The sequence below is a fragment of the Pseudonaja textilis genome, chromosome 3, assembly GCF_049901715.1.
Source record: "Pseudonaja textilis isolate UNSWEBS1 chromosome 3, rPseTex1.2, whole genome shotgun sequence".
Lineage (NCBI taxonomy): Eukaryota > Metazoa > Chordata > Lepidosauria > Squamata > Elapidae > Pseudonaja > Pseudonaja textilis.
This window is the reverse complement of record NC_141992.1, coordinates 115,742,592-115,886,770: the sequence shown is the minus strand read 5'-3', so window position 1 is coordinate 115,886,770 and position 144,179 is coordinate 115,742,592. Positions and strand designations below refer to the sequence as shown.

Below are 144,179 nucleotides of genomic sequence, written 5' to 3'. Positions count from 1 at the left end.
AGGTATACATATGGTAGTTCTTGACTAATGACCACAACTGAGTATGAAATTTTGGGTTTAAATTGTTGCAGTTTTACAATGTTGCTAAGCAAGTCACTGTGGTTAAGGGAATCACTTGCTCACTAAGTGAATTGCTCAGTGAATAACTTAGCGATTCACTAAGTTAGTTATTACCTGTATAACTGAATGGCTTGACTCCAAATGTTGTGGGTGCTGCATCACTAGAGGTTTTTAAGAAGAGCTTGTATAGCCATTTGACTATAATGGTATAGGGTTTCCCTCTTGAGTAGGTGGTTAGAAGACTTCCAAGGACCCTTCCAACATTGTTCCTAAGTCTAATGGGTCTTTTTTGCTCAAAAATGACAAAGAGCCATTTGACAAAATCAAATGACTATGGATTTTGCAACTGCTCATAAATCTAATCCAGTTGACAAGAGCCCAAAATGCAACAACTGGACTGCAGGGGTGGCGCAGCAGTCGTAATTTTTGAGGATGAATGTAAGAAACTTTGTTCAAGTCTATCATAACTTTGAACAGTCATTTTGCAACTGGTTGTAAGTCAAGGACTATCAGATACATCACAGCACGCGAAGATCTTTTCCAAGATCTTCATGGCTGCTTTACCAAGTGCTAGTTTATGGCACATTTCTTGACTGCTTGTTCCGTTATAGTTCATTACTGATCCTAAAAGGCAGAAGATATCCACCACCTTGATATCTTTATTGCCAATTCTAAGGCTTGCTGTTCTATCTGTTGCCATGAGTTTGGTCTATATCAGGGGTGTCAAACTCATGTTGTCACATGATGTATTGGGACTTTCCCCCCATTCACTAAAACGTGGGCGTGGCCAGTGCATGACAGCCCTGGTATAAATGTTTATAATTTTATTCCCTTTTTTTCATGGTGCACCTCGATTTTTAGAGCTTGTAAATCCTTTGCATTTTCAAATTTAATTTCAAAAGACACCCATGATAAAGTTTTGGATTAGGAGCAGGAGGCCCAGGTTTTAATTCTTCCTTGGGTACCAAAGTTAGTTGCGACACCTTGGCCTTAAAGTATGATTTAAAAAAACGCCTATCTACCTATCTGCCTTGGATCAGTGTGCCGATTATAGTTTATAATTTTCAAAAAAAGGCCTTCATCTTGCAGTGGTTTGATTTGGAGTGATAATAATAAAAATACATATGCATATACTTTTATTGCAGGGAAGATGCCAGTCATGGTACAGATAACATCTCCTAGTTAAAGAAGAAATATCTAGACAACATTCTTCAGATTATAAAAATCTCCTTATTGTACCAACATTCCGTTCATAAATTAAACTCAGGACAGAGTTCTCTGTATGCTCGCTAAAAGAAAAATACAATTTTCTTAACAATTTATACTAATTACCACAGTAACTAGGATTAATTTGAGATCGGTTTACATTTTTAATTGAAAATTAAAGTTAGAAAATAATGCTTTTGTATATTGATAACAGGTTACAGTGTTTCTCACAAAATAAGGCTGGGCCTTTTTTTTTTTTGACCCCCCCCCCAAAAAAATGGCTAGGCTGTCTTTTGGGGGGTGACTTAATTCCCCCCCCTTGCATCCTCGGGCGGGTGGATGGGCAGCAACGACTTGGATGTTGACCTCGGCGTTGGTGGGGCACTTCGTATCAGGAAACTTTCCGCCACCGTTGCTTTCCTTTCTCCCTGTGCTGCTGCGGCGTTTAGAGCAATGTCGCGGTGCTTGGTGCAGCCATGTGCGGCCAGCCAGGGCTCCTCCCTACAACCGGAGCCCGGCGGAGACACTCGGCTCCAGGCGCTCCTGTCGCCGCCTTCCCTTCACCTTCGAAGGCAAAGCCAATTCTTTTAAAAACGACACCCTACTACCGGTACGACAAAGATTCCCCTGCCTGAGAGGGCAGCCCAACCCCACGTGGGGAGGCGAATCTCCCAGGATCTCAGCGCAGGATTGGCCCACCCCAGGAGAAGTGCCCAGCCGCCATCCCTGCCTGGTGCTGGGCAGAGCGCGAAGAGCTTCACCTGGGATGCCCAGCGCAGCAGACAGGCGAGCCCTCCTGCCTGGCGGTGGAGCTCTCGCAAAGGCAGCGAGTGCCTTCCCGCCGGACCCTCTCCTCATCTTGCCAGAGCCATGCAGGCTGGGTAGAGCCAGGAAAGTGAGCCGCAGGTGCGCGCCCACCTGCCAAGCAAAAGAGCCGGGCCGACCCGAGCTTGGTTTCCTTCCCAAGTCCCTCCAGAAGAGGGAGCCCGAACCCGAAGAGGCCACCAGGAGAGGTCGCCCAAGGCAGTTATAGCGCCCACCCATCCGTGGACAGAGAGGCAAGGTGACGGCCTGCGCTGCGTTCTCCTCTGAGCTGAACCCCACGTGTGCCTACGCCAAACACCATGGCGTTGCTTTAAACACCATGGCAGCACGGGGAGAAGGGAAAGCAACGGCAGAAGGTCTCCCGATACGAAGTGCCCCACCAACTCTGAGGTCAACGCAGGCAGCACCATATCTGGGTATGCAACAAAAGTACTTCCTAACGGCAAGCCCCCCCCCACCATTCCCCCCATTTGGCATGTTTAATATAGGTCTTAATTTGGGGGGAGGGGCTTAATTTGATTTTATGCCTATAAAGCATGCTGGGACTTCCTATTGGGGGAGGCTGTATTGTTGGAGAAAGACGGTATTTGTTAAAGAGTCATGTATAATGCTATACTATTATATCAAAAGCACAATTGGACATAGAGATAATACTTTGAGAACACAGTAGCAGTTGATGAACATTACACTGCTTATATAGACTCTACTGAGGCGGACGGATACATTTACTGATATGCACAAGCAAATATAATACTTATTTCAGCCCAGCAGCTGTTAGTAGCAACCTGTTACTTGCAGCTGAAGCTAGACTGAGGCTGACCACTATGTCCACTATGTTGGCCAGACAATCTACCGAGGAATGGTTGTCACAGTTGTCACTGCTAGACTGTGAAGTTCAGTGGGGTAAGCTGAGAAGCTAATTCTAGTCTCCCTCCTCAAATGACGTGGAAAGAAGAATAATTATATCTGACAGGGCTTACAGAAAGATGTATCTAAGGTCCACAATCACAACACTAACCATCACATTGTACATACAATGTATTCACGCTCTATGCATTCACTTAAAAACATCTAAAAAGTATGAAAGACATCAAAGGACACGAATACTTACACTGTCTGAGAGGTTCAAGAAGACACTTGTAAATCACCCTGTGATTTGCCAATTTAGTGCTGAAGGCATGGTAGGAGAGCCACTGAACTGCTTTGTAAGAAAGTGGAACTGAACTACCTGTTACAAAAGACAGAAAGAAATCCCCTAAGCTTATAAATGCATTTTGCGATTCTGTATGATCGCTTTTCTATAAAACATCACTACTTTGGCACTCTTATTGCAGCAAATGAAGGGACCAACCAGACTTGACATTTGAATGTACTACCAGTTATTTCATTTTACTTCAAACCATGCTGTTGTCACCCCGATGGGAGAATGATTACACACAGCAGATTTAACCCCTCACTGATGTCCCCTTATTTTGCTAATGTCAAAATAAATGGTTGTACCCAGCACTAACCAGTGAGATCTTCCTTTCCAAGCCAAAGAACACCTCACAGAGGAAGCAATCAATTCAAAGGGGCTTAATTGTTCTTTGATAATGTTATCTAGCTGGGTATTGAAATGTCTGCAAGCAACCGAGCTAAGAGAACACTCCACAGTTAACTGCACTTCTCTTAATGCTACTGTAGTCTCTGTATTCTTAGAGGCTATTTGAAGGGAAAAGGGAATAGGAACTTCCAATAATGCAACTTCCAGGTTAATGTGCTTTTTAAGAAATGCAAAAAGAGCCATTTTGCTGTAGTCGTTAAGATATTGGTTTAGAAATCAGGAGACTATAAGTTCTAGTCCTGCTTCAGGCACAAAGTTAGCTAGATGACCTTGGGCTAGTCAGTCACTCTCAGCCCAGGAAGAGGCCATAACAAACCAGTTCAGAAATCTTGCCAGTATTACTACAGGGACTGTCCAGGTAACAGAAGGCATACAAAAAAAAAAAAAGTCAGCCTGGGGCAGCCATTTTAAAGGTGGTATTGGGTTTCAAATATTTTTATTTTACCTACCTGCATTTTTAGCTTTTAGAGCAGAGAAGCAGTATGAAGCATTATCAGAGATGACCATCAGAAAGAAACGTGGGTTGTTTTTGATATGGTGATGAAATGGGAGCTGGAGAACACAGGCATGAAATCTGGTATGAAAAAAGCCAGAGATATTCCTTGCTTACAAGGGTTTCAGATGTACCGGGATTTAATGTCACTGAATTAAGAATTCTGAGGCGGAGTTTGTACTGGATCAAGTCAAAGAATTGCATGTGAGGGGATGGCTTTAAGGCCGGCACATATATGGACTCTTAAGGGACTCCCTACTGCTTGAGAACTTTAACTGTTCTCCATTAACTCTTGAACCGAATAGTGACACAACACAGAAGAAAGCACCAAACTTCTCCTTCCATTTGGCCTTGACCAAAGGGCATGTTCTATAATTCTGATAAGCAAATGTTTGCAGAGGGGGGGGGGGGGAGAGGGAGGAAAAAATAAACTCTTGCAAGAGAAAAGATTTGTTCAATTGTAAAGTTGTTAAAGAATTATCAGTACTTAAGAAAGTGAAGATGGGAATTCTAACACAGCAAGCAAGGGCAAGGCAGGAAGATGCAGGTCAAAGCCCAGAAAGATTTTATCCAGACACAATGTTCCAGAGGCTAAACTGGTTAATAAATTACATGCTTACCCTCTGCTTTTTGACAACAGAAGGCATCAGGGGTGGAAAGCAACTGCATATTCACAGTTGTTTGAACTGACATAAACTGACATTTTGATCTAAGAATGATGCAGATGCATTCCTAGTAACATTTACTTAACTGAGAAAGCTACAAATGACCACAATGAAGTGCAGCCAAACTTGCACAATTGCAGTTCTGAGGAGGACTTCTATATATTCGCCATCATTGGGCATGCTGCTATGCCTTTCTAACTGCCCCTTCAATTTTTTCCAACTAAACTAATCTCTTTAGACTCAAAGATTTCCCAGGTAATGAAACCAAACCCATGTCCCCTTAGTTTCATTTTAAAACAGTTCACTTTTTTGCACCGGCTGATTTCTTGGTGAAGATTTCTTGTGCTATTTTACTAGAATATTGGGAGGGGCGGGGAGAACTGTTACCACAGGCATAGAAGGAAAAGCATTTTCCAGTAAAACTCTGGAACAGAGGAATAAGGGACAGCTCAAACGTTTTCCAGAGAACAGATTACCACGATTTGGTAATTCGGTCTAAAGGAAATTGTAAAGTTAAATCTCTTATCTGTAGGTGGCCAGATTAAAGGAAAAACTTTGGGGAAGAAGGAGACACTATGAAAGCTGTTCTGCTGGTGATTTATTTGTGTGAGGTGGGGGATAAATTGACAAAGGAAAATGGTTGTAGGAAACAGGTGTGTACTTTAAAGAGCATATACCTTGAGGAAACATAGGAAGTAATTTCAAGTAATTGGGAGTTTTGGAACTAAAGGCAGTTCATCCCTTTTAGAAAAATCACTATGTAAAATTATCTTAGGCAAGTATTATTTGTGGGACTCATAAATCATTAAAGCATCTTCCCAAATCCCCAACTGAATGGACAACAGTATAAGTAATTACCATTTTTTAGAAAAATCTGAGAACTGCGAATTCTATCTGTATTACAACTGCAGCATTAGAAAGCATTATCAGGAGGAATATGGGTTAATACTGGAAGTTAATAATGAAGGCTGCCCAGATAATGTTTATTACGCTAGATGTATTCAAAACACCACATTAAAGGGCCAAAGCCCAGCACATTCAAAAGCAACTTTGAGAAAGTGTAGTGTGACATTTTCCTATCCCACATCATATTCCAATGGCAATTAACAGGGCTTTAAAGTTACCATGCTTACCTGTAAGCCTGCAGAAGCAGTATCTTGTAAATATTAATGCATACTGTCTTAAGGCAATTGATCTAAATTAAGAGCAGGGAAAATAGAAAAAGATATGTTTCTTCAGTGCAAACAAACATCCATTAAATCAAATTAAATCAAAATGGCAGGTTGAGGGATATAGTAAGTATCTTATGTGTCAACATAGTAAGTATCTTATATAGTGATGCCAAGAGAACTAGAATGACATCAGTTTCTAGTTCAAGTTGATTGTGGTGGCACTAAATACCTAGATTTGATGGTAGATTTGAGATCACTGTGCATATAATGCACTTTTCAAGCATCCCTTTTGAATTGTGCATTCTCTTACCTGTAAATCTATAAATAAAGAATGACATTTTAGCTGCAGGACTGCAAGCAATTTGTTTCTCATGTTCACACCAGCTTTTCTAGTAGAGTTGAAAGACAGGCTAGACCTGATAGATGTATAAGCATAACTGCAGTGAAAGATAAGTGGAGAAGGAGATCAACATTATTTAGGCATCATTATAGTTAATCAGAGTTTTTTTTTCCTACTACAAGAATATATTTGGCTTTTACAAAATTCAAAACACGGATATTTGACATAATGGCTATGTAGAGAAACATTAGACACCCATTAAAATTAGAAGGTAATAATACCTTAAGCATTTTGATAGCAAGCTGTAACTTTAAAAGAGCTGACTAATTATTTGCAAGTTTATAGAAATGATTCTGGACTTATGAAGATCACTTGGAGTTTCCCGGAATTTAGGATTATTGTTGGGTTATCTACCTCGTCCTCTTATCACATGAGTTGCTAGACATGGTTCCTGGTCCCTCTTTCAACTGTTACTGCTCCAACAAGTTTCCTATCAGTGCTGTCATCTTGATGATGCAATTCAGGTTGAAAAATATAAAATATTGAAACCTGCTGAATGGTCAACTCTATTCATTCTAATTATTCCTTCACAGAAATCCGAAATACCCCATTATTAGTTTTCCACAAATTATCAAATTATCAATGCATTTATCAAAAAATGCATTCTTACTGACTGTGTGGTAGGGCATTTTTTGTGCCAGCCAGATTTAATCTGCAAACAGCAAGGATTTAAGTTTTATATTAGTCAGAATGGATTGATTTCAGGTTATAGAAGAGGTTCGAAAGCTTACTTTTTGTTCCTAATAATGTATATTACTTACGCTATCAAGTTATTTTAGTTGATTCATCTATTTCTTAATTTATATAATCTTTGTGTTATTAAACAGATACTTTGGGGAGACAATATGGTCTACTGCACTATTAACCATTTTCACTATGATTTTATATTTCATATTCTAACTAAATTGCCACAACCAGCCTTTGAGAATAAGGAAATATGCCCTTCATCTGTGCACATTATTTAATTTAACTTTGCCCACTAAATTCAGTCTCACTGATTCATCCATTAAATCTTTGGTTTATCAACTCACTGATTAAAGCATCCAGCCTTAATGTTAAAGCAATAACTATTCCTGAATAGTACATACCTGGAGTAATCACAGTAAATTTCAAGAGTCTGTGTATTAATTAATAATCCACACCATGGGATAACACAGTAAGTTGGTAATTGTTTGAACTCCAAGCAACCTGGAACATTTTCATCCATTGGAAAATTCACTACAGTCTTAGACGGATTTATAACAAAGCCATACTCTGGAATGCCTTTGGCTAGAGTCCTATATGAATGAAAATACACGTTCCGAATTGCTACCTGAAAATATATGCATCATGTATTCCATCACAATAACTAACTGCACAGATACATATGATAAATTCCTCCAAATAAGTTGTAAACTGTAGAGTCTCTCAAAAAATGGCATCTTCCTGTTATATTGAAAATGCATCCCCTAAATTTTAATATTGTTAACAGTTGATAGCAGCGAAAAGCCACTGTAGGTAAGAGTTACACCTGATAAGTTAGGTTTCGATGTCAAATATTAGAATTGCTAATTTAAGCAATATAGGAATAACCTAAAATACAAGAACTTTATAAACTCTCCTGTCCCCCAATTGGCTTTTCTTCAGTTATGTGAATTTAACCACTTCTACTTAATTTCCCCCCTTATTTTATGAAGCCTGTTTTGGTTTTGCTAACCATACAAGGAGCAAGTATTGATCATTATATTTAAAATAAGTGTACCAGCAGGGTTATAGCCCATTCTTTTCAAGGAAATCATTGCTAGTTCAATGGGAAAGTTTATTGAAAGTTTCAGTTTATCTCCTCTTGCATATATTCTAAAGAAAGAATATATTTAAAAGAAAGCATTTTAATTACATTTTTATGGAATACCATATCTGCGCATGGGTAGAAAAATGTGGAAGAAGAGTAGAACAGGAGAAGGTAGGAATGTTTTCATTCCTTTGTGTACAAAAAAATAAAATTCAGCGATATTTTATTAAAGCACTCATTAAAAATTCATTGTCCTACCTCAGAAATGTTTTTGCTTGTTCTAAATGAGGTGTAACAAGCAGAAAATCATCTGTTAAACGCATCAGTACTCTGTAATGTTAAAAAAAGTAAATATCTTGGTCTTGGGTACAGTTATATTTTAAAGCATGAATACATTGCTCATAGTCTTCATTTTTCAATTACTTGAGGTAAATGTAATATACACATTACTACTACTATTCTATTATCCAAATCTGCAACACAATTTTTTTTTACCAGTGCTATAAATTAAGCTTTCACCCATAAATAAAATTGGCGCACACACACAAAACCAGGACTATGATTTCTGATCATCACAATGACGGATGAATCCAATTGCTGTGTTTAATTCCCATATGATGAGAAGCTGATTGGACTTGAATATGGGCAAAGGAATACTTTGGGGGGGGGGACCTAACTCAAGCTTTTCTGACAACTTAAGTAAGGATAATAGGATATGCTTGGGTTTTTGCGGACCTTCTCCATACCATCTGCCAGGCCTCAGCGTCAAGCAGAAGATAAAAACAAAGACTTCCTTGGATCAAATGTAGCTTAAATTGTATGTGTCCACATAACCTTCCTGGCAGTAGAAATGCTTTGTCACGGACTTTTTCCTAGATGGTTTTCAGACTTTTTAATTCAGGATATGCCTTCAGAATTTCTGGTAACCTCTCATCCAAGCACTAACCAGCAGTATAATAATCATTACTGATAATTAAAAAATCCCCAAATATCTTGCTAACGCTATAATTTTGCCAGAAATCCTGATGCATTGCAAGCAAATCAAATTTACTCTACATACATTTAAGAAAGATTGTATTAAGAATGCTTATCCCAGCACCACCTGCACAGAAGGGACTTCCCCAAAGTCACAAAATAATTTAGTTTTGAGTCAAAGTGGGAGAAGGTTATAAATTCATTGTTGGCTCTTGCACACCTTTATACAGGGGTTATATAGGCAAAAGTAGGCTCCCTTGATGTGTTTTAATGGCCTGGAATAACATGCCAATATTTACTTGTAAGAAAGACACATGCTTATTGCTTGATCCAGAAAGTCTTGACAAAGTGCTGGTCTTTTATTTCATTTCATGCTGCACTTTTGAAGAAAGAAACTCTGCATTCTTAGGTGTATAACCAGAGAATCTGTTTGGCATCGCTTATAGCAAAAGATGACAACCTTTTCTTCTTTTGTATTCCGAAATGGATTCTGGAAGGAGTATTTTGCCAGAAATGCCACTATTTTTATGAAGTGCTAGCAAGAGACTTTTGTCAGATTCCTGGAGACAATCAAAGAGCTAAAATTCCCAGGTCTGTTTCAAACGCAGCTCTGAAAATAGTTTACATTCTGATGCAGATACATATGGGTATTGGAGAGGTGGTAATAGTGGCATGTGTCCTTGCATCACACAAGTGTGGCAAATTAGTGACATCATGCAATTCACACAATATAATTTGCATAAATTTGATTTCACAGTGACACATGAAACATTATAGCTTCAACCTATATATATAGTCTTCCTATATTTCAAGTTGGCTAGTTTGTCTTACTGTTTCTCAACATACATCTGTTGGATTATAATTTGATAGACAGAATTGGAGCAGGGATAGGCTCTGATCTCCAATATGCTTGGCAGACATGCAGGAGGGAAATAATTCCGGGTAATCCCTCCATCTCCTTTTGTCCTTAATTGGAAGAGTTTATGCTGGGCTTTGTTATTATATATAGTAATGAATGATACTTAACTTTTCTAAAGATTCTACACAACAGAGTTTGGTCCTTTGGGAATGGCTAATATGCCAAACAGCAAAATAACACCTTACCCGTCCTTTTGCACATCGCACAGTAACTTATTCTCCATGTCTCCATAGCAAAGGTTGCAAAGCAGAGTTGATAAAATGGAGCCCTGGGGAATTCCACAGCGCTGCACATAGTACCTGAAAAATGCCAAAAGTCCACTGTCATTAAGAACTTAAATCTGATAGCAAAACAAGGTTAGTTGTAATAAGGCTGATCATTTCACTGCAATAAGGAAGTATTTTCTGATCGGCAAATTGTGTATAATATGAGAAACATATGACATTGACAATGATTTCCCTGTAAATAGAGTGAGTAAATGGGACTTGAGCTAGAAACTTGGTGTAGGGAGGAGAAAATAGGCTTTTCTGTTCTGTTGGAGAGCAAAACTCAGAATTCTGAACCAGTGTATTGATTCATCTGCTCAGCATTCCCTCAATTAAACACCTATTTGTCTCCCCCACACCTTGCAATAAAGATTCACACTGGTATATCATGGGCTTCTCCCTAACTACTTCCTCTCTTTACCTTGAACTACGCATGCAGCAGCATGAAATGGAACATTTCTGACATAGTTGAACTTACCGAACTATATTTTTAAGTTTGTGGATCATGAAAATATTGTTAAAATCTTCTCCTGCAGTAGAACACAATGCATTCAAAACTCTGGAGAAGGCTAACTATCTGATGGATTTGGTCTATTTGTGTTTAAAATAAACCTTACTATATGGGACAACAGTAAATATTTCACTTCCCACTTGCAGGTACATTCCACACACCAATCAGGATCCCGTTCACTATGATTTTCCTAGGAAGAGCATAGGATGTGGGCAGGATGCATGGCCCTCCCAAGCTCCGTTTTCGCTGGCAGACGTACTGTGGGCTGGTCCTTTGCCATTTCCAGGGAACCCTGCAGGCCAGATCTAAGTACCCTGCGGGCCAGATTCAGCATGCCTTGAGTTAGACACCCCTGCTCTAGGTCTTTGCAAGATTTTTGATGGTTTAACAACAGTCAGTCACTAACTAATACTAGGCAAAGATGGGTGATGGAAGGGGTGATGGTGGAAGGTAATTGAAGAAAAGATTCTGAAAAGGTATTTTCAGAAGACTTCGCTTACATAAATGTTTCCAAGTTTTCTAAGCAAAAACATCATGCACTGCTTAATTGCTTTCAGAAGATGATACTATTTCATATAATTCAATAAATTACATATGCCCTAAGTCCATAACTTTTTTGGGAAAGCCTTTGAAGCACTACATGGGAGCTGCAGAAAAAAACAAAGAGAGCACTTCATGGATATAAGAACAGATATAATTGACATTAGTATATCAAGAAGAAAACGGAGATAAGCCAATGGTAGGTTTGGAAGCATTTCTTCTTTCACGTTTGTAAATTGATTTCCCAATCCAACGTCTGCCACCATTTGAATAAGCAGATTCATCCCCAGTTCTTAGATGCTCGTCTTGGTCCACAGTTTACGTAAAGTTCATTCCTGCCCTCTAATGTCTCCTGTTCATCTCCTAAATGCTCTGTTTGCCCTCTACTATATCCTAATCTATGTTTTAGATAAATTGGTCCCGTTTCAATCAACTCTTTAAAAAATAGTAATAGAATGAATACATAAATGGATGACATTTCAGGAGATATCTGAACAAATTCAAGAGGAAAGGCTGGCTGGCGAAGCACAGAGTGTTTTGAGGTTAGAATCAGTTTAAATCCTGGCTGATGTTCTGCCTTTTACCCTCAAGAGGGTTAAGGATGATCTTTAGAAGAAAGGATTATTTGAAAATCGCACAGCAATGACTGTAACTGAATGAACTGAAAATGAAAAGCCTTGTGAAAAAAACACAACATGAACAGCAAAATAATAAAAAGCCTGTGTGTCACCAAGAGAAATGATCATTGTCACTTTACATGCCATCAAAAGTGGCAAGAATAGTAATTGCTTAAATCTGCCCCCCCCAAGCAACAACAGCCTAAATAGTTCTGTTAATCTCCAAAAAAGAAGACCTCAAAGCCTTTAGTTTGTGTTTGAACTTCATAGGCCACTGACAGTTTTGCAGCCTTTGACAATAGCTTCATTCCCTCAATTACACAATGGGAATATCTGACAAGAGATAGGCAGATCAAGAAGATAAATGCTGCCAATTCAGCTTCTGCACACAGCCTAGTGAAGAAATCCAAGGTTCCTTAAGGTCAATAAATCCTCCAATTTGGGGGATTGTAGAGTTCTTAGTTTAGAGAAGTGTGAGTTAGAAGCATAGAATTTGCCATTTAAAAAGTGCTAGCACAAATTCATGGCAAATCAATGGCTCCTCTCCAAGATGATTATACAATATTTCTTGTAATAAAGGCAGCGGGGCTTTCAGTAATAATTGCTACAGAATATGGGTAGGATATTCAGATGTTCAGCCTGTGGCTCTCAGGGGCCATCTAGTGGTCCATTGTGGAAAAGAGTGAAAGGGTTTGAGGCCCTTACCCAATTGGGTTCTCTTTACACTCCTGTCCCAATTAAAACCCAATCAAAAGCAAGTTGCCATGTGAAACATTCCTATAAAGCTTAGAAGAAACATGTACCTGTCCTCAATCTTCAGGATATTATTATGGATCAACTGCAAGAAAAACTCACGGAGGCTAGAACAGCTTTCCTTCAGAGAAACTCTCTGCAGTAACAAAAGGAAAAGCAACTATAAAAACAGCCCAGATAAAATATTCTTAAATGAGACTTGTGCATTTTGGGGTTGCCAAATCAGTAAATTAAGTGAAGAAATCCCCCCCTACTTTGCAGTTAATGACTGTCCCTTGATAATTATCACCTACTTTATTAGGAAGGAAGGGGGAGGGGAATGTAATTGCAAAAGGCATAAATCATCTTCTGATGTGATATTAAGAAGCAAATTAAATTAGGCAAAACAACCTATACACATCCATGTAACCCAGGATCATGGTATTAGCTCAACTATAGTTTTCAACATGGATTATTTGCAATGTATATGGCCAAACTTCTAAGAACCTCTTCTATATTTAAAAGTCCAGTATGTGGTGGTATTACATGAAAGAAAAAAAGTTGTTCAAAAATTGAAAATATTTATAATCATGATCCATAATAAAATAAGGATAATGTATAATAAAATAAAGATATCCATCCAAAAGACACTGAATGTTACTTCCATCTAGTGGCAGTAAGTGGTAATAATATCCAATCAGCTATACTCAAATATTCCAATAAACATATGTGTACAGTCAATTGAAAGGCAATTGATAGAACACTTGAATGGGCCCCATTTGAGACTATATAAATGTCCAATTCAAAAGGTATACATTTTACATATGCAAATATTAAGGTTTCTTATAAATTTTCCTTTGAAATATGAAGTTATTTGGAATAGCTATCTTGACACCCATTAAAATATATTGAAGCATTAAAGTAAGACAGAAACCAGGAGGAAAAAATGAAGTGAGTTGAACTTTGAGCCAGGTTTGTAAATGTTTAACATTTCAAGATACAGTGAGAGGCAGATTTCAGACTTGCAAACCAAGTCTTCTCAGAGAGTTTAGACTGAAAAGCAGCTCTCTGAAAGCTTGCTGAAAATATGCAGACGTTTGTAAATTCTTCTTTCCAGAAATATAAATTCTAGCTGTTAAATTACCTGTTCAACAATTACAGCATTTCTCAGCGAAGTGCTCTGTTGAAGATGAGATACAAACTCTTTCATTCCATATATAAACTCATTGTAAGTTGAGACCTGTAAAAACATTCAAATTAAATTATTTCTAACTTCAGAAAAGACTATAACATATAATGTAAAACAGGAAAGGGTAAGATATCTGAGTAAAAAATTACCAATAATTTTCAGATATAGAAATTAAAATTCAAAAGACTTCTTATAATGCCCAGGATAAAAAACATAATTGGGGTGAAATGGGACTGGCCATTTATATCAAACAGAATGAAAAAAGCTCTCTTTGAAATTTAAAACCTATTTTAAAAAGTATAATGAACACCATTGGATTGGCCTGAGAATCACTTTTGGCCTGTTAATTTATGTTAATTTATATATAGCTACTTATGTAAAGTATAAATTCAATGAAGATATTAGAATGCATAGGACTGCAGATTGTCAGATATATTTTAATATAAACATTACAGTTTGGAGCCCATAAATGGCTATACTGTTCTTATAGCCCCGTGATGGTGAACCTATGACACGCGTGCCACAGGTGGAACGCAGAGCCATTTGTGCGGGCACGCAAGCCCCAGCCAAACTTACCTGCACTGAGCATGAGCGTGCCTCCCAGCTGATTTTCAGCCCATTTTCGCCCTCCCGGAGGTTCAAGGAAAGCCTCTGCAGCCTCGGGAGGCCGAAAAATGGGCCTTCCAGAAATACCGGAAGTGCTGAAACAGGCCTGTTTTCAGCCTCCCAAGGCTTCCCTTGAGCCTTTGGGAGAGTGAAAACATCCTCCCCAGGGCTCCAGAGGCCCTCCAGAGGCTGAAAATGGTTACTTTTGGTATTTCCAGACATGCATAGTGCAGGTAAGAGGGCGGGGCAGGGGTGCTGCGCACGCATGCGCAGGATGGGCACATTGCATTGTGGGTGCCGGCACACGCGCACGCTTTCAGCACACACAACAAAAAGGTTTGCCATCACTGTTATAGCTCATAAAATGTCTGCGCTCTTCCAGAGATTGTACTGTACACCTTTACTCATTTAATTGCTTTAATGTTAATTTGTATGGCTATTTGAGGTGTGTGTCTGTTTTAATTGTAAACTGCCCAATCATGAATGTATAAATTGAAATATATAACATGAATAAATGAGCAAATAAATAAACAAACCAAAAGCCATTCTGTATGAATGCCATGATAGAAATTACATTTATTTTCAAATATAAAATTAAAAAGGAAAACATTAAAATGTTAAACAATTGCAAAAATCATAGTTAATGCCCATATCCAGGAATCAATTATTTAGCCTAATTGATGCTTCTACTTGTAGAAATTAGGAGATATATCACTTCTGGTGGCAAAATACTATTTTAAGTCCTAAAAGCGAACATAACTTTAAATATAAATAAGAGCATATATAAAAATCCATGTGACCTAGCACATTTAAAGAACCCAACTTTATTCTTTTAGTAATAGTGGGGAACGCTCGTGTCTCTCTTACATGTCTTTTATAATGTTTTTTAATATATCCATTTCCAGTCCTCATGATTGCTGCATAGCGTCGTATGCTGTAAGTGGTATTCCTGGCTGGTTCAAGAACCTGTAAAACCACTTCTACCAGTTTATCATGGGGAAGAGTGTCGTAGGCGCCTGTGACATCAGCCTGGAAAAGAAACGGAGGCAATTTCTTAACTTTCAAATGTCACTCAAAATAAATGTGACCACAATAGAAGAGTATTCACTCACAAAAAGTTGTGCAGTTGTCATGGTTTTCAAATAACATCAGTGTGGATAGTGGCCAAACACTTATAATTCTCCATAAAAAAAAGGAAAGTAAAAGGAGGTAAAATTTCATTTTATTTATTCAATTTCTATGGCACCCCAACTCAACCAAGTGATTCTGGGCAGCTTTGGTTTGGTTATATGTAATTATGCTCACTTTCAGTAAAGTATGGGGATTACTCTTCCCTTCAAAAACCTCTTCATTAAGGTATTTTGTTTTCAGGAAGACTGAACAAAGGTCCAAGACAAGTACAGGGAGAGGAACTATATATCCTGGTTGTAACTGATCTCTGATTCCAACCAAAACTATTTGTCTGACTGTTTATCTGCCTATAAGTGCCCTGACTTTGAAAGAGACAGAATGTAAAGCTTTCAAGCATTTTTGTGGAATTTGTACAAAACAGATATATTTGCTAGATGATGTGGAGAAGTGCAGGGCAAATTTTAGGCTGTAGGACCTTTCCTTTTTCTGGAATCCTGAAGAACAGTTAAAACTAGAGGTAAATTATCATCTAAGGAACAAGAATATAGTCTAGAAATTGGATAACACAATTTTTGTGAACTAGGAAGACTGATTTTTCCTTAGGGATGAAGAGGGAATGTGTTTGATTTCATTGCTGTCTCAATGAAAATCCACGTTTGCCTGAGAATGTCCGTAATTCTACACTCCTGCGTACGTCTAAGGTCATCAAGACCATTTTCCATCAAAAGGTCCTGATACATCTGAAAAGTACAGATGTTAATGGCAAACTATTATTAGAGCCCATGTTGACACGGATTCTTTGAGGAATCAATGTGTTTGGCAGGATGAGAATTGGTTTCCAATCTATATATATAAAAACAAAATACCACTCACGCATCATCACAAAATCTCCAGAACCATAAAGCCTACAAACTTGAAATTTGGCACATATGTTCCTCTTGGCTTCTAGGTGCTTACTAAAAAAGGATTTTTCAAAACGACCATCAAAGCATTAGTATTTTGTATATTATTAACAGGCTCTAATGCTAAGGAGTTCTACCCCCCCTCCCCACCTGAAAAGAAATCTGTTCCAAATGCAAAACACAAACAGTGGAGTTTCTGTTTCAGAGCACCAAGCAGCTTTAGTACAGAACAGTTGAGCTAAGCCATGCCCAGGCTCCTTGCTATCTCCTTGCTCACACAGCAAATACTCTTTCCGTTTCCAAACAGCTCTCAACTCTCTCACACACCAGCAGGATGCTAGCCAGATGATTACCGATGGATGCTGGTAGGCATATTTTCCCCCTTATTTTCCTTCCCCAAAACTAAGCCCGATCACATAGTTTTGTAGTGAAGCACGGGTATCCAGCTAGTTATCCATATGTATGAAGTTCAACATATTGCCTTTATCCACAGAATGTTAGCTGCCCATCCTTTGTCCAACTGTAGCACTGCTCGATGCAGCCTTGTTGTTCTTTGCTTTGTTCTTCTTTCTAAGCTTCCTGGTTTGTCTGGACTATGACCCTGCAATTGCTCCATTATCTCCTATGTTGATTCACTTCAGATAAGCAGCTCCAGAGCTATTCGTCATGAAGCCTCAAGGAGTTGGGAAGGAGGTTCTTTTTGACTTGTCTTTTCACCTTAACAGGAGATGAACTTTTCTGATCAATTCTATTGTTCTAGTGATAAAGAATAAAATACTCCAGACTTCCAAGAAATGAGACTGCATCCTTAACAAAAGAAAAATGCTGAATCTTATTAGAAAGGAGGCCCATTCACAAAGAGAACGGCAGCTCCTGTTTTTTGAACATACCTTCACAAAGTAGAATTTAGGCATTTCAGCATATAGTTCCAAAACCTTTGAAACAAACTTCTTCCATATTATATAAATGTCATCCTTTCCAAACACAGTTGAGCCAAGTATAGCAGGGTTCTTCAGTCGTTCATAATTAAGAACACTAAATACATTTTTAAGTTGCACATTGAAATGTGGACCCTAAAAAAAGAGTTAAAAGAAAAACAATGAATTTCCGCAATATTAAGTGCTTCTCTCATATGAGAGCATAAATTATTCAATATTAGAAAAGAAGGAAAGAGGCTTCAAAAAAATTTCTTAATGAGCTGTTGGAAAGGGCACAGGAAGAAAGAAAAAGTTGCAAGCATGTGATTAAGGAGCAAATGTGATGGGTACATGAAGAAGCTGAGGTCTATGTGAAAAAGAAACCACCTGGGTCACAAGAAATCACTCTTAACTAATACAACATTGAACCTACTTTTAAAAGATAAAAAGGAGAATTATTGTTCAGGGATATTTATTAAATACTTCCTGCATGAAGAGGTATACACTTCCTGTATGAAGAGGTATACACTGATGGTATTTGGATAATGCTCTACCGAAAGGTGTCTCAACAGCACCTGGTTAAGCTTGTCTAAGGATGGAAGCTAAGCAGGGTTGGTCTAGTTAGTAGCTGGATAAAAGTCCTCCACGGAATAACCAAATCTGCAGGTGAAACTAGAAAATTAAAAATAAAAATCTCTCAGAAAGGATTGGTGGCAACCTACTTCTGTATTTTTGAAAGAAAAAAAGACGAGCAATTATAGGTGTATCATTAAATCACCAGTTGAGTTTGATTTCGAAAAAACAAACAAACCCTATCCCAATCTTTTATTGAAAGATTATACAGGAATTTAGAAATGATGCGGGGCGGGGGGGTGGAATTTATTAAGAAACTTTTAAGGAGTGGCTTGCTGGAATAATTACATTGTCCATGGATTGAAAGAAGAGACGAAATCATCAAAACAATCCCATCTTGATTTTTGTTTAGTATAAGATTGGAGAGTAAGAAACTTGGATTGATTTTTCAAGATTTTATTATCATACATTAACCCAACATTAAAATAGGAAATTTGCAATGCCTTTCTTGGCCTGGGCTTTTTAAAAGCTGAGAACAAGAAAGAGATTTGTAGAACCAAAGAGTTAATTCATGAGCTGGATAAAATGTATGGATCTATGCATTAATAGACAGATTGACAACAACATGTATCGAACTATGATCTTTACCTGTTTCTGTTTTCATATATGTATGAATGCACTATCACTAGGCTAGAAAGTATCATATCTTGTTAAATTAGATTGGGAGAAATGGAAAGATCTGCAATTGTCATTAACAGGAAGAATAACTACTATAAAAATGAATATTTTACCAAAACTATTATATTTATTCCAAACAATTCCAATAAAATTGGAAAAAAATATTTTGAAGAACTAAATAAAATAATATTAAGATATATTTGGTTAGGGAAAAAAGGAAGAATAGATTTGAAAATGTTGCAAGACTCTAAAAAGAGGGGGCTTTGGGCTGCCAGATTGGGAACTGTACTACCAGGCCTCGGTACTTACATGGGTGAAAGAATGGATCAATTTGAGGCATAAAAGACTATTAACTTTAGAAGGACATGACCTTCAGCTAGGTTGGCATACTTTTTTATAGTATGGGAAGAATAAAATAGTTACTTTCACATTATATTAGAAATGCATTGTCATCAGTATGGCTTAAAATTAAAGAACAACATTACATAAAAATATCAGTCTGGCTTTCCACAATGGCAGCATTGATACATCCTAGTGTTATTAATATGGAAAAAAAATTGTAGGAAATAGATATTTTGAATGAAAAGGGGGAATTAAAAACCAAGCAGGAACTTAGTACTCAAGGGATGGACATTGTATGGTGGCCAAAAATGCACATACAATCTCAATATGAGAAAGATGCTAAAATGTATGATTTCAATAAAGAATTAACAGAATTGGACCAGATATTAACTGGAATGGATGAAAAACTGATGAAAAAAATATACTGATACTTATTAGGTATTAAACTTGAAAGCGAGCAGGTAAAGGAGATAATAATTGCTTGGGCTAAATTTTTTTGGATATGCAGTAGAATTAGACAAATGACAGAAATTGTGCGGTAGAAATGTTAAATTGATTATGTCAACTGCATATAAAGAAAATTTGTATAAAATATTCTATAGATGGCATTTTGCACCAACAAGACTGGCAAAAATGCATAAGGATAGATCTGTTAAATGTTAGAAATGCAATCAAATACCCGGTTCATATTACCGTATGTGGTGGACATGTCCGAAAGCTAAAAAATATTGGATGAAAATACATACTTGGTTGAAAAAATGATATAACAGCATATAGACATGAAACCAGAAATATTTTTATTGGGCATTCTGCCGGAAAAATATGACAAAAGGACTATATACTGCACTTGATTTTACATGTATTAACTGCAGCTAGAACTGTATATATACGCAACAATGGAAGTGTGACAAGATCCAGCAGACGACAGTGTAATTAAGAAATTAGAATCAGCAGAAATGGATAGCCTTTTGTGGCCTGCCAGCAGAGATGGCAATAGATTCGGACAGTGAGGAGGTTGGGGAGGAATATGGGCCAGTCCTGGAGTCTGGGGAAGGCTCTGATGAATGCTCTGTGTCGGAGACAGAGATGGGGCCAGGGCCATCTTACAGTTATCAGCTGCCTTCAGAGTCAGACATCAGTGAGGTAGAAAGACAGCTGGAGCCGGTTCCCAGTGTACACATGCGCAGACCTGCCAGAAAAAGGGAACAGCTATGGAACAAGGGCCAACTTGGGAGTAAAGCCACAGGTGGACGGTGAATGGTTCCTCCCATAGGGAATAAAAGAAGAGCGAAAGGAGAGTGGGATTTTGCAGAAGACAATTAGTTCATCTGAAGATCTGTTTCTGCATTCTTGCCTAGTACTGGCTGCTATAGTGATGCCTCTGAAAGGTATCAACCTGGCACCTCTCCAAGTCTGATAAAGGTCTGTAATTGTGAAATATCTTGAAAGACTGTTGGCCAGGACTTTGCTGGAGAGGAATTCACTGTAAACTAAATAAAGGGGGTTTATCGGGACAAGGAGTCAGTTTCGTGCTGTTGGGGAAGCCGAGGTCAGAACAAGACTAACACTATTAAGGACAAAGAAGAAACTGAACACGTTTTGACATTGGACTTATTTTATCAATGGTTAAGACAATAAAAACAGAAGTTAGAAATGCAGGGACATAAAAAGGATAAATGTTAAAATGGAAATGTATTAAAATAAACAAGCTAAATATTATTGTTATTCCAGTATTGTTATTGTGATGCTATTGTAAACATTTTGATTATGATTGTACAATTGTACCCAGACAACACAGTTTGATTAAAATGGAATTTTTATATGTTATACAAATAAAGTAAATAAAACGTGGGGGGAAGAGAACTGGGCTGCGGAACCATGGGTGAACATACATCCCCACTCGTGCGGGCAGTGGGGAAGAGTTTGTGTGTGTACTCGCTGGCCCTTTGCATAGAACCATCCTCTTTCTCTCTCCCCATTGGTCCTCACAGCCGGAAAGGTTGGAGAACTTTGTCCTATGCCACTCACAGAGATGAGGGACATGGTTTTATAATGGTGCTCTGTGCTAGTTGATAGTGATGGGGAACTTCTGGCTGCTGATATAGGGTGCTCCTAAGCTTAATCCTCTTCCTATCTTGTTTAATATCTATCTGAAATCACCAGAAGACATCATTAGACAGTTAAATGCTGATGGTACTGAATTGGTCCTCTCAATCTTGGGCCAAACAGAAGATGCTTCCCTGGAAGGAGCAGATTGATGACTGTAAGTCTTCTTAGATTTCCTGTTGGTAGACATGGCCAGAAGTATGCCATCTGCAACTGTTCTTGGAACCAGATGATTTGCCTTCTGTCATTTTTGGATCATAACCTGTTTGTGGGGGTGGGTGGATTGTTGCCTTGTATTTTACTGGTTAGTTGTAACATTATTCTTTGAAAGCATTAAATGGGCTTGTTTCAAATTATTTTAAGCCACTAGTGTTGGGCAAGTACAGAATGATTGTCAAATTAATAAATTCTTTACCTCATAAAAATTAAGGGTGTGAATAGCAGAGAACATACATCTTGGATGAAAAACATATTTTAATCAATCAATGAAGTCACAAAGAATCTGAGGGCAAGATGAATGAGCAAAGAAGTCCAAGATATCTAAAATCAACTGAATGAATAAAAGGGAACACAAGGTCACTCAAGACAAATAAAGCGGAGTACTCAGATCTATAAACAGCACAACAAAAGCCACAAGTTGCCAGGTGAAGTTGACAAACAATGCAAGGATCAAGTTGGGCTTAAAGGAAAAACAAAGGAAACAATAGACATCTTAGTTGAGATGACATAAAGTTAACAAGCTGTCAGCTCCCCAATGCAATAATTTAAAAATAGGACTGGGTTGGATAAGGATTTCATTTCAGAACTGAGAAGCATTTCATAAGAAATATGTTATCTCAAGTAAAGGCTGCATAAATTGCACTTTAAGTGCCTAAGGTATTTTTAGAGATATTCTAACCTAATATTTCAGTTGCCCTATTATTTCAGTTAGCACACTGCCAATATCCTGGATAGATGTCAAATCAAATGGCTTCATAATTGAAAGGTGTACACTTGGAATGCTCATCTCTTAATACCTCATTAGAACAAAAGATTTCGATAAGAATACCGATTTGATTTGGCTGAGATCTACCTTGCATTTTTAATCATTTTGGGAATAAGATAGAATAGACAAGATAGAATATATAGACATGAAACTGGGAGAAGTAACAAATAACGTTCAAAGTTATCTTGGTGGACAGAACACTGGGCTTAAATTAAAAACGTTATTCAAAAAAGAAAAATATTAAATCCAGGATTTAAGCAAAACAATAAAGGCTAAATGCAAAAGAAATGCATAGAGAATGTATACAAAACGGATGTTTAGATTGTGCTTGATCATAAGCGGAATAGAAATCAGCAACCTGAAGATTCTGCTACAAAATAAAATAAAAAACTGGCAATTGTAAGCTGTATTAATATAAGGATACTTAATACAAAGTAGTAGTTTGATCACTTTATAAAAATGATATCCTAACAGGAACAGTGTTTAATTCTGAATAATATATTTTGAAGATTTAAATGAATTGAAAAAGATTTAGAGAAGAGAAACTGCAACAATCAAAGTGTACAAACATATATCTCAGGCCCCTGCCCCCCAAATACATGAATTTGGCCGATGTAATGTTGAATTAACTCAATAAATTAAGGACCTTTTTGTCTCCACTGTTTTTGCAAAATGTTTCTGTTCCAACCACACCATGCTGTTTGACCACAGGCCTCAACCCATTTGGTTTGGGGATGAATCGGAGTTTTGATGCCACAGGAACGTATTTTCTCTGCTGCAAAAGTTCAATATCTTTCTCTAATAAAGGCTGAAGCTGCACTTTGGCCAGATGGTTCCTAAAAGGGAAGTTGGCAGTATTTTAAAATGTACACACGGCAGACTGTCATTTACTTATAAGATTTAGCGGCCAGTCAACTTCAAAGCACCTTCAGGTGGTCTACACTAAAAATAGGATACAGTAGAATTCTATCCTTAAATGACATCTAAATGTTTATTTTGAGGTATAATGTTCTAACTACTACGTTGTCATCCAACAAAAAGTTCCAGAAAGTGGCACCATCCGACTGACCTCCTCTTGGTTTAGAATACAGGCAGTCTCAGACCTGGTTAATACATGGATCAGTAAGTCTTAACTGGAAACGGAAAATAACCCAGAAGAAGGAAATGGCAGAATGTTCCCAAGGAAACTAAGTGGATATGTCTATAATCATCTCAAGTCAAGTTCTGGCTTCAAGGCAACTTCACATTTACATTCCACAAGAAATGTGGAATCCAACTCCAAAAAATGCATGATACTGTTCATAAGGCTCTGGAAACTAATCAGATGAAGAGAATTACAACCTGAGGAAAATTCCTCTGATGGAGGAGGAGAGCCCTGATGGCATAAGGTCCTTCCCACCACCCCTAATAGTCTTCAATGACAGAAGACAGCCGGGAGGTACATGGTTAGCAAAAGTAGCTTTTCCCTTCAGGGATTCTAAGCTCCTGGCAGCATTTTTTTCAAAGCACATACAGATGAGCTGAACTTCCTCTGCATTCTAATCCCAGATCAGGCAAGTTGTCTAAGATGTGAAGACAGACTTCAAGCCAGAATTAACAATGGAACAGCAACTGTCAAGTTTTAGCGCCAAGAGCATCCCACCATAGGTGCTGAAAAAAGTAGGGGTAAGAAATCTGATTTAATATCCTACCTGCTTGGGTGCTTTAGATCAGAGGTTTCTAACCTTGGCAACTTTAAGCCTGGTGGACTTCAACTCCCAGAATTCCCCAGCCAGCTTTGCTAGAATTCTAGGAGTTCAAGTCCACCAGGCTTAAAGTTGCCAAGGTTGGAGACTCCTGATTTATATCAGTGGTGGCCAACTGGTGGGATGCTGTGGGCTGCGAGAAAATTTTGGTGGGCAGCAGAGAAATCTCACCCCCAGAACACCCCCACAAAGCAATTAATCCAGGTTGCACAGAAACACAAGGCTGTGCCGCCCACATGGCCCGCAGGAACACTCCCCACCCAGTCACTCCTTACCCGGCAAACTTGCCTGCTAAATTGCTATTTTTCCTTTTTTCGACCATCAGCTGTTCTGCTCTGCTTGGAGATTTAGATTAGCTAGGAAGCAGGAAATGGTTGGATTTCTTGCTTTCTAGCTAGTCTTTAGATCTTTGCCTCTGCTTTTAAGCACAGCCAAACCTCCCTTAGGAATGAAGGTTCTATTATTCACTGCAGACTGACGGGAAGCAAATTTTATGTGACAGACTGAGCTAGCCGATGGCAGATAGATAGAACACTGAATGATTCTGTGAGCAACTGCCTGCTTTGCCTGATTTTGGGCAAAAGTTGCTTTTTTTGATAAAAAAAAATCAATATTTATATCAATATTTATAATATTTACATACAAGCCATGCCCAGCCAGTCACACGACCAAGCCACACCCACAAATTAGGCCAAGCCCACAGAACCGGCTAATGGTCCCTGGGATTTAAAATTATGAGTTTGGTGGTCCCTGAGGTCCAAAAGGTTGGCGACCCCTGCTTTAGATGACATCCCATATAAGGGAAGGCAGCTTAGGCTTTGAAAAATACCCCAAATAACCATGCTCCATTTGAGGTGAAATGAAGAGTAGCCTTGGATCGGGCTCCTTTACCCAGGCAGCGAGACACATGAGGACTTCCAGATCTCTATGGAAAGTCAATTTATGCAGTACAGAGCTGGGCTACCTATTTCCTACCTTGCCTAGCACCAGTCACCTTTAGCAGTCCAGCATCCCCCCACCCTGAAGGAAGCAGGGAGCAACTACAGCATAGCTACTCTGTACAAGATAGATGGGCTGACCTGGTGACTTAGATTAGGTCTGTAAGGCAGAATCCCCCACCCTTAGCGTAAAGGGAATAGCTTTCTTTGCACTTTTGAACTTCTGGTTTCCTAATAATACCTGATTCCAATGATCTGTAGTTTGCTCCAAACAGCTTTTCGGAAGAAAAAAAGTAAATTTTTTTGAAATGCTGTCTCTGTGATATAGAAGAAAGACCGGAGCAGCTCTGAAACATAGCAGTCCATCAGCCAGTACAGGAATTTAGACATCAGCTCCTCCCGAAAGCGATGTTCAGAGGCAGGAACAGAATGGCCACTTTCTACAGGGACAATCCAGATTTAGTGACAATCAATAAGATTTCTGTTCTTGCTAGAAGCATCTATTCACATTATCTTCACAACCAACTTAAAGGTTAAGTTAAGGAAATTCCAGATAAAATTATGCAAACCATTAAGTAATCACTGTGAAATGTCTAATGTGAATGTTTTTAGAGTGGGTAACAATGCTGCATTATAAATCAAAGATGTAATTGTATGTACACTTCTCTCCAATGCATGCACTAAATCTTATAGTAGGAACATCAACTTATTCTGCCAAAGAAGTCAGAATCTGGAAAAAAAAACACGCCCTTTTCAAACAAGCAGGCACTCTAATAAAATGTCTCTTATTTACAAGACTAATTTACACGTATAATTAAGAATGTGAAAGTAACATTTGAAAGTTTTTTCAAAAATAAAAGTGATATCCTGAGGATATCCCTGTTAATACCTTTGGTGAGACGAAGCCAAGCACAATCATTGACTCTCATTTTCCATGTCAATTCCTCCAAAGAAAACGCGGCAAATTTCCCCAAGGAGATAAACTTCTTCACATTTCTGTAGAAGCGGCACTTGTTGTGGTTTGAACCCCAAAGCGCAGGAGGCACCACTCTCTCTAAGCATCCCCTCACAAAAGTATATACTTGCCAGTGACTGCTATACTGCTTCAACAACGCTATGAAATCAGAACTGGAGGAATCTTGTTCCTTATCTTTTTTTTCAAACAACTCCATTCTTTCAGAGCTTCTGCTTGAAGCACCGGTTTCTGAAAATGGGTTCAAGGCACCTGAGCTGCTTGCCATGCAACCTTTTACTGGATTACCCTGCTGCCTCTCTGGTGAAATTTCTCCTTGGGGACCATTTTGTTTGAAACGCTGCTCTCCTAGGCTTATCTTGTCTGGTTCAGAAACTGAAATGGGACAATTCCTTTTTAATATTGCTTGATAGGGACACTTTGCATGGTTCCGTAAGAGTTCTTGGAACACCCTTCTCATCTGCCAATAGCGTTTCGGAACCCTCTTCTTTTTCTTGGGACCATTTTGAACGCTGGGACTGCCAGGCTGCTTCAGAATCTTACTGCTAAAGAATACTTGTTCTACTAAGCATTGTCCTCCTCTTGGATTGCCCTTCAAGTGGTTTAATACAAACGACTTAGGTAAACACTCTTTCAAACGCTGGTAGGAATATAAGAGAGAATGTCTCTCAATGTGCGCTACAGGAATGCTACTGTAAGACTTCTTGACAGATTTAGATGAGCAAATTCCAAGGTCTTTTTTTGGTAAAACCGTTTTTGCAAGCCCCAGTCGGACTGAACTAATATCAGAGGTTCCAGTTACCAGCTTTGGCAGTTTAGCATTGCATGTTGGCTGCAGATTGGATTCACTGAGTGTTTTACTTATACTATCTTGCTTTCCACATATCAAAGCCCTTTGATTGTCATTAGTTGCACTAGGTTCCCCAGATATTTGTACCCCACCATTCTGAGGAACAGAGTTCATAAGAGTTAATCCTTTTGAACATGATTGTATACATTCCGTAGAAGTCTCAGGTTTATCACAATCTAAAATCAGCTGATTTTGTTCTTTTCTAGAATCTGGGTTTCTTGTTTTTTTTCCTACATTGTCCTCATTTATCATGGTTTTTATTTTCTTGACATTAATTGTATCACACTGGCCTGTCCGCTTTCTTTTTAAACACTGTGTTCTTAATGATGGGCTAAGAGAGGGCTTTTGTTGCTTTTCTATGTGTTCACTGGTTGTCATAATTTGCTTTTTCTTTGTAGGATTTTGGCCAGGAGCACTCTGAGCTACCGAAGACGATTGATTGTTGTGTTGTTGCGTTTTGTTCCATTTCTCCCTTTCAGAATTCGATTTCTTCCGCTCTGTTTTTCTGGGATACCACCTACAAGACTGAAACCTTTTGTGGAGATAAGTTGTTAGGATACAAGGTGAAGGCCCATGAATCTTCTGTCTAAGAAACTTTGGAGGCCGTGTTGCATATCTTGAAGGAAGGTCATAGATGGGCTCTCCACAAATTTGGTAACAGCAGCTAGGAGGCACAACGAGAAAGAGAGCACAGTGCTCTAATAAATACATCATGACATCATCCCCAACTCTGTTTAGAATGATCTCCCAGAGCACATTCTGTCGAATAGTTTCTGTTGAACAATTAAGCATGTAGCTATGGATATTTGGTATATAATTACTTTCATTCAATAGGCTATAACCAAATGCCAACACATTCTTTTTCTTCTTTTGACAAATTCTATGAATGATTCGTGCAAGGACATCATCCTGACAGGAAACCTGCAAAATAACAAAAAAGCACCTTTCTAGCAAAATTTTGAATAAAATCACAAATGTCATTAATTATGTAGAATTGAATAGAAATGCAAGGAAAAAATCCTACTTTATTCAACAGTGGATAGCTGTTATGTGCTCATTGACTGTATCACTTTATTAAGAATCACCTTATGATTCTTGATGAATGTATCTTTTCTTTTTATGTACACTGAGAGCATATGCACCAAAGACAAATTCCTTGCGTGTCCAATCACACTTGACCAATAAAGAATTCTATTCTATTCTATTCTATTCTATTCTATTCTATTCTATTCTGTTGAATACCCACATGTAATGAAAAAATATTTCCACCACACGTCTCAATGTAACTTGAGCATTTCCTAATAACTGCATATACAACACTTTTTTCATTTAAAGCAGGAAGGAATATCTCAGTCAGATAAGGTTAGCTATAGAGCTGGATACTGGCATGGTAATCTTGAACTCTACAAGCATACATTGAAGTCTGTGGTACTTCTGGTAGCAAATAAAAATGGGCAAGAGCTCCTTACAACATTTCTAATCATAATTGTATCTAGAGTCTAGTAAAAACTGAGAAAAGTCACTCATTTATACTAATAAAAATGTAGGATTACAATACCTGCACGGCTTTGGACCTACTGTCCAAGACTGGAAAAACTGCAAGAAATTATAAGAAGTCCATGTTAAATTAATTAAAAAGGGGGTAACCTCCAGCTATTACCTCCCTCCTGAAAGGCCGTGCACCTCACAGGCATATCCAGAGATAGTCTATTCAAGATACAGAAAGATTAGCCATTAGAGGCTTTCCTAAAACCAACTTTCCTAAAATAAAAATGGGAAATGCCACTACTTCTCATTGATAAAAGGAACATTGGAAAACCAAAGGAGGCCTTGGGATGTCTGAAAGAAACTAAGAAATAGGTATGACCCTGAAACAAGACCATCAAGTAGAAAACCAGACACTAATCAAGGAACTACAACTCCCCCACCCACCCCCAACACTGGCAGGGCAAGCCATTGTATATAAACAGAGAGCAAACCACACACTCACTAAAAATGATGACATTATGTCGTTGGGTGAAGAAGCATCTACAAGCAAATAACCAATCTCAGAGAGTGCCAAGGTGCAGTTCCTCCCTGAGCTACATATATTCTCCAACTGGAACGATTACTTATATATTATCTCACCAGATTTTTCTTTCTTTCCATTAAATGGCTGCTTTCATTAGCTAGCCATGGCCACTACACCACAAACAGTCTTAGGTTCCCAAAGCCCACCTTTTACTCTTTAGCATTTTTAAGCAGATCTGTATATAACTTCACATAACTCTATTGGTTAAAAACAGTGCACCACGGACCCCTCATTTCAACCCTAGCTACAAATATTCTCCTTTATTGGTAAAACAGTGCAGTCTACAATAGGCAGAAGGAGAAAGCCCAATTCAAGCAGCGGGGAGGAATGGAAAGAGCAAATTGTGCAGGAACCAGAACACATATTAGGAATTTCTCGAGGGAAGAAGCCCTTTCTGCATTTTCCCGCAGACAATACTTGGCTGACTCTTGAAACACAGCGGGTACCAAGTGGCGAAATAAGTTATCGTCCCCCAAATGCAGGCTGCTTTTGGGGGGAGGAAAGGAGGGCCGGTGGGACCGAAAGTAATCCGGGTCAAACGTAAAACCAGCTCAATTACCTGCTGGACGCCGAAGTAGGTAGGGAGGGCCTTGCACTCAGCCAGCCGCCCCACCAGGCACTGGGCGACCAGGCTACAGTAACTCCCGGGATCCCCGTCCTGCACGAGAGGCTGCGGCTGGCCCTGTGCAAGAGTGTGCATCTGCAAGCGCCGCACAAAGACTTCCAGCGGCAGCACTTCCGCGTAAAAGCTGCACAGCAGCTCCCGCACAGCTCTCCATCGCCGGGATCGGTCCATGCAGGCGTCGAGAGAAGCGATGCACGGAGGCTGAGAGAGTGAGCGCCGGGACCAGCGCGTTTTCCGTAGTCCCCTGAAACCCGACTCGCCTCCCTTATTGGCTCTTCAAGGTGCCAGAAGCCACGCCCTTTAAGGCAAGCCCGGGAAAAGTTTCCGCTGGGTTTGTGTGTTTATGTGCAACCGTTTCTCTAACGCGAGCTGAAGTCCTTCAGGCTTAAACCTGCCAAGGTTGGAGACCGCTGCTCTAACGCAGTGGTGGGTGACGGGGGAGGGAGGGGAAGGGGTGCATGTACACTCCGAATGCCAGCATTTGAGAGCTCCTGCTGTGTAACACTATAGAAAACCTACAACAGATAGGAATGTAGAGACTGATGACCAAGGGCACCGAATTAGGGAAAGGGCGAGTGGGCAGTCATAGATGAGGTGGAATGGGCTGCTCCTGGTACAGTTAGTCCTCGGCTGACAGGTACTCATTGAGTGACTGTTTGAAGTTACATCACTGAAAAAAGTGGCTTAAGACTTGTTTTTCCACAATAACCCTAACCGTTGCAACAACCCCATGGTCATGTGATCAAAATTGGGATACTTGGCAACTGGTACATATTTATGATGATATTTATGGTATATATTTATGATATTTATGTTGCAGTGTCCCAGGCAACCTTGTGACAAGCAAAGCCAATGGACAGATTCATTTAATAACTGCAGTGATTCACATAACCACTATGGCAAGAAAAGTCGTAAAATGAGGCAAATTCACAACAGTCTCGCTTAGTAACATAAAGGTTGGGCTCAATTGTGGTCATAAGTCAAGGACTACCTGTAGTGAAATATTCTTAGTGAGGTTTTAAGTTTGTTCAAAGCAACCTGGAGGACGAGATAAGCAGATTTGCTGAGCACATGCCAAATAGGACCAGCAAGCAGATACCTGGCGAAGTTTTTGTCTGAAATATGATATTCATTGACCATTGTTGAGAAGATAAAGGTAGTGGAGGCTACACAATGTGAGTGGTTATAAGATGGCTGCTTAGATTCAAAAGAAAGCAAAATAAATAATGTCACGATTCATATTTAGTGATAATTCAGAAATGACCCAATGTCCAACAAATTTCTTTCTGGGAATCTGGGTAAGGAGTCTAATCTCTTAATTGTACTTTTCCAGGACTGGGGAGTAATAGTGAATGAATCAAGATTGTGTTATATTTTCTGCTTATTTAAAACAATTATTTGTTTCTAGGCAGGTAAGTTTCAATCAAATTTAACTGGCTATAAAATGTAGGTGCGTGTAAAACATCAGATCTTTCTTGATTCTTTTTTACACTGTGACCTAGCTGAATTGCAGCTTTCCTTAACTTCAAGGAATTAGGAACTTTCTTCAAAGAACACCAAACACTAAGGGATACTGCCTTAGTTTTTCTTTCACTGCTCTTTTAAGCAGTGACTTTGCAAGCTTAAGTAGCTTTCAGTGCCTTTTTATAAAAAACAAAAACCATATTCTACCCTCAGCTGCTGTGCAGAAGTACTGAAGCACTTTTCTTCCTTTTTGAGAGCTAGTGGGGTGGTTTAGACCCATATTTCCTCTTCTTGGTCCTAAGGCCATCTCAATACTATTCTTTCAGCTTTGATTTCTTCTATTTGTCAGGTGAGAGTATTAGTAATATATTCTCTAGGATGCCCAATGAATATTTGAGTGTGTATGTGTGAATTCTCTAATAGTTCATACAAGTGAACTGCCTCACATCTCTGCAGCCAGATTTTAGTATACATATTAAGCAAGTGGACCCATATTATAAGTGCCATAATGGAAAAGTAGCATCTTGCCTCTTCAATTTGGGCAATGCTATTTATAATTCTCCCATCCTTGACACATTATTTGCAAATCAGGACTGTCTAGAGGCTGCTACTTCCTATCTTGTAAGAAAGTCCAACTTTCAACTGTTCCCTGAAATGCATTTCCAAATCAAAGGTAAAGTGTGAAATTTCCACTAAATTGATTCTTCGCAGCAATATAATCAGAATCTGAGGTTGAGAAATACCATAGTGTGGATGTATGTGTTCATATATATGTGTGTGTGTGTGTGTGTATGTATGTATGTATGTATGGTTTGGTTATTCGGGTTTTCTCCCACGTAAAATTGGAAGTATCTAGGCGGCGTTTCAATGAAGTCTCATTCATCATCTTCAGGCTTGTGTCTTCGACTTTGTGCTTCTCCGAGTAATGTGAGCTTGCAGCTGCTTCTTCCTTTTAACTGCTAGTGGGGGTGTGACTTGATTGGGTGGGGGCTTGGCTGTGTTCTGATTGGATGGGGGTGTGTTCTCATTGGTTGGGGGTTTGGCTGTGTTCTGATTGGTTGGGGGGTTGGCTGTGTTCTGATTGGCTGGGGGTGTGTTCCACGTAAAAAGCAGACTCACACCCACACAGAAGATGAGACACGACCATGGACCAGAAACCGTACCACAGCTGCATCCCTACCCACTTCAAACCCCTCCGACCCATACATGAAGCGAACTGACACCCACCATGAAGATGTGGCACGACCACGAACCCAAACAACAGGATCACAGCTCACCAGCTCAAATCCCCCAGCAACTAAGACTAACCTGAGCACAACCAAGCCCCCACCTGAACAGAACACACCCCCAGCCAATCAGAACACAGACAACTCCCAACCAATGAGAACATCCCCCCACCCAATCAGAACACAGCCAAGCCCCCACCCAATCAAGTCACATCCCCACTAGCAGTTAAAAGGAAGAAGCAGCTGCAAGCTCACATTACTCCGAGAAGCACAAAGCCGAAGACACAAGCCTGAAGATGATGAATGAGACTTCATCGAAATGTCGCCTAGATACTTCCAATTATACGCAGGAGAAAACCCGAATAAGCAAAGATCCATACACACACACATATTAACATTTATTTCTATACAGTGTGGAGGAAACAAACATAATTGACAGGATTAAAAGGTAACCAGATCTTTCTCATATTACCAATTACATTTCTAATTAAAATTTAAAACAAACTATTTTCATGTAAATCACATAGCATTTGCATTGCGAGTCATTTAACCAAGTAATTATATTTTGTAGTTTCCAACATTAGTCAAATAAATTTGTAATATTAATAATTCTCTCAAGATAGTTTTTATAGTGGAATCTTTAAAAAGTGCATATGGTTACATCATAACAATATTTCTCCCATTTAGTAATTTAAATGCTGCTGTTTATAAATAAATAAAAGTAAAATGAAACCTTGGGAGTGACCCAAAACTGCCAATTAAAGTTAGATTCAGGCAAAATTAGTGATACTTTAGTCCCATAATCAATGTTAAATTAGTCATTATTTATTTATTAATCTGAGTGGGATTGAATCAGGGTTGGGTTTCTACCGGTTCTGTCCACCTCTGTAGAACCGGTAGCTCTGAAGAGCAGCAGACATGTCTGCCGATGTTTTTGCCCACTCACCCACCCGGGCTCTTACCTGATCTTTATTTCCTGATTTTTCAACTTCAGCTGCCAAAGGAGGCAAAGCTGCAGTTAGAAAAGCAAGAAAAGAGGGCTGTTTCAAAGGCTGCTTCTCTGCAGACAGCTGCTGCTGACGATTTACAGGCGTGTGGTTCGCAGCCTGCAGGGAAGCTCGTAAATCCCGAACCGATAGTTAACCCTGTCATATCCCACCCCTGGATTGAATATAACTACTTTAGACTGGAAATCATTTTCAGCAAACAATCCTAATAATCTAAAACCTGATATTTGAGAATTAAGTGCCAGTAGATTTCTGGAATTCTAATAGGGGAAAATACACATGCATGTTCAGCACTATTGAAAGCAAAACCTTTTGGCAATAAAGTCACTACAGTATTAAACATATTCAAATCTCATTCAAGTCAGTGGCCTTAAGCATGCATAGCTAGGCACAAAATGGCAGCCCTGCCTCCTCTTCCCCCCATTTCTTCATGTGGGACACATGACCCCACAGGAATTCTTATGACTGTTTTCCAATGTTCTGTGTTTGAGAAGTAAAAGGCAATTTCATAGATTAGATGTAACTATTTTATGGGAGTCAATGGGGATTGGTCTTGAAAAGAACATGTAGCACAGCAGTTCATGCCACAATCTAAATGGTTTTTTAAACTTGCATTTTGAACATGCTTAAAATATATTTCACATGAAATATAAACATTATTTAATAAACACAGCATCCCAATTTATAAAAAGGCTCATTATAAAAAAATTAAGCCCCTGCACCAAAACAAAACATGGTAATTGGGCAGTTACAATTTCCTTACCAGTAGAGTTCAAACTGATCTTCCTTTATGAATCTTTGAGATCTTTATTTTTTGCCTGTCTTTTGCTTTAGACCACTCTTCATTAGGGTTTATATTGTTATACAGTGAAAAAGATCTACAGTCTCCCTGCCGAAGTATCATTGGCACAATAGTGTGTCATGCAACTATGTATTTACATTCTTCTAAAAACATGTTTTTGACTGAAAATGTAATGACTTTTCATCTTAGAAAAAAGATCCTGTTTAGTGGAATCAAGAAATTCCAACTATAGGATTGAACAAAAGCATTTTGCTGTGTGTGTACCAAAAAAATCCATTCCCCAAACTACAGAATACTATTTGCTGCATGTACTTAGTTGATTTATGCTAATAGTTTTTTTTAAAGTTACACGCTTTGCATCCAGGACCAGCTTAGAATGGTTTTAAATGTACCATTGAGAGTACATGTCTTCATATGGTTGCTGCCACAATTAGGTTCATATAAGAAGCATAGCTGACATTGTTAAAAAAATGAAATGCTCACATCAGGAAATACAGTACAAAATAAGGAACACAACCCAGCCAACCAAATATTTTTAATCCTTATGATTTCAAAGAGTGAGTGAGGAATGTACTCTCTCTAAAATCATAAAAAGGCTGGAACACGCCAAGGATTGGTCCAAAACCTTTTTACAGAAAGGTTTGAAAGTGAAGGGCAGGTCCCTGTCAATTTATAACCTTTTCATAATCGTTCACAGTATGTTCCTCTTGTTCATAAACCGAAGAGCAGAATTTAAATGCACACTCCTTAATGTCGGCTATTGGAGAGTTCAAGACATTAAGCATCATGGACACAAATATTTATGCAGAAATTGTCAAAGCAATTTAAAATGTTAACCACCTAGCAGAAATATTGGCAGCCTTGTTGAACCCCAAATAATAATTAAAAAAAAAAATCCAAAGGTAATCATAACATATTTTGGCAATGCAGATGGTAAAATGTCCATGACATTCTGTCCCAAGCTCTGAAGAATACTCTTTTGCTTCAACTCTTTTTAAAAGTCAAACAGCATAGGCAGCCAGCATCAATCCAAAGAATTTCTTAGTAATATCTTAAATTATTCTTTGTGGGGTTTTCTTTTCAGCTTCTCTTCATAGGATTCTCCATATTCATTCACTCTGCTCTTATCCACAGGATAAAGCCTTAGGGTTAAAAAGAAATTGTGACATTTTCTTAATCAAAGTCTTTTCATGCTTCTATTTTTTGCTGTGGTTAATGCATATATACTTATATGTCTAAGATAAATATACTTATATATCTTAAAGTAAACAAAGTGCTTTGTTAACACTTGTTGTGATCTAGCTAAAGTGTGCTGCAAATGACCAGTGCTATGTTGCTACTGTAAGCAAAGAATGTTGCATGTGAAGGAAGTATGATTAAAGTTAGTATAGGTAATCCTTGAGTTACGAATGTAATGGAGCCTGCCAATTACATTCATAACTCGAGGATTTGTAGGAGTGAATCACGCAGTTTGAATGTGATCACTTCCTGCTTTTGCCCATGCATTCACTAATAAATGCACGGGTCATTAAGTGCATGAGGTATCTCAGGGTGGGAAAGGCCATGGGGATAGCCTAAGGATGGAACAGGCCACCCAAGGCCTCCCCAACCCACTGAGATACCTCATGCTTACCCCCTCCCAACCTGCCATGCCAGATTCGCTTACCTTGCACAAATCTGTCTCCTTTGTGCTGTGGTTTCTTTGCCTTGGAGGAAGAGGAGAGCAGGACGATTTCCCTTCCAGCATCCAATCGGTTTGCAAATTGTTTTTCGCACTGAGAGTGAAAGGTTCTGGGGGCTCTGATCTCACACAACTTCAGGCACTCATTTTCTGCCAAAGTGGATGGGTGCCTGAAGTCACATGAGATCATAGTCCCCACAACCTTTCACTCTCAGTGCGAAAAGCATTTGCAAGCTGATCCGACACTGGAAGCAACGTGATTTTGCTTACATTATCTGATCATCTTGCAAATGGTTTTCGCGCCAGGAGTGAAATGTTCTAAGGGGTGTGATCTAGTGTGACTTCTCTGCAAAAGCGAATGGGTGCCTGAAGTTGTGCAAGATCATGGCCCCCAGATTTTTCACTCTCGGCTCAAAAAGTATTCGCAAGCTGACTGGATACTGGAAGGGAAATCATCCTGCTCTCCTCTCTCTTAAAGGTAAAGAAACCGTGGTAGACAGGAGACACACCTTTGCAAGGTGAGTCTGACATGGCAGGATGGAAGGGGGAAGCAGTTGTGGGGAGCAGGGCAGGGGAAATGTGACAGGGAGAATATGGGAGGGAACCTTCACTGCATATAGTAGATGATGACTTAGAATGCAAGAGAAGCATTTGGCATACAACATGAATTAATGAATGAAGTGAAAGAAAAATGGTTAAGCTATGACTCTAACATTATTCTCTAAAGAGAGCAAGGTAATATATTTAAATGATGGTGCCTAAAGTGGAATTGATTCAATGAAAACAACAGTGGCAATGAAGGTGTTTATTATGAATAAAAAAAAATCTAAAAGTATATTTCAGAAGGCTAAGCATCAGCTAGACTGTTCAGAACATATATGAAAATAGGAATTCATAAGTTGATAGCTGTATGTTACACTTTGCTGAATGGTGATAATGAACAGGGAAAATTGTGTAAAATTCTGAATGAATAATTATTTGATAGCGTCAAAAGCTCTTGTGAAAAATGGATATGAAAATAAAGAGTGAGAGAAAGAGATGAAAGAATACAATGCATGTCTAACACTAACCATCTAACTAATGAGAAGAAATTTAAAGAAAAAAACCCATACCATCTTTGGTAAAGGTACACCAAGAACACCACGTCATCTCTAAAGCAAGCCAGCCGATGAGATGTTGGCATTGTAATAATAAATGCAAAAATATCATCAATGAATGTGTTGAATGCCTGTTAAGTAATAGACAAGAGGATGCAGCTTGTTTAATGGCATGTAAATTACGTGTTATTTAAAATAACAACATTTTCAAGCAAATCAACTGTTTTTGATGACACAATATTTAAACAGAAGAGCTGAAGCGAAGGTAAAAAGAATGTCATGTTAAGGTTATAGATAGAGGGTCCTTCTCTCGGATAATGAAAATGTAAGTTAAATATAGAACAAGCAAAACCCATTTGCAACATCCAAATGATTTTGTAATTTTTTAAAAATATCCTTAGTATGACAGGCTTACCCACCTCATAACTCAAGCTGACTGTAGCAGTTAATAGACTCATTCAACTTAAGAGCCATAAGGTAGGTAGCCAGCTTCTCCCAACTTTACCAAGGCAGCTCCAAGAAAGGTCTACACTGAACTTTCACTGACTTTATGGGCTAAATAATGTTGCCATTATTATAAATGCTAATTCCATTATTAATTATGCATGGTTAATGCACTATGCTTACAAGTCATGTAAATACCACCTTGAGATTCCTGTGCATATCGCCAAAGGCTCCTCCAAGTGTAGCTTTTCATTATATTCTAAATCTAAGCTGATCTTCCTAGGAGTCTTAAAATCTAAAAGTAAGTTATTAGGGAACCTGAGAAATAAAAGTGCCCCAAATATTCGTTTCAAATTAGATTACAGACCTTACAATGAATATAAGACTTGATGGTTCTCTACAAACTATACTATTAGAATTATTACCTAATAATGCAGTTGAATATTTTTTTAGGTAATACTAGATTGGCAAATAAAATTCCAACTGTAGCTTGATTTTCAAGTAATAATTAATGGCTCAGGAGCATAAGTCTTAAGTTGCAAAATTAACTTACTTTGTATGTGAATGCTTTCCATGGCAAATGTGCAACAGATTTCATCTGAAAAGCAAGCAAGCAAGAGGTCATAAAATATATTATTTTTAAACAGTTGAAGGTTGGATTAAATAACATGTTACAATATTGGATTCAATTGTTAATTACCTTATAATTTACAAAAAGTTGTGGCAACATAAATAGAAATCCAAAAGCATACACTCCTGTTGGAGGGAAAAAAAATCACATTGTTGGTATGGTAGAACAATAACAGATATCCATTTTTATTTACTCTTGCTTTTAAACATCAGGATAGACTTAGTGTGATGCAATTTAATATTGAGCTTTTATTTCAATTTAGGCTCTCACCCTCCCTTATATTCATATTCTTTTGTAGAAATGAAGAAGACCCCTATAAAAATTTAATTACAAATATGTTACATTAATATTTGAAAAAATAAGGCATAGGTTGGAGTGGGAAATCAATGAAACAGACAATTCCCAGAAAAAGTAAATGACAAATTCTTTTTGTGTGTCCCATGTATGTATGTGTGTATGTGAGAGAGGGAGATGTATTTATAGAGCCATCCATGCCATGTACATCATACATCAGAAATTCATCTTGATATGAAATTTATTTTACAATAAATTAGCATAAAAGTATGGCTAAGAAATAGAAAAATTAGTCCACTTTGTTCTACAGGTTGCAAACTTAAAACTGAAATTACAGGAGCAGCATATCAGCTTTATTTTACCTCTTGCAATCTGATCATACTACCAGCCTAATATATTAACTTCTAGACAGTTAATGCAAATGAATGAAATGGCTTGTTTTAGCATACATACCATATGTGGATACTTCCTTTTTTTAGATCTATCTCAGCCACTAGACCATCCCAGGACCTAATACTTTAATTGATCTAAATCAAGCTGGATTATAGCTGTGGTTTTTCTCCTCCCCCCAAATATGCTCTGAAGCAATGTACAACAGCAAGTATAGCTATTCATACACCTACCCACTTCCAAAAATACTATGCCTCAGTAACTTCTTTTGGAAATAGTTTTAAAGAACTAGATTTCAAGAAAAGCAGTAAAAACTTACACTTACCATTGACAAAACTATTAATTAACCATGAATACCAGCTTATGAAAAAGAAAAGGAGAGAATTATTTTCATTACTGATCATTTAAAAAAACACAACAATTAACACGTAAACATGTTTCCTTGCTCTAGTTTTTCTGTGGACTTCATATAAAGCACATGCAAACCAAGTCATGTATACACATAGACACAGATGTATTCCATACTGTATATGGCATAAAACTGAAAGTCAAGTACAATATTTATAATATATAAAAGTATGATATATTACAACCTCCCACCACTTTAGCCAAAGTATTTACATAAGCAAGACAAATCAAAGAAAAAGAGAACATAAAGTAAAAATAAATTAAAATTAAAAATTATTTATGTTGATATTTATATATTGGCAACCTCTGTCATCTGCATTAATGGTAGATAGTATCTGAGAAAGAAAAAAAAGCATCTCATTTTTTTTTAAAAAAAGCCCCTCCATGTTTTTTAACATTTGCAAAGGTTAGTCGCTTAGATATAATTAGTTTAAGAAATTCCCATGACTGGTTGAATTTGGCTATAAACCAGAAAAGTCTTTAAAAGTTGCACTGTGTTGCAGGCTTTATGTTTATTAGCATTACATCTATGCTTATTCCTGTAATGATCATTTTCTGATTTGGCAACTTCAGAAGACAAACTGTAGGATTTGCTATCAATTTTTGATAGAAAGATAGATGGAAGGCTTTGATTAGATAAGGCAGTGGAGAGAATCTATATAATTCTGAGGAAGAAGCATGATATTTATAAGAGGACAGTTGTTGGAAATACACATTTTTTGAAACATTTTAGCACCTTTTATTTATACTACCAAAAAGGTAATGTATTATTATACCTTATATTTTTAAAATAATGTATATCAGCTTACCTTTTGTACTTGATATTCAACAAAGAATAAATTGCACCTCCAATACACAATGGATATAGCAAATATGACAAATATTTCATAGCCTGAGAGAGAGAGAAAAAACAAACAAACATAAATATTTTCATCCTCTTTTCAAATGGCCTCATGGATTACTCCATCATTATAACACCCTTGTACAAAATAATTTGCTAACCTGAGAGGTAAGGCTGATGCGCCTTTGGATTCCATGATCCAACATTCAGTGAACTACAGCAAATTCATATATATTGGTAAGTAAAAGCTGGGCAAGAAGACACCTCATTGGAATAAAATCTGACCATTTCAGCCAGCGCTGCCATCTCAGTATAATAAAATGGAAGTTTTGTAAACTTCAATATAAAAGACCCAGAAGGCAGAATAACATTAGATTTTTTTTTTAAAAAAAAAAAACGATTTCTAAGCAGTACTAAATATTTAAATGCATCAATGGCTCTGCCTACAGAAGCAAAATTAGAAGGAAGAGACCATCATTTTTAAAGCATGTATATTTTTTATAAAGAAATAACATCAATCAAATTTAGTTTCTGTGCTGGTCTTAACCACAATTTTTAAAGTTTAGCCCTGAATTGGCAACTGATCCTAGGACTAGAAAAATGTTTGTCCACCTGCTTTAATTAATGTCCTTGGGGTGTGGTCATGTGATTTAGCTAATTAATGTATATGATCACTTTCAATTAATAGTATTTAAACGATTAGGTAAAATTATACCTAGACCACAACCAGCCAAGAACTGCTAAAAGCTATTGTTATTAGTAGTCTTTAACTTATCTTTTTTGACGTTTGGATTGGTTCGGAATAGTAACTGCCTGGCACTTTGTGTAAATATTAATACTGGATCATAATCCTCTTGAAAATTAATCATTAAGATATGAATCTTCCTTTACGAATTAGTACAGATACTTCTCAACAGGAATTCATATTATTAAAAAACTGACCTTGGAATTTTGTCTGGAAAAGGCAAATTATTTTTGTAGATATCACTATTGATTTTTCATCACCACAGAATTCTTTCCACACAGCAATTTCCAATTTATTATTCTGCCTTCTATGATGACAATTTAATTTTTTTGCCCAATAGAGTATGTTAGACTATTCATATGTTCGAGAGCAATAGAAGAAAACGCCATCTTTACGGATAATCCTCAACTTACACCATCCGTTTAACGGCTGTTTCAAGTTACAATGGTATTGAAAAAAGTGACATGATCATTTTTTACACTTAAAACCATTACAACATCCCCATGGTCATGTGATCAAAATTCAGTTGCTTGGCAACCAAGCATGTATTTTTGATAGTTGTGGTGCCCCGGGATCATGTGAAGCTCTACTGTGACCTTCTGACAAGAAAAGTTAATGGGGAAACTAAATTCATTTAACAACCGTGTTACTAATGTAACAACTGCAGTGATACATTTAACAACTATGGGGGGAAAAAAGGTGGGGCAAGACCCGGGGTGGGATTCTACAGGTTCGCACCTATTCACTAGAACCGGTTGTTAACATTCTAAACAGTTTGGAGAACTGGTTGTTAGAAGAAATTACTTGCCTAATCCTGAAAGGAAGGCAGGAAGGAAACATTCTGGTGTTGCTTACAGAAACTGCCTCTCCGTTAACTCTTTTTACATACTTGGCAAGACTAGACTTCCTGTCTCTGGAACTTCTCTAGAGTTTTTTTCCCTTCCTTTGCTGGTACTTTGCTTGTGTGGAGTGACCATTCAAAGTTACAATGGCACTGAAAAAGTGACTTATAATCATTTTTCACACTTACGACTATTGCATTATCCCCACAGTCATGAGAGGCCAGGCGAGGAGATGCGTGCCTTGATGTGAGTGATGTTGAGTTGACCACGCTCAGCCAGTCATATTACCACCAAGCCACGCCCACCAATTAAACCATGCCCACAGAACTGGTTGTTAAAAAAATTGAATCCCACCCCTGGGCGAGACTCATTTAAAAACTGTCTTGCTTAGCAAAGAAATGTTGGACTCAATTGTGGTCATAAGTAAGGACTACCTGTATAGTAAGAAAGCATGCTTTACTGCTTCCCAGTTTGATTTTGTAGTCAACTCAGTATTGGTCTTCACCATAAAAAATTCACAAATCAGTAAACTAAAACTAATACTAAACAGAGAGTTATTTTACCTGAGTATCATACTCCTCAGTTTTCTTCTCAGACTCAGTAAATGCTCCAAACTATACAAAATATAATAATTAATCAGTATAAATTATTTTATTTATACCAGAAAAGAATAAACAGTCCTAAAATAGTCAAAAATCTATCCAGCTTCTGCAAGCCAGAACTAGAAATTGCTAGAAATTTGGCAATCTTTACAGTGGTTATTTAAGTTAGGTCTTACAGAAGACATACTGTTAGTTCTTGATCGGAAAGATAATTAAGATTTCTTGTCGATGTATACTATGATGAAAAAAGGGACTTGATATAACCAGTATGGTGACGTTGTAAAATTGGAACTGTTATGAATAATAATGAAAAATGTACAATAAAAATATTTTTAAAGATTTCCTGTCATTGGATTTATGAGTGCCAGACGCCATGGGTGGTACAATGGTTAATGTAACAATACATGGATTATTAACTCAATCTCTATATTTGAACAGAAACATATATCCTTATTTACAGGAGACTTGTATATTTGCCTGCAGACTCCATAATAGGCAGTGTGTCAATTTGAGGTTCATTAAGTCTTTAGTTGGGCAATCAATATAAAGATTTAATTCCAAAGTGCTAGGTGGTCTAATTACAGATCTTACTTTGTACAGATTAAACACACTATCACACACAATCTCTGGAGAGATAAATTTTGCACATATACACTTTGGATTTTCATCTGGTTGAATTTAAGAATACTGTGATAGATAGATAGATTGATAGATAGATAGATAGAGATATATAGATATAGACAAGGGTGGGATTCAACCGGTGTTACTACCGGTTCGGTGACTATATTTTGCATGCGCATGTAAACAATACATCAGCTGTGCCACCCGATAGCTGAAAATGAGCCGTTTGAAAAGGCTCATTTTCCCTGCTTTTTCAACCTCAGCTGTGCCGCGCAAAGCAGCTGAGGTTGAAAAAGCAGGAAATAAAGGACAGATAAGAGCCTGGACGGGTGGGTGGGCCAAACAGCAGCAGATACAGAACCGGTTCAGTGTCTGCTGCTCTTCGGAGCTACCAGTTCTATAGGACTTGGCAGAACCGGTAGCATTCCCCCCCTGGATATAGATAGATAGTTATAGATAGTAGCAGTAGTCTAACACTATACAGCCTGCAGTATACTTAAATCCAACCAGATGAAAACCAAAAGTTGTGAATAGTTTGAGTAATTCACATAACATTTTAAAAAATGAAATACCTTTATTGCTGGTATCAGACCATTCCATTCAATTGTCATTTTCAATGCTTTCTTCACTTTCCAAAGCTAGAGGATAAAATATGATTTTAAAGTTTTAATGTACTGTATATTACAAATTTACTTGTCTCACTATATAACCTGATTATTATATTTAATTATAATTATACCTGAATTCTTTGGCATTGGTATTTAATTCTAACATTTCTTAAGTATCTTTTCGAAAGAACATGAATTGTCATGATTGTTTAACAATGACTGCATAACAGAGAAATGATATACTCAGCTCTGTTTCTATATACATGGTTCTACAATTAAACGGAATGTATGATGTTCAACCTTTAACAGGTGTACTACGGTATTGCTTAGGACTTCACTCACCTCAAAAGCAAAAACTACATATCAACTCAGTTATATTTAACTAACATATGCTGAAATAAATATTTTCTTCTGATCTTATGGTCAAACCATGAATATAAAAATCTTAATTTCTCAAATGATTCTTATAAAGCCATTCCACACTTGTTTTTTCTCTTATATGAGATCTATTGTGCAATAAGGTTATTGTATGGCTAGAACATGTAGTTGCAGTTACCTTTGTAAGTCCAAAGTATAGCTAATATGAACACACACACTATATATAGCTCTAAAGTTCATTTAAGAAGGCAAGCCTCAAGAGAAGGGGCAAAAAATATCAAATAAATGAATCAGTCTTTCAGATAACTAATACTGAAGACTCAGGGGAAAAAAAATCTAGCATAGAATATGCCTCAATTGTACCTTTAATTTAAAAAAGCTCTTAAGAAAGTGAAGATACTCCTAACAGTTTTGAGTAATGGATGCTGGGAATCCCAATAATGAAACAATAGCACCTCTTTGCTCCTGCATTGCTCTTCCTTTCTCTACATGACCAGGAAGACGTAATTATGCAGAAGAGCAGAAATGACAGTACATACTATACCAAATAGGGATAAATATGCAAATAGAAGTCCTGCATCCCATCAAACAAATCAAGTAACTGATCTCAGCCAATTTTTTTTCAAATCTCAGGATGGAATAGTTGACATATTGTTCAACTAATTTCCATCATCATTAGTTCATTATGAATCAATTTAGAATACAAATCACTTGTAACTAAGCTGGTTCTGACCTATTAAAAGAAATTTAATCATGACAGTTTAAATCCTTGCATTCTTACTAAGCTGCTTTGAGAACTCATCTGTCTGTGCTTGTATACGTATGTATCACATGCAGAGATAAATAGCAGCTCACCTCAATCACTGCTCCAATACCAGCTGGAATCAGCACCAATAAGCTGGTTTGTTCATCCAACAGAAAAAGAAATATGATCACAGTGCTGAAACATCGCCAGAGCACTGCATGAAAAGAATTCACATTAGTGCACTGTGGATTTTTTAAAAACTACATTGTACAATTTTTTAAAAAAATCTGGATGCATTTGAAAAAAATATCTTATTTTTGAAAAATAATTTAAATTGGAATCACAAATACAAACCATTTTGTTAAACTATGATTCTCTAAATAAAACCTAACCACATTGCACAACATACTAAGCTAGTTTGCAAACTCTAATAGCTAGCTTTAAACAACGTGCCAAACTAAAACATAGTTTGGCTTGCACAATCAAACCTAAGTTTGAATAATTATAGTTCTACATATCCACACAGAACCAACTAATAATTATAGTTCTACATATCCACACAGAATCAACTAACAGCATTATAGCATTCTTTAAAATAGAATAATAACAAGCACTGAACAGAATGTTAAAATTTGGACCACATCTTAAAACTTTTTTTTTTTTTTGCCCATTGTATTTTTTGTTCTAGACATGTTGGCTAACCCAGACGTTAAAGATATATTCCTCTAGCACATTTTCCCCTTCCTCGAAGCAACACAAAGCAGTGCTGCAGGGACTAGTAGCAGGGAGGATGGCTACAATGAGGGCAATGCAGTGGAGATGAACCAATGATTCCCACATAAATAATGATGGGATTTGATGGCTTACCTGATAATTTGCCTGATTTGTGCTGAATCTCTCATCTTCTACTATTTAGGAATAACAACGATGAAAAACACAATCCTGATGAACAGGATTTGTCAGTCCCATAGTGGAGTGTGTTATAGTTTTAGAAGCAGTGTAAATTTTTGCTTTCAATAAGTATGTATAACATTGAAAGCCTACACAAGGGAAATATGTCTTTAGGGAAAATAAAACAATGGAGGGGGACTCTTCACAATAATCGTTCAGTATATTCTTTGAGACAGCACAATGAAAGTAGATCAGGACCACAGCATGATATTTTCTGTGGGGGCCCTGCTATTTTAGAACATTCTAGTCTCTGAAGCCTATTCAGTGATATCTGAAAGTACTAGAAAAATCAAATTAAGACAAAATTGTTTCAACAAGTTTTTAATTAATAGGATTGGTGGAATATTATCTAACCATTGCTATATTCCTTCATATGGGGCTCTTATTTTACAGCAACCATTTAACATTTTGTTTAAAATTTCCATAGTTATATTTTCTTGTAGTAAATGGCTGTGTGCATTGCTAGGCCTGGAAAATATCAAGAAAACATGTAAGTAAATATGCTACGTACCTGCTTTTGTAGACATGCCAATCATACTCTTCTTTTTCTTCCAGAAGCTGATGTCATTTTTGAATGCAAGGAAATCAAAGAGAAGCTGCAAATGCAAAATATCACCATACCATTAACACTTAAAAAAAAAACTGATGTAACAACATCAGTTTAGGGCTGGCACAACCTTGCACTTTACTAGTTTTACACATGCTCAGATATAGTTGACAATATTTCAGGATGCCGAAAGAAGGAAAACATTTAAAAGTTTCTGTTTACTGTGTCCCATAGAGTTGTCCAACTCTTAATGCTAATACACACACACACATACACACACTTACTGTAACATAAGGGGGGGGAGTGTTTTTCAACCTGAGTCCTTTGGATGTAAAGGACTAGCTGTTCATTAAACTATATAGCAAGAAACATGTTCATGAACCATTTTAAATAGGAGCCTAATATACAGTATATATGAGGCAGTATCTTGTTATACATCAATATAATTTTATATTACATATATGCATATCAGTATTGTTATTAATGTCTGAAAGATATGATCTGCTTACATGGAAAGCTGCAACAAAAAATGTCAATGCAAGAAAATAGAGGTTTGTATCCACAAATATTCCCTTTACTTCATCAGCATCTTTTTCTGAAAAACCTAGAAGAATAAACAGAATACATATCTGCTCATTAAGATAAAACAGATGTTCTTAGAAACTTAAGTTAAATTTAAAATATTAAATATTTATTATTTTGTAAATACTGAAATAATTCTTGCAAAGCTTTATTAAACACAGGGAGCATGTTAACATACAGTTTTAAGCAAAAAAAATAAAGCTTCAACAGCCTTTCCCATGTGCAGATTGACATTGTCCAGACAGGAATAGTCTCACCGTGCATGTAAGTAGGTGAAAGAAAGCTGGGATGCTTTGTAGAGCTTCTCGACTTCCAATTAATTTTCATAATATTGAATCATAAATCCAACATACAAGTAGTCGATGGGTTACAACAGCAACTGGGATTGGGATTGCTGTTGCTAAGCAAAATGATGGTCAAGCACAATGTTGTATGACTGCATTGCCTAGCAATGGCAAGCTGGACAATCCTGGTTGCTGTAACCTCAACATACATGGGTCATTAAATGGGAAGCAGCAGGAGCCCCAAGTAAGGAAAGCATGTGTGTCATGGGAGGAGAGAGGGGTGCCAAAGCGGGTTTGGGGAGGCACTGGGGAAGCTAGTACAGACTGCATGTGAGTCATTGAGGGCTTGGGACATCAGGTGCAGACTGAATGCAAGTCAAGGGAGGTTGGGGGAAGGTTTGGGAGGCCCATCACATGCTATGTACAAGTTGAAGGAGGCCTGGGAGGGTGAAGACTATCCCTGGGGATGGTGCTGCAGGTGGGCATGACTTACTGGAGCAACTTGCAATTTCCCTGCCCGCTTTTCTATTGATTTGGCTTGTGAGAAGCCAACTGGAAATGTTGCAGATAGTGATATTGTTATTGCTAGATGGGCACCTAAATGCCTGGATCATGATCACATGACTGCAGGGATGCTGTGATGGCTGGAACTTCAGGGACTGGTTGTATGTCTATTTTTTCAGCACCATCTTAACTTTGAATGGTTACTGAATGAATGGATAGAACCTGAGGACAACCTGTAATAATTCAATTTTTTTAAAAAAATCATGTGGAATTCCTAATCAAAACCCTTATCAAAGAGTCCACTGTATTTCCATGAATAATCCAGAAATAGAGGCTTACCAAATTGCTGTAGAGAGTAAACAGCATCTTGCATATGAATCCAAAACCGCAGTTTTCCCAATGATATTTTATCATATGACACTGTAAGTGGAAGTTCTGTTGTTGAACGGTTTATAATCTGCATTAGGTTAAAATATTTCACCAAGATTAATAACAAACTGGATATTACTGAAATATTTTACCAGTATTAGCAGTTGATAAAAATCGCTAAGTTCTAATTATACATTCTTTTCAAAATATTCAAAAGAAAAACAATACTGTTCAGAAATGTTCCTCGATAATACTTATGAAATCAGTATCGCCTAAATGTTATTTTGCAAATTATTATCGTATCATTTGTGGTAGAAATTATATTTAAATTATGTAAACTTCACCAAAAAAATAAGATAACAATTAAATATAAAGAGCAATTCAATGTATTTTGAAAAAAACTCTTCCATCTATTCCTTCAGCTGCCAATCCACGCATAGCTTACAGGGATTAAAACAATTTAAAATAACACACACATGGCCATGCCATTGGGGGGAAAAAAATCCACAAAAAAGTAAGAATGTGCTCAGATTCAATAATAAGCTCATATGTATAAGCCCTTGCCCAGTTCCTTAGAAGAGAGATAATTTGGGAGTGTTCTTTTGAAGGACAGCAGAACCAGGGATGCACAGAGCTTCGATTTCAGAGGAGGCAGGTAATAGAGAAGATGAGAACTCTAATTCACTAAAGTGCTGTTTTAAATTTATACATTTGTTATTTTAACTTGTACTATATATTTAAAAATAAACACATCACTGAAACAACTTTCCCATGAAGAAAACGTATGTTTTGAACTTTTTCACTTAGAAAATGGGCAGATACTGAGAGGAGGAGGAGACCATGAAATTAACATAGGGATAGTCTTTTTTATCTCCCTCTCATATAAACTACTGCACAAGCCAAGACTAATCAAAGTTTGACACAAGGTGTATAAATACATTATGGAATTCAATGCCAAATGTTTATTGGTCTGGGACCACAAAGAAATATTTTCATTTGCATACCAGTGTTGTGGTACTTGTCAACTCAAACTCTAATGGCAATAAGGTACCAATAGTGGTTAGCTTTCCTATATAAAATGCTAGAGAAAATTAGAACAAATCCTGTTACACTCATATGCTGCTGCGGAATTTTCACTTAACATTTACGAGTTGTGATATGGTAGTAGCACACTTAGTTAGGCTCATATTTTATAAGTTTATAAGTTTCCACTTATAAAGTTTCTCTTACACGTATTCTGCTGTACAAAAGAAACATCATTAATTCTGAAATATTTTCACTGACATAGGAAATATGTTCAGTGTGAGAAGCAGACTATTATTGGGGCTTGTGGATACTGAATTAGAAGAGATTCTTTAAAACATTAATTTTGTACATGGTAACAGCAGCAAGATTATTATATGAACAAAATGAAACAGAATTGAAATTCTTGAAGGAAGGTATAGTAAAGTTGTCAGGATTAGCAGAAATAATAGAAGCGCCCTGTTAAATCAGGGAGAAAACAAGTGCTTTTTTTAAAAAAAAATGGAACCCTTTTATTGGTTTTTTGTTAAAAGAAGAAAAAAGTGAAATGATTTATGAATTTAATGATTGCAAAATATGAGAATTAAATATTGGCTGAAGGGATTTCTGAAGGAGATAAAAAGAGAAGAGACAATGGATTTATCAATATATATTGAAGAAAAGATCAGATGTTTTTTCATAACTTTTATTTTCTTTCTTTGCACTCCTTTTTAGATTTGTCATTTACTTTCTATAACATTCTCAGTAAAGATAAAGACTATTTAATTAAAAAAAAAAGTTACTTACCATTAAATCTTTTACTCTGTTACTCAGCTGATCAATAAATAATATTGGAAGATAATTCACTGTCTTGCCCAATTGTATCCTGCATTTAAAAAAAAATTATTATAAATACATCAGTTTTGATACAAAGATTTCCATCCTAAATAATTAATTTTACAATATGTGTCTTTCAGAAACAGGTGTCCTAGTATATCCGATATTGTGTAAGTCAGGGATGTCAAACTCAAAGCCTAGGGCGGGTCCAGATCTGGCCTGTGAGGTGTTTAGATCTGGCCTGGAGGGCCGACCCAGAAATAGTGAAGGACTGTCCCATGGTGCCTCTGCCAGCAAAAATGGAGCTTGTGAGGGCCACACATGGCCTTCCTGAGCTCCATTTTTGCTGGCAGAGGGTTGCAGGAGGTTGTCCCATCCAAAAACAGACCTCGCAAGGGCCATACATGGGCCCCCAATCTCTGTTTTCACTAGCACAGGGTTGCAGGAGGCTGTTGCAGTAGAAAATAGAGCTCAGGAGCCCATTTTCACTGGTAGAGCGCAAGAGCCACCAACACAAGTGAGGTCATGCTAGTCATGCCCATCCTGGCCATGCCCTCCCCCCGACCGAGGTAAAACACAAACCTAATGCGGCCCTCAATGAAATTGAGTTTGACACCCTGGTGTAAGACAAGTCTTAGATTGAACATATACAGATAGCCCTCATATACTGATCATTTGTTCAAGTTCAAAGTTACAACAGTGCTGAATAAGCAGATTGACAACTAGTCCCTGAAGATGCAAGTGTTATAGCATCCTTACAACCATGTGACTGTGATTTGAGCACTTGGCAACCAGCACATTTACAAAGGCACAATGTTCAGCAGCCAAGTGATTGTCATTTGCAACCTTCACAGTGGTTTCTGATAAGCAAAATCTGCAGGAAGTTGCAAGTTGTGGGCACATGATGTCTTATTGACCTGTTGTGATTTGCTTAATGACTGCAGTGGAATTGAGCCATGGTCATGTGATTTTTCATTTTATGACAAAGTTGCCGGTCCCACTTGTAGTTAATGAGTGCCACCTGTACATAGTTGTTTATTTTTGGACCAAAAAGGAATTTTCTATTTGGATCAGTATATATGGAATGTAGGCATCTCCTATACACCCTAAATTTATATCTCAGAACTGCAAAATAGGTAAATGTCATTGGGCCCTCAAAACAAAAGAACAGTCGGATAGGCTTCTGATACTAGAGGTAAAACCCTGTTATGAATATGGCAATGAGGTCTGAGAGATAGCTGTTTTCTTAAGAGATCTGATTTTAAGTTCCTTGTTAAACATATCATCTTGCAAGCAAATAATGAAAGCTTCACATAGTTTAGTATGGAATAAACTCTCAGTTTACATTAAGTTATGCAATCAATTTTTATACATCTCCCAACTTCTTTCAAGTTGCTCAAGGCCCCCAAGAAGTGACTTTTCTTTTTTTTTTTTATCAGCAACATCTGAAGTAGTTTAGAGGAAGAAATATGTCATGCTCAAGGTTGTTTGAAATCTGGAAAGCTTAATAACTAATCAAAGGTTTGAATATCAATCTTTATGGCTGAATAAATATATAATAATTATCTTACTACTATGCTAGGCAGCAGTCGTTTGGGTTAGCTTCAAAGCCCCCAAATGCAATTCAATTGCTTTCAAAGATTAAGTCATTTGTTAAAAGCAATCTGAAAATGAAAAATGTGTTGCAATAGCAGCATTTCCCAACTTTGGCAACTTCTGGGTTCACATATCTGGAAACTGTCCAAGTTAGGAAAACTGCATTGTTTTCTTTTGATTGCTACTTTGCACACAGGTTACAATGAGACAGGATCTTGGAGTCTGGAGAAACAAAAATATGGTCCTCAATAGCAAAATATTGTTTGCCCCTGTTGAAAGCCATGCTATTAAAGGCAATTCTTTATCCTATGTGGACTTTTAACAAAAGCAAAATAAATTAGTAGCTTACATTTTCATATATCTGTGTACATCAGCTGGGAGAGAGGATCCATCGAAGACAAAGTCTTCCACCATAACATTTAAGGTCAGCCTAGACCTCCAATGTGACACGGGTTCATCTAGGGCATAGTTCTGCTTTTTTTCTGTTTCAATTTGCTATTTAATTAAGAAAAAAATGTAAACAAGATTTAGTATGACTTCGCAAACATACATACTTGCAACAACAGAATAAAACTATCATTTAGTCATGACTTAAACACTAAAATCACTCATCACTAAATATCTCCTTGCATCGTCTCTCTAGACCAGGGATGTCAAGTTCACATCGTCACAGCAGCGTCATGTAACATATTGGAATATTTTCCCCCTTCACTAAACAGGGTGTGGGCGTGGCCAGCACGTGATGCATCCATCCCGAGGGCCAGGAGTTTAGCAGCCCTGCTCTAGACAAATATTACATTTGAGGGGAAAACTCAAAATCACAGTAACAGAGGAATCACTTTACAAACTTCTACAAAGAGAGAAAAAAGCTCAAAATACATTTTAAAAAAAATCAAAATAAAGCAGATATAGAATTGGCCGGTTCAGGACAGATGCGAGAAAGAATTAACTTCATTTGACTATATTTGTTACTATCAAGGAAAGCATGTATTTTCTAAATTGAATACAGAAGGGAAATGATAGAAACCACTGTGGTATTTCACAGAAAAGCAAGCATCTCTGCCCTGTTCATGATTTAAGCAAGGCCATTTCTAGCTTTTTAATTAAAATTTTTAAAAAACCATCCACATTCCTATGAACAATACATCATTTTATTTCATTCGTTAGCCCTTTAGATTTCAGAACCCACCCAACCTCAAACAGGGGAAAATAATCTCACCTGGGTGATAGGTTCTCCTGTAAGAAGATTTATTTCCTCTGGTTTAGGTACCATATATGTAGTGAGAGGGCTTACTATATGCACTTGCTTGCCATCATGCCAAGGCAGAATTCCAGCATGATGAAGAAATATGTAGGCATACAATGTCCCATTATTTCTTGTTTTCTTTGGTACAGAAACATTAACTGTTCTAAAAAAATAAAACATAGTTTATAAGAATGCTTAAACTTGGTCATAGAGATAGGGTAAATACATATCTGTTTCATTCCAAAGGTGAATTACTAGCATTTTAATTGTCACCAATAAACTGTTCTTCATTATTTGAGAACTTTCATAATTAAGGTTGAAGTATTTTACAGATGATGCTAAAATAACAATCAAAATCTAGTTTAGATTTAAATTAAGCATCAGTGGAAGCTGGGCAGCATATACATTTAATAAATAATAATAATGTCACATAACACCCCAGATTTAATTGTCTATCAGAAAGATAAAAAAAGTTTAGATAGAGGATGTGGCAATACCTGGAGACAGCAGAATAAAAGAGAACGAACTAGAGAAAAATCACAAAATACAAAGACCTGCAAGTAGACTAATAGACTATGACAAAAGAAAGGAAAGGTAGTACTAAGTACACCTTTACTACACCTAGTAATAGGTGCCTGGGTGCAATCCCAAAACAACTGGGCACAATTTGACCATTATTGGCATTGACAAAATCACAGTCAGTTTGCAAAAGACAGCTTTACTTGGAACAGTTCACATCCTGCGACAATGTCTTTAACACCATCAAAGAACAACACCTGACTATTCCAGGTCCTTGGGAAGGGCTCAATAAGTGGATAAAAATTCCACATCCACACCAAATATATGGCTGACTGTGCAACAAACCATAATAAATTGGAATATTTTGAAATCACTAGAATTTCAATTAGGTGAATTTCAAATGGGTGACTTTGGGCCAGTCATGCTCTCATCTTACCTCACAGGGTTGTTATTGTGGAGAAAATATAAGGTGGAAGTAGATATAATTGCCACCTTGAGTTATTTTTAAAAATAATAACAGCAAGATTAAAAATGGTTTTTTAAAAATACATTTGTAAGTACCACATTTGATAAAAGCACAAAACCATTTACAATTCATACAGAAGCAACTTTATGCCTTCTAATAAACTGAGCAGGGTTCCCAAAAGCTTATGCCTTCTAATAATACGTGTAAATTGGAAAAAGTGCTACTAGACTTTTTGCCATCACAGGTTAATATGGCTCTCTTCCTACATCATCTACATTTTTTGCAGTCCAATAAACACTCTGCTCATGGGCTATGACTGTCATCTCCATTTTATGTAAGTCTCTACAGGTCTAACAAAAAATAAAACTGGTTTTTACATAAATAAATGAGAAAAGAATAGATAGTAGTTGAGAGCTGGAAAAAAAAGCTACTTTCACTTTTGCAAGAGACAACAGCAATACGCTTCTGAGATTTCTGTCAAAGTCTACACTGCATAAGAAGCACTACTTCTTATTTTGTTTCTTGCCAAAGGAACAGTAGCGAAAAAAAATTCTATCCATCCCATCTGATACAGAATTGCAGTACAGCAAAGTAGGAGTTTGCAATAATACAAATAATCTTTGTTATAAATTATATAAAGTTTATGGAAAGTTTAAGCAAAATACATTATGTGTAAATCCAGAAAAACATATAGATAAGCTTAGAATTACACTTTAAACACACTTACCTTGAAGTAAACCTTATTAACATCATTAGTCTTACTTCTCATAAATGTGATTAAAACTGAAAGGTCAGATTGGTCTGATATCTTGTAAGCTTGTTAATTTTTTTTGTAATAAAAAGAAAAAAAGCAATATATGACTTGGATTTTTTTCTTGAAAAATATTGTCCAATGAGTAATAGGTATTTCTATAGTGATTTCAACATATGTTAATACAGACACTAATATAATATAATATATAGGGATCAAATATAATTTACTAAAATTTCATTTCAGATGGGTACAAAAGAGATCTTTTGAAAAAAACTGAACACATAAATTCAAATTACCTTTCAAATTTAGTTTCAACATCAAAATTGTCCACATTCAAAACCAAGTCGATGTTATTTTCAGTGCCTATGTTTGAGCGTGTAGTTGTATAAACACTTAGCTGAAACAGAAGAAAGACCATTAATAATTGCTGTTTTGCTGGGTGGCTTAAAGATTCCTGCCTTAATTGTTCTTTTTTTTTTAAATCTTGGATGACATGTTTCCCCACTCTTCTCTCTCCTTCTTTAAAAATGGTTTGGTCAAACTGAAAAAAAAACAAGATTTAAGAAATGCATGCAACTTCCTTCTCCCTACTCATTTGAGTCAATTTGTATGCCTCATCAAGATGAAAGGAACTCATTTTAGTAGTCAATTCCCTGTAGTTTGGCAAGGACATAATGAGTTTCCTGTGTGTTCCTACTGCAGATTCAGGGTGATTGACAAGTAAATCATAATATATGTACCATCTGTAACAATCTTCTTGGAAGGGTGCAAGTTGTACACCCCGTTCAAATCAAAGATATCTCTCCATCCTTCTTCTAAAAGGTGGGAAAAGAATAAAGCATAAAATATGGAAAAGGAGAAAAAAAAAACAATTCGTGAATTAGTGCTTACCAAAATTTGGTGTTCCCTCCAGATTTGATAGAGAAGCAGCTGATATAGATTGGAAGCTAATATATTTAGTATGCCAATACATGCCTACTTTTTGTTTACTAAACATATGTAGTTCGTATTAATGGACCAATAAAGAGCAGGGAACAACACTGCTGTTTCTTGACTTACGACCACAATTAAGTCCAAAATTTCTGTTGTTAAGCGTGACAGTAAAGTGAATATTGTCCCATTTTATAAAGGTTCTCGTCACAGTTAAGTAAATCACTGCAGTTGTTAATTTAGTAACGTGGTTGCTCAGTGAATCACCTTCCTCACTGACTTTGCTTGTCAGAAAGGTGCAAAAGGTGATCACATGACCCCAGGATACTACAACTGTCATAAATATGAGATAGTTGCCACATTGATCACGTGACCTTGGGGGCTGCAAGGGTCAGAAGTGTGAAAAACGGTCATAAGTCACTTTTTTCAGTACTGTTGTAACTTCAAACAGTCACTCAATGACCTGTCGTTAAGTCGAGGACTATCTCTACTCCTGAAGGCTACAAATTTATATAAAAGAGGCACTACTGTTGTTTCTTATCCTTCTACTCCTTGCAGAAGTTGTCAGAAAAATCCTAGCAACATAATATGTAGAAAGAACTGGGCAAAATAGAAAAAACAGTATTGCCATATTGGAAAAAGGAAGGGAAAAAGGCAACACTGTAGACTGCCCTATGGCAAATACAGGTAGGCACAACTCCCCCTCCCCTATAGGAGGCTAAGGAAAAATAAAAATATGCTATTTTCAGGGCTAGAGTGGTAGGACTCTGTAGAGCAGTACATCCCACAACAAAGTGCTGACATTAAGCTATGAGATAATCTGCCTACTTAATGCCTCCCTGGATCAGGGGAAATGACACTGGGTTAAATAATCTGTAAAATATACTCTGATGAGGCCCTTCCAATTGCAATGAAAGGGGCTTCTGCTTTAGAAATTTCAGGTGCAGCATTGATCTTCCATGTTCACTACGGCAATAAATAAATAAATAAATAAATAAAAACCCAACCTGTCAAAGTTCACCTGTCAAAGTTCACCTGTATCCAGTCGGGGGGGGGGAGAGCAATTCCGCCGCTCCGCCCCACCCCATTCAGGAAGCGCTACTGCATCGCTGCCAACCATCACCGCTCCTCTGCACTTAGGACTCAGGTGGGGAGAAGGAAAAAAGGGGAACGGGAGTGCTCACCTGGAGCTTGGGCCGCCGCGCCAGGTAAGGCCGGATGCAGCCGTCGTTGCCTTCGCCTTCGTGGATGGCAGCGAGGCAGGGCCGGGTATGGACGATGCCGTACATCACCCAGCAGGTGTGTGCCACGTAGACGGCAAAGAGCCCCACCGCCAGCCCCGTCAGCGAGCTGCGCCTCGGCAGCATCGCCCCCCAAGACCAGCGCCGCGGCCGCCACCGGCATCGACCACCCACCACAGGGAGCAGCGCACGACACCGAGCGCTCTAACTCCGGGCCGTTGCCCGAGGCGAGCGCGGTCAGCTCCCCAGCCGCTTCTCTTCTTCGGATCTCCCGTCTTTCGACAACGGAAACGGAGCGGCCCGCGCGGAGAGTGCTGGGAAACGTAGTCTCTTAAGAGGACAATGGAATCCCGGGCGAGCGTTTGCTGGAGTCTGCCTGCAATGCGCGATAGCCTGAAAGTTATAAAATATTCGACCGCTTGTAAAATCGACTCTGCTTTAAACAAGTCACCCCCCAAGCCATTAGATGTTGCTGCTCCGTATAGTACAGGGAACTTTTTTTTTCCAGGTTAGGTCTGGTAGCTCTAGCTAAAAGGGTATTTCCAACTTTCTTGTGGGAAGCATTTCAAAAAGATCTGCCCGTTTAGTTTCAGTTTTCTATGGTGTGCTGTGTATTCATACATCTGAACTCAAAGCTGAGTCAGAAAGAAGGGTTTTAGTATGAGCTGAAGATGCGGCCTCGCAAGGCGTTTTCAAAAGCAGTTAATGTGTATTGTGTTTCAGGTAGCACGCATTTCAGTCACGCTTTGTAGTTTTACCATGTTATCCTAACAGAATCCTCTGGAGCTTACCATAAAATTGGTGTAGTGGTACCATAAATTGGTATACGTTAATAGTATACCACTATTGGACATGCTAATATCATAAACCTTAAGCTTCTTCATAAACCTTAAGCAGACACAACTCAAAGATAGTAGAGTTAGCTGTCCAGAGGTGAGCAGTCATTGTAGGAATAGTTCCAGTTAAGTTTTTTAAAGGTTCTCTTTAGCAATTGTTGGTTCAGCCTCACCATGAGCATGTAGTGGCATATCTTATTTCTAAATCCAATTGGTGACTTGTGTTTAAATATAATATGTTTTCACTTATGTGTAAACTTATTTAGTTATTTAGTTATATCAGTTATTAGTCTTTGATATGTTTAGCTGTGTATACACAAGGCTGAGTCAGAAACCCTCATTAAGGAGTACACATTTTCCATTTTGCAACTCCTTGGTTATGTACTATGCTTTCAGGTGATCTGCAGCAACTATTATTTTGGGATTGTGCAAAAAAAAATTGAAATAATTTAACTTGTGACAAGTACAGGTTACAAGGTCCACTGATGGCAAGTGAGGTGTACAAAGGTGGTACATGTTTTTAATAACAGTTACTTTGGTTCTGTATATTTTGTAAATGCTGCTTTTAAGACAACCAAACATGAGAAATGTGTCAGGATTCCCAACTTGTAATACATGCCAATAATAAGAGATTACTTCAAGATTACAACCAACCCACTTACCCACCCCATCTGTTGTAATGCTGAAATCAGACAGCTGTTACTTGCATTTTAAAGGAATCTTAATTGAGATGTGAAAATCCCAAAATGTAGTTTGGGCTTAGATAAGATTTCAACAAGCACCCAATTTATGTAATTTCTTGGCTTTTTGGATTGGTTTTCAGTTTAGATTTGCAATTGAAACAACATTGAAAATTAGTTGAATAATCATTTAACCAATTAATAGTTTATTGATCACAACTGTGTAAAATAACCTCTCCTTTCAATATCTCATTTAAGCTTATTTGTTTTTTTCTTGTACTATTTATGTGGAACATCAGCCATTTTACAGAAATGAAAGATTTTCCTTTATTTTATAATCTGGTGGTTCAAATTTCAAAATTATGAATTTTATAGTATTAAGAAATACACAAAAACTATAAAGTATTTTCCCCATTCTTTTAATTTGTATTCACATTCAAAATTAAGTTTACCAGAATCCAGTCAAATTAAAAAATATCCAACCAGGATACAATGCCCAGTGATGCCACAATGCATAATTAAAATCTTGAAGAGACTTAGTTCTTATAAAACAAACACAAAATTTATTTTAAGGAAATTAGTGTCTCACAATGGTAAACCATAAAAGCCACGATTATTTTGTTCCTTGGCATGGTTCAGTTTACAGCATTATACAATTAAAAACAAAGACACATAATTCTACTCACTTGACAGTTACAAAAAAAATTGCTCAAAGTGAGGTATTTCCTTTAGGAAATCACTGAAGAGTGCTGATACCAGATATAGTCAGACTGTATAAACTTAAAAGACACTGTACAAAAAAGAGGAATTATTTGAAAGGTTATTTCAGTAAAGACAATGAAGTGAAATATTTGACTTTGAAACTTGACTATACTTGTAATTCTGGATTGCACTGCGATGCCAACATGACATCATTAGCAACAGCTGATACATGGTCCTCATCCCAAACATTTGCTAACATAGCAAGTTCAGGGACATATATTCCTATTTGGACTGTAGTTAATGATGTTTCTTATATAATAAAAACAATATCTATATACATGTGCAAACCAGAAACTCAGCAAAAAAACCCATTTGTATCAGAAATGCATTGATCAGGATTCTTCATTTAATCATACAATGGATGCAAAGATACTGCACTGAAAAACTATCCTCCAAATCATTTTCTTTTTAAATAAAGGACTTCAGCAGTATTGACTGTCATACAGCATTTAACTAATGTTTGATTCTAACCTGTTAGATCTCCAGTCAATAGTTAATAGCTACTGCCATAACAGCAAAGGTTCTTGGTCCAAATATAATTGTACAGAAAAATTCTAAACATACCAATTCATGAAACTTATGAGGACTTAAGTGGATATTGGACCGAATCATTACTTGCCTTCAAGCAGTGATCCAAATTAGGTACAGCTATAACAAAGTAATCTCGAAGTGTTTAGAGAGAAAGTACTGATTTTAATTTTTTAAAAAGTCTATAAATATGGTTATTCTAGATGTAAATAGCCACTACATATTGATCTTGTCACAATTTTAAAAGGGCCTATAATCCTGTAACAAATCAATGTTTTATGCTGCTCTCAACAACATTTCTCTCTATAATGAATATCATATGCATTATACAAAAACATGTAAAATATTCCCTTTAAAACGAACTGAGCTGCTTTAATTTGGAAGTTATAAAGGATTGTAAACAAATCTAGAAGATGTTTGGGGTACAAAAAAAGTTGCCTATGTATAGCTCCTAAATTATAAATTCCAAGATAAAATTGTTACAAGTTTTATTGTGTAATAATTACTTACAGTAATGAGCCTTATTCTCCTAAAGGTGTCATAGTCATAGAAAAAATTAGTCAATAGAAGACATTTTTAATGAATTATAAGATTAAACATATTGTAGCCCATTACTTGGGTAATCCCATCAATATAAGACAATTTTGTTGTTTGAATTGGAAAATTGAAAAGGTGCTGACTTCTTTTATATCTATGAAATTGCCACAAAGTTTTTTTACAATGATATTTATAACTTTATAGAATGGAATATAATTCTTTATTGGCGAAGTGTGATTGGACACCCAAGGAATTTGTCTTGGTGTAATAGAAGAGGAGCTACAAAGAAATTATATGGATAATCCATAGTGAACAACAAATTTGTACAAGTAGATTTATTTGAACTCTGACCTGGAGAAGAAATAACTCAAGAGTTAGTAGAGTTTACATTAAGAAAAAGACTGGTTCTAGATGATGAATAATCCTGTGAGTGTTTTTGTATTACACCACGTGAATGAACTGCAGCTCACAAGATAGGATTGAGTAGTTAACACTCAGAAGACAAACCCCCCACCATTCAATAGGGGATTGAGTTAGATTTAACTATCACTTAAATTGTGATAATCTTTCCAACAAGGGCTCCTAATAGCAATAACATCAATGTTTTGCAATAAACTGAGTATGTACTAATACAGTGTCTTACATTCTAATTGGTGAGATGCAAAAAACTATCAACTAGAAATCTAACTGCAGACTGGTGTGAGAGAGTTTAGGGACACTTGTTTTCTTGGCAGTGTCAAGAGATCTTGGGGAGAAAATGGATATGAAAGGAAAGAAGTGAAAGAATTAAAGATACACGTACAGTGATGCAGGAAAAAAGGTATGAAAAATAATTAGAAAATAAATTAATCTCCAACAGAATTATTTGAAATACATTTCAGGAAAGTGGAAACTGCTTGGAACTGAATGAATTGGCTTATGGAATGCCACAAGTGTGTGGAGTTATAACAGTGGGAAATATGTAAAAGAATATTTGGTCCAATGATACAGTGAGAGGTAGCTATGACCTAATTTTATTGAACAAATTCTTTAGTAGAATTAGGGGTGTATTTTCTTGTAACTACCTCACAAGGCTACTACCATTAGAATTAAGGTTTTTTTAAAAAAAAACAAAGTGAGCTCGTTCATTTATCAGAATTATCTGATACTTATCATTTAACAAGTAGGCTGGTAGGAAACTCCTCCTATAAAAATGTGGCATTTCACCATACAGATGATTTGCAACGCAGAGTATCTCTGAGGATAATAATTTGTGTTCAATACCTTCTTCCTTATCCATGCCTTGGGCTTTGCTGAGAGTGACAACTGGAGTAAGATACCTCCAACACAACAGAATTGTGAGATGGGTAATTTTAATCAAATTTGGTAATCCCCTTCAAATCTATATAAAACTCCAGAGCTGAGGAACATATGAAAATGTAATTCCAGTCTGTGAGTATAAGTTAGTTACACTCAAGATAAAGCCATGGAAAATTAAATCTGAGATGTCAGTTCTGTTTTTAAGGAGTCATATCCTAAGAACATAAAACCACTGCATGAGGGAAACTGCTGGTTACAGCATTCAAAGGTGATAATAATCGTATTTAAAAATTAGTACTTTTAACAAGATTAGAAGAGTGATCAAAATCAAAGCAAAGCTGATGCCATAAGACAAAATTTTAATTTCTGGAACATGCTAGACATGGAACTTATAGAAAGATATTCCACCCACCCACCCCCCACCCCAAAAACATGTTTGCAGCTTTGATCTTGACTATGCTGAAGTAGGAGAGGGTCTTCATCCCCAACTTTTCTGTTCTAAAAGAGTAATCTGAAGAGCTATTAATAAACTCTCCCTCTGATACTTAGCCTTAAAATCGAGGAAAACCAGGAAGCATTTATGTGGCTCAGACAGCTAAATCTAGCAATGGTAGAAACAAGCAAGCATAGAAAAGAACTCAAAGTGGAAACTCTACAACACCCTGATTTTTTTTCTTTCTAGTTTTGTCCTGTTTAGTCTTGAGTGGGCCAGGATTTTGGGAAGGCTTTGTCAATTTAATGAGCAATTCCTCTGTTACAAGTAGCAATACAATAGAAGCTTGGTATTTCCTATGAAAGAGAGGCTGCAATCAAAAAGGGAAAGGGGGTACAGTAGGCTTTAAATGGAGGAAGAATGCCAGAATCTGCCATCCATATGCTTGTTCTCAAGGAAAATTCACAACCAAGACAAATGATTATGCTGATCCTGTCTGTTTAGCAATATTTACAAGAGATTACTGCATCACCTTTCCCAAGATAGAAAATAATCAATCTGAAGAATGAACATTCCTTCTACAACAATGGCACTTGTGGAATAGTATCTTCAGGACCAAAAACAGATACTGGAAAGTCTGTCCATGAGGGGGGGACAGTAACATTTTGCACATGCTCCTTGCAAGGTAAAATAGAAATGGGAGTAATAAATGGATACAGAAAAGTATTTTGGGTTCAGAGAAAAATCTGGGAGAGAAGTTAATTACTGTGGTTACAAAAACGTAATAAGAGGGTTTAAATGTGATCTGATCTAGTCATGTGCAATGATACATAGAGAAAATGGCATTCCTCCTTGAAATTTTGTATCTTTTGGCTGCATGGATAGCATCTGCATGGATACCTAAGCCATACATATAAATCATAGAGAGAATGCAATAAAACATCCCATATGGTAGGAAGCTTTCTGTGGCTTAATAGGAATCAGTGGGAGGAGGAAGCAGAATGCAACCTTGATATACAGTATATCTGTTAGTTGATGATAGTTGATGAAGCAGATGACAGTTGTTCTTTAAATTTCTCTTCAGATAATTGAGCTAGCACAAGTCCTGGGCCTTGGCATATTTGTTTTGTTTTTTCAAGGCCTTTAGTAAAATAGAGAAACAAGAATAATACAAAATTTAGCAAGGGGATATCCTTTCTATCATCCTTTTTGTTTTTCTACCATGGAACCTGACTGGGTAAATAAAACATTATGATAAACTTTGTAGCTTTCTCTACTGGAAATTCCTCTACCAAAACTTTCCTACATAATGCCTTCCCACTGATTCTGCATACTAAGGATTTTAAAAATGTAACAGTTCCTCACTCTAAAAGGGGCTGCATTTCCCATTCAACTGTATTACTGTAGAATTCTTTCTTACATATAAAGAAGTGATACCAGTAATAAATGTGGTGGTCTTCATGAATTACAAATACGGCCTTTGATAAGATGTTATTAAGTTATGGCTTCTTATCTTATAGGTCAGCTAGCTATGCCCAATTATTAGACAATAATTCTGTCTTATTTGTCCCACCTAATAGCATTAATCTATACCAAAGTATTTCTTTATCTTTTCTTGAAACTGGATCACACTGCTTTGGCAAGAATCAACAATCAGAGAATATTCATTATTAAGAGAAATGACTGATAATGAATTACCACTTTTCAAAATGAATGGAATTCTGAGACTGAAGTTTCTTTAAAATCAGTATTTTGGTTTTAAGGAAAAATAGCACTATCAATTACTGATACTTTGCAGAATCTAGTTTAACTCACTGAACAGAAGGGAGGGAGGACCAGACTTATAGATGTATTAGATTACTTCAGCTAAGAATCATTTATGCAAACAATCATCCACATCATCACAAAACCGTATATGTAATTTGGCAAAGTGGGTAAAACAAAAGGATAAGCATCATTTTGTGGCTAAATCCATAGTAATACCATTGAACATAGCCTTGATCTGCATTATCCTTATCCCATTTTACCCAAATAATTTTAAAATAGAAGATATTATATATTTTAAATTCTAAATAGATTTCAGCTTTGAAAATTTCTGAGGAGGACTTGGTTTTTTAAAAACCTCCTTCTCCATATGCTCTTAAAAAAAAGCATTATTAGCAAAATAAAAGCAACTTGATAGCAAGAGATCCATTCCTGCTACTATATGTAAAAACCTTTATGTTTTGAAACATTATGAAAACAAGCCACCCCTACATTAACATAGAAATGATAGCAGGACTTATAAAAATGTTGTGGCAATTACTTGCACAGTAGGACTCTATATTAATATAGTCATTATCCCACAGTCAGTCTAAAATCTATCAAAAGCTGCTCCCACTAAAAGTAGAAAGCCTGAAGTGATCACAGCAGCTCTATCAACCTAAAAGGGGAAAAAATCTTTGGTCCCAAACTTGAAATACACTATTCTACTAGTTTCAAAAAAGCTCTTTGCACAGATTTAAACAGGCAGTATTTTTATGCCAATTAATGGAATATTACGACTAAACAGAACAGGCATGTAAATAAAGCAGCAATCTCATTTCTTTAGAATATTTAGTTAGTTACTTGGAAAGAAATAGCTGCTTTTGAATTATGAAAAAAGAGAGCATCTCATATGGTTTCTGTGACTGCAAAATTGAAAGGCCAAGGACACAAGGTACTTCTAATCACCAGGATTTAAAATTGATAAGGGCTTTCTGTGTATACATTCTACGTGCAATGTCAACTTGCAGCCACCACACTGCCAGAATGGCTGTAATAAAACATGTCTCAAAACAGAATTAGTTTTTTTAACAAAATATTTTTATTCTCCTTTATCTATGTGTGAGATATACTGTAAATTGGTATTTTTAAAATTCAATTGGTCTATGATTATATTAAAATCTAAGTTTAGTCATTGCACCAAATTAGATGCTTGCATTAAAATATTTTTGTGGATGTACATTTACAGAATAGTAATTTATAATGGAAGCATCCAGAGTAGAGGCAAAGTATTGTGTGGCTTAGAGATTAGAGAATTGCCTTGGTAAATGATTGTAACCAAATTCCTGAGAAATAAACTGAATTAGTGGGAAGAATGAATAGTGATAAGCATATCCAATAGACTAAATTAAAAGGGAAGGAAAATACATTTTTAAGACTAGATGAAAGCAATGTATATGTATTTTTCAGGATTTCATAAACATATGCACATTAAAAATATTTATAATCTAAAAAGTTATTCAAAAGTATATGATCCCATTGGTTATGGAAAGAAAGAGATTCATACACAAAATGTAATAAGCCAGTAAGAAAGCTTTTATGTAAAGTTGTAGTAAACAGCACTAACATCAGTGTCTTGTGAGAACCAGCACACGAGGTTTTCACGAGAGGTAACTAGTGCAAAGTAACTTGAATTTGAAATCTTTTTAGTTTAAAATGCTTTATTTTGAGTTTGAAACAGTTGTTCTGACTCTGAAATAGGACATTCTGATATTATCACACTTCCATTTTGAGACTGAAATTCATTTCTAGAATAGCTGAACATCCCACTTCGAAACTGAAACAACTGCTTTGTATTAAAACATTTTGCAAACCTGCAATTTTTCAGTGAAAAGTAATTACAAAGTCAGGAATTATATAAAAAAACAGATATAGTACCAAAAAAATCTTTTCACTCAAAATCATATAGCTAAAACTTGTGACCTGTAAGAAACTGTATGATAATTATTAGGATTTATAATACAGCAACTTTATTTTATGCCCGTTCAATCTAATAGAAAATTTCATTCTGTGCAAAAAGCTACTGAAACTTTTAAAATGACCCTTGTTTAAATATCATTGCCTAGAACATCAAATGCAGCAGTGACAGAGAAGACAGGGAAATAAGCAAGGCTGTGTGTATTCCATGATCCCCCCAGAAATACGGAACTTCTACTGTAAGTGCAGATTTTGCTATCCTGAGAATTTTAAACTTTAAAAAGGCATGTTTCTAGATCTTAAGGCTGAGAACGATCTGAATTTCCAATTGTCAGAGGCAGTGTTTCTTAGGTCTGCATCCATTTTTTTTGCAATTGTTCACCTTCCTTTACCCATAAGCCAATCAACATGAAATACAGAAATATACCTAATTCATAGCATTGAGAGACAGACTTTGGAATTCAGCTTTTCTGAAGTATAAAATCTGCTTTTCTGTGCTAAAATCTGGGTTGTTAGCACAAAATGCACACAATCCTGTTAACTTCCCTTATTCTTTTTGATATCAAGATGGATTGAAAAGTTCAAAAAAGGTCATTGTACAAGGAAACACAATAAAAACAATTCCCTAGGTAAAAATATTTTTGCATACTTTCCCCCCTTTAGCTACCTACTAGATTACAATGAAAAAGGTGAAACTGAGCTTGCCTTGCTCTGAAGGCCATTGACAATAGCGGTCAATGTTGCCTTATAAAAAAGGAAAGCAGAATCTGGCCCACAAAGAATTCCCTAAATAGGGATAACACTAATCACCGAAGTGCACTTGACACCATAGGAGCTACAGTATTTTTTTCACATGCACACTTTGTAGGACAGTTTGTACATGAAATCAAACAATGAATATAAATATGCAAGCATCTTGTTTTTAAGTATACAAATTAAAGTTTGTTTACATTCTTTACTTTCCAAGTTGCTGATGGAAAAAGTGATCTTTCCAATAGGAAGCCAAAGATGCTCATTAATGCAGTAAAATATTCATACACACCTTTCTTTCTTTCTTTCTTTCTTTCTTTCTTTCTTTCTTTCTTTCTTTCTTTCTTTCTTTCTTTCTTTCTTTCTCTTTTTCTTTCTTTCTTTCTCTCTCTCTTTCTTTCTTTCTCTCTTTCTTTCCTTCCTTCCTTCCTTTTTCACACATCCACACATACAGCCTTCTCACATACTTCAGGTTATATAGCTGTGTGACTATGAAAAGCCCTAGATAGGACATACTCCTCTCACCACAAGAGGATGACAGAATTATTAATATCAATTCATTTTTTTCTGTAGGGAATTTCTTCTATTTTCAGTAATTTGTGGGCTGAAATCTGCACAGAATCCATTAGGAGCAGGAGTTTTCAAATAATTTTTCGACTCCATTTGATCAGGATATAGGTACTCTTCAGCAAAGTTTGGGAACGTTTCAGTAAAATAATGGAAATCATCTAGAAATGGAAAAAAGACAGTTTCAATAATCATTTCAATTACTATCATAGGTGTTTTTGCTGTATTATAAGTCATATTAAAAGTATTGTATATAATTATCTAAATGAAAATTTATGCTTTAGGTCTACTCAAATCAATGGAAACTAAGTTTATGGTGAATGAACTGATTTCAATAGGTTTTGCCTAAGAATGCTAAGTTATGGTTTATCTATCTTTAGGAACATGTTTAAGGTTAGGATTGTTAACTTAATAATTGTTTAGTATTATGGAATATTTGGAGCAATACATTATAGAGTGCATAATTATAACAGGGCTTTGTAGACATCAACATCAACATCAACATCATCCTGTAAGAACCAAAGTTAAAGAACAACAGTATTAGAGTGTTTTTCAAACTATGTTTGTTTTCCCTGGTTTCATGTTTCTCAATATTTATCTACAATATCCTCTGACAGAAACAGCATTATGTTTCATCAAAGGCAATTACCATTTCTATTGCTTATCAAATTTCAAATTTTCTCTTCTCAGACTACTGCCTATCTCAATTCAGATTTGGTACCCTAAGATTCCATTATATTTCCATAACTGCATGCTGCAGAGAAATGTGAAAAAAATTATTAACAAATGTTCAGCAATCTTTCTAGGAAAAAAATCCCAAGATACTTCAGAATTCCTTAGAATGCAATTCAAAATCCCAATGTCTGCATTTCACCGCTATCATGCTTAAGGGTAATTTTCAAAATCAGAGAGAAGATAAAAGAAGTGGTAAAAGAAATTAAAATATTTTAATTAAGAACAGAAAAGAGAAATACTACCGTGTTTCTCACAAAATAAGGCCAGGCCTTATTTTTTTTTGACCCCTGAAAAAACGGGTAGGCGGTCTTTTCGGGGGTGACTTAATTTCCTCCCCCACCTAGAGCGGCCCATACGCACGTACCTCGCCGCGAGGCCGCTTCTATCGGCCAACGAAAGCTCCCCGAAGGCAGAGTCCCCAGCTGCTTCAGGGCGTGGCGTAGCTGCCCGTGTCCTCTCGCCTTTAAGCAGTCTCTTTCGGGCAATGGAAGCTTCCCAAATGCAGTCACCAGCCACTTCGATCAGCCGGTAGAAGCGGCCTTGGGGCGAGCGCGCGCACACACACACACACTCTGGGGACTCTGCCTTCAAGGGAGCTTTCGTCTGCCGATAGAAGCGGCCTCGTGGCGAGGGAAGTGTGTGTGTGTGTGTGCGCACACGCTCGCCCCGAGGCTGCTTCTACCGGCCAATCGAAGTGGCTGGTGACTGCATTTGGGGAGTTTCCATTGCTCGAAAGAGACTGCCTAAAGGCGAGGGGACATGACAGCAGCCACACCTCGCCCTGAAGCGGCTGGGCACTCTGCCTTCAAGGGAGCTTTCATCTGCTGATAGAAGCGGCCTCGCGCCGAGGGGAGTGTGTGTGTGCACTCGCCCCGAGGCCGCTTCTACTGGCCGATCGAAGCTCCCTTGAAGGCAGAGTCCCCAGCCGCTTTGGGGCGAGGCATGGCACACACACACTCCCCTTGCTGCGATGCCGCTTCTACCGGTTGACTGAAGTAGCTGGTGACTGCATTTGGGGAACTTCCATCACCCAAAAGAGACTGCCCTAAAGGCGAGGGGACACGGGTAGCCATGCCATGTCCTGAAGCGGTTGGGGACTCTGCCTTCAGGGAGCTTCTATCGGCTATTGGGATATTCTAGCCTAGGCTTCCTGCAGGGCACTCCTAAAGGCAAGTTTTCTCCCCATCCCCCGCCCTTCCCCCGCCCATTTCTCTTCACCTCGTGTAGTTCTAACAAACGATGTGAGAAATGGTGGGGAAGAGCATGGTTTGAATAGGCCTACATTTTGGGGGCGGGGCTTAATTTCACCTCATGCCTAGAAATCATGCTGGGCCTTCCTATTGGTGGAGGCCGTATTGTTGGAGAAACACGGTATATACTTTTTCTGTACTAAATTGAAGACCAGTGTAGGATTTTTTTATTTTTGTATAGATAGCGTAGATTTCTGTACAGTCCATTTAAGAAACTAGTATCAAAGAAGCATGGATATATGTTAATTTTACTAGTAAGGACTAGAAGAACTTGCAACTAAGGGAGATACAGAACAACCTAGGAAATGTGGTAGGACTGACCAGGAGTCACAGTACTGGTTTTGCAGTATTAATTGTAGATTACCTTGCAGGACTGCCCTAAACGATTCTCTTTCAAGAACACCTCTTTATTTCATTGATATGAAATGTGGGCAATTAAAAGCAATGGGTAACACTGTCAAGTAGTTGCATTCCATCTTTTAATGTGAGTCAAAATGTTGTAAGGCTTCAATATGATTATACCACACAGCATGTAGTGCGCTGTATTTTGTGTGTTATCTATTTATTTACATGTGTGGCATGGGCATAAATAAGCAACCCATAGTCTATATAAACAAACAAGCAACTGCAGGCTCCAAATGCAATTATTACAAAAGAAGGAAGTGCACAGTAGCTTTAAAGTTTGATCCTTCCCTTTCTAGTATTGAGCCTCAATATCTGTTCAGGTACCACTAGAAGAGTATAGCTCAGAGTTCAAGAACTGTGGAGTTCTTGTTGCTGTCTGACCTTAGTTGTTTGTTTGCAGACCTTTTATTACTTGACTAGGTAACATCATCATTGTGAATGAGTATGGCGTTTGCTGCCAGTCTATAGTTAGCAGAATGCCTTGCCTGCTTTGATGGAGGCTGTTTCCTGTGTTTGGATAGATTTTGTTTCCAGATCCCTTTCTGATTTCCATACACAAAAATCTATAAAAGACCTGTTTCATAGACTTACCATAAGCAATTTCCCCTTTTTCTTTGTCATCTATAGCTTTAAATAGACTTGACACATTAAGGTCTGAAACACCCATGGCACTCTTCAGGATGGAAGTTAACTCTTGTTCTGTTATACCACCAGTTTCTGATTGATACATCTGTAAAATATAGACACCTATTATTTGAGCTTCCAGAAAAGAACCATATTTATTATTAAATATGAGACACGAAATAAAATATTAGGTTTAGTACCAGAAAACTATATAAGCTTCACTTCATTTCCAAATACACCTCTTTCTGCCCCTAGATAGTGTGATTTTTTTCCCCTACCAATCAATATAAACTGTGATTCTGCCTAGGTTCACCTGCTGCTTCCTGTCTGTTAGGAAGCTTACGATCCACTTACAAGTGTGTTCAGGTACCGCTAGCTGGTTTAGTTAGTTAGAAGAATGTCTGGAATGATGGTATTGAATGCTGAACTGATGTCTACAAAGAGGACCCTTGCGTAGGTATTTGGAGATTCAAGGTGTCATAGGATGTAGTGCAGAACCATATTAACAGCATCATTTGTCGATCTATTTGTTCGGTATGTAAACTGCATGGGATCTAACAGCATGAAAGATCCGTGATGGTTTTTAGGTGGGACAGTACACTAGCCTTTCAAAGGTTTTCATAACTACAGATGTCAGAGCAACTGGTTTGTGGTCATTCAGTTTCCTGATGGAAGACTTCTTTGGCATTGGGATGATTGTAGAGTGTTTGAAGCAAGAAGGAACATAGCACATCTCTAGTGATTTATTGAATGTAAGGCACTAGAGTTTATAAGCCAATATCCTAATTAATGGGGCTGCAAAGCACTGGAATCACAGAAATTCAAGCAGGAGCTACAGAACAGAAATGAGCTATGGAAATGAAAAAAGAGCTGGGTCTGTAGCTAAGGTATAAAAATGGTAACTACAGATACAATATGAAGGATGGAACAACAGTATTGAGGGAAGGGAGTCAATGGGATGGATAAGCGGTACTGAAGGAACTGAACAGTTTTAGCATTTGGAGACCGCAGAAACTTGAGCTTTATGAGTTAAGCTTGAGACGGTTTTAGTGATCAATATGGATAATTGAACACAGAACACATAGCCATGAAGACTGGAACCAAAGAGAGTCTACATATGAAGGGATAGGATCTATGTTAATATTATGAATCCTAAACATAGTGTTGATATTGGATGGATATATGGAATATGTGGTAACTTCCCACTAAGAAATGGTAGCACTATGCATATTCAAACAGTAGTTGTGGTAAAGTTGATTGTGGAACATTTAGGAATCTTGGCCTCAGAGAAGAAATCATCAGGTTTTGTAAAGATCTACAGAATCATGCCTGAGGAGCCTTGAAAAGTAGGGTGATGGAGTTGGACATTTCAAAGATGGTATCAATGGCATAGTGCCAGTCACTGGAGATGAAGGAGAAGGAACAGAGGTCAAAATTGGTGATCTGTTGCAATCAGCCACTTCGATGAATCAAAATATTGAATTATGTAAGACATAATGTATTCAAATCTATTTATTTATTTTATTTTATTTTTATTTATTTATTTATTTGATTTGTCAATTGTTTACAAGATAATAAGTATAAGTGTATACATAGTTATGAATACATGAAATGGGTACATATAAGAAAAATAAAAGAAAAATAAAAGAAACAATAGGACAGGGACAGTAGGCACGTTGGTGCGCTTATGCATGCCCTCTAGAGACCTCTTAGGAAAGGGGTGAGGTCAATAGTAGACAGTCTAAGGTTAAAGTTTTTGGGGTAGAAACTACAGAGTCAGGTAGAGTATTCCAGACATTGACCACTCTGTTGCTGAAGCTGTATTTCCTACAATCAAGTTTGGTGCGGTTAGCCTTGAGTTTGTATCTATTGTGTGCTCTTGTGTTGTTATGGTTGAAGCTGAAGTATTCATTGACAGGTAAAATATTGCATTGTATGATTTTATATACCATACATAGATCAGACCGAAGACGGCGTAATTCAAGGTTTTCTAGTTCTAGAATTTCAAGTCTGGTGGCATAAGGTATTCTACAACGAGTAGAGGAGTGGAGAACTCTTCTTGTGAAATATTTATTAGCAGTGTTTAAATTCATAACTGATTTTCCTGGTGTCAAGAACTCTCCAGAAATCATTGGCAGTACCAGTGTATTTGGCTTGGAATGAGAGGGAGGAGATATACTACAATAGAGTATCAATGTTAAACTTCCATCAGCAATACAGCAAAACTACCCATGCTAGAGTTTAGCAAGGAAGCATATCGAACTAGCACTGCTTGATCAGCCTAAAGTCTGAAAATATAGTTTTGTAATGAGTCAGAGCATGAAACACTTTGTGGTCTTTGAAACTTTAAGATGCGCAGCTCTGCCAATGAACACAAAATCCAATGGAAGTGGCACAAAGAATGTTCTAGTGATAGGAAGCTTACATTTACAATGTATGTATTGTCCCCCTCCCTTTCAAAAGATGGGACTTGAAGCCATTCACTAAGAGAACTTTGGCAAAATATACCATATTAAAGTAAAAATGTTAGGGGAAAAAAAGATGCAATAATAGTAGAAAGAAAGAGCGGACTAAAACAAGATAGAAATTAATAAGCAGGAAAGCATGATCAATATGGCCAAAAGGAAATTGAGATGGGGATTATTTCTCATTATGTCTTACTACAGAAACAAAAAAGGGAACTAATTTGATAAGTCTCTTGATATAGATATGCACGTTAGGGAGAGCAATTCAAAGCTCAGCTCTAAAATATTGTGGACTAAAGGTCTTCCAGATACAAAGCCATGTGTGTCATGCAAAGGAAAAAAAACCCCTGGCCCTTCTCATTTTGTATGTACAGACAAAAGTGGCATCATGTTTCTACAGTCCAGATTGCTGCTAAGATTTGTAGCAGATGGTAACACTTAGGAACAGTTGTAAAGTCAGTAGTGAGTTTCAGATATAATGAAGTTGTAGCTAGCATTTGACCTACCTATTAAAAAAAACTTGGTTTTAAATAGCCATTAATTGAGCACATTAAATAAAAATTGTTACTTGCCTTAAAAGCCAACTGCATTGTTTGCAATGTTTTAGAAGGTCTACAGACTACCGACAAAGCTGTTACATATTCTCGTATGTCAATCAGGCCATCTTCCTTCTGTTGAAAAAGTAAAGGAACATGCAGAAATTCATATGTAGAGACTATATGAAAATTTCTGAAGTTACAGACACAAATTTTCTAAAACTGGGATTAATGCAACTACTATTTAGATGGGGCAAATCCTTGTGAATTTCTGAAAATCTTATGTAAACTTCAGTTTTCTTTATCAGAATGGGACTTAGAAAGTTTGAAGTATGTATTTATTTATGGTTTCATTTTTCAGCAACCTATCCCCTAAAAATATGATTATGTAAAGAAATATAGGCAATTTGATTAGCAATTTTTTACTGCAGAGTGAAAAATTTAGCAGTGGAGGGATGCAATTGTCCCCACAAAATATATGTAACAGGACTAGTACTGGTAGGTGGAGTCAAATCATATCCACAGCCATTTCTTGTTTCCAAATACAGGTAGTCCTCAACTTACAACCACAATTGAGCCCAAAATTTGTTAAGTGAGTTTTGCCCCACTTTATGACTTTTCTTGCCACATTTGTTAAGGGAATCACTGTAGTTATTAAATTAGTAACATGGTTGTTGAGTGACTCTTCTTTCCTCTTTGACTTTGCTTGTCAGAAGGTTGCAAAAGGTGATCAAATGATCCGAGGACATTGCAACCATCATACATGTGAGTTAATTGTCAAGCATCCAAATGTAAATCATATGACCAAGGGGATGCTGCAATGGAGATATGTGTGAAAAATGGTCATAAGTCACTTTTTTCAGTACTGTTATAACTTTGAACAGTCACTAAAACTGTTGTATTTTGAGGACTATATGTACAGTTTCTCTCACATGCATATACAGGTAAGTCCTCAACTTACAACTAATCACTTAACAACTGTTTGAAGTTATACTGGACTACCTACCACTCATCCTCAAACTTATAACTGCTGCACCTCCCCATGTTTTCACAATCGTATTTCGGGTTATTTATAACTGGTTGCAGTGATTTGCAATGATTTTGCTGTTTTCCAGCAGAAAATGGCAAAAAATGTCCATTGTGTATGCTAGATTCACTTAATAACCAGGTAGTTCACTTAACAACCTTGATATCTTGCTTTATGAACCAATCACAAAAACTGGTTGTAAAACTAGGCTAGTCATGTGATCCTTTGACTTACAAATCCAACAGTTCATTATCAGAATCCTGGGCACCATTGTGGTCATAAATCAATCTGTAGATTCACTTTCACTCATTAACTAAATCATATACAGATCACTAGGGTGCGGGGGGAGGAAGAGGCTTCAATCTTGCCACTGAAGAAGGAAGATGGTTATTTCTAACTGTTGTTAGTGACAATAAACATTTTCTCTATTAATGAACTGATTGCTGATCAACTGAACACTGTGGAAAAATTAGTATAGCTTCAAGTGTGTGGATAAAATGATCATGGGTGACAAATTGCATTTTTGTGCAGTGGCAAAGCAAAGCTATTTCCTCCTCCAGCAACTTGTGTGACACTATTCCTTCCCATTCTTTTGGCACATGGACACAAGTGGATTTCACCCACAGTAACATTTTCTACTGTACAATAACTCTGGTGATAATGAATTCTTACCTCTTCAAAAAGTGCAAACATATTTTCTAACATATCTGAAACTTGGATTTTCAAATACTCTGCAAATTCCTTAAGAGTGATTTTTTTGTTTTTCAATTTCCTAGCTCTTTCTGAGTATGCATCAAGTTCTTTTTCAAGTTTTTCTGGCTTTAACCTTAAAATAGCAAGGAAAACAAAGTATTACTTTTTGAAAACAATCACTTAAGGAAAAAAAAGAGGACTCATCTCTATTTTTTAAATTAGTTCAAAAAAACTTGGTTTTAATTGAAACCGATTAGGGAAAAAACTTGATTTCAGTCAAAATTTATTTTCAATTGAGCAATTTATGTTCTGTTTTACAAAATACCACTATCAAGGCTATACATTCTTTTCTTCCTGCAATATACCCCTACATTTTTTTGTTCTCAATAGAAGGGCTTTACAAATTCTGTATCCTGAATTGTATCTGAATAAAAACTTTGGCTATAAAAAAAATAGAGTATTTCAACAGAACTCTCACTTTGTAAAATACATTAAATACTTCTAGCAGGGAAAATGTTATAGGTGAAAATTTGGCTATTACACCTGAGAATCTGAAGAGCCGAACTGAAGCCATTTTGTGTTCACAGTCTGAACTTTTAAAGCTCAGAACATTATGTAATGTGTTTTCTGCCTAGAAATAATACAAGATTGCAAAACTATGCACCTGGCATAAGTTAGAGGTATGTGCTGGGGTGCTCTGACATTAGATGTCACATTAAAAGACATTAATGGTTTTCTTATGGAATTTGAATAACAGGAAATCTGACTATAATGGGAATATTGGGAGTTGTCCATGGAAGGTTGGAACTTTCTTATGAAACTGTTGCATAACGTCCATATATGGGAAACAGGAAGTGTTACATAACCATGTGATTTGATAAACCTATACAAGCTGTATTCACTAAATGGGAGTGTCTCCTTTTCTCCTAAACATGGTTTTGGAGTCAAGGGTTCCATACTGCAGTATTTTCCCTAATAAAGCCTCCCATGGATCAGATTTTCAAAAGTCTGTTGATTCATTTTTATGTACTTCTCACAGAAAATAATTTTTCCCAACATAAATTCTTACGTTTATAGTAAGTGATGTATATCTATACAGCCATATAAAATCTCCATAATGATACACTAAATCTGCCACTTTTTTCAAATCACACTTCAAATCACTTTTTCTTTGCATCTAAGAGCATGAAGAAAATAAGGCTGATCTCTCCTTTCTGTCTAAACCAAAAGCTACCTGAAGAACTCAGAAAAGTAGAGACATGCATTTTATAATCAGTTTGTTACACAATTCTGAACAGTTAAAAGCTTTCTTTTTGCTATATATTGATAATTTTCTTACCCAAGATTTCTTACAAGTTTTGCAAATTCCAAGAGACAGGTATTTGATGGGAGATAGAGTTGTCCTTCAGCCAAAGCCAGCTGGCAATCTTCAAAGGTATAGTCTGTTACTGAAATTCCTAAAGCCCTTAAATAGACAAAAATATGTACACATATACAAATATACTCACACACACCATTTCATAAAGTTCAATCATGGCATAGCATGGTAGTACACATGAGAGAAGTTTCTTGTTTTACAAACCTTTCAGATATTAGAAGTGGAAAGTACGAATTGAAGTGAGGGTAATGACTAGAGGATACTATGTTGAATTTGTCTTGAAGAGACTAGAACCCAATCCTATTCAGCATATCCATTTCTTGCAATCTCCAAGTTGCACCTTAATTTATAACCCCAGCACAGTAGTTTGCATATTTGGTTATTTTGTAATTTTTGTCCTCTATGTCCAATCAGATCCAAGAAATAGTTAATCAGGGTACTGCCTTAGCACCTTGCATGTATAAATTTCCACAGGATTCAATACTGGGACCATTCCAATTTAACATTTGAGTCAGGATTTGGCAGCTTGGTTTTTTGATCCCATCAAATCCATGCAACGAGTACTGTAAAACCATTTCCCCATTACAAGATTTTGGTTACTTCTTAAAGTATATTAGTTACCCATAGAGGTAGTTAGGAGTTAGGTGTCCTGAAGCGTCTGACAATACTCATTTCTATATTTATCAAACATTCAGGTGATGTATCTATACTCAGTCAGTGCTTGGAAATTATAATCAGATGGATAAGGATTAACAGATTGAAACTAAATCCACTGCAAGTGAGATTTGAGAGTAAAATATTTTCAAGTTCTAGAAGTCATGCAGGTCTTCCTACAACTGAAGGAAGTTGTGTCTATTATTTCCCTAACATAATGGGTTTAAAAAGATTTTAAATATAGAATTGCAATTTTATAAAGTAACTGTAATCCATAGAATTCTTTTTGAGCCATGCACAATAGCAATAACAATAGCACTTCAACTTATATACCACTCCATAGTGTCTTACAGCACTCTCTGAGCAATTTACAATGTCAGCATTTTGCCCCCAACAATCTGGGTCCTCATTTTACCGAACTCGGAAGAATAAAAGCCTTGAATCAACCTTGAGCCTGTCAGGATGAAACTCCTGGCTGTGGAAAGAATCATCCTGCAATACTGCTTTCTAACCATTGCATCACCAGGGCTCATGATGTAGTTTCTATTTTTTGTTGAATAGAATTGCTAATTTTACATTGCTAATTTTCATTTCTAGAAACATCTAATGTTCAACTATTAAAATATATTCTCTTCAGTAGGGACCAAAGATTCTGACATTTCAGTTACTGTAAAAACTTATCTACAAGTATTTAGACAGTTTTACTCTTAATGTATTACTGGTATCTAGTAAAATGTCTCTGAATTAGTATTATAAAAACATTTTACTCCTAGATATGTGCTTGAGAAGCATCTCTTTTTACTGGACTTCCTTTATCAGCCCTCTTCTTCTCATCTTCTGGTTTGAACATGATGTTTACACGAAATATAAACTGCCAATGAGACAGAGGATCTTAACAATAAGAACTCTGACACTGTGGGGGAAATAACCCTTATCTGCAGTTTTTCCCAATGATTTAATTTTAGTAATATAGCATAATTACTCATATTTCCTCTCTTTCTCTGTTACAATCATGCAAATATTTAGTTAGGTCTTTGGTTGCCTCTACAATGTTCCTATTTTGTTTTTGTTTATTTGAAACATAGCAGTAAGTATTTCCTATCAGTTAATATTTTCCCTCTATCTTTTGACATCATGGCATAGAAAAAATATTTTTCTTGAAATATTTCATATATAAGCAAAAATGTTGCTACTGTTTGAAACTATGCAGTCATGGTGCTATTTGAAACCTTAGTTTACTCACTCTGCCATTACACGCCTCACATTGTTCGCATATAAAGACGGATTTTTCTTTTCCTCTTCAGAAGGTATATATACAGGTAGGAACTATACACAGGAAAATAAATTGTAATGTACAGTAATTATCACATTATACAAACACATTATACTGATGTTTTGAAGATGAAAAAATGTTATGCAAACAAGTATTTAAAATCAGGAATAAAACACCTAACAACCTGAAGCCTGAATAGTTATCATTGAGAAGAAATACCAGCATGACAAGTATTAGGTTTTCATTTCCTCTATTAGCATGTTCTAAGAACAAATGTAACCCTTCAGAAAGCAAATTACTATTTTTGCTCAAATTATGGCTCTATCTTTGTATTAAGATTTTCTGTCACTGCAATCATTCAATTTTTCCCATCATTCAAGCCTTTAAACTGGGAAAACTCTTTTTATTTAAAAGAGCACTCAAATGTGAAATGAATTTTTTTCCTGCCTCTGGGTACAGTATAACACTTTAAGATACACACATACAAAAAAAAAACCACATTGTAATAAAATAGGGAAAAAACCCAAAACATTCCCTAAAAGCAAGCCAAAATAATATCATCTTGTTTGCAATAGTGGTGAATATCTGTAACTCGGCTGTAGGATAAGGGTAGAGGTTCGTTCTCCAAGCTTGTGGGTTGGTTTCCCAAAATTTTGTTATCAGACTAGTAACATCTTCAGCAGAATTTGGGGATGTCTGTGGTTGTATGTTCTTCTGCTTATAGGGGCTTCCGGCGCTCCACCAACCCCTTTAATCAGTACTTCTCCTACCAATGACTCTCACCTGACATGACCTCCCCATCACAAAACCCATTGACCACACAAAACAGAACACTGACATTGACAAACGAACCTCCACCCTCAACATTATCATGTATCAAATCCCTGACAAACTAATTTATTTTTGTATATCTAAAGCCAATAAGAGTTGATACCCCAAGATAAATACAGCATCTAAGAACAAGAGACATCATACAATAAAGACTCAAATCCAATATCAGTTAAACATTTCAGATTACTTTGCTATTGCTTAAATTGAACTTAAGACTGGAAAGCTTTCAAATCCTTAGTAAGCCTTAGAAAGACCACACCTAGAGTACTGCATCCAGTTCTGCTCACCACATTATAAAAAAGATGTTGAGACTAGAAAAAGTACAGAGAAGAGCAACCAGGATGACTGAAGGCTAAAACATACAATGAACAGTTGCAGGAACTGGGCTTGGCTAGTCTAGTAAAGAGAAGGACCAGAGGTGACATGATAGTGATCTTCCAATATTTGAGGGGCTGCCACAGAGAGGAAGGGGTCAAGCTATTTTCTAAAGCACCTGTAGGCCAGACAAGAATAATGGATGGAAACTGAACAAGAAGAGATTTAACCTGGAAATAAGGAGAAACTTTCTGACAGTGAGAACAATTAACCAATGGAACAGCTTGCCCTCGGAAGTTGTGGGAGTGCCATCACTTGAGACTTTCAAGAAGAGATTGGACTGCCATTTGTCAGAAATGGCGTAGGGTCTCCTGCTTGGGCAGGGGGTTGGACTAGATGACCTACAAGGTCCCTTCCAACTCTGATTATCTGTTATCTGTTATCTGTTATCAGAGGTGGTATTCAGCAGGTTCTGAAGAACTAGTAGCGGAAATTTTGAGTAGTTCAGAGAACCAGCAAATACCACTTCTGACTGGCCCCACCTCCATCTATTCTCTGCCTCCCAAGTCCCAGCTGATTGGCTGGGTCTTTTGTTGCCCTGCACAGGAGAACAGAGCAGGAAAGGTTAGTGGGGTGGGGAGGAAATGGGACTTTACAGTAAACTTCCCCCAGGAGTGGGGAGGGAATGGAGATTTTACAGTATCCTTCCCCTGCCATGCCCACCAAGCCACGCCCACAGAACCAGTAGTAAAAAATTTTTGAATCCCACCACTGTTTCAAAAGATAAATTTCATCCAAAATCATCATAATCAAGAAAGCCACTATTTTCACTACTCCTTCTAAGATCTTATTTATAAGCAAAGATGAGAAAATTAGCTGAGCAGTAGTTTTCAAGAGGGCTCCTTTGACAGCGGTCTTAAAAATATTACTTCAGAAAGGTTGGAACAGTCTTTTTTAAAAAAAGCTATTACAAAACTCATTTCCCCAGCAGCCTTTTCTTGTCAGCCAGAAAGATTATATAAGTATGAAACATTTGCTGGCCTCATTCCTTTAAACACCTTGTCCTCCTCTAAATAGTTTATTTATTAGAATTAGCTAAATGATTGCTTCAGTTGCCTTTCCAATATCTACCCAAAATGTAGAGACGAAGTTGAAGAAATTCGAAGTAATTTCCTTAACAATATTCTTTAAAAATTATAATAGTGATTTTTTTCCTTACTATCTTGGATTCAAAATATACCGTATATACTCAAGTATAAGCCGAGTTTTTCAGCACATTTTTTGTGCTGAAAAAACCCCTCGGCTTATACTCAAGTGAGATTCCCTCTGAAAAAAAAAAAAAAAAATGGTGTGGAGCTCCAGAGCTGGGCATATCTCAGAAAACAACGCGAGCCGCTGCCACCATCTCCTCCTCCTCCCCCTCCTCCTCCCGAGCGGATTGAAAGCAGCTAGGGCTGAGGAAACAAAGCCACCTCGGCTCGCGTTGTTTTCTGAGATCGCGAGCCTAGAGCTCAGAAAATAACGCGAGCTGCTGCCACCCCCTCCTCCTCCCCTCCTCCCCCTGAGCGGACTGAAAGCAGCTAGGGCTGAGGAAACAAAGCCACCTCGGCTCGCGTTGTTTTCTGAGCCTAGAGCCAGGGCGCTTTCATTGCACGGCGGAGCTTCTTGTTTCAGGAAACACCGGGCGTCATTGCTGCTCCCTGAGAGGAGGGTGATTCTGGGCTGCGTGATTGGGGGACTTTGTGGCTTTGGGTGGGTGGGTGGGAGCGAGGACGGACAGAGTCCGCGAAGCAGGGCTTGCCTGCCCTTGCTGGCTGCCTCTGCTTCCTTAGGGGCGGGGAAGGGGGCTCATCTGGACCAAGGGTGAGTCTCCCCCTCAGTTTTTCCTGAAGGATCTCCCGTCACTTTTGCCTTCTCCCTATGTCTTCCCTCTGTTAAAATCACCCCCCGCACACACACACTTATTTTCAGGCGGATAGATTTCCTGTCTGAGCATTCTCACATGACGATGGGACTTTCCCCGCCCCCTAAAAACAGTTAAATAAAGAAAAAACAATACATCCTTATGCAAGAACTTTTCTGCTTCCGATTACCCCCATGTTACAAGTTGCAAAGAAAACACGGAAGCAGGGAAGCGGCTGCCCAGCTCCGGAGCTCCACACCATTTTTTTTTTTCAGAGGGAATCTCACTTGAGTATAAGCTGAGGGGGGTTTTTTCAGCACAAAAAATGTGCTGAAAAACTTGGTTTATACTTGAGCCAATAAGTTTTCCCAGTTTTTTGTGGCAAAATTAGGTGCCTCGGCTTATATTCGGGTCGACTTATACTCGAGTATATACGGTAATAGACATCTGAAATAACTCGAGTGAACAATGTTTGCAGATACATTGGAGACACAGAAGAATATCTCCACTACCTTGTTATCAATCTAAATTGTCGCATAAGCTAAGAAATAGCTACACAAAAACAAAAATTGCTAATTTGCTTCAAAATACAATGTAATTTTTTATGAATTAAGTGAAGCACTACCAATATTTAATGCAGAATAGTTAACTATTTTAAAAACTATACTCTAACACACACAATTTTTCTTTAGAAAAATATGCACATTGTAGGGACTGTACTATAATAAAAAAATAAAACAGAACATAAGGATTTTTTCTTTGAGAAAAATCAAAAGTTCTTTGTGAGAAAGTTGTATCATGAAATTGCAGTAAAAGAAAGTCAAACAAAGTTCACTACTTTTATATGTTGGTCTTAAGAATTTTAAACAATTCAGGGATAAAAGAATAATTAAAATCCCATTAGTTAAAGGTGTAAGGACAAAATGACATTAATAAAAAAGTTATCTGCAGATAAGACAATAATCTTAGCTACAAATACAGTTTCACCAAGAATATGGTTTAGATTCCATTAGCATGGGAAGTATGTTAATTTATAATATATATGACCATGTTTCAATTTGTTATTTCTTAATGTTATTAATGAAATTACATCCTAAACAGATATGAACGATTAGTATTTAAATTCTGTTAAAGATCTCATACCCTCTTGTACTTTTCATACAGGCCAGTAAAAGTTAGGCATCTTTATTATTAAGAAATTTGTATTGTACTGAATAAGAGTATATTAATAGAGATGCTTTATATTTTGATAGAAAAAATATTTGTTTTGATTTTCATGAAAGAAAATATTGCTCGAAAATAACTCTATTGGATATTGAAGAAGACACATGTCCCAGGAAAGTCTGATAGATGAATGCTAAATGTTAAATGTAAAGCTTGGCTTAGCTAAAATTATGCTAACTTTATTAAGTAGGAATTCATCTCTGCCAACAAAACTCCTCAGTTGCCTACTCCATCCATAGATCAGTTTCATATCTGATTATTTGGGTTGGTTTAATTACTTCTTTGAAGTTGAATAAAAATACTTATTATACAAAAAAGTCATAAATCTCCATTATTATGTTCTGCACATAAATGCAGAAATAACACCACTAAAAGTGAGTTGTGGTTGTTTTTTTTAAATTTCTCTCTTCCAATATCAGCAATATCTATGCAGTAAAGTGCAGATTAATTACACTTATTATTATACTTACCTCTATTTCCACAAAATTATGAAACTGACATAAGGTAAGCCACAGAATCGTCAACCTTAGGAATAAAATAGAAGAACAGCATGGATTAAAGCTATAATATCACTTTAAATGTGAACTAATCAGGATTCATTAAAATGAAATTTTGTTGTATTCAGCTCTCAAAAGATAATTATGCATATACAGACCCACACATGACACAGAAATATCAGTCTAGTTTGAATGTATATATATACATGGTAAAAAAAGAATCTTGCAAATATACATGATGAATAGCATAAAGAGCAATGTTGTTACAGAATTTAGTAGTCCCGCTATTGATACTACAAAATCTCTTTTCAGAGAGCAACAGAAACAGACCGTGGATGTATGGGGTCTCTAACAATACTTCGAGCTCCAAGCACATAGCGCTTATAAGCAGTATCTTGAATAATGGGAAGCAAGCTTCCTATAATCTTCTCAGCTGTCCTTATCACTCTCTGTATGGACCTTCTATCTGAGGCACTGCTGCCTCCAAACCAAACAGTGATGAAGTTTGTCAAAACGCTCTCAATCGTGCCTCTGTAAAAAGTGGCAGGGCAGAAGGAGAAGATGTGCTCTCCTCATCCGATGCAGGAAATGCATGCACACTTCACTAAAGATGAAAAAAATCTTGTCATTTGACAAGTTCATATACTATGATCAGTTCTGTTGTTAACATTAACATTTTTGAGCTTGACACAACTAATGTTCCAATGTTTTTGTCTATTCTTGAAACAAAACTCAGGACCTTTCAAACATATGGGCTCTTTTATATCTCACAATTGGTACATTTTGTGACTCATTATTAGGTTACTTTTTTTCTACCCTAGCAAATACACCAATCGGCACTGTCACGCACCTAATGCTACTGTTTAGGCCAGGGGTGTCAAACTTGATTTCACTGAGGGCCACATCAAAGTTGTGTTTGACCTTAGAGGATGATAGGAGGCGTGGCCAGCATGATGACAGTCATGTCAGGGGGCGCCTGTGATGGCCCAAGTGTTTTGCCAGCGAAAACGGACTCTGAGCTCTGTTTTCAGCTGCAATGGCTTCCTGCCACCCTCTGCCAGTGAAAACAGAGCTCAGGAGGGCCACACACAGCCCTCGCAAGCTCTATTTTCACTGGCAAAGGCACTGTGGGCTGGTCCTTCGCTGTTTCCAGGGCAGCCTCGTGGGCCAGATCTAAGCACCCCACAGGCCGGATATGGCTCCCGGACCCTGGTTTAGGCTAATGGTATGTAGGCTAGAGGTGTGTCATGAGCTGGCATGCTAGAGAAACTAACCACATGGTTTAGCATGTGAAAAGTCATGTTGGATTCTATTCTGTTGGAGAAAAAATTACTACAAATAATTTATTTTGACTGGAATAGACTGCTACTTCAGCTTTGCAGAAAAGTATTCTGATATCTGACTTAGGCAACCTTGTCTATTCCCTTGCATTCCATTCTAGTATTGTGGTTTCATTTTAGTTCTAAATTAAAAATTAAATTTAAATCTTTAAAAATTCTCCCATTAAAGATAAGAACATCTCTCCTTAAACTCCCTCAACCTTTGTACCATGAAAGGAGAAATCATTTCAGCTGGATGCATAATAATATTGCTATCTCTGCTATGCTGCTTGACAAGCTATATACACTTTAAAGAGAGCCTTTCACACAGAGATGCATAAAGTTCATGTAATAGCTTTGTATTTCAGTCTCAAACAGCATTAGTGACTCTTATTAAAAATTATTATCATAGCCAATTCTAATGAAAACGGTGTGGCAAATAGCAGTTAGTACTGAATATCACCCTCCTCCCCCATTTGCAACATTAGAATAAGAAGTGAGGGAGCAAGGATCATGTTCCAAGCTCCCATTTCTTCCTATGGTTGGGATATTTGAAATATTTCAATGTAATATAGCCAGTTCAGGAAATTGGGATATGATTTTCAAGTTGCACTTTTTGCTCTGAGGTTAAAACAAAACACATTTTTCATTTCATACACAATCCTACAGGTATTAACAATGCATCCTATTTGTTTTAAAAGTTGTTTCATAGAGAACATGCCTCAAACAACAACATTAACAATCCTCAGAATAATCAGATCAGTTTGGGTCGCAATTGTCAGTTTTTATTTTAGAAATATTAAGTGACTGCTATTTACATCTGAGCAAAAACTAATTTGGAGGGTGAATGTCACACTAAATCTTAGAGTAATAAATAAGTCAAATAGTATGTCACTGACTTACGCTCCTGGACCTTGCCATGTCCATGTAATTGTATCCTGCAAACAAAATAATTGTTTTAAATATAGGTGTCACAGCTTCTTGCTGCGCTACTATTAACAGGCTTCATCAGAAAAACAGCATCGCTTTAACAGTAGATAGATATGATACATTAATCACAATATCATTTCAAAGATTTTGAAAATTATTCATGTTTTTATAATTAGAAATATAAAGCCAGGTGTTAAACTTTACATACAAATTTTATGTCTTCCACAAGTAACATTTCTATTACTGTATTAGAAATAAAATTTTAATTTACACTCTCAAAAATAAGAATTCAAGGCAGATAAAATAATGAAGCATTACAATGGATATCTATTCCAAGAAATATGGGACACAAGTCTAGGACCCATGGAATGGAAGACCCTCAGAAAGTGCCACAGGCAGTAATGGCATGTCAGCATATTATCTAATAGAAAATTGCACTTATTGGATTGATTCTGCAGTCATGGGCTATTTTAATCTGAAGTATTTTTTTCCACCGTGGAAGACTGGCAGCACTGGTGTATGGTGCTAGCATAATATAGGCTACTTCCATCACTGCTACTATGTTCTTATTGGGCCTTCCTTCCCAGGCTGGAATGAATATTTCAAGGAAAAGTCTTTTCATGATATGTAATTGTCCACAACTTAAAGCCAAAATGTTGAATGGGCTAGCAAAGGATTAGAGAAGGAAGGGAAGTAAAAAGGAAATTGAGAGGTGAGAGTGAAAAATGGACGTCAACAGCAATGAAAGAAAGTGCTCAATAAGAAAATGAAACTGAAGAGTCAGCCAGAGTTATATAATAAGACACCTTGTCTAGTCCGTTCAAAGGCATTCTACCCCTCTACAATTCTGATTACTACTGGAAACATTCCCCTACCAATTTTTTTCTACTCAGTTTAGAAAAGTGTGAAGAAATTCTGTCCAATTTACAATCCCATTTTTAATTTTGCCCGTTCTATGCTTGACTGCTGTTCTTGGAATATGAAATGAACATCCCTTAATTTGGAGCTTAAAATATCAGCTGTACTCATACCAAAACAATTCTTTCTAACCAGCACAATAAATGTTATCCCCTACCCAATCTGATTTCCCTAAGAAAGACTATTGCTTAGAAAGAAGAGCTAAACTGATATGAATAGGACTTCTGTTCACCCATCACAGATAAAAGCTAAAATTTTGTTACACTTATTTCTTACAAAAGTCCCAATCTTAGAAAGGTTTTTACTTGTTGTTGTAGTGTTCTCCCTTTAGCTGTCTTACAACAATCGTTTTTCAGAAATGATTGTGCTTTTATAACATTAGGCAAGTTGAAAACATTTCGCTTTCTGTTTACTGTAATATTTCTCTACCTTAGCAACTTTAAGACATGTGGACCAAGTTGTAGAATTCCCTAGCCATGAGTAGAAATCTAAATATTTTTAAGTTATCAAGGATGAAAAAAACTGGTCGACATTACTTATTTTATAGAGATGTTCAAAATGCTCTTCTTTTTCCATTATCTTCTAGGCTGCTTGACTATATAAGCAGTTACAAGTACATGAAGGTAATTTTCTTATATAATACAGCTAAACGTTGTGTAGCCAAATGCAAAATTAACTGAGATCTAATTGCTCAGATTATACTCACACTTAATCTATAGTACTACAGGGTTTGCTATTAGTTTGCTTAGATACCATCAAGTGCTATTTTATGTTACTATTACACAAGTTTTCTTTAAATCTTATTATAATTAAACTGATCATGTCCAAAAGATTTTAGCTTTCCGGTATTTTTTTAATTTTGCATCACTATTTTTTAAATTTATAGTTACCGTTTTCAAACTTTGCAGGCAGAGATTGTTTGTAATGGTATGATTATAAATGAATTATAATTATATAGTTATATAACTATAACTGAAATTGATTAATGACCAAAACTATTACTGTTAACTTTGGAAAATGCCTGATTTGCTCTCTCACACTAAAGAATTAAGCCAGTTCATGCTGTACGAGAGAGTATTCGTCTTGCAATAGAACATTTAAAAAATCAACAGTTATCTAGTATTGGTCCTTTGTTTTTCAAGAAATAAATTTGAGAATATACTTTCAATTCTTAATATTTCCTCTAATAGACAATATTAATTCAGATATTAATATACACAATCAGTACAATACATACCAGCTTGTTTGGATAACGTAAGATCACTGGTTGCACAGGTACTCCAGGGATAAACGCTCCTACAATATTCATGGGATACATATTTAATTACAACAATCTCTCACTGTACGCTATTGCAGCCTTAAAGAAAACTGACTAGATCTAAATTCAAGGAGAACCCACTAAAATCAATGACCATTAAATTAGTTACATCTAACTTAAGTACTGCTGATTCCAGTAACTCTGTTCTAAGCCTGATTAAGCCTGTACTTTGGATTGCGTGAGCAATGGAGTATCTGTGCTAATACTTTAGCAGTGTTTATTTTCTAGACAACGTAAACAATTGTCTACGAACAGCAATATTCTCCTGCCAGTATAATTCCTTGATGCTGATACTTGTCTGTGGAGCTTCTCAGTCCCTCAGGTCATGGTTGTTCCAAAAGTGCTTTTTTTTCCTCCAAAAGGCAACTGGACTTTATTTTTTTCTTGAAGACAATTTTTCTTGATGTTGATATATATTTTCCAGAATGGACCAAGCAGGTTCTATTACAATTTTGTTCATTAGAATATACATAGTGCTTTGAGTAAGAAACATTACAAGATGAAACAGGTGGTTCTGCTCTTTTTATACGAGTTTTGAATTTTAAAGAATTCTGATTTGAGTCTAAAATAAACATTTTGGACTCAAATTAGGGCCATTTCAATCCGAGAATACTTCCAGAATGGAATAACCAGATGAAATAACCCATTTTATACTCAACTGAATTTGAAACGTATTGCATATCTTTATATTTGTTTTCCAATGACACATTTTTTTTAAAAAAAGAAAACAAATCTGTTTTATATAGGTTTTCCACATAGATTTTAAGTTTATGGCTTATAAATATTTATTTGAATGTAATTGACATTATTATTGATAATCTCAATGGAACAGATAACAGATGGAAGAAAAATGCATGATAAATCAATTGGAAAATTAAGAAGAAATCACGTGAACAAATCAAGACTGTTTTATGTGTTTTTCAGTTTCTGCAATGCAGATATTAACATCATATTTGGAAGATTGCTAGCACCCTTCTAGATATGCATTATTAATATTCCTATTTTGGTTCATCATTTTATATTTCTCTAGAGTTCAGTAATTTACCCATAGAAGTACAAAACTCTTTGAAGTCCTCTGTCAAAGTTCCAACGAAAGAGGACTTAGGACAGTGGTGGCTAACCTTTTTGGGCTCCCATGCCGAAAATTGCACTCATGTGCCAGTACCCCCCACACACACACCCTGTGCGCATGCACGAGGCCCTCCGCATGCCATTCATCTCTGCGCATGTGTGTGCAATCCCCCCGGACACACCCAGCCCCCCACACCAGATACTTGACAATCAGCTAGCGGGCAGTGCGCGCACATGCACAATGGAGCTCTTCCGGGCAACCTCTCACGTGCCAGCAGAAGTGGCTCTGCATGCCACTTCTGGCACGCATGCCATAGGTTCACCATCATGGACTTAGGGTATTTATTTAAAGTCTTTTACAGTCATCTCTAACTTCATCTGTATATTATCCAGTTATTGAAACTGTTATTGAAATCTGTTAAACCAAACATTTCTCCTTAATTAAGAAGTTTCCAAATTTTAATTTTAGTTTTCTTTTTCTGTCTGTGAGAGCTTTAGGTCATGCCATTGGGGAAGGGATCAGAAATTGGTAGTATTAAGAAAGATTAGTACAATGCAGTCGATTATTGACAATACGCAATAACAAAAACCTAGATTATACTGTACATTCAAATTCAAATATATCCACATATTTCACAAGTTAAGTAGTCTGAATATTTTCAAGACATTTTTCTTGAATGTTATAACAGTAAGTAAACACAAAAGCACATACATCAAGAACAACATTTGCATTTTGCCAGGGAATAGTCATTTTTTTCAAAGTTGTATGAATATTTGAATTTTTTAAACAGGCTAAGCATTTCTGGTCAATTAAATTCTGCAAAGCATAAAATTTACATGTGTATAAATGTTACAGAAATATTCAGTAGTTACCCCACAAAGGAAGCAAACAGAAAAGGGCATATTTGCTGTAATGTAGGAAGTGAAACTAACCAATAATGAACACTGAACTGCATGTTGAAAAATCCAAAATTATTAAAGGGAAGTTGTACAAAATACTTACCAGGTTTGAATGTAATTAGGCAGGATCGATTAGTACAGGTTCCTTCTGGGAATATCATTATCTTAAAAAAATTAAAATGTCTGGTTAATATTTTTAGGCATCCAGTACTTTCTTTTAGGAAACACGTTTCAAATGCAGAATTTAGTCTTCAATTTGCTACTCGAGGCACTTGTAAAGGGAAAGAAAGTAGTAATCTCTGAAAGAATTAATGAAGTCTAGTGTCCATATAAGCACTCTCATTTTGGCCTTTTTGTAAAAGGCAGGAAGTACAATGAAATGTTTTCTCTCCATACACCCATTCCTTCTTATCTAAGAAGATAGCGCTTTACTGCTTAAGAAAAAATGCACTGTGAAAGCAGCCACAAATCTATCTCCTTAGAGTTTAGAGCCCATGTTTGGAATTCCTGAAACTGCTTCCAATTCAGGGAGCTCACTTCCAGGAATGGCCAAACCACCCTTGCAATTTGTGGTAATAAGTTGGGGACTATCTGTATTAAATTGGAGAATTGGAGAATGCTGAGAAAAAGGGAACACAATGATCACTATATCTATAAAAATGCTAAATTGCTGCGTTCAATTCAGAGAAAATGACAGTTGATTAAGAGACATAATTGTATGAATCAGTAAGGAAATTCTCAGGGAAAGAATACTCATATTTTCTAAGCTTACTTTACTCAGAAATGAATAACTGCTGAGACTTTTCCCTTCTGAAGCACACAATTATTGCTCTAAAATCATTCAAATGTTCCCTATGTTTCTGTTCATAGGAGTCTATTTTTTGTTTTCAGAACTTACTCATTTCTTTATTTTTAGTGGACTCCAATTTAACAATCCTATTATTTTAAAGACCTTCAACACTTTTAATGGATTTCTACTCTTTTATTTCAGCATATCATCCTAGAAACTCAACCAATGACAATGCTTTTCTGTTCAGCACCATGCTGGATACTTTTTTTTGCTCTATTTTCTTCCTCTTTCTTTTCTAAAAAGAAAAAAAAAAGTACCCAGCACTAAATCCTCTCAATTAAAGCCTATACCTGACCACACCAACTGGATACTCCACATTCTTTTTCTTCTCCAATAAAAAGCAAAATAAACATATGCTAATTAAGTCCCTTAAAATGGTTCCTACTAGATTCTTTCCTTTCCCTTTCTTATAAAATAGCCACACAGTAAAAAAAAAAAAAAGTCCTCCTCCTCAGCAATTCTCCTCTGAGTGCTTATGTTGTGTACTCTGAAGACTGCTGTGGCTGTCATCCACTTAAGGCAATAACATGAAGAAGAAAATGTGGTTGGGGATGATACATAGAGCCGAAAGTAGCGTGAGAAAAGAAGGCCAAGCACAAGTCCCACAATGTACTGGGAAACATCTAAAGAAGAAGACTGAGTGAAGATGAAGAAAATCTGATGAAGGTACAGGACTGTAACTCAGACTTCCTGGTCAGCTCAATATGCCGGGCACACATGTTCTTTGCTCATCTGCCTGTGGGGATTTTTTTTCCTGTATTGCTAATCCTAGATTAGTAGATGAGCACAATTCCTAAGCCAAGGAGGCAGCTGCGTAAAAATACAGGTTTTAAAATAAAAAGATCATTCATCTCTCACAACTATGTGTATGCATATTGAAAAAATAACCGAAAGTTCCAGAATTGCTCAAGAAAAGAAAAAAAAGCTCAAATGTTCTACCATAACCTAAAAACTCTCTCACCACTATGTGTATTATACTAAATTGAAATTCCGATCACTGTAAATAGTAAAATGAACAACCACCACTAAGGCAGGACATAAAAATATATTAATTTTAGAGAAATAATGATACAAATTTTATAGATAGTGAAATATGTAGCATTAGGAAGAGAAAGAACAAGGAAGTGTGAAAAGCCAAACCACAAGGATCATCTATCGATCACAAACTCATATTTGTGACATCCAGCCATCCTAGCCTAGCAACAGGGGAGGGGGAAAGCTGTGTTTCAAGTAACCAATGAATGACTGACAAGTTATATTTCAATGTTTTGCCCCTTCTGAAGAAGTATACAGGCATGTGCTGTTCTATAAGAAATTTGTTCAGAAGTGACTCTCACTAAAATACTCTGAACCTGTTTGCGCAAATAAAACCAACTTATTTTTGGATTCCAAGGTCTGAGTCTCGTAATTTCCTGCAAAACCATAGAAGAGAGCTCTCTGATATCTATTAAACAAAAGAACTAGAATGCTAATGAATCACAAATTTCATTCAAATGAATTATCATTTTTTTCAAATTTTTTATTATAGCATAATAAATCTATATGAAATCAGAACTATAAACAAAAGCAATATTTTCTTTGCCTGCCAGCATTCAGAGAAGATGGCTTCGCATCTTCCTTCATAAACATTCATGGGCAAATCACCCATGTTTAGAAATAGAAATATGGACTAAATATTCCTAAGTATTATTTAAAAAGGCAATTTTTCTGTTCTTATAGGAAGGTTTACCACTTTAAATCAAGTTATGTATAAGAGAGAAGTAAGAAAATGCTAATTCAACAAGGCAATGAAAAATTCTGAATTCAAACTGAAATTTGTGTTAGCCACTGTTGGGATTCCAAGTGGGGATGACAATTATGTTGAACAAGCAAGAAATACAATTAAATTAAGATGCTTTATCAATACCTGTGGCCATTTGCCATTAGACTGAGCACGCCGTCTTATTTCCTCAACTGTTTTTCTGCGGGAATCCTGATCCGATCGAGAAACAAATACAGGTCGAATATATTTAATTAAAGCTAGAAAGAAACACAAAAAGATCAACATTCCCAAGTTTGTTCCTTTGGTATTGTTTAAGTTATATAAAATGTATCAAAAGTAGAAGCAAATAAAATATAATTGATAAATACATTCTAGAAAAAAGGACAATGTAACTGCAAAATCTTCTTTTATACTTTGATAACAAGAACCACTTGTAGCCTGTTGAGTGCTACAATAGTACCAATACATTAAAAATAAACTAAAACAAACCAGTTAGTTATTACTCTGCGTATTAAACCCTTAAATTGAAAGCACTTTTTAAAATCCAATTTTACATACCCATTTTGTCTTTCTTTCTTTTTGAAATTACCTTACTGAAATAAGTACAATTTGAAGCTTCAAACACTTGAGACAATTACTTGTTCTAGATGAGATGAAAACCTAACTAAAAAACCAAAGCATAGCAGCCTAAGGAAAAATGTATAAATGCAATGCCATGCAATTTTAAAATTATGTTATTTTGGTTTGTGACTGCTGTTATATCACATTTATGTTTATGACTTACATTGGAGTTATTAAGTAGCTCCAGCTTAGAGCTGCCAGAGTCCTAGGCAAACAGGTCATACTAACTGCATTCTTTTTGATGTATTCCCTATTGTGTATCTGCTTATTCGCTGGTAATCTCTTTTTCTCCAATTAATGACAAAGAAAATTATTAATTCTTCCTAATCATCCAAGCACTGGGATGAGCATTCCCAAGGTTGGAGGAAAAAAACCTGTAAGATTTGCCCTTTTACTCAACTTCCTTATGAGTCGGGTTACAGAAACCTTCCCTGCTATTTAGGCTCATCCATTTGTTTTGGGCCATATCCTTCTAATATTGTAAAGGAAAGGAAAATCATAGTAAAATCATAAGCTTAATCACGGTCACATGATTTTTCATTTAGTGACTGAGTTGCCAGTCCCAATTGTAGTTGCTAAATAACTACCTGTATCCACAGAATTATCAGGAATCAAATAAGTCAGGTTTTACTTATGTACAGACAGCTTCTTTTCCTCTCCTCATCCTCCCTATTGCCTATGAAATATATTCTCAAATTTACATACTATACACTATGACTCATTTGCTAGACTATTTTACTGTACTTATTTATAACATCATGGATCTGCATGGTATTGTGTTACTTGTGAAGCAAAAGAAAAAAAGTTGTCTAGGAAAGTTTCCTGTGCTTTCAAGAGAAGGGTAGGAAAGCAGGCAATAGATTTTCTGAAAAAGGGGTGGGGTGAAAAAGGAGCAGGGGTGTCAAACTGGCGGCCTGCAGGCCAGATGTCATGTGCAGGCCACTCCCACCCCAGCTCCACGAGGGGAAAAACCATCACGATACATTACATGACATGGCAAGTTTGACACCTATGAGCTAGAAGAATAAGGAAGGATGGTTGCCACCTGTAAACTAGAATAAGGAAGGTCTTTCACCTGAAGCTCACCTTAAAATGTTGTTTACAAGAATAGAATTGAACAACTTCTTAGATGTCATCTTTAGAATACAGAGATAAGGAAATGCAAGAGTCTTGGCGGGTTGATAATATTGTAGGTTATTTTTCAAAACAGAAATGTCAGCTTAAAAATAGGACTGGGCTACATCTCATCACATTTCAAACTTCCTATCATCTTTGTTTAGGATGCAAATTGACTTTCCTTATCTGCTTCTCTCAGGTAAGTAATCCAGAGCTACTTGCTCAGCAGATACCTTTTCCAACTGATTGCTTGTAGCATTACTATTGCTACAGTTTGGCTAAAGAACTGAGTCCAAGGCAGAATTTCTATTGTTAAATGTATTCCAAAAATGCTAGCAAAAAATCCCCCCAAAACATTTATTTTTGTATCAGTCTCCTCCTCTTCCAGATATTCCTCACCCATGCCAACACATGAATATCAATGTGTTGCCAATAACTTTCCTCAATTTAGTTAAACATGTTAAAGCTTTTGGAGTCAGTTAAGGTATTATTAAGAAATGAAATTCCATTCGTATCTTAAGAATGCTTTTTAAATTATCCTTTATGTTTACAGAGGCGTAGGCAGGAGCCTAATTTTGAGAAGAAAAAAACAACAATAAAAATGTATTTTCCATTTCCACAATAGGCAAATAAGTAATTTGCCTATTGCGGAAATAGAAAATAGACCTCAGCAATATTCAGCAAGCTTTTGGGGGCAGCTATCTTAACAATTTTCAGAGTTCACCATGAGCAATGTGTAACAATTGCCTTTCTGATAATTTGATTCCAGTTGTAACTACAAATGTTGCAAGCAAGCTACCTGAAAGAAAATTACATAGCAATTTTAAATTAAGAAGTGTAGTTGACTCCTCTGTTTATGGAATCACTTAAAAACGCCAACAACTGTCATTAACCAAAGTAATTATCTGAATTCACAATCTAAGACAAACATTGATCAAGAAACAAACAGAAAACATACACACATTCAACAAAATACCTTTTAACTAATATACTACTAACTGGAAAATCTCTTATAGGTAACCTGGATTCCATGTGGCTCATTGGAAAAGATAGTAAGCCAAACGCTGTCAAACAATTTTTGTCCAGGAAGGGCAAGAACATTCTGATGCCAATTAAAAGCTTTTTCCTATTTGTGGTTTAAGGTAAGGCAAGGGAACTTCTGCAAAAAAAAGCTATGCTGAAAGCCTAGATAGAAATAATTCATGCAAAAAATATGGATCATCTATTATATGTGGTTATTGTAGAAGGTATGGATGATAATTATGGATTACCACTGGTTCCAAGATCTCTCTGCAACCATATGTTTTCAACTTTATCTAAAACAAACCTTTGGTCTGAATCAACAGATGCTCCTTTATGAGATATATTTTCTCCCATCTAATTGCCATATTAGTGGTGGTATTCTACTGGTTTGGCCCGGTTCTGCTGAACCAGTAGTGGTGATGAGCAGCGGAGACCGAACCGGTTCTCTCTGCCATGCTGCTGTTGAGCACACCCACCTGCCCGGTCTCCCATACTCACCTCTGAATTTGAAGTGCAGCTTTGCAATGCACAGCAGAGTGCTGCGTGGCAGCTGCTGAAGTGACCGGGAGAGTACAGGCTTGCAGGAGGTGAGTTGGAAAACCTCTGTGCCTGTGCAAACGCCTCTGCGCCTGCGCAAAGTGCGTGTTTGGCACACACATGCAGATGCGCAAAGCGTGCCCACCAAGCCATGCCCACTGAACCGGTGGTAAAAATATTTGAATTCCACCACTGTGCTATATAGTAGGCAAGCTAAGATAAAAACTGAAATAATTATGGAATTCCCTGCATGAACTCCTAATGCTTGCTGAAGCACTATAACCTTCAGTCAGTAGAGATGTTTACCATCTCATGAAGCCAACTGCACTCTAGGAAAGCCATAAAAACGAAGTATATACAGTGTTTCTCACATAATAAGGCTCGGCCTTATTTTTTTGACCCCCAAAAAACGGCTAGGCTGTGCTTTCGGGGGTGACTTAATTCCCGCCCCTTGCATCCTCGGGTGGGCGGGCAGCGACAGCTTGGATGTTCGGGAGACCTTTGGCCACCGTTGCTTTCCCTTCTCCCTTGCTGCTGCGGCGTTAGAACAACACCGCGGCATTTGGCGCAGCCACGTGCGGCCAGTCAGGGCTCTTACCTGCAACCGGAGCCCTGAGGAGACACTTGGCTTCAGGTGCTCGTGTCGCCGCCTTCCCTTTGCCTTTGAAGATAAAGCGAATTATTTTAAAAACGACACCCTACTACAACAAAGTCTCCCCTGCCCAAGAGGGCAGCCCAACCCCACATGGCGAGGCGACTCTCCCGGGGCCGCAGCGCAGGATCAGCCCACCTTGGGAGAAGCGCCCAGCCGCTATCCCTGCCTGGCGCTGGGCAGAGTGCGAAGAGCTCCGCCTGGGGCACCCAGCGCAGCTGATAGGCAGGCCCTCCTTCCCGGCGGCAGAGCTCTCATCAAGGCAGCGAGCACCTCCCCGCTGGGCCCTCCACTCATCCCGCCAGGGCCGCGCCAGAGCCATGTGGGCTGGGCAGAGCCGGGAAACACCCACAGCTCACTTTCCCAGCTCTGCCCAGCCTGCACGGCTCCGGCGCAGCCCTGGCGGGATGAGCCGAATGCCCTGTGGGGAGGCGCTCGCTGCCTTGGTGAGAGCTCTGCCGCCGGGAAGGAGGGCCCGCCTGTCAGCTGCACTGGGAGCCCCAGGCGGAGCTCTTCACACCCTGCCCGGCGCCAGGCAGGGATGGCGGCTGGGCGCTTCTCCCAAGGTGGGCCGATCCTGCACTGCAGCCCCGGGAGATTCGCCTCCCCATGTGGGGTTGGGCTGCCCTCTCGGGCAGGGGAGGCTTTGTTGTAGTAGGGTGTCGTTTTCAAAATAATTTGCTTTACCTTCGAAGGCAAAGGGAAGGCGGCGACAGGAGCCAAGTGTCTCCTCAGGGCTCTGGTTGCAGGGAGGAGCCCTGACTGGCCGCACGTGGCTGCGCCAAATGCCGCGGCATTGCTCTAACGCCACGGCAGCAAGGGAGAAGGGAAAGCAACGGCGGCGGAAGGTCTCCCGATATGAAGTGCCCCACCTATGCAGGCAGCACCACAGCCAGGCATGCAACAAAGTACTTCTTAACGGCAAGCCCCCCCACCATTTCTCCCCCATTTCGCATTTTTAATATGGACCTTAATTTGGGTGGAGGTGCTTAATTTGATTTTAAGCCTAGAAAACATGCTGGGTCTTCCTATTGGTGGAGGCCGTATTGTTGGAGAAACACGGTAGGTATAAATTGAAGTTGTCTAGAGAGGACTATTTTTCCTAGCCTTAGTATTAAGCATGGCACCATTTGCAGTTTAAAGTATTACAGTTTCATCAAGAACTGGTGCAATAATATACAATCCCGTGAAAAAATAAGAATTGAAATGTTTTGACTTTATCAATGTAGAGATATTTGAACACTATTGATAAAGGGGATGTAACTTATGCACTACTTACATTTTGTAACACATTGTGTATGTTAACATAACTCAAATTTCACATGTGAAAAGAGTAAGCACACAACTGTATTTATTACCTCAAATATTTAAGATTACAATCAGGTGCACAAGATCAGGCGCAAATGATTAGAAAATCATCACACAGGATCTAGTAGGAATCTTTATAATTAAAACCTCAGATATTTAGTTTAATTTGCTCTGTTTTGAAGTATGTGGTATCACAGTACCTAGCTCTAAAGAGCCCTCTGAGGTCTGAAGAGATGATAGATGCCTATATGTCTGAAAAGGAATTTAAAAGAGGTTGCCAAACAATTCAACATCAGTTATTCTACTGTTCTTTACATCTAGAAGTGGAGAACATTTTAAACAATTGCCAACCTGCTCAGCCTGGGAAAAGGAATATACAAGGTGCTGAATGAGGTTGCTAACTCAAATTTTATTATGTGACTTTCCATACTAGTCTTGCTACTGCTGATATCTAAGTACGTGAGTGTACCATAAGAAAGAAGCTTCATACATTAGATCTTACATGGGAGCTGTGCCAAATGGAAACATTTGCTGCCCAGAAGGAACACCAGAACAAGACAAATGTTTACACATGAACGCCTAGACAAACTTTTAGAATAAAATGAACTGAATAAATAAGACAAACATAAGAGTTATTTGTCCATAATATTAAAGACTTGTTTGTAGAAAACTAAAGACAGCATTTCACTAGAAGAACCTAACACCAACTATAATGCATACTGGTGGCAATGTTATGGTTTCAGGCTGCTTTGCTGCATCAGGGGCTGAGCAACTCACTTAACACAGGATCTAGTATGAATTCTTCATAGTATTAGAGGATGCTTGAAAATAATATGAAACAATCTGTCAGAAGGCTGAAGCACAACCGAAAATGTATCTTGCAAGATTGCAATGACCTGAAGCATTCCAGTAAATTCATCAAGAGATGAATCATCAAAAGATGGTTGCAAACAAATAAAAGGAAATGGAAGGTAATGAAAAGGCCAAGTCAAAACCCAGATCTAAATTTCATTGATATGAAGGGATGTGAAAGTGATTTGAAACAAGCTTTGTAAGAAACCCCTCAGACAAAAGTTCTTCATGGAAGAGTGGGAAAATTTCCCCAGCTGATGTCAAAGATTGATAGACAGTGATGCCTAACATGATGTTGTTTCTGCCAAAAGGAATATATAAGATATTAGAACTTTTTGTATAGAAGGACATGGCATATACCATATACATATTAATTTTTGTTGAACAAATGATTGCAAAGTCATTTTTCAGAACTTTTCTATTCAGTTTTATCACCTTTATTTTTATATACTGTTTGAAATGACAAAATGCTGTATCCAAATAGGAAATAGAAATAGGAAAAGTAGTTTACATGGGGTGTATTTGCTTTGTCACTTAACTGTAGTTACAAAGAGATCTTGGAATCAATGGTAATCCATAAAATATTATAAGTAACTTCAACACATGCTGTATAATTGAACCATATTTTTCAGTAGTTTTTTCAGCCCTATGGCATTCTAAATCTACTTGAGTAGAATCGTGGTCCTTGAAGTGATTTGATAACACAGTCTTTGCTTGATTAATAATACATATCCCAACATTTTGAAGCTGGCAACTAAGAGGCTAGTTGATAGATTCTCAAAATCCAAATATGACCCTGTGAGAATGACTCATATAGCAACGTATTAAAAATATGAAGCATTTTGCAGGAGGGCCCAAAGATTTTCTTTAAAATTCTGTTCTTTACATTCAACAGGTAATCAATTTGTTGGTATTATATTTAGAAGTTTTTTCCAAAACTAAATGCAATCAATCATCTGAATATTACTTGGAAGATAGTATTTCTACTTACTTCCCCACACAGGAATATCTTTGCTTTCAGCTTTCATAACAATGGAAGCCATAGTCATTGTCACTGGTATTGCATCAAAATACGACGAATGTGGAGCCAGGGTCAGAATTGCTGCTTCAGTGGGCAATGCCTGTCTGCCCTTCACATTTATCCAATGAAATCCACCAGCAAGCCACATTGTCCTCATAATTGCCTTCAGCAAGATATCAACAATTCTGAAAACAAGTGGATACAACAGATGCAAAAGCAACCTTGTTATTTTAAAATAACATGCTAAGCCTTCCTAGTTGACCAAATTTTTTAAATATATTAAAAAACATAAAGGTCTTGTTTCTTGATAATGTTTTTAATTTTAAAGCATCATGCAGTTATGTCAGATAATTAAAAAATACTTAAACAGTAAAAGGTGACCTATGTGCCCAGTGATTCCTCTGACTGATTTTATTATATATATTTCCAAAGGCAGATGGTTACAGTAGATCACGATAAAATAAAAATTACTACCACTTAAGGTAAATTGATGGTATGTAAATTTGGGGACCAACAACCATGCTTGGCATTTAAGTAGCATGCCAAGGTATCCAGCTGAAAAAAATAAAGGTCAGGTCACAGAAATGGGTGGAGTTATGACAAAACAACTGATTTAAATTCAATGAAAATTAAGTTAAAATCTTATTACCTGTGTTCAAATTTGGTGGCCTTGTAGCAAAAAGTTCCACTGTCCTCATATTTTCTCTCAGAATGTGCTGATTTGGGGATAGTTTACTGCTTTTTAGAAATGATTATTCCAGAAGAGGAATAGTTCTAAAGTTTTTAGGACTACAGGCAGTCTTAAGTTATCCAGACTGCCATAAATAACTGCTAAATCAATCCTGCTTTCCTCTGATTTTACTATTCATGTTACCACCTCCTTATGTACATTTCTAGAAAACATAATCAAGTCTCCTCCGCATCTGAACAAAATGACTGGAAGAGTCAGGAAAATAAAAAAACCAAGTTTCACAATTAGATCAGTTTTATGAAGGCCATTAAATAAGAAGTGAATGCATTTGAGCCTCTCCCAGTCAGTATCCATCATGGATGTTCAATCAAAACAGGCAAAATGTATCCATTCTACGATATAAATTATATTACTATGGAACCTCTTTCTTAATTTGTCAGCTGAAACAACAATATTGTTGAATTCCTTCCCTCTCAAAGCAAAACTTTCATTAAAGAAAAAAGAGAAGTTACATTTTTATGCATAAGGTGCTTGGCCACAAAGCATTCTCTAAAGGTGAAGGAGTGGGCATCTCTACTTTAAAATATATTTCAATGTGCATATGTCAGAACTAGGCATTTGAACCTCTTTTTGTTTTTAAGATAATGTGATGAAACACTCGGCCAACAGAAGGTTATTTTCTACATTATTTCTCGTATGACTAAATGTGAAAAGTATGAATGAGGAGAGGCTAAATTGCTCAGCAACTCTTAGATTTTGATCCAATCAGATGTACCCTATGTTAATCCTGGTATTAACATTGCATAGCAGAGCACACACAGAAATACTTCCAGAAACAGAAGCTCTCAGAAGCTTATCAACATTTTCAGCAACTCATCTTCAAGTTTAAAAAGAAAAGTAATACATACCAATGCAATTTAAGTAAGTGAGGAAGATTCTACACTAAAAAATAAGTAGCATTGTAGGATGAAGCTATTCACTGTAAGCAAACTCTGCTGCCTGATTTATGTATTGAAAATCACCATTTGGAAGGGGGAAAATCTTTAGCACACAATCTGAGAAACACCGATATTGAACAATGAAAACTTTTGCATTTTATGTGAACTTATTACTCCAGAAGCAGTATTTTAGAGCACAGCATAGTACAGTTATTCCAGCATTATGTCTTTAAGCAATTATCTGAGACAAGTTAAGAAAGAAGAGTGGGCACCCAAGAACATTCTGTGAATTGAATTCTTACCATATTGTTTACACACACACACACACACACACACACACACACACACACGTGCATGCATGCAAATTATAATGCCTTATTATGGAAGTGTACTTTCTCTGCAGCAAATTCATTTTAGCATCATCATAAAAATATTTGGAGGCTGGAGACCACAATTCAGTTTCTCATGTATCATGCGGGCTACATAACTTCATGCTTTGGGAAATAAACCTCTCCCATCCTGACCCTAATGCTAGTTCCACTGAAATAACATCACGGGAAATAATAATTGCCATATTCTGGGGCCGAGCTACTGCGAGGGTGAATAAGTGGGGTCCTGGGAAGCTGAATGGGCCCCACTTTGCTCATTGGTATCTTATACCATACCAGTTGAGATATGGCAAGGGATACTGGCAAGTATAATGGACATTAACAACTTACTTTCGCCACCACGATAGAGGCTTTTCTAGGTGTTTTTCAGCAGATCCTATTGAGGCAATGAAGGCAAAAGGCCAAGCCAGCAACATCATAAACGCAGCAAAAAACAGCCGGATGGGGAACAGAGTCAAGGTCATGAAGACTATCTGCAAAATTAAAAGGATTCATTTCAAAGGATTTGATTTGGACACAAGCCAAACAATATTGATTGATGAGCACATAAAACAATTAACAAACCTTTTTCTCTCTCTGATAATGAATTAATTTCTGCTGCTTTAATTTGTGGTTCTAAAGCTTCATTTTGTACAGGTGGGAAAATGTTAAAGTGACTAAAATGGGCAAAAAATTATTTACAATTCTAGACAAATCCCCAGTGATTGTTGAATGAAAATCTTTCATATTCTTATAATTTAATTAGCATGGAATTGCATTTATAATTAAACACTGAGTTGGAATAGTTAGATATTTTCTATATTTGTTTAAAATCTAAATTTTGCATAGTACTTTAAAGTAAAATTGGTTGCAGAAATTAACAAAGATATGCAACAGCTTTGCATATACCATATAGCTTTCATAGCACAGATAACTATAATTGTTTTATCTAGGCCCAAACCACATCATCCATGAATTGTCTATTTTGGCAATGGTAAAGCACTCCTAAACTGCTATGTTGAAATCTTGTATCAGCAGTGGCACATTTCACACTAATTTTATGAAAGAACACCCATTTGGTCCTAAACCCTCCTCTTCCAGGTTTCAAAAGGGGGCGGGGAGGCTTAAACACATCTTTAACTCCTGACATGTCAAATTTGGAAAAGTCTCATGGCTATAATACTGCAGCTGAATATTAAGTGAAACATATTGTTTTTATAAGAACTGAACCATGGGAAACCATAAACTTTCACCCTGTTCTCAAAATTTCTGTAAATTAGTTCCAATGTATCAGAACCTGTGTCCTGCTTTGCAAGTGAACTCATAGCAAAGGGATGTATACATCATCTCAACTGTCCAATTCTTTGCTTCATTTTTTTATTCTGATCTTCTACCAAGAAACTCAGAAGAACCACAATGAGTATTACTTAATAGCTCACATATTTCATTTATTTCAATGTCTTCTATCAGTATCAAATGCAATTTTGATCTAATTTGCCACAAATTTCTCTTCATTTTAATGTAAAGAAAGCGTTTTTTGCCATCAAAGCTGTAATTTATTATATTTTTATTTATTTATTTATTTGATATTTTTGGAAAGGAATTGGTTTTAGTAGAAAATACCATTACAATAATTGATAATTGAACAATTATGTGAATATATATATATACTCATATTAGGGATGTCCAACTATACAGATTTTATGTTCAAGATATCTTACCAACTATCAGAAATACTGTTAACAATATAGAATTTATTATAATTCAACTTCTACCATTTCATTTATTCATTCACTTAAAAATCATTTGATTTTATATATAATGTGCTAACCATACACTTTGCTTACATATTGTTTGAACAAAAAAATTAATGAGATAGTGATAATTAAGGCAGGTTATACTTTCCAAAATGGATTAGGATTAAGAATCATGTTACTTTAATGAACAGGATAAATGAGTCTGTTAGATAAGAACCTATTTTACTTTTTATGCTTGGAAACTAAAAAAACAACAACAGTTTGTTAAAATAGAAGAACATACAAATGATGACAACAACAAAGGATGTGTGAAATATGTAATTTATCACAAGTAAAATAAATAAGTTCTAAAGGCAGATATTAGTTTAAATATGAATACTCTAATTGATTTTTTTATATTGCAGAAAATATTCTAATCATTTTCACCATGCAGATAAACAGATATATAAGATTAGGTTTTCATTACAAATGATAATGTAACATTTTGAAGTAAGTCTGAGTGGCAGACAGAAAATCAGAAAATACAATTATATTAAAATATCTTTCATTCAAGTATTTTTCATTCTGAGGCACCAATGATATCTATCTGATATATATTGTATGGAGAGCTACCTTTAAAACTACTCATATTCTACCTAAATATTAGCATCTAATGCTATTATATAATTATTTTTGAGCCAAATCAAAGCCTTCTGGATTGCTCAAAAAGATTCTACTCAAAGCTGGAACTAGAAGACAAGAATATCAAAGACTATTTTCAAATCCCCATGAAAAGAAAATTTGCTTGAATCTGACAGTATTAGCTCAAACAAAAAGGTGTAGCTTTCTGATTAATAAACAAAATTTTACTCCTAAGAATTTCATTCACCCTTCCTCTTTTAATTCTTCCATGACCAACACTTTCTTCTTTATTTCTCCTTTTAGTTATTAATCATAAAAATTTTCTGTTGGATGAAAAAATGGCTGGCAGGGCATTTTTATACTTAATATTCAAAGAGATTCCCCACATACTAACTTAATATGGTGATTCTTCAAAATATATCCACATTTTATATGGATATACTATGCACATCCATGCATATATACACTGTTTCCACCTATGCTATTAGATACTAGTGAAAGAGAACTGTCTGAATTCACATATCATAGCACAGTGATGGCTAACCTTTTGCACACTGTATGCCAAAAGTGTGCTTGTGTGCACGTGCTCGTGTGCCTGCACCCATGATGCAATGTGCGTGTGACTCTCTTTGCCCCCTTGCACACCCCCATACCGCACACCTCTGTGCATGCACACACAACCCTTCCCGCATGCTGCATGTCTCTGCACATGTGCCCATGTCTCCCACGCATGTGTCTCCCCCGCGCTTGCGCGGCAGATACCTGGAAATCAGCTGGCTGGTGAGGGGGCACATGCGCAGTGGGGCTCTTCCAGGTGACCTCTCGTGTGCTGGCAGAAGTGGCTCTGCATGCCACTTCCAGCACGTGTGCCATAGGTTCGCCATCATGGTCATAGAATATTATGTGGTGGGGCCTAAGAAGTTGGCTTTTGCTGTTGCAGAATCTGCCCTTTGAAACACTTATCTCCCCTTTCCCCAGAATCTGGCTTTTCATAAAGGTGTAGGGTTCTTGTTGCTCTCTGAGTTTGGTTGTTTTCTTGCAGATGTTTCATTACCAAACTCGGTAAGATCATCATTTGCCCTCATTTTATATACTAGTGTTGCCCTGTCAGTGTTAGTGGATGTGGTTTAGGTGGTTCCTTGATAAAGGTCTTTTTTACTGTTAGCTTTTTTGTCTGAGTCAATGGTTCTTTCACTGGGGTATTATTTATTTCTTGATTGTTAGTATAATGTTAATCTTGGGGGGGGGGTTAATCTTTGCTCACCTGAGTGTTAATTGTGGGTGAAGAATTTGCTCTTTTTTTCTTTTTGGCTTTTTGATTGTCTCTTTTAAATGGTATGTAGATGTTGTTTATCTCTATGTGTCTGCTGATGGCTAGTTTGTCTGAGTGCCAGGTTTCCAGGAATTCTCTAGTATTTTTGGACTTGCTTAGTCTAGGATATTCAAAGTCTGTCCATGTGTTGTGCAATTATAGTTTTTTCATCATGTCTGCTGATTGATAGCTGGTGTTCATGGATGCGTTCTGCTAATTTTCTGGCTGTTTGTCCTACATAATGGCTGTTACAGTCCTTTCACTGTATGCTGTAGAAAGATGATTATTTTTTTTCTGATGGGACTGCTGGGTCTTTTGGTCTACTTAGGATGTTTCAGAGGACTTTAGTTTGTTTGTATGCCTGGTGAGGCCAGATAATTCTAATGATGGTTTCTGAAATGTTTTTGTGGCAGTGTTATGCTTTCACAGCTTGCGTAGGTTGTGCTATATTGGGTTGAGTCAGGCACTTTTTTTGATAAAGTTGTGTGGGTATTCATTTTTTTTTTTGCAAGACGTTGTATAGATGATCTGTTTCCTTTTTCTGATGTTCTGCAATGTTCTCCTAAAGCCTTAAAGCATGCAGGGTTGGGAGATCAATGAGACCCGTGAAATGCAAGTTATTGTAGTGACTTATTCCTCAGTTGCCAATTATTGTGGGAAACTTTTATTGAGCTTTAATTTCTATGCTAGGTGTCCCCCTCAAGTGACTGTTGTGAGATGGAAACCATATACCTTGTTTGAATAAATATATAAATACCAAATATACTGTATCCCAGATTTTCAGTTTAAGAGGCATATGCAATTTGATTTTTATCAATTCAGTTTGAAGAGCATTATCATGAATCATCTTATATTTCAAGCAGAAATTCACAATTCACAGAATTGAAATTCATAGAAATTCACAATTCACAGAAAATTTGATAACCATTTCACCTTACTATTGTAGATGGATTTCTAGAGATTAATATCATTTGTTGCTAATCCAAAGTAACTTAAAACAACAAATAGTTAACGTTGTGATCTTAGCATGTAACTATTAGCTAAAACTACCAGACAACACTGAAGATACTGAAAAAATCTGACTGAATATTTGTTTGTTATACTTTTATTAACTAAAGCTACCAAAAAGTACTGTAATTGTATGTGTGATCATTAGCTAGAAGTTATCATACTGAAAATGAGAATATAGGAGGGAAAAAGAACCAATCTGAAAATATGTTTAAACCATGTCTGTCAGAATGGAATAATACAGTCTGTTGATATAATTGTTAGTGCGTAAGAAGTTTGTGTTTCAATAGATTCTGCAAAGCTCAAGCATTGCAAACAATGAGAAACCATGAGATCACAAGCATAGCTGAGAAATGATATGCTGTCCTGAAGGTTTTGTGTCCTACTACCTTTTTATAGAAAGTTAAAATTAGAACTGAATGTTTAATTTCAAGACTGAAAAAATGAGTGAGGGTAGAGGGAGAAAATTCATGAAAAAGGCAGATGAGATAATAATAGGTATCTTTCAGCTTTGACATCATCTATTATCTATATTGCCCTGGTCATAAGGTTCACAGAGATCCATAACTCAAAAGATAGTTGCCATTATACTGTATTGTTTTCTCTAGATAACAATTTTATCCTTTCTTATAAAGCCAGCCCTTGAATTAGAAGAGTTCAAAGGGATTTGGGGATGGCATGCATGTGTTTTGATTAAAATCAAGGGATGCCAGAAAAGTTGTAGATTTCATTGTTGCACCCTATGATTCTTATTCATTGGCAAAGAGCTCAGCCATTTTTTTTTTCAAATAGCAGATCGATAACAACAGGGATTCTTCCACAGTCAAACACCAGAGCCTATGGCTGGCAGCTTTCAACATAGAAAAAAGGAAGAAAAACTCTTTTGCCATGACATGAATATAAAATTCTCACATTTAATCTGGATTCTAATAACACAGATACTGTTTATGGGCTTTTTGCCATATTGGTTGAGGAAAAATTCATTCTTTTCACATCAGCAGAGCTGTTCTTAGATATCATAATTGCTATGCTATTCTGGAATGGTAAGACACTAGCAGATGCTAAGTAGTAGCTGTTAAGAATAATTTTTATTCACTGTTTAGTAAACAGACCACTACCTACACTTTAACCTTGAGTTCACAATTCAAAACCTTGAATTCAAATTGAAAGTTTATTCATAAATCTATTAGATTTTCAGTGATATCAGGACTGGTGTTACCTAATAAACAGGTATTTTTAAAGTGTAATAGAAACAAGTCAAATTTTGGATTATCTTTGATGGTAACTAAGTCCCTAGAGAGATCTAGTTTGGTGTAGTGATTAGGGCATCAGGCTAGAACCGGGAAACTGTGAGTTCTAGTCCTGCTTTGCACACAAAGCCAGCTACGTGAGCTTGGGTCAGTCACTTTCTCACAGCCCTAGCAAGGAGGGAATGGCAAACCACTACAGAAAAACCTTGTGAGGAAAGCTGCAAGGACATATCCACATAGTCTCCAAGAATTCACACATATGAATGAAAGAAAAAAAAAGTCCCTAGCTCACATAACAAAGAAAATAAATTATATGGTAGAACATTACAGATGGACTATCTTGCAAATAGAATTATTGTATGCAAATTGTACCAAGACTGATTGGATAGCTTTTGAGGGGACAGGTGGATTTCCAGGCAAAAGAAATAGCAGTTAGTTGAACATGCCAAAATACTTCCTCACAAATTATTGATGTACTGGAAAAAGAAAGACATCATTACAATTGAAACAGAAAGCTGAATAAGCCTCAGCATAAAGCAAACAAAAATATTAATATTTTACTGCATTTTTAAAAAGAATACATATAAGGAAACCATACCTAAAATAAGTTGATGAGAAAATAATAATAAACTTGTCTTCAGGTCAAAATGAACTGACTTCATAGACATATGCATTTAATTATCTCCACAAAAATATGGAAGTGATTTGTCATTGCCTTTTTTATTTTTATTTTGGAATAACTATGTTATTCAATGTATTTTAATTTAACATGTGACACTACATATTCGGGAACAGCATAATTAATTGTTTTCAGTTTTCCTGAATATGTTTATAGTTGTTTAAGATTGTAAGATGTATCTTATTCAAGCCAGAATTTTGCTCAAGAATCTTAATAAATGCCAGGTGTTATGCTTTTCACCATACAAATTTATCTCTGCCCCCATTTTATTCTTGGTGTTTCACTAAACAACTTTACTAATTTGTTAAATATAAGGATTTAATTCAGTATAAATATGTTTAGTTTTAGTTTAGTTTATTGTCATTGCACCTCGTACAACAAAATTAAATCCCATCTTCAGTGTACATTATAACTATAAAAATAAAACACAAACACATCCTTCACATGCTATACAATTGAATTGAAAACTTGATATTGCATTAATATTGCACTATACAGTAGAATTCAATAGAGTTACTGCCCTGGGATAGAAGCTGTTTTTCAGCCTATTTGTCCTTGTTTTTATTCTCTTGTACTGTGTGCCAGATGGTAATAGTTCAAAAAAAAGGTGGCCCAGGATGAGAGGGATCTTTAAGAATGTTTTGAATTTTCTTAAGGCAGTGGGAGCTATAAAGCTCTTCCAAAGAGGGGAGAGAGCAACCAATGATCCTCTGGGCAGTGAGGCTAACCCTCTGGAGTGCTGACCTATCTGCCACTGTGCAATTGGCAAATCATACACAGGTGCAGTAAGTTAAAATACTCTCTATGGTGCAGCAGTAGGTCACCAGCAGTTTTTCATTCAGTTGTTGTTTCCTGAGAAGTTTCAGGTAGTATAATCTCTGCTGGGCCCTTTTGATCAGTGCTGCAATGTGAGTGCCCCAGGTTAGGTCCTCTTTTATGGTAACACCCAGAAACTTAAAACTGCTCCACTCGATAAGCAAGGGTTGGATGTCTGATCTATTCCTTCTATAGTCCACTATAAAAATGGTAATTTTCCAATGAAAGTAATGGAATTTAAGGAAATCTAATTTGTGCAATTTCAAGGTTATATTAAGTACTTCTCTTGTCTGATGAAGACTCATCTGTTACAAACCACAGATGAGAAATATGCTATTTAGATCTTGATGATAGAATGACTATGAAGCAATGTGATTCAATAAAGACATTTTTTTAAAAAATGAGTAAAAATATATGGAGTAGAAGTTAAATTTGAATCACGTGAAATATTTTCATTCCATAAATACCAGCTCTATATCTAAATTAGCGAATAAGCCACACAATCTGAAAATTACTCATACCTATATTCCCCATGTCTTTGCCTTTTCTTCTCCCTAAAAAGCAGTATCTACCTCCCCTCATCTTATATTCTATCTCTCATTTATATTAAGTTTTATTATATGAAAACAGCTGGGTGAGGAAGCAGAAAAGATGCAATATAGATGCAAGGCAAGCAGTTTTGCAGCTAGTCCCCCATTAGATGATTTGTTTCCTGGGTTCAAGGAAAAAGAAATAAAATCAGCTACAAAAACCAATTAGAAAAATTCTACCTAGGGTTGTTAATCTTTATGAAATGTGTAGAATTTTAGGGTTTTTCCATGCAAATTATAATTTTTAACCCACCTTTATTATATGGTAACTTAATAATTCAAGGTAACAAATATACCTAATATTCTTGCCTATATTCTATATCCACTATTTTACTGAATATTTCTTATGCAAAGATCAGAAGATGAGAGTCTCTATAGCCCCCAAACAATCCCCCAACTCTCAAAGTTTTCAGCTGCAAAAGGAACAGGGGGCAAAAAAACCCTGTACATAATGTTATTTGTTTTGGATCTGATTTAAAACAGCTTTGACACAAAACAGCTTTGATTGATTTGTAAAGCCAACTAATCGTTTATTCATTAAGACATGATGAAGCAAAAATTTAAATCACTGTATCTTGGGTTCAACATAACTATAAATCCTTGTTTAATGCTAGCTGGATATGAAAGGGGAGGAGGCAAATTAATTTAAACCTTTTCCTGGTTTGCTAACTAACACTGGTAGCATCAAAACATAGCTTAGTTTAAGGAACACATTGGATTTGTCAATTAATATAGGGAATACAATTAACATTCAGTGAATAGGTCAGGAACAAAACTATTTACTGCTAATTTTTAGATAGTGCTCAACCTGTTCCCTATATTATATTCCCAAGCATTCCACTATACTGACTTGATGTACACTTTTCATTTTTTAATGTTGACAGTCTGATGTTTCACTTTCTCTATGCCTAAGCACAAATGGGGAAAGCTGCTGGCAAAGAAAGGTGGATCATTGACTAATTATCATTGATGATTGGGATTAGACAGGTCTGGATGGACTCATTTTAATTTCATGCATAATTCTGGAACTAGAAAGGAGGACATAATAAACACATATTTCTATTTCTATTTCATTCTTTTAATAATTCAATTTTATAAATCACAGAGCAAAGATTCCAAGAAATCAAGAACTATTTTAGCTATCTTAATGAATATTTAAGCAAACTGACAGCAAAGCTAGCCACATTTCTTCATATTAAGAAAAATGAATGAGTACCTCTGTCCCTCAAACTGACAAGTATGTCTACTCAAAACAGAAATATATGTATGTATGTATGTATGTATGTATGTATGGATGGATGGATGTTTGTGGAAGATGCCTGTGTCAATTTCCAATGTTCAAAGATATATCTATTGCAAGGGAAGCCAAAATATAGAAGTGAGTTAAACAAAAGTAGCGTAGTACTATATCAATTTACAAGTTTTGCATAGCCTTTTTACAATGTGGCCATTACTAGTTTCTATTTGGGACATAGCACCAGGTATCAATACAAATTACTTCTGTGATTTCCAGAGCAAATACATATTTGTATGGACAAAATGCCGTCAACATCATACTCTTGCACCCAGAACATTGCCAGCATATCAGTGCCATTACTATAAAAAAGGCAAATGGGCCAACTTAAGCAACAGCAGAATTCTATGGTGATGATATCTACATGAAATATTGTAACTGCTCTTGGGTTTTCTGTACATACTCTGAACTTCCTGTATTGTTACTGCTCAAAGAATGTCACAGAAGAACTAACATTAGATCACAATTTGTTTAATCCACCATTTCCAAAATCAATTAATTTTCAGCTATATTAAAAACTCCAAAAAAGTTCTGATGCAAGGTCCTCAATCAAATGTGAAGTATATATATCTATCTATCTTACTTCATGTTCATATCCTTGGAATTACAATGTGGCTGAAGGTAAACTGATAAAAATAAAATGGCATTAAAATGGCCTATAAAATAATTCAGATATTAGGACATTTAAGCTAAGGTTTCTTTGCAACTAAACTTTTTAATTCTTTAAGAGTTTAAGCATATGTATAGTTTAGCTGTGCTGAAAATCAGTGCTGTACTTCCATGTAATCTTGGTTAACCACTGGATTTGACTAAGCTTGGATTTCAGCAAACCTCAATTGTATTCAGTTGCCACAGTAACTTTCCCACCACCTTTCTCTGGTGAATATAGGAAGCCCGACTTTCTCATTTTGGGCTCCACAGATATGGAGATTAAAATTGTATTTACTCTCATGTGGATTTTAAAACATAAAAATTAGTAAGTGAAAGATACTTCTCTCATTCTCTCAAATAGGGCAAGTTCTTTGTAAAGATGGTAGGGCAATGACCTTAAAGCAGAATTCAATTCTTTCTCCCTGTAACAAAACAGCAAATCCTACATATCAAGACAGCTTCTGTTCAAAGTCACTCTTCTTTGGACTTCTGCAGCACATGAGTAGGTATGCATGAAAAGATGGGGCTGTTTTGAGTACATACCAAGAAGGATCTCTGTCAGTATTCTATATCTGAGATTGGTTTTCCTAGAGCCAATTAGAATACATGTACTGCATTTGTTTCTCAAAAATACAACCACAGCCAATTGGTATATTTGAGTCTGATATTTTTGGTCTTATGCCTGCTAGGACCAAAAATATGTATCAAGAAGTTAAGTCTGCTTATTTTGTGAGTTAAAATCACATGGGTGTAGGAACTGTAATGAATACAGTGCTCCGGGAGCCTCTAACTTTAAAATGTAATAGTAAATAAATCTAAGTATAGTACATAAAATTATATATTGCAATGTCCTACCTGTCAATGAATACTTCAGCTTCAACCATAACACAAGAGCACACAATAGATACAAACTCAAGATTAACCGCGCCAAACTTGATTGCAGGAAATACGACTTCAGCAACAGTGGTCAATGTCTGGAATACTCTACCTGACTCTGTGGTTTCTTCCCCAAACCCCAAAAACTTTAACCTTAAACTGTCTACTATTGACCTCACCTCTTTCCTAAGAGGTCTGTAGGGGGCATGAATAAGCACACCAATGTGCCTACCATCCCTGTCCTATTTTTTCTTTCTTTTTCTTATATGTATCCATTTCATGTATTCATAACAATGCTTATACTTATACCTGTTACCTTATAATTGCTTGACAAAATAAATAAATAAAAATAAATAAATTGGAACACTGGAGACAGATGAATAATCCCAGTGAATGTGAATTTTTGGCAGTTCTAATTATTTTCCCTTAATGTTGTTTCTACCTGTTAACTATGATTAAAACAGCAGTCTGAAGCAGCAACAATTTTATGGATCCCAACATTCAAGAGCTTAAACTCCTTGACTAATTTTGCCTTTTACTGCAAATAGTGGTAATAAGTATGGGTGTTCAAAGAGGTAGTTTGCAAGGATTCGCCTCTCCTGCTTTGTGTCAGGATTCTGAAGTGCCACAAAAACCTAACAATAACTATGATGGATTGGGGAAAAGAAAGTTTTATGAAAAAGGAGCACACTGAAAAAGGGAGCCCAAAACAGCAACAACAAATACTGTTTAGCTTTGGGGTTGGTTGGTTGGTTGGTTTGTTAGAACACCTTCGGAAGTTACCCTGCTTATTTTAATAATTGGGCTCCATCTACTGTGGCCTGCAGCTTCCTTTGTTAGGCTAATCAAGCAACTAATACCCGTCTCTTCCACATTCAGCTGCTGCCCTTCCTCCCCTACACTAACCTCAAGGGACACTTAGATGCAGCAGCCCCAGTGCATAGCTGCAGCTAGAAGGAAGGATTGTAACGCCTGCGTTGATGCTTACCAGGCTAACAACGAGGGGGCCGTTTCTTTCTAAGAGGCAGAGCTATCTCAGCACGACATTGCACTTTCTGCACGCTTACCTCTCTAATACAGCCCCGAGAGGTTTTGTGGATGTCTCAGGCGCAGACACGAGCAAGCAACTGCTGCTTCGCGGGGGCATACGCACACTTCTTCGGAGACCCGGGGAAGGGGGCGGGGGTTTGGAGGCACCATTACGTATTTGCGGCGGCTTTCCTTTTGCTTTTTTTCCCCTCCCGCCGGCCTGCTTCCACGCGTGCATGTGTGTACCCGCACACACGCGTAACCCCCTCCAATACACACCCACCTTTGCTTTCTGGAGGGCGCTGAAGTGCAACCGGTGCACGAAGGGACTCTGCATTGGTGGAGGGGGCGGCCCGCGTCCTTCTCCGCTGCCTTCCTCCTCTCCATCGCCGTTGCCTGTGCCCCGGGTGCAGCATCCCCGGCCTCTCAGCCGCATTGTGCGATGCGAAAGAGGAGGAGGAGGAGGAGAGAAAAATCGAGGGGCGAGAGAGCGAAGAAAGAAAATGGGCGCAGTGGCTTTACCAAAAAAAAAAAGGAGGGGTAAAGGGGAGAAAAACGTATTTCTGAGGAAGGAAAATAATAAAATTCGGGGTCGCGGCGAATAAATTAGGCCAACCGGGGCTGCCGTCGACAACGTAGTTAGCGGTTGCGGCGGTGGAAGAGGAAGAAGAGATCTGCTCAGCGACCTACCGCGGGCTCTCCCTGAACCGGCAGGGAGTGAAAGAGGATGCGCGGCTCTGTCAGACGCCGCTAGCAGGCTTTGGCTTCAGCCCCGCCCTCAAGGAAGTGCATGCGCAATAGGCGCAGTGATGGGGAAGGAAAGCGCGACAGTCGCTTGGCGGTTTTAGGACAAGGGGCGGGAAAAATAGAAGCAAAGACTCCGTCCGGAGCAAGAGCTGGCCGGCAACCCGCGCTGTCTTCATTTAGAAGGAAGTGGTTTATTTATTTTTTTGACAATCCTCTTACCATCCTCTGGACACCTGCGTCCAATCTGTTCCAAGCAGAGCTTTAAGCAAACTTGGTTAGGGGACCTTCTAATTATTCCCTTATTTTTTTTTAAAAAAAGTCATTAATAATCATTTTCAAAAACAAGGCACGTACATTGACGTATTCGTACATAAGATTTCTCCTAGAGAAGAAAGCTGGATTTTCATTTACATTAGAATCAGATGGAATGAGGATAATAATTCAGATTGATAGAACAAGCATACATTCTATAATGATTGGTTAGAGCCAGCAATACTTATTTAGGTCTAAAATACCTTGAATTATCCCCGGGGATGGCATTATACTGAATGTTCTTCCAAATAAACGTGCAGGAACATTGCTAACCTTACCACAAATACGTCTTAAGTAAAACATATTTTACAAAATATATAATTGTATTACATTATGAATGGTAGTGGGGATAAGTGGTATTGCTCAACTCAGTTTTCTAAATGAATTGGAGACAAGTATAGAAAAGGAACAAGACATTGGCTGATTGTCAGCAATAGTGAGCAAAAACTATTAATGCATGATGTTTAGTAGTGGTATTAATTGATTTCAAAAGTGTATGTAGCGAAACAATTCTGTTTTATATAATAAAACATTGTTGCTGCTAAATTGTGGACAGAAAGTTATTTCCATATGGGAACTAGTCCACCGGCTGCTAGTCTCTGCCTTTATATAAAATACAACTTCAGGCTTGCTTCCTATCAAAATGAAAATACTAATGTAAGACTTCTGTACTGTTGTTTTTTTCTACCTTAGATAAGATACATCAAAGAGTATTGTTCCTTGAAATAAGAAAATGATACCCTGTTTTCCTGAAAATAAGACCTATCCCCAAAATAAGACAGCATGTTCACACATGTGCCTAATATAAGCTCTACCTCCAAAGTAAGCTCTACTTAAGAGCCTGTGCAGCCAGTCACTTGCCCATGCCGCCTGGTTGTTCAGTGTTGCAGCCACAAGGGGAGGAGGGATGGTGGTAGAGCTGCCCCATGTGCCCACACTGGCTTACCTCAAGGTCCCCACAGCCAGGCCATCCATGCTCCGACAGCAGCATTGGCACCCATGTGCAGCAGGAGCTCACATGATCGCCGGCCCATTTATTCTGCTTGCTCATGGCCGCAATGGAGCAGGAGGCCGAGCGGTATGTTGGTGCCACGGCTGCGAGGCAAGGCAGGTGTCTGGGAGTGAATGGCCTGGCTGTGGGCCCTGAGGTAAGCTAGTGTGGAGTGCATGGGGCAGCTCTACCCACCCTTGCCTTGCCTCATGGCCACGGCACTGGCTTCCTGCTCTGGTGTGCCATGAACAAGCAGAAGATGTGGGCCGGTGACCACGCGGGATACTGCTGGACAGGGCTACTGGAGCCACCACCACAAGGTGAGGCAGGTGTGGGTGGCCTGGTTCTGGGGCCCTGAGGTAAGCCGGTGCAGCGTGTGGGGGGCAGCTTTACTCCCCTGCTTCATGGCAGCAGCACTTGCATGCCATGCAGCCTCCTGTTCTGCCACGAGCAAGCAGAAGAAGTGGCTCTTCGTGGAAACCCCCCCCCCCATAAACCCTAGTGCTTCTTTTGGGATCCAAAAGAAAATAAGACCCGGTCTTATTTGTGGGGAAATACGGAGCATAACAACTTTTATTCTATTTTTATTAATTCTGTCTCTTAGATTCAATGAAAGTTTTAATTACAGGCTTGATCTCTTGAAATTATATCAATATATTTGGACATATCTGTTAGAAATTCTGTTTATATATAGTACTACAAATCAAACGGAGTACAGTCACCATGTGCTTTACTGCTACATATAAACAGAATTTCTAGCAGGTTATGGGCCTAGAGACTGCATCCAAGTGTGTACCATGTTTTCCCCAAAATGCAACTTACCCTGAAAATGAGCCCTAGCCTGATTTTTTGGATGAGCGTAATATAAGCGCTACTCCCAAAATAAGCCCTAGTGAAGGGGTGGGGTGGCCAGCACTGGAGGCAGCCCTTCCCTTCCCCAGTTACCTCATGGAGTCTTAGCCTCTTAATCATGGCCATGAATCAGCTGAGCCAGCAAGAGCCAAGAGCTGCCTCTCATTCTGTCTCTTTGGGCACCTGGAAGTGTTTCTAGTGCACTCTTGCCAGCCCCAGCCCTGCCCATGGTGCCAGGTAACCTTGCAGCCAAGGGCCCCTCTCTCTGCAGCTCATCCTGTGGCTCTGGAGCAGGCAGTGACCAGGGTTTGCACTCTGCCAGGCCAGGAGCTCAGGTCTTGGTTAGGCTGCTGCTGCAATAAAGCCAGGTGGAATGTTGGAATTTACTCCCCCCCACCTCTGCCCACCTGCTGGACCTGCTGGACCTGCTGCTGCTATCCTCACTGAGCCTCATCACCCTCCTGGCTGCACTCCTGGCATGAGGCAGCTCTGCCCAGATCTCTGGTGCACCTTCCCTGTTGATGGTCTGTCAGGGCCACTTCGCCAGCAGTTGCACTGCCCTGTGTGAGCTCCATGGGGGCCCTGCAGCAGGAGGGAGGAGGGAGGGGGAAATCACCCCTTCCTCCTTTGCACCCCAAAACCCCATCTTCCCGGGTGCCAAGCCCCCAGCCTGCACCCCCTTGCTGGAGCAAGATGTGCAACTCAATGTTACCCATGGAGGCCTCACCGTGCAACATACTGCCACAGCTCTGCTGTGAAGCAAACCTCCATCTTTCCTGTTCAGGATTGCAAGGCTAAAGGCTTCGGATGGAGCATTTTTGGGATGTGCATCTGTGCAGGGCTTCTCAAGGAAAGGACGATCGGCAGGAAAATGGGGGTGTGTGTTTCCTGTCAATCGTCCTTTCCTTGGGAGCCCTGCATAGACGTACACCCCAAAAATGTTCCCTCCGAAGCCTCCAGCCTTGCAATCCTGCACAGGAAAAGCGTAGGTTTGCTCCAAAGCTGCAGCACTTGGAGACCTTTTAACACCTGCCTCCATGCGTCTTTGCCACAAGGAAAGGATGATCAGCAGGAGGGGGGTGCTTTGGGGAGTTCTGGGAGTTGAAATTCACAAGTCTTAAAGTGGCACACAGCTACACATGCTGCTGCTGGCTTCGAATGGGCTCTTTGCCCTCCTGGCAGCGTTGTTCTCAACCAGCCTGCTGAGCTGCTGCTGCCTGCCATAGTGAAGGCCGGGATGTGCTGAGAGCTTGGCCCATTGCAGCTTCGGGCAAGCAGTAATTGGGATGGACAGGGCGAGGTCAGTAGTAGCTGTGCTCCTACTCCCGTTGGCCCACACGATGGCTGCTTCCACAGCAAAAAACAAAACAAAAAAAACCCTTCCCTCCAAATAAGCCCGAGTGCTTATTTTCAAGCCCAAAACAAAATAAGACTGGGTCTTATTTTCAGGGAAACACGGGTAGTAACTGTTTCAAATGAATTTGTCGTATCGGCCGATACGATCACAAAAGACGCGAGGCAGTGACTGGTTTTAGCTCTTTTTATTCAGGTTTTAAAATCTGCCGCCGGCTGCGTATGCGGCGGCTTATATTGAACTGGTGCCGGGCGCAGCGGCCAATGACAGCTGTTCAAATTGCCCGCGATCGGCTCGGCCAATCGCGGTCGATTCAGAATGGCCAATCAGTGCCGTGCGCTCGACCAATCCGGTTGCTGTGCGCTTGTCCAATCAGGATTGCAGGATTCCAAGAATGCTAATGTCCATACAGAACAGAATTGTTTTGCAGAGCTAGATCTCAGGAAAGTTTTAGAGTAAAGGTTGGGGTGTTTTTGGTTTAAGTGCAGAGGCAACTTTGTTTATGTATCTGAATTCTACCTTGTCTTTTTATACTGACAAACACAGCTCTTACTTCAACTACAGTTTCTATTCTATTACAGTTCATTGATCAACTACAATAAAGACAATGAAGTATATAAATGCTAGGGTAAGTTCTCAGAGTGGGACTTGCTGAGGTCAGCCAGGATATTTCATAACCTGCTTTTATAATACATACTTCAATTTTTACAGCTTGTTGTTTCAGGAGGCATCACTCTATGGTTGGTGCCCCTTTACAATAAATGTTGACAATGATCATTGTTATTTTTCAGAGCAGTCCTTGGACTGTTAGTTGGTTAACTGTATGGTACTGATCCTTATGATAAGATGAAACAACCTTTATTTACTATCTTGAGGGGTTTTAGACTGGTTTTATTGTAGAGCAGCTTTTCTCAGCCTTTGGAGCCTGAATGAGCCCTTAAAGTATTTTTCAGGCCTCAGGGAATCCCTACATGTTCAGGCTGAAATATAGGCCACAAGTTACAAAAAATTCTATTCATGTGTAGTCCTGCATATTTGCATTAACTAAAGAACCTTCCCTTCCCTCTCCCCCTCCCCTCCCCACTGCTTTATGGGTGGCTCCTGCTTCTGCCCAGGCCAGGCCCGATCCAGATCTCCTGTACCTGGTCTGAGACAGAGTGCCCACCCGGGCCACCTGGGCCTGCAGAAAAGCAGGTATGTGCCTGCTGCCACTGGTGCCCAGGCCAAGCCAGGCCTAGATTTCCTGCGCCTGTTTTAAGACAGAGTCTCCCCCCGGCCCCAGGCCATTGTGTCTATAGAAAGGCAGTCCTACACCCTTAGAAAGCAGGTGTGTGCCTGCAGAAAGGCAGGTATGTGCCTGTTGCTACTGGTGCCCAGGCCAGACCAGCCCTAGATCGGTGCCTGCCCTTAGAGAGAGCCCTTTCCTTTGGGCCTCTGCAGCTAAGAAAGGCAGGTAACACCATCAAGGAGATGTCCCAGCAATGAGGTCCCGGTAGCATCTCTCTCATCTCTCAGGTATGTTCTGTACCACCTGCTTCCCCTCCTCTCCTCCTCATTCCATTTTGGTTTTTTTAATATCCCTTCAGGAGCCGGACACTAGGCACACACAGTGTTAGAGGACTTGAGTTAAGAAGATAATTTGTTTCTAGCACCAAGGCAACAGGAGTTAGCTGGTCAGAAATGTTTATTACAGTCATAGACCTGTATAAAAAAATAAAATACAATGATTTTAAAAGCTAAAAAAGAAAAAAGAAAAAGCAAGAAAAAAAAGCAATTATTTGCAGGTAAGAACTTAGCTAGGCATAGGTAAATTCCAAGTCAAGTCATCCAAAGTCAGGGGGAAGATATACAATGCCAAGTCAAGGAAAGGACAGTCTTAGCTAATTAAGAAGCCAGAGTAGTAAATAACTAGATTCTAGGCAGGGTCACAGAACATGAACCTGGATGCTCAAGTTGCTTCCTGCAAGGGAAACCCAGTTTTGTGAGACTTAAATCCCCTCCCTGCCTAGCTTGCACAGCAGCTGTCAATCTTTGCTGCTTAGTCTTACTGCTTGATTGTAAGTTCTACACTTTGGCAAGGTACAGAGGTTCCAGGAAGAATTGCTGGGAGAGGGCCAAGTGAATGCCTGAAGCTGCCTGCGTTGCAACTGAGCCAATTCTGAGGGCTTGACATCTACCCTTGTCACTGCTTGGCTTGGCTTGCTACTCACTTCTTAATCCTCACCTCATGCTTTGCTTATTACCCTGCTTGTGTGCAAACCACAATCCTGCCTGGTATCCAAGCATGCTCCTGTAGGTTAAATCAGTACTGGAGGCTGGAAGATTGTTTGTTTTGTCTCTATTTTTTTTTAAAATCATCTCCCAGGGAATTCCTAGTGCTCCAGTTGAGAAACTCTTTACAACAAAGTGTTGTAGAGAAGGGCAGAACTGACTTTTGAAAAGGCATGTATTGGTTAGCAAAGCATGATTTAATTCCTTGACAGGAATGGAACATTAGAATTAAACTTAAACTAGATCTGCCTTAACTATCTTGGTATCAGGGGATTACTGTCAGTCTTTTAAGACTGATATTATCCTTTCATGGTAGACCAAATTAGGAAACTAACTCCATTAAAAAATACTGGAAAGCTATTTTAGTAATAGGTATGGTAATAATTTTGGAGGCCTTTTTTCCCTCCCTCTTATACTAAAGGTTGTTAGGATGGAGTCAGTTTATACTTCTAACATTATTTTTTTCTCTTTTCCTTTCTCTTTATTCTTTTCTTTTTTTCTTTTCTCCTTTCTCTTTTTTTCTCTTTTCTCTCCTCCTCTCCTCTTTGGCTTAAATTATGTTTTGCTACCTGTAACATTTCTTTCCCAAGGTGGACTAGTTGAGTATAATTCTGCACCAATTTGCCACATGCAAAAAATTTCTTGTGAACAAACTGCTTGTATTTGAATTTGAAAATAAAACTGCAAAATATTAAATTAAGAGAAAGATACATTTATTAGATTTATATCCTGCCTTTATACAACTCAAGGTAGTATACCCAATGCTCCTTCCTCCTATTTTCCTCATAATAGCAATAACCCCATGAGATGGATTGGGCTGAAACAGTGGCTAGCCAAAAATAATTCAGTAGACTTCCATGCTGCCACCCAGTTTTCTCTATCAGCAGGGAAGTATTCATAGAAGAAATAATTGTTCCCATCTGCTATCTACCATTATGTGATTTCTGTACTTGTGCATTTCTCTCTAAAATAAAGAGGGCATTACTTTGGAGCCCTCTGGGTTCAATTTTAAACTAGGGGATTTATTTTTCAAAGTACTGTTGTTAGACATACTACACTATAGTTTTACATTTATAAAAACCTTGTTTTTCAGAGTCTTTATAAGCAGATTGCTTAATCTATAGTACTTCTGCTACTGCAAGTAGTGTAAAGCTTTCCCTTATATCTGATGATGATGATAATGGAAACTATAGACATATGAGTACATGCTGCTGTACATTCCATAGGTTTTAACTAGGGAATTTGTTTTAATTTATCAAAGGGAGTAAGCAGCGCCTGATATCTGAGTCATACGTGACTTCTTCCCCTAAAATAAACATATTTTTGTAGATACTTATACTCTTAGATATACATATCCTACTTCAAGAACATAAAGTATCACTTATCTTGGGGAACAGAAGGTGCTAGAAATTGAAGTATTCTGCTGATACTTGATTTCCCCTCTAGAAAAGCATATTTATAAATTACAGCTCACTCATCCTAATTTACCTTCAATAAGTAGAGTAGCAAGTTGTGAAAGAATGGTTACTGGTTAATTTGCATGCAAGAAAGAATTTCAACAAAGGCTGTTTGCACCTCTGAAATTCCATCATCTACAGTACATTGGTTTTAAAAGAACCCTATTTTCCATTTAGCTATTCTTATGACAGAATGATACAGATTTATCAGTAATTATTTGTCTCTCTGTGTTTATAATGCATAGTGCATGTATATTAATATCAATTTAGACTCAAGAAAATCAAGAGCACTAGGATTGTTAATCATTACTTAAGCTTCTCGTTTCCTACTAAAGATTCTTCCGAAGTACATTCAGACTTTGTAATTTTAAACCTTAAATTTGTTATATGAAATAATTTCAAATTGGCTAGGGAAGCTGCTTTTATATTATCTAAAATTATTTTTATGAGAAGGTCCTTATGAATGGTGCATTCTGAACTTGGTTGTTTTCTTGCAGATGTTTCATTACCCAGACTAGATAACATAATCAGTGCTAGGGATGTTCAGTATCAGAAGCAAGCACTACAATTATTTCTACATTCTAATGTTGAAAGAAATATCCTTCTGGGTTCCAAGTGGGGAAAAAGACACTGGAAACATGGAGGCTATTTGGAAAGATGGTTTAATGGTGGACAGTAGGACCACTTGGCTTGGAGCTCCAAAGTGAAAAGGAAGGATGATCACATGCTTCAAGGTGAGAAGAGAAGGTCAAGAAGGGGTGATATGCTGAGAGTGCCTAGGTTATATAACCTTTGTTGGGATTTGAATTGAAGCTTGTTTCTAACTGGTTGCCAGACTCCCATGGGGCCATGCGGCGGGCAACTCTGTAGGCTGTCCTGAGTTCCAAGCTTGGTTGAGCCTTGCTGGATGATGATGCACTGAAAAGGGCTTTTGGCAATTGTTAAAGCTTTACCTGGAGATTTTTGTTATGTATTCTGGCCCAGGCCTTAATGGCCCACACATTAACAAAGGTGGGGATGAGCTTCTACTTCTGAGGTGAGTTTCTGCTTCTGAGTTTCTACTCTTTTTAGAGGAAACATTCTGCCTTTTTAATATTTCCTAGGATATTTCAATTTCCTAGGAGAGGGGTGGGTGCTAACTTCCTACAGTAATATTCAAGTACATACATAATTAGTAAACACAGTTCTGACCAATAAGATTTATTTTGTCTTACAGGTTTAGGTTGGCAGTCAGGTGGTTTACTTAATAGTGTTCAAGTGAATTAGTCCAGTTGCCAGTGTTTGCATCATACTGTATTGTAAACCAGTGGTCCCCAACCTTTGTAGCTTGGTGGTCTGGCTGAAGGGGGAGAGGGAAACCGGGCTGCGTGAGCTGCAGGGCAGTGTGCATACATGTACATGCAGTTCGACTTGCAGAGCAGTGGGCCAGCAGCACGCATGCGCATTCACGTTGGCCCACTATTCACATGAGTTGAGCTACACCGGCATGTGCACCAGCCTACTGCACACATCAGTTGAGCTGCGCATGTGTGTGTGTGCCAGCCTGCCTCTCACATGGCCTGGTTGCAGATAGGTTGTGGGCCATGGTCCGAGGGTTGGGGCTCCTTGCTACAACAGTTACAACACTAGTAGTTGACTCACTGTATTGGATTTGCACAAACTAGACCATTACATTTTAGTTGAGTGTGCAGTGGGAACCCAGTTATTGTATGGTATTCAAGGAGATTTTTGAAACTGCTGCCATATTAGGATAGAAATATAATATAAATTTCCATGGATCGCTTAACCTGATTATTTGAACATTATTTTAACCTATGTTTAAAATATTAGCTGCTATTGCTTTTCAACTTCCTTAATAAGCATTGGCTTTTATTATGCTGATAAGACTATAAAATGAACCAGAAAAGAGAAAAGCACATGATTTATTTGACCAGCCTTATAGTTCTTACTTTTCAAATGTATGTTCCAGCTATGCCTGCTCTTATACTGCTCTTAAATGAATAACAATAAACAGTAATGAGAATTAGAATTAGAATGTTAGAAAGAAGAAACCAGAATTGCAAGAGGCTTATTCCTGTTTTCATTCAAAGTGTGTTTCATTGGTAGATTTTATTGTCGAATTGTAGGTAAAAGAGTGGTGCAAGCACCCTTTTGAATATTATAATATTCACAAAACAATGTTATCAATATTGTATTAAAATGTATTAATATTTTGTTATTATTTTATTGCTAATATTTAAATGTATTGCAAACGATTCTCTGCTTTTCCTCCTCCTCTATCTCCCTGTATTATCTTCCAGCCTTCAAATAAAAATACTATATAGGTAGTCTTTGACTTACAACAGTTCATTTAGTAGCTGTTCAAAGTTCCAATAGCACTGAAAAAAGTGACATACAGTATGTCCTTTTCCATACTTATGACTATTGCAGCATCCCCATGGTCACATGATCAAAATTCAAATGCTAGGCAACTAACTCATATTTATGATGGTTGCCATGTCTTGGAATCATGTGATCACCTTTTGCAACCTTCTGAGCAAAGTCAGTGGGAAAGCCAGATCTGTTTAACACCAATGTTACTTACTTAACAACTGCAGTGATTCACTTAACAACTGTGGAAAGAAAGGTTGTAAAATGGAGCAAAACTCACTTCACAAATGTCTCACTTAGCAACCGAAAAATTGGGCTCAATTGTGATTGTAAGTCGAAGACTACCTGTAGTTATTGGTAAATTTAATCAGAAACTTAAATAACAAATCAAACAATATGTATGTTATGATGACCAGCAATGGTTGCTGGAATTGGGTATGTCTAGTTTGATGAAAAGAAGGACTAGGGGTGACATGATAGCTGTGTTCTAATATCTCAGGAGCTGCCATAAAGAAAAAGGAGTCAAGCTATTCTCCAAAGCACCGGATGGCAGGACAAGAAGCAATAGGTGGAAACTAATCAAAGAGAGAAGCAACCTAGAACTAAGGACAAATTTCCGGATTAATTTCCAATTAATCAGTGGAACAACTTGCCTCCAGAAATTGTGAATGCTCCAACACTGGAAGTTTTTAAGAAGAGATTGGATAGCCATTTGTCTGAAATGCTATGGGGTTTCCTGCCTAAGCAGAGGGTTGGACTAGAAGATCTCCAATGCCTTTCCAACTCTGTTATTCTATCCTAACTGTGACAAAAGTTATTGTGGGAAGCATGATATCATTAACTATTCTTCCTGATTCAGTGACAAACGCCATAAGATACTAAAAAAGTATGAAATAATAATAAAATATTTGGGGATGGATATTAACTAAACTAGAATTCATATACAATTCTTATGTGTGTATGTGCCCATATACTGGTAGTTGTTTCATCCTTGTGGCACAGTGGTTAGAATGCAGTACTGCAGGCTGCTTCTGCTGACTGCTGGCTTCCAGCAGCTTGGCAATTTGAGTCTCACTGGATCAAGGTTGATTCAGACTTCCATCCTTCCAAGGTTGGTAAAATGAGGACCCAGATTGTTGGGGGCAAGACACTGACTCTGTAAATCACTTAGATTGGGCTATAAAGCATTGTAAAGCGCTATATAAGTCTAACTGCTGTTGCTATTACTGCAAGTAATAAGCGTTGTTATTATAAGCAAAAATGTTTTATTCAATAGGATGAAGTGTTTGAAAAGATAAAGAAACACAACTTTGAATATGGATGCCCTTTTGGATTTGGGTTTATGCAACATGCTAAACCCCAAGCCAGATTTCACAAAATATCGTTTCTGTCAACTCTTTGAGGTAATCTAAACAGGAAACCAAAATCATGAGTAATAATAGTAACTTTATTGTAAGGTTACAGCATATAGTCTTGCACATCTGAAAACACTTTTCTCCCTCCCCTTACTTTACTTTCCAGATAACTAGGAAGGGTCCCTTCACACACTTTCTTCACCTTCTGTTATGTGATTTTGTGGGCTGAAACGTCTCTTATGTCACTTGTGTCACCTGTGTAGCTTTTCTTCCTGTTTTCCAAGGTTATTCTCATAGCCTATTACATAACTTAGTATATGCAAGCAATTAACCCATTCTATTGTTTAGCTGTTTGTAATTCATTCTCTCCAGTTTAGTCTTGTCTCATCAGAATTTGGAAAGATAGTATCTACACTGGATTACAAATCAAATAAACAATGAACTATGGAATTACTGCATGTATTCATGTAACATCTAAACGACTGATTGATTATGTATCATGAAATTAGTATTAACTCACAGCAACTACATAGATAGATTTTCTTCTTGATCTGATCAATTGTGCAAAATTGTAAAAATCAATTGTAAAAGTTGATGCTGATTCTTAGTGATTACATAATAGATTTTTCTACAGGTCTAGCATTTGTCCTGAACCTTCCTCATGTAGGTCTTGAAAATGTATGGAGCAAGAAATCTGGTATATGACATTGGAATTGGAATTAGATTAGAATTGCTCTGATCCGAGAACTGTCCAGCTGTCCAGAAAAAACATTTAGAGACAGCTTTACTATTTTGTTTGTTAAACTTGTAGTAATAATTTTCATAACTATTTATATTTAGTGCTCTAGAATACTTAGAATTTATTTCAAATAAGAGCTAACACAGGCTTTCATTTTAGCCAGTGAAATCAGTGGTATGTACCATATTTTGACAGAATTTCAGTCCTAAATTCACTCATTGAATTCCTTGGAATGTAGCTTTGCTTATGGTTGTCTTATGTGTCTTTCGTCTTTTGGTTTGTGAAAATAGGAAGTAAAACATGGTACTAGTTTTCTACAGAACTTTCTACAGAATTAAAAACAAGTCTATACCTGACTTGCAGTATTGTAGTCAATGAAAGGAAGGTAAATGAGGTGCTGACAAGCATTTGATAAATCATAGTAACAAGTAATTTAACTGGAATCAGATTACATAAGTATTGCATTTACATTACTTTTGAAGGGTAATTTTTTTGTTTTTTATTGTGTTTATATTGTCTTACTGCATGAAATAATTGTCCACAACCATAGAGATTCATTTAGCTCAGTGTTTCCACAGTTGTTCCCTTACTGCTTTTATTAAAACTTATATGAATTTTAATATTTTATTGTTTAACTTTCCCTTAGATTCCCTGAATAAAATAAGGTCATGATAGTCTATACATTTCTTGGTATTTAATCAGCTGCTATTAACACATCCACTGTATTTGGCAAGAATCTTTATTATGTTATGATTCTCTTGTTATACTTCCTGCTTTCTGTGCTTGAGATCCCTTATTATTTTCTTGTTAACTAGAAGAACCTCCAGCACATTTGCAAATTCCAGGAAACAAAAGTTGTTTATATTCTTCTAAGTGTATTTTTGGTCAAAAGGTCAGGATAGTGTTGGAATTGTTCCACAGAACATCATTCAGAAAGCAGTTTGATTTTTTCACTAAAATAATTTAAATAGAGCATTCATACAATGTAGGCATGTATGTCTAGCTTCAGTGATAGAAAAAAATTAAAATATATGTATTGTATTGTGCCCTTTGTTACATTATGATGTTGCACATGTATGTAATGGGAGGAGTATGTGTTGTGATATTTGTCATATCTTCCCCACCCTTATGCAGATGCCTATATCTTTCTATTTAGTTACTGAATTTATTTCTTGCCACCATCCAAATCAATTCTCGGCAATCACAGATCCCTTATATAATAAGGGGCAAAGGTATAGACATAGTAAAGTCTCTATTGGGTGGCAACATTAATGTTTAGGCCTCTTCCCAAATGGTTCTCCCAATTGTTTTTCTACCCTGTTTCCCCAAAAATATGACCTACCCTGAGCTTGATTTTTACATGTACGCCCAACATAAGCCCAACCCCCCAAAATAAGCCCTAATTAAGATCCCGCCCACTCCAGAGTGCTTGTGTAAAATTTAAGCTAGGGTGGGGATGGAGGTAGGGGTGGAGATGCCCAACTATTTACCTTTGGACAGCTGTAGGCAGGCTTCATGCACACCGATACCTGCCTTGCTGGCCCATTTCTTCTGCAGCCAACAAGGCTGGCAGGGCTTTCCTGAAGGCCTCTGTAGCTGACAATAAAGCTCTGTATCAATCTGGAGCTCTGTTATTGGCTGCAGAAGCCTTCAGGAAAGCCTTGCCTGCCACAGAAGAAGAAGTTCCTGAAGGCCTCTGACTGTGAAAAGGAGGCTGGGGGTGACGCACACGAATGAGGTTAGTTAGTGGATGACATCCCCCCAAAATAAGACCTGGTGCCTTTTTTGGTGACAAAAAAATATAAGACAGGGTCTTATTTTTAGGGAAACACCATATTTTGTGAATTATAGTGGGAGTGGGTCCACATTTTTTGCTACCTGCTAACAAGGAGAGTCAATAAGGAGGCTAGATTCACTTAACAACCATGGTTTTAATTTCACAACTGCAGTGATTCACTTAACAACTGAAGCAAGAAAGGTCATAAAATGGGGCAAAGCTCACTTAACAAATGTCTCACTTAGCAACAGAAAATTTGGGTTCAATTGTGGTTGTAAGTTGAGGACTACCTGTATTTATGAACAGTATCCCTATAGAGGAGGAATCATTGCCAATTTGGTTATCCCTGTGCTGCCAGGATATCATGATGAACCCGAATTCGCATGTAGATATCTGCCTGACTCTTTTCTTCATATGTTCAATTAGGGAATGGGTGGCGTGAGTAGGGCTCCTGTTGCTTATAAGAATCCAGACAAAAAACTGTGCCAGAGTTGATTTTCAACCTTTAGCAGTTCTAGAATCAAATAACATTTAGAATGTGAGTGGTATGGGCAAACAGAAGTAGTAGTTGTACTATAAAGAATACTTAGCTTAGTACCTACTCTAATGGGATTCATATGGACCTGAGCTCATTTCTAGTATTTTAAAGAAGGGTTGGGTGGCCACGTGGAAATATTGATCAAAGGTGCAGCTTCAGGGAATGAGGCTAACAACTGCTTCTTAATGTGCATGGATGAATTTAGCACAGTCTCCTATTTTACTTCTTTGATGCATAAATCTATGCTTGGAGTTATAATATTTGCCTGAAATCTTTCCTAGAGCTCAACATCATTATTGGAGGAAAACATATTTTAAAAATTAGAAATTCTAGCATGTGGTCTCTCATCTGACTTGCTGTGAACAGGAAGAATTATCAATAGCATCCTTCGGTAGTATGACTCAGTTCTGCAGAACAGTCATATTGACCCATCCTTTAAACAAACTTGTTAAGAAACTATGTTAAAGTTTTCTGAAATAAAAAAGTTTGACCAAAATATATTAAGTAAATGGAGCCAATGAGCAGATTTGTGAGTTGAGTATAGGAATATGGGCGGGAAACAATCCCTAATGAACAAGCGTTAGACATCTTCCTTGTATGTATTACAGCAATGTCAATGAAATTTAACTTACTGAACTACCATTCTGTTTATTATGATGTGTTATTACTTATCAAATAAAATTTATGATGATTTCACATAAAATAATTTAGTTTAGATATTATAATAAAACATTGAAAGGTATGTTGTCTATTGGTTTCCCTGATCAGTCAACTAGGCATCTAATCTGAATTTACTTTCATGTGGAATGTGCAGGAAGGTCTTGATTTTTTCCTTATTCAAAAAGTAAATTGAAAACTTATTCTGGTCAGAGTGATTCAGTGTCTCTGTGGTACAATTGGGATAATAATCCCTTCCATACCAGTTGGAAATCTGCTCAAAAGTAAAGCCAATATTCCAGTGAAATAAGAGAAGCTTAACAATGTTTGCTTAAAAACTTGTAAAATCAGCTGTGAAAAAGCATAAAATTGATTTTTTAAAAGTATAGGGTAAGTTTTGCTAGTTGCCATAAAAGTTAATTTTCCTCTTAATAGAAAAAAGGAACAAAAAGCAGTGGAAATAAGTTCAGAACATACAGGAACCCAGACTAAATGCAATGTGGCCTTATTTACAAACACAGCCTCAGACTATTCATGCAAAAATTATCAAATCAATATACAATATTTTACAAAAGTATTAGATATTGTTAAGGAAAACACAGATACACTTTTTAATTATTTATTAAAAAATTATTATTTAAAAATTTATTATTTATTATTTGTTTGCTGTCCATCTCACCGCAAAGCAATTTTGTATTAACAGAAAAAATAATTCCATTACGTGTGAGAGACCGTAGAAATTATGTAGCAGTAAAGACTGCAATTGATGGCTACCAGGGAGAAAATTCAAGAATGTGTTTATTTAGTTGCCCAAGACAACCCCAAGTTTCACATTTAGAAAGCAACATATACTATATATACAACCATTATTTTGCAGGTTGGCTCATTCCAAGTGTCACAGCCTTCAGTTGGTTCTGTTATCATACTGAATTTGAGGAGAGGAGGGAGAAATCTTATGGAGTGTACAAACTTAGAGAAGGTATACTTTCCTAGAACCAGAGGTGGTATTCAGCAGGATCTGACCAATTCTGGAGAACCTGTAGAGGAAATTTTAAGTAGTTCGGAGAACCGGCAAATACCACCTCTGACTGGCCCCGCCGCCATCTATTCTCTGCCTCCTGAGTCCCAGCTGATTGGCTGAGTCTTCTTTTGTTGCCCTGCACAGGAGAACGGAGCTGGAAAGCAGGTTAGTGGGGAGGGAATGGGGATTTTGCAGTATCTTTCCCCCATGAGTGGGGAGGGAATGGAGATTTTACACTAGCCTTCCCCTGCCACGGCCACCAAACCATGTCCATAGAACTGGTAGTAAAAAAAATTGAATCTCACCTAGAACCTATGCCAAAATGGACATTCATAAAAGAAGATCAGTCTTTTCATGAGGCAAAAGTAGCTACGTACTGCAGCCCAGTAAATGGCTGTTACAAAGGACGGTGGCTCTCATTCCAGCTGTTTTTGAATAATATGTATGACTGATCCATTACAAATTTGCCACTTAAAGGATTTTGTGATTTCTAAACTCAGCATCAATCTACACTGTGTATTGTATAATACTTTTAAAAGGGAGTAACTAATGTGTTAAGCTGAGAATCATCAAATGTAGTATAACAGTGGTGGCTAACCTTTTTGGGCTCCTGTGCCAAAAATTGTGCTCACACTTGCACACTCGTGCTCGCATGCCAGTATCCAGAAGAAAATGTGCACGCCCATGCTCCCTACACATGCACACACAATACCCACCCACCCACTCACCCATCCCCTGCCTCCCCTTACCAGCATTATGTCTCACAGCTGATTTTCGGCCGTTTTGAGGCTTTTTCGGTATTTTCAGAAAAACAGGAAGTGATGAAACGGGGCTAGTTTTTGGCCTGCAAAGCCTGCAGAAGCCTTCAAGCCTCTGTGAGGCCAAAAAAGGCCTCAAGCCCACCGAAAATCAGCTGTGAGGCACACACATAAGCAGTGAGGTAAGTTTGCTTACAGCTCACATGCCAGCACAAATGACTCTGCGTGCCATAGGTTTGCCATTACTGTAGTATAATAAAGTCATCAATCCATGGTGCAAACAGATTAGCAGGTGGGTTCTGTTTGAATTATTAATTCAGTTTTGTTTTATCTTGTTATAACTTAAATTACAATTTCAGTTTGTTTAATTTTTATTTTATTTTCTTTCCCTGTAATTGACAGACATGTCAAGTTGATGTCATATAGTGATTTCTCCCTCCTTCCCTATATTTGTGAGAAGCAATTCAAGAAGTTGTAAGAATGATGGACTACATGAGAGCCTTTCAAAGTAGGCCATTGAGCAGAAGAGCGTTCTGGAAAATTTCAGATTAGTAGCTGGTAAACATTAGAGCAAAGACTTCTAAAACAAATTACAAGTTGATTCTCAAAAGATAAGTTGGTTCTCAAACATGAGATCGGGAGGGTGCTCAACCGAAAAAGTACAAGAAGAATGTGAAAAGTACTAACCTAGGTGTGGTGCCCACAAATGGACAAATGACAACACATGCATGACTCAGATGCTTGTGTCACTCATTCTGATATGAATGTGTATGTCAGAATTTTCAGAGTTATGTGATTTCATGTGTGTCATTTAGCTCCATCATAGTTTGTTATAGTTGCTGCTTTGGTCAGGTATTGTTGGAAACTAAAAAGAGATTGGAAATATGGTGGTAGAGCCATCATACGGGACAAGATACCATGAACACTAGTTCCCTGCTTGATTTTTCAGCCCCAGCTTATGGGTTAAGTTAGGGTATGCAAGTAAATCATCCTTTTAGATCAGAAAATGGACAATAAATGTAAACAAAATAAATTTGTTTTCATATGTTCTGCATCTCTGGATAAGTAATTAGTACATGTATCAATGGAAGATAATATCTCATTATTTATAAATTTGTTATGTCTCTATGGCACCGAACTACTTTTGTGCATAAATGGAATAGAAAAAAATTAATGTGTGTTTTCCATCACATCAGGATCCTTTTTAGGCCAATGCTTCAACCAAATCCAAAGTACTAAGGTAATATATTTTATTTAGGAGATTTATGAAGACGATGTCTTTTCTGAGTAAATTGTAAAGATAACTTTATTAAGTATTTTTGAAGAAAAAAATCAATACAATTTTGCAACAGGGAAATTGAGTGTTGTTTAAGAGAAACATGGGGATAGACATTGCTATTGCAAAAATATTTTGAAAAAGTCAAAATTGCTAATACTTAGTAATCATGGATTAAGAGAATAGTTGAATTATTTAACTGGTTAAAGTAGTGAAAGCAAGACTAAATGGACATTTTTTTTGTATCAGATGGACGATGCTGTTTTGGACCAGTGTCCCAAATAAACTGATACTCATAGTGAAATGGTGAGATTTACTAACAACATTGGATTTTTAAGTTGGTATACACAAAGAAATGATAATAAGCTCTAAATATCTTTCCAGAAAGGTAAAAGGAAGAAGATACAATAGCAAGTAACTGCCAGTCCATGCTCTGAATAGGGCTTGTAGTTCCTAGGCTATTCTTGCTGGTTCTGTATTCAGATCTCAGACCTGACAAGTTAAGTTTGGCAACATTTCTGTGTTAGCATTTCTAATGTCTGTTGCTAGTAAGTGGAAATGTGATTGCCTTGCATATATTACAATAACAGCCAATTTGGCACAAAGCCAACTATGTGATGGTCCACCATGAGCTTAGCTTGGTTTCCTGTTTTTCTGCCTGCTTGAGAACAGGGTATTTTCTATTACATGCAGGAATTCATTTAGAGCCTTGAGATAGCTTTAGAGGGATTGACTGGGAGTAGAGAAACAGTAAAAGGAAAGAGAAAGTACTAGTCTCTTCCTTGCTTTTTCTTTAAAATCAGCCCTGAAAGCTACCTCTATACAACTTGGCAGAGTTCTAAATGCACATTTGTGTAATAGGTAAGTAGCTTCTGGGAATACCAAATTATTGGGACAGGATATTGTGTATACAGGATTTGGTTGCATGAGTAAGAAGTATGTAAGCTTTATTGTTTCAAAGGTCCAATAAAAATGGAAAGGTTTGTTTTAAGATCCTAATATTACCACAAACCTTCCTGTTTTAAAGGGACCAGGAATCTGATTTCAATTTGGGAGCCTGTTAATTCCTTTTGATCTCCTGCTTAAATTCCTATGTTAACATATAAAGTGTAATTTCATAGACATTAATTCAGAAATTAGCCTTAGTGTTTCAAAATGACTTAATCCTAAAGAAGTTGATGTTCAACTTAATTGGTTACCATACAAAATGAATACACAACTAGAAGATATGGTGCATTTTTAAAAAGTCTATTTGAGACCATCTGATTAGAAAGAAAGAGTAAATGCCCTAACAATACGAATGTTTTTGGCTGGGGCAGTTAACGGTTATTAGTTATTGTTGTTTTGACTTCAACACGGGATGAAATATTCAAATAGAATAAACTGGATTATTTGTAGTATTTTGTAAACATGGCAATAAATAGTTTGTCACTTAACAATAACAACAATAACAACAAAGTTTGTACATAGATGACAATATAGATTAATCATTTTTAATGTTTGTTCACATACTAAAAATAATCAGATTTACCCTCTTTGGCCTTTTGAGAATCACGAACCAGTGTATCTAATTATCTGAACCCCAACAACATAATATAATAACAAGTAGTGGACTCATAAACGTGATGGAATAACTCTGTGTTTTCTGATTAAATTGTGTGCCTGGTGGTACCCAGCAATCATGTTTGCCCTGTGTTCATAGTAATTGCATGTGTCAAAGCTGAGGGCTTGTGTAAACTGCACCAAATGAATTACAATTTTAATTTAGAGAGAGATAACTGTACTTGCCCCTGCAGGCAGATTTCACTAGGTCACTGTTACACAACTAAGTAAGAAAGGTGGGGTGGGGGTGGAAAGAGAGCCTCCAGGGTTCTCTAAGTTAATAGAGAGTAAGTTTATAGAGAGTAAGTTAATAGAGAGTAAGTGTGAAATGTAATGAAGACTGTATCACAAAAACCTTTTCTTTTAACTAGAGAATGATTTACAAACTCAAAATGCACTGCAGAGATTGTATGTTCTGCCTATGTAAGTGTCCAGATGTACATGTTTAAAATTCCTTTGGATAGGAGTGGGATGGCCTAATGAGAAGTCATGGCTGGCAGATAAAGTTGCAGATGATTGTTTACAGTATTGTCCCCATTAAGAAGATTAATGGATCCAAAAAATTTTAAAAAAACAAAGACCAGCTGTTCCTGAAGATATAAGAGGAAGCTATCCTTAGTGTATTTTTATGGGTGGCTAATTCTGTATAAAATATAATGTTTGTAGGTTGTACAAAAGGCACATTCTAGCTATTTCAGTGGGCTCCGGATTAGCTTCAGGTGCAGTTTACTCAGGATTTGTTCATAAGTATTAGTCTGGAGAATGCCACTGTTAGATCGAGCAGGTTAATATGGAAATACCCCATTAATTTCAGGAGCATTTTTGTATCTGTCATGAGTTTAATTTGAAACTTAATTGCCCACAAGTCTTACTAATTGCAGCACCAGCCTTAGCACTATGGACAATATGTTCGATGTGTAAGATCATGATTGTTAGTTTAGATTAATAGCCACTTGTTATTTCTCTTTTTCATGCTAGGGCTATAACAATTTAAAAAAACCCAAATGAAAACATTATTTTCAGGATGATTTTGATCTGGGAAGAAAACTAGATATGCTAGCTAATTAATACTGTTAATAGTAATTAATACTGTCAGATACCATCCACTTCTGTCTTGAGTGAAAGAAGACTGGAAATAAACAGAACCATGATAAGACTTTATCCTGGCACCTGTCATGAATAATACTGGGGAATTGCTGCAGAGCAAATGACTTAGGTCAGTATTTCTGAAAATAAACAAGCTGTGTATAATAAATAAATATAATAAAGATATAAAAAAATGAAGTTCTCTAGTCTTCTGGCGATCTTTATTGGGCATTCTTTATCCTCAAACACAAACCAAATGTATCTAGCTGAATCTGATATTTTCCACTAGAACTTCACTTCTGGTGGCAATCTTAAAGCTCCAACCCCATTTCTACCAACCTGAGAGATCCACTTGTTTGCCCAATTGGTGGCATTGATCTTTCATTTGAACCTACCCTTCAGAAATAAATCATCTCCAAAGATGAAATCAGAAGCAAACTTCTCTTTTATGGGCATGGTCCTTTTAAATGAAAATACTTGGATACTCTGGATGGAATACAAAAAATTAACTGTGCTTACTATTGCTATTTCTGGAATGTACATTCTGTCATTTCTAAATTACCCCATGCATGGACCAAAGCGACCTTTTACAACTATGCACCATTCAGACATCCAGTCACTCAGGTACCCAAACACTAGGTTCATGACAACACCTGTAGGATTAAAGGTAGCAAATGGGAGACAGTACTGTTCAAACTAAATTGAACCACTACATAAACACAGAGCAGAGCATTTCAAGCTCAAGACTGGAATCTGAGTACCAAGAATCCATTGCCAAGAAAGTAGGAAAAAACATTGTAAAATTTGAAACCCTGAGACTGGCATACATGCGCGCACGCGTGGGCGCGCACACACACACACAGATGTGTGTGTGTGTGTGTGTGTGTGTGTTTTCTATGTTCCACATCAGGGAAATCATCTGCATGTATTTGGCTTTATCTTGTCTGCAAATCACTGTCACTATTGAGTCTCTCAAGTTCCTCTCTTAGCCAGACCTTAAAGGTGGAGTTGTGTTTCTGGAGAAAAGAGATTAATTGTTATGTGTAACTTGAAATCTGAGCCTTTGACTTAAAAGGAAAGAGAGGCATTCCGTTTTGTAGTATGTGGGTGACTGCAACAGGGAGGTTACAACAGACACTATCAGAGAGTGGTATATTTTCAGAAGGCAAATTGTTTTCTCTGTTTTCCATGCTCTCCTGCTTTGGAAAATAGCCAGAATTTGGCAGAATTTCATAGTTTGCATCCTCCTTATTCCATGGGGGCTTTTCCATTCCTTGTTTGTCCTATTACTTTGCTTGCCGAGACTTGTTACTACGCTCTCCTTTCCAGGGAGAAAAACAACACCTGTCCTTGGATCTCATCATACAAGAGCTTTGAAATCCTATAGCAAATGTAAATATAAATATAAATAAATAAATAAAATGTAAATGTAAATGTAAATATAAATATAAATAATGTAATGTAATGTTATATGTAATGTAAATGTAAATATAGCATGTAAATAGTGAATAAGAGTTCCTTGAGGGGGACTTCTGATTTGCAGGGCTTTGGTGGCGGCAAGAATCCACGATCATGTGCGGTTTCTGCTTGCGCTCGGCGCTGGAGTGTCCCGAGCCAGCCAGCTTCGGGGCTATAATTACCCCGTAGAGGTAACTGAAGATAGGGGAGAACTGGCAGGGGCCTAGGGGAGCCACACCTCCCCTCTTCAGCTGGCTTAACTCCCTTTTCCGAAAGCGCTAAGAGCGGCGGTCAGAAATGGCCACCACAAAGAAGTACTCATCCGGAAAAGAATGTGCAGGAGGAAGCTAAGAAAGTGAAAGTTTTGGCTGACCAGGATAACAAGCAACATTCAAGACATCCTGGAATTTAAATTTTATTAAAGATACATCGCTCCCAAAGAAGATCTGGAAGCAGCGAATGAAAGTGAAATGGGAAAGTTTGTTTTTTCTCACTCTCCTTCCTTACGGTGACAGCAGATGAATGAAAAATTGGAAAAACCCGCTTTGGCATCAGCAGGTAATTAAACTGGAAAATTAAAGCCAAGGGGACAATAAAGATTTCTGAACACTGAAAAAACTTTTTTTTTTGCTGTAAGTGGGAAGGGAGAGGAAAAGAATTAAGATTAAGATTTTGCTGGAGTAGGTTGCTTGGAATTTAAAATACTAGAGCTAAATTGTAACAAGACTCTAAAAGATACATTTTAATTGGAAAGTGTAAAAAGAAGAAAGTGTTAAATGAAACAGCCTATGTGTATTTGGACTGCTTGGTGACTGTAGGACTTTCGGAAATTATTATTTCAATGATTAAAAACATTTGGGTTGTTTAAAAAATTTTCTACAATGGCATTACTTGTTGATGAACTGAAAATGGAATTTAAAAAATATAAAGAAGAGGAACAAGAAGGGAAACACACACATATCATGGCTCCGTTTTTCATTTCTTAGAAATGGCGATTTCTACTTATGAGAAACTACAAGAACAAGAAGATTGGGATGAAGAAGAAGCCATCTTTAATGAACAAGCAACTCTATCTGGGGAAGAAAGGGGAAAGGGGGCAAAGAGAATGGAGAATTTAAGACTTAAAAAAACAACCAAAAAAGGGAAAAATAAGGTGAAAAGTGGATACAATGTCAGAAAGCAACAGAAAAGAGGAATACAGAAGAGGGTGAAGATCAAGAGACAAGGGGGTAAAAAGGGTAGACTGGAGAAGCAAGAGAGGAAGAAAGAGAAGAGAAGCTACAAAGGTTTGAAACAAGATGTAAAGAAACAGGATTTATTTAGAGATAATGGGTAAAAATATGACTGAAAAAGAGATTCTGCAGAGGTACATAAGACTGTATTGTTGTATTTGTATTTGAAATAATGTTAGAAAATTGGAACAACATATGATTATAAAATGGGATAAAATATTTAATGTAATTTAGTGAAATTTTCTTTTTTTTTTTTGAACAAAATAAATGAAATGAAATATGAGAGAATTGAACTAAGAAGGAATTGGAACATCTTAATTATATAATACTTTATAGTATAAGTGAAATGAAAATTTATAAGTGTTCCCATAGAAGCATATACCTATTTGAAAAGGAATGTGTAAAATGTTTAAGATTTAAATGAATATTAATTTTAATGATAGAGTTCAATTGCTATGGATTGTTGTTTTAATTATATTATATATTTATAATTTTTTTCTTATTTTAAAATATAGTGCGTAGCTTTAGAATGTACTAAGCAGAATCCGAATGAGAATTATGTATTATTTTAAGTGTTAAATTTAGGGGAAAGATATAAAGGCATCATACTCCAATCAGTGATTACAGGAGAAATTTTGTGTTAATGAGAAAAGATAATAGACAGCTGAAACAGAACAGACAAAGGATATAAGTATAATGATTTAAATTGAGATGAAATAAATAAAATAGAATTAAGAGAGTGAAAAGAGGGGAGAAGCTATATAGAAAATGTAGAATGAAGAGAATAAGATATGGAAGAGAATAAGATATGGAATGGTATATAAAAGTGAGCATGAACTTGAATTTATGGTCTGTACAAAACGATGTAACCCAGGATCAAGCTGCTTTCCAAAAAGATGTTTTGTGTTTTCATGTTTTGTGTTTTGTTTGTATATGTTTGTTTTTTAAAAATTAATAAAATTCTTGGGAGAAAAAAAAAAGAGTTCCTTGAAGTAGGGAAACTGTTCATAGGGAAGTATTACAATTACAAATGAAACGAATCCTTATTTGCTAAACAACAGGATTCTTTCTCAAGTAGAACCAATCTCAATTCCTCATCTCTCTAAAGAAAAGGAGACTTTCCAGTTCCAATATTAGGCTGATACTGGAAGCAGTTAGGTGCAACTGATAGATTCTATTTTGAACACACCCTAACACATTTTCATAAGGGCATATGGCAGAGGTATTACTCAACTAAATATTTTGTGCTCCCTTAAAACTTAGCCCAAGTATCTCCTATGGTCGTAAACCTCTTTCTGATCATTGGTTAATGCAACATGTACCCGTAGACTTGGAACACGGCAAGTCCTCAGCCAGGAAAGCACAACAGCCTGCAGCCCTCAAATTTGACTTTCCCTATTGGATACAGGGATGAGATCATTCTTGATTTTGATCCATTCTGCTAGCTAAGGTAATTTCTGAGTTGCATGTAAAACTGGACCTTCTATTCCCAGTATTCTTCTCTAATCCTTTATATGCTGTATGTATTTGCATTCTTCTCTCTATGTAAAATGTCAAGGTTAGTGATCCTTGTCTAGTCATACATTGTGGGATACCTTATCAGTTACTCCCCAATGACTCTTTAAATGGACACCATCCCCTTGTGTTATGCTGCCCCCAAAACATCTAAGGACAGTTGATTTGTATCCAGTTGTGCTACAGTGGTCAGGGACATTTTCTGTGAGATCCTGGTTGTTTATTAAACATTACAGATTGAACATATAGTCCAAAAGAGACATACTTTTTGGCATCCTGCCTCAGTGAAAAGCAACAAGCTTCCTATCGACTAATACATTTGTATCTCACTCAAATGTTCTGCAGAATCTAAATGAAGGATAACTGGTTCTTCACATGGTTATCACACAATTTTCCCACCAACCTATTCAGATGGTTCTTTTTGCCTTGGCTCCTGGGTTCAATTGATAATTGAAAAAGGTTGAGGAATATCACAGCAATCATACTTACATATACAAAGTGTATCCAAGTCAGGCCCCATAGACAATGTATTATATAAGTTAATTGAGTGCTATTTTCTTCATTTCCTCTAAACTTGGGGTTCCCAACCTGGGGTGCTTGCACCCCCTGGGGGTGCGAGATGATATTCCAGGGGGTGCGAGAAAAGTCCAGGTAAATAATAGGATATTGGCTATATGTTGGCATTTTTATTTATTATGCAATGGATTAACTTTGTTTTCATTTTAGAGTTAAGTATCGTTATTTAGTGGCCGTCACATACATAGCTGAAAAGATTCAATCCTACCATATATTTAATGCGTTCAGTAGTTCCTTTTTTCGCGGGGCGAAAAAAGTTTGGGAATCACTGCTCTAAACACATAAAAGCCACACACCCATACCAAATTGTGTTTGGTCTATAAGACCTTTATACAGCAAGGGATCAGGCTCGTACAAAAATTATCTTCTGAGTTTTATACATTTCTGAGAAGATTACAGTGCAGGCATGAATATTTGTAAAGTATATGCATAAATCAGTTTTCATAGTTATAGGTAAATAATAACTACAATTTCTCACACCCAAATATAATATAAATACATACAGCTTCAATAAACAAAACCAACATAATGTTCATATAGTTTTAGTTTGGTTTAACTTATCTAATATTGATTTACTATTTTTAATTGTCCATATATTTTGAATGACAAACTTATTGCATGGAAATTGATAGCTGGACAATGGTAAAAGATTCCCCACACTCTTCTTAATATTAAAAGTCTTGCAACACTGGAAAGAAATTTATGGCCCCAATTAGTTGGTGGATTGAAGACCTGATGTTATTTGTGACTGAAGAATGAGTTGCATATATATGTGTATTATATATGAACACTTACCAAAACCATAGAAATAGTGGTAGACTTTAGAAGAAAACCTCCCATACTATCACCTCTTACAATACTAGACAACCCAGTATCAACAGTAGAGACCTTCAAATTTCTAGGTTCTATTATATCATATGATCTAACATGGACACCTAACATAAAAAGTCATCAAAAAAGCACAACGAAGAATGGTCTTTCTGCGCCAACTCAGAAAGCACAAACTGTCTAAGGAGCTGCTGATACAGTTCTACAGATAAATGATCAAGTCTATCATCTGCACCTCTATAACTGGTTTGGTTTTGCAACCCAACAGGACAGACGCAGACTTCAGAAGATAATTAAGACTGCAAAAAAAACAATTACTACCAACCTGCCTTCCATCGAGGACCTGTATACTGCACAAGTCAAAAAGAGGTCTATGAAAATATTTACAGACCCCTCACATCCTGGACATAAACTGTTTCAACTCCTTCCCTCAGAATGATGCTATAGAGCACTGCACACCAGAACAACTAGACACAAGAACAGTTTTTCCCCAAATGCCATCACTCTGCTAAACAAATAATTCCCTCAACACTGTCCAACTATTTACAAAGTCTGCACTACTATTACTATTAATCTTCTCATCACTTCTTATCACCCCTCCCCTCCCACTTGTGACTGTATGACTGTAACTTTGTCGCTTGTATGCTTATGATTTATATGGACTGTTTCCTAGTATGATTTGATTGCTTATTGTACCCTATGACTATTATTAAGTGTTGTACCTTATGATTCTTGGCTCTTGACGAATGTATCTTTTCTTTTAGGTATACAGAGAGCATTTGCATCAAGACAAATTCCTTGTGTGTCCAATTACACTTGGCCAATAAAAGAACTCTAATTCTTAGAATGAAATATAGTAATTCCTTATTGGAACAGTTATGTAAAATTACATATGCATAGTGTGTGTTGTTTTCTTGTTTTGTTTATTTTTTCTTTTTGTTATTGTTGGATTTTTTTTCTTTGTTCTGTTTCATAAAATAATAAAAATATGGTAGCAGAGAAATAAAAAAAATGATCTGTACATCTAATAACATTGACAAGAATTAAAGTAATGCATTTGCATTCATTATGAGAATAAATATCATAACAGAAATTAAGATAGTCTGAGGCAGCAGGGATTTTAACTTTCCATGAAAACATCATGAAAATAACAGATCCATAATACTAAGTCAGTTTCTGTTTCAAAAAAATATTTGGAAGAAATGGCTCGAAGTTCATTGCCTGTCAGATCAGAAGTAGTAGAGAATTTCCTGAGAATAACATGGACAGCCAAGAAAACAAGCCAATGAATTATCGAAAAATGAACCCAGACTTGTTACTTGAGGCACAAATGACAAGGCTCATATTATCCTATTTTGGACACATTATATGAGGGCCTAGCCATCTTGAGAAGGCTGTAATGCTGGGAAAGGTGAAAAGAAAGGATGACCAGCAGCAAGGCAGATAGATTAAATTACAGTAGAGATTGGAAGACCTCAAAGACTCAGGTTGGGAAGAGATTGTCATTGAAAAGATCTATCTATTTGTTGTTGGTAAGGGAACATAACTTGATGGAACATAATCAATCAATCGATCAGTTTTGTCAATTACTTGAATAGAGAGAAAAAGTTTCCCAGCTGAAAAACAGTTTTATTTCTCTGTCTCTCACCTGAATCTGCCTTCTTCCGTCTACTCCTGACTTTCATCTGTCTTCTTTGCTCCTTTTCTTACTGACACACACGGAGAGATAATTATTTCCATTTTATTTGGAGACTACCCATAGCATTTATTTTGTGCATGTTCAGCTAGCATCTTTTTTTTAAAGGGACCATTGGCTCCAAAATATTCAAACGTTCTGCTGTGTTTTAATATTTTCTGCGTGAATCATCACACACCATCCTAGCCAAATGGCTGTTCAATCTTTTCTTAAAAACCTCCAGTGATGGCGTACGAATGACTACCCTCACAGTAAAGACAGTTTACCACAATAAGGTCAAGTTCTCATTTTACCAAAGTACATACCTCTAAACTGGCAGTAATTATTGTCAAAGCAGGAAGAGTAGAGGAACTGTAGCCAAATTATGCTGAAATTAAAGGGGCATTCCTTTGATGTCTACTAAGTCTATCTTTCTCCTAAAGTTCTTCTGACAGCAACAGAGATAGGTGGTATAATTCTAGATGGATGGATGAAGTACAGTTTAATTTCTTGTATTTCATCAATAGGAAAGTACTGGAAGAACTTAGAGAAAAGCCATTTGTGGGGTGGGGGGGGAAACAATATAATAGGAAGAGTCTTCATTGAAGCTCACTATTTCATCCAAAGGATTATTATGTTTGGCTTTCACCTGATTCACAAACAATGCCTGTATCATCCTAAATTTAAGATCTTAAAGAACTTGATTGCTATATGCTAGCTTTCTAAAGCTTATCAATCAAGACAGCTAGATAGTCCTCAGAGGCCTACTGTCATATCCTGTTTAAATAGCTCTCTTAAGAAATGAAAGAATTGTATTTTTATAGTTACCTCTTTGCAATCTGAAAATTATGTTTCTGAAAAGTTTACAGAAGCCTTTTATGGAGCAGGGGGAACAGTTTTAATGAACACCCAATAAGAAAAAAAAAATCCAATCTAGGTCAAATGACATTTGTTTCAGAAGCCATGTTTCTCAGGTTAAATTCTTTAGTAAGCCATTGGTGTTTATTGCACTACCGAATTGATTGGGTCATGTAGGGCAGGCTGTACAAATAACAGCATCATTCACAAAAGGGACCACAATTTGTTTCAACATGTATTGAACTCCTGCTGGTCCTTCAAGCTCTATTGGAAGAGAAGTAGAAGAGATTATCAGCTTCCCCCCAAAACCTACAGCATAAGCTTCTCGTTTTCTTTTTCATATATCTTAAATAAGCCCTTAGGCCAATATCCACTTGACTGACAGCTTGACGTGCTGTATTGAGCACACTATGTGTGCATTTGATCGAACCTGTAAAGTTATATGTCAAAACTGATATGACCTCTGTATGGTATATGTTTTCACAATACTATAAATCATTTTAAGACAGAGATTCTGTATGTACCTGTTATTTTTTTTAATCAAAAGGCATAATAATGGCCTTTATCCCAAATGACAATGAAATCAGCCCTTACAATAAACATTTAATTCCCCCAAGTATGTTCTCCAAATACCTATAATTGGTTTCCTAGCAGATATAGTAATTAAAATAATATTGAGACTATTGCTCATTTACCAGAGGAATGAGTCCTGCTGAATTCAATGGGTCTTCTGTCCAAGAAGTTTTAGATAGCTTGCTATATAAAATATACAAAGCTTTTATCCCTACATATCAAACTTCTCCAGATGAGTTGGAACTATTACTTACAAGGAATTTTAGGAATCATAATCATAATGTATCTGAAGTGCAGCTGATACAGGATAAATGTGTACACTTATTTTGGAGAAAAATGTTATTGAATGCAATCTGGCTTATTTCAGAAAAATAAATCATTCAAAACTCATAAAAGAACAGTAAACTCACACAAAAAGCAGGTTCTTTCCCATCTTTAGCTCTTTCTGCTCTTGCAGTTTAAATCAGCACCAGCATGCCCCATTTTCCCCCTTAGTCACATGCCTTATCTGGTTCCCAGCCTGGAAGTTAACCTTCAGTGTTAAATCATAACTTTGTGTCCTGGATTTAAAAAGTAGTTTTTGCTGTTTAAATTGAGAAATTCCAGCCACAACATCAAGGGGAATCAACCCAATGTCGTTCTGCAATCTCTTGTTAGCTATGTTAGAACAAATAGATCAGATGATAGACTTCTGAGGATTGAGACGGGTGTGGAGATATTGAGAGATATGATAATAAAATATGATTATCATTCTTCTCTCTTGCAGTAGGACAGCATCAGCAAATGTCTTTTGTCTTCCTACATTTGTCATATCAGAACCAGGTTCTAAGACTTTTTTTTTCTTGCCCCCACATTTTAGAATTCAACTCTGAGCATAGCATGGTTGTCATTTCTGTTCAACTGAGCATTTCTAAACTAAATTTTTTTGGGCTCTGTATCTAGGCTATTTGGCTGTACCTAAGTGAGCTACAGCCACTTCTTTTTCTCTCCACCTCTGCCAGCAACACATCCACTGCACACAAGGGCAGCAGTCCACAGTGCCCCAGAAAAAGGGTAGTTTTACCAAGCAAAAAAGTGCAGGGTTGAGTAGGAAAAAATAAAGCCAACAGTGCCTGGAAATTCCTAGATCACTTCCATCCCTTTCCTTAATGTGCTGCAATTAATTTCACCTTTCAGATCATGGTTCAACACCTTTGGCCCCATATGACTTGGTAAATAAAATGAGGAAAAGCAGAAGGGAGCACTGGATTTATGTATGGGGAATGTTGCAAATAATTTCACAATGGGAACCTGGTAGATAGAGTGGTTTTAGCTCCATCTTATTGCATTATAAGATATGTGTGTGTTTCCCATCACAGGTAATACTGACAAAATAAATAGATATCAACATTAAAAGGAAGAGGACTGAAAGTGACAAAACTTCCCAACAAACAGCAACTTTGGAAGGATTTCTATGGATTCATTTACACTTTTTTTTTACAATTTTTCAGTTTTCCTAACATAACTTATAGTACCAACAGTGGTGGGATTCAATTTTTTTTTACTACCGGTTCTGTGGGTATGGCTTGGTGGGCGTGGCAGGGGAAGGATACTGTAAAATCTCCAGTCAGAGGTGGTATTTTCCAGTTCTCCGAACTACTCAAAATCTCCGCTACCAGTTCTCGAGAACTGGTGAGAATCTGCTGAATACCACCTCTGAATACCAATTAACATTTTTGCAAACCAGTAGACAGATGTGTACTTATGGGTGCATTGAAAATATAGATAGGGGTATTACCAATTCATTTTACTTCATTTAAATGATATGTGGGATGAACCAATTTTTGCTTCTTCCCAAACAATGATAACTCAGGGATCTGAGGACTGATGGATTACATTGCTTACATTCGCTTATTGGTCAGCTGTAAGGAAAGAAATGATGGGACATATCTAGAGAACTATTTTAACATGCTTTCCTTTAATCTGTGAGATGGTATAAAGTATCCTAGCATACATTTGTCCTGTGTGCACCTACTACTCTGTTTTATCAACAAGATGTGTGAGTGGTGCTATCCTAAGAATCAAAGTGATTAGGGGGTTCCTGTTAGAGGGAATATCATCCATCAATGGGAGGTGGGAAAAGAGGCAAGTTGTAACACAGGGATGGGTTTAGCCATATGTCAGTACTTGATCTGTGAGGTAGCTGGAGACTTTTTACTCCTGCTGTTCTGAAAAACTTCCACCCGCCCTGAGGATCACCTGCAACGCTTCATCTGCACGGC

At 37.2% G+C, this 144,179-nt stretch overlaps 3 protein-coding genes across 3 annotated transcripts in view; all 3 read right to left on the bottom strand.

Moving 5' to 3' along the window:
- TERT (telomerase reverse transcriptase) overlaps positions 1–29,617 on the bottom strand; it is a 31,357-nt gene extending 1,740 nt beyond the window's left edge. The window contains exons 1-15 of the mRNA XM_026700879.2: positions 29,321–29,617; positions 25,757–27,611; positions 25,109–25,307; positions 22,831–23,020; positions 17,474–17,656; positions 15,418–15,579; positions 13,900–13,995; positions 12,827–12,912; positions 10,275–10,388; positions 8,454–8,525; positions 7,513–7,701; positions 6,335–6,461; positions 5,986–6,047; positions 4,144–4,268; positions 3,203–3,319 (exon numbers count right to left, since the gene is read on the bottom strand). Coding sequence (XP_026556664.2) covers positions 3,203–3,319; positions 4,144–4,268; positions 5,986–6,047; positions 6,335–6,461; positions 7,513–7,701; positions 8,454–8,525; positions 10,275–10,388; positions 12,827–12,912; positions 13,900–13,995; positions 15,418–15,579; positions 17,474–17,656; positions 22,831–23,020; positions 25,109–25,307; positions 25,757–27,611; positions 29,321–29,557 — 3,814 coding nt within the window. The 5' untranslated portion in view covers positions 29,558–29,617. The remainder of the gene's footprint in view (positions 1–3,202; positions 3,320–4,143; positions 4,269–5,985; positions 6,048–6,334; positions 6,462–7,512; positions 7,702–8,453; positions 8,526–10,274; positions 10,389–12,826; positions 12,913–13,899; positions 13,996–15,417; positions 15,580–17,473; positions 17,657–22,830; positions 23,021–25,108; positions 25,308–25,756; positions 27,612–29,320) is intronic.
- A 4,788-nt stretch (positions 29,618–34,405) lies between these two features.
- On the bottom strand, positions 34,406–56,323 carry CLPTM1L (CLPTM1 like). The gene is made up of 17 exons (XM_026701016.2): positions 55,984–56,323; positions 54,166–54,266; positions 52,104–52,293; positions 51,234–51,379; positions 49,259–49,337; positions 47,420–47,537; positions 46,220–46,314; positions 45,675–45,759; positions 44,323–44,426; positions 43,054–43,119; positions 41,822–41,872; positions 39,640–39,722; positions 38,748–38,782; positions 37,808–37,863; positions 37,661–37,705; positions 36,679–36,794; positions 34,406–35,027 (listed from the first exon to the last, which is right to left on the bottom strand). The coding sequence occupies exons 1-17, from the start codon at positions 56,164–56,166 to the stop codon at positions 34,943–34,945; spliced, it is 1,638 nt and encodes a 545-aa protein (XP_026556801.1). The 5' UTR covers positions 56,167–56,323; the 3' UTR covers positions 34,406–34,942.
- A 9,647-nt stretch (positions 56,324–65,970) lies between these two features.
- On the bottom strand, positions 65,971–112,806 carry LPCAT1 (lysophosphatidylcholine acyltransferase 1). The gene is made up of 14 exons (XM_026701017.2): positions 112,324–112,806; positions 100,509–100,651; positions 98,131–98,345; positions 91,175–91,287; positions 88,522–88,582; positions 86,367–86,425; positions 84,185–84,219; positions 81,936–81,990; positions 77,163–77,245; positions 75,227–75,352; positions 73,867–74,020; positions 72,204–72,302; positions 69,134–69,272; positions 65,971–66,313 (listed from the first exon to the last, which is right to left on the bottom strand). The coding sequence occupies exons 1-14, from the start codon at positions 112,474–112,476 to the stop codon at positions 66,138–66,140; spliced, it is 1,611 nt and encodes a 536-aa protein (XP_026556802.1). The 5' UTR covers positions 112,477–112,806; the 3' UTR covers positions 65,971–66,137.
- Between the last annotated feature and the right edge of the window lie 31,373 nt (positions 112,807–144,179).

Coding starts and splice junctions, on each gene's coding strand:
- CLPTM1L (XM_026701016.2), bottom strand. CDS start 56,166: ATGCTGCCGAGGCGCAGCTCGCTGACGGGGCTGGCGGTGGGGCTCTTT. Junction 52,294..54,165: donor GTTGAAACTAAATTTGAAAG/GTAATTTGAATT, acceptor TTATTTTTTTAG/AACAGTTAATGTTTCTGTAC. Junction 45,760..46,219: donor TTTTTGTTGCAGCTTTCCAT/GTAAGCAGATCA, acceptor TTGCATTTGCAG/CTTCTCTTTGATTTCCTTGC.
- LPCAT1 (XM_026701017.2), bottom strand. CDS start 112,476: ATGCGGCTGAGAGGCCGGGGATGCTGCACCCGGGGCACAGGCAACGGC. Junction 100,652..112,323: donor GCGCCCTCCAGAAAGCAAAG/GTGGGTGTGTAT, acceptor TTAATTTTGCAG/ATAGTCTTCATGACCTTGAC. Junction 88,583..91,174: donor CTAATGGCAAATGGCCACAG/GTATTGATAAAG, acceptor AATTTTTTTAAG/ATAATGATATTCCCAGAAGG.